This window comes from Gopherus flavomarginatus, chromosome 5 (assembly GCF_025201925.1).
Source record: "Gopherus flavomarginatus isolate rGopFla2 chromosome 5, rGopFla2.mat.asm, whole genome shotgun sequence".
Classification (NCBI taxonomy): Eukaryota; Metazoa; Chordata; order Testudines; family Testudinidae; genus Gopherus; species Gopherus flavomarginatus.
Genome location: NC_066621.1, coordinates 126332769 through 126476947, shown reverse-complemented (window position 1 = coordinate 126476947; position 144179 = coordinate 126332769). Strand labels below are relative to the sequence as shown.

Here is a 144179-nt window from a genome sequence, read left to right as displayed (position 1 = left end):
TGACCTCCTGAGGTCTCTTCCAACCCTAATATTCAATGATTCTATAATAGGGCTTAAAAAAGGGACTGTCTCGGCCAAAATGGGACATATGGTCACCCTACTCCCTGGACAACTATAGGTCTTCATCTGACATTCTTCTGTGAGCAGTATGCCAGTGTGAATGCTGCATTACCGCTGTTGGTGAATAGAGTCATCCAGCAACAGCATGACACTGCCCCGTCCCCTCTGACCACTGCAATAACAATTCTGAACTCTGCTGTCAGGGTCAGTGACATAAGACCATCCCTGTCTTAGAATCCCCAGCATGTTTGGAAATGCCTCTTTTCCTGTTAGCCCAACTTTGATATGGCTCCATGCAAAGACAGAGCTCCAGATCAACTTTATGCTCTTGCCTGGCTCAGGAAAGAAGTCTTGGAGTCTGAAAGCTTCTAGAGAGTACTGACAAATCAGTCTCATTTTGGTATCTCTGTCTTAGAGGGCTGCATCAAGCTTGGCACACAACTCCAGAAATGTGGCTTTCTACATCTGAAAATTCTGCAGCCACTGCTGGTTCTTCTGGATCTGCATCATGATGTGATCCCACCAGTCAATACACATCTCCCGGGCCCAGAAACTCCACTGTGCAAGTAGCTGGTCAATACATATCTGCACTATCAAATGCAGCCAAATGTGCAAACACTCCACTCCTAGCTCCTTTAATGTATTTTGACAGCTTTGATAAGTTCTTTTATTGCACAATAATCACACGTTTGTTTAAAATGGAAATAAATAACTAGAGTAAGGAAGAACATTTTCATGCTCAAGATAGAGCACTTATTATTAAAACTAAGTGGAGGTGGAGAGGCGGTCCCATTATACATCTGGTGTAGTTGCCTTCAAGTGACTGAGACTTGCAGATGCATGTGTATCATTTCCCCCTGGTATTGATTGAACATAAGTTGGTTATTTTATCAATAATTTGGACATCCACAAAAGCCTTTGATTCACAAGGCAGAGAACTAGAGCAGTTGTTCCTCATCACCAGGCTCTAGTCTGGTTCATAGATTCATAGAAGAAGATTAGATTGGAAGAGACCTCAGGCAGTCATCTAGTCCAACCACCTGCTCAAAGCAGGACCAACACCAGCTGAATCATCCCAGCCAAGGCTTTGTCCAGCTGGGTCTTAAAAACCTCTAAGGATGGAGATTCCACCACCTCCCTAGGTAACCCATTCCAGTGCTTCACCACTCTAATACCAACCTAGACCTCCCCCACTGCAACTTGAGACCATTGCTCCTTGTTCTGCCACCACTGAGAACAGCCTAGCTCCATCCTCTTTGGAATCCCCTTCAGGTAGTTGAAGGCTGATATCAAATCCCCCCCCTCACTCTTCTGCAGACTAAATAAGCCCAGTTCCCTCAGCCTCTCCTCGTAAGCCATGTGCACCAACCCCCTAATATTTTTTGTTGCCCTCTGCTGGACTCTCCAATTTGTCCACATCCTTTCTGTAGTCGGGGGGCCAAAACTGGATGCACTACTCCAAATGTGGCCTCACCAGTGCCGAATAGAGGGAAATAATCACTTCCCTCAATCTGCTGGCAGTGCTCCTACTAATGCAGCCCAATATGCCATCAACCTTCTTGGCAACAAGGGCACACTGTTTACTCATAGCCAGCTTCTTGTCCACTCTAATCCCCAGGTCCTTTTCTGCTGAACTGCCGCTTAGCCCGTCAGTCCCCAGCATGTAGCAATGCATGAGATTCTTCTGTCCTAAGTGCACTTGTCCTTGTTGAACCTCATCAGATTTCTTTTAGCCCAATTCTCCAATTTCTCTAGGTCAGTCTGGACCCTATCCCTACCCTCCAGCATATCTACTTCTCCCCACAGCTTTGTGTCATCCATGAACTTGCTGAGGGTGCAATCCATCCCATCATCCAGATCATTAATGAAGATGTTGAACAAAACTGGCTCCGAGACAGACCCCATTTGATACCAGCTGCCAATTAGACATCGAGCCGTTGATCACTGCCCGGTGAGCCCGACGATCTAGCCAACTTTCTATCCACTGTATAATCCATTCATCCAATCCATACTTTAACTTACTGGCAAGAATTCTGTGGGAGATTGTATCAAAGGCTTTGCTAAAGTCAAAATATATCATGACCACCACTTTCCCCATATCCACAGAGCCAGTTTTCTCATCATAGAAGGCAATCAGGCATGACTTGCTCTTGATGAATCCATGTTGACTGTTCTTAATCACCTTCCTCTTCTCCAAGTGCTTCAAAATGCATTCCTTGAGGACCTGCTCCATGATTTTTCCAGGGACTGAGGTGAGGCTGATCGGTCTCTAGTTCCCCAGATTCTTCTTCTTCCCTTTTTTAAAGATGGTCACTATATTTGCCTTTTACCAATCATCTGGGACCTCCCCCGATCGCCGTGAGTTTTCAAAGATAATGGCCAATGTCTCTACAATCACATCAACCAACTTCGACAGCACTCTTGGATGCATTAGATCTAGCCCCATGGACTTGTGCATGTCCAGCTTTTCTAAATAGTCCTTAACCTGTTCTTTCATCACTGAGGGCTGCTCACTTCCTCCCCATAATGTGCTGCTCAGTGCAGCAATCTGGGAGCTGACCTTGTCTGTGAAGGGCAAGGCAAAAAAAGCATTGAGTACTTCAGCTTTTTCCACATCATCTGTCACTAGGTTGCCTCCCCCATTCAGTAACAATCCCACACTTTCCCTGACCTTCTTGTTGCTAACATACCTGTACAAACCCTTCTCGTTACCCTTCACATCCCTTGCTAGCTACAACGCCAACTGTGTTTTGGCCTTCCTGATTACACCTCTGCATGCTTGAGCAATATATTTATACTCCTCCCTGGTGATCTGTCCAAGTTTCCACTTCTTATAAGTTTCCTTTTTGTGTTTAAGCTCACCAGAGATTTCTCTGTTAAGCCAAGTTGGTCACCTTCCATATTTGCTATTCTTTCTGCACATCGGGATGGTTTGTTCCTGCACCCTTAATAAGTCTTCTTTAAAATACAGCCAGCTCTCTTTGACTCCTTTCCTCCTCATATTAGCCTCTCAGGGGATTCTGCCCATCAGTTCCCTGAGGGCGTCAAAATCTGCTTTTCTGAAGTTCAGGGTCCATATTCTGCTGCTCTCCTTTCTTCCTTTTGTGAGGATCCTGGATTCGACCATCTCTTTATCTTAGATTGAAAGAGAAATGATTGCGGTCTTGTTAGCTGAAAACAGAGCTACAGTGCTTTAGTTTGTTGACTGCTACTAATTTCCCCCCGACTTGAAAAGTTCAACAAGCATTTTGTTGGGATCTCTACAGTCTTTTGAGGATAAAGTATTTGTAGGGGGCTAGTTTTCTGTTGTATTGTGGCTGTCTATAGTCTTACTTATCTGATAACTTGATGCTGCAGAATAATGAAATTATAGCAAGATCCATATATTTTCAGCTGGAAAACAGAATCAGTTCCCATGGCAGCCTCTCCAGCTGTAATGTCACAATAAGTTGTCAGAGTGTTATGAATCCACTGTTTGCAACAGCTGGATTTTCTCCGCCTCCTAATTGTGAGCAAGAAAAATGCTAATAACAAGAAGTTGGCTGCCTTCTATTACTAACACTTGATTAATGAATACTATAGCAGAGCATAAAAGAGGCCAAAAATAGACCATAAATTTAGTTACATGTCCCCTAAAGCCTAAACTTAAAGAGTTATTCATTTTGAAAAAAAGTTTCATGACAAAGATCTGTACATATAAATTGAGCTCCATGCACATGAATCTGAATGTCTTTAGGCCAAATTTTTCATATGAATACAGTCCTTACCTTTACAAAAATTCACTTGCCTATAAATAAAGGCCTCTTAAATTCTTAGCCCTCTTTCCCCCAAAAGAAATTCTGATGTGCAGGAGATATCCTAACGTAGAAAGATAGGAGGAATAGTATATTCTGGAGGGCTGGGAAAATTTTGTGCTACCCCACTGGCCTGAATCTACATCCAAATGTAAATGAGTGCAGAATTCAATCTATCAGTAGGAGTTTTGCACAATGACTGAGGGCAAAATAGATTTTTCTTGCCCAGTGTGCAGCTGCAGTTCTGAAAGGAAATAGAATACTTTTCTATGTCAAGAAGGGATGGAAAATTGTGCAAAAAATATTAGTGTCATTGCATAAAATTGTAATACATCTTTAACTGAAGTGTTTTGTTCAGTTTTGGCCACCATTTCTCAAGAAAGGTGTAATAAAGATTGAAAAAGGCCAAGAAAAGCATGGCAGTGAGTGAAGTGATATTTATGTACAAAGTTAGATGGACAAAATATAGCTTATTGTGATTGGAAAAGAGAAGAAGAGATGGACCTTTTATGAACATATTCTAATTTATGGAGAACAGTTAGAACTGATTTGAATTCTTCCTGTGCCAGCAGATGTCACTTAGAGTACAAACGAGAGTCCATCAGCCCCGTCTATCTTGCTATTTGCAGGAATGGCTAACTATAGCTTAACTTTTTATGAAGGTAGGTTGTTGGCTGATTACTAGTTCTTCAGGTTGGGAGTAGAGCAGATTGCTTTTCATCTGGTCACTATCCTTTTATCTGTCTGGCTTTGCTGGCCCTACCAGGAGTTAAAACTCCTGCAGACATAGCTCTCAGGGTCATTAGAGCACATAAGCCTTCCCACCACATTGAGGTACAGTGCCCAAGGAAGGAGAACCAATCAGTCCCTTCTTTTTAACCTGTCATATAATAGAAGAATGAGACAACATTAAATGTAATCAAAGGACAATGTTATTTTTATAGTAAATAAAAGGACGTAATTCTTTATGCACTGTATAGTCAACATATATAATACACTGACACTTGTCGTCATTGAGATGAAGGGTGGTTTTATGCCTAAATGATTGGGCTTGAGAAGCAGGGCTGGTGCAACCCATTAGGCAACCTAGGCGGTTGCCTAGGGTGCTAACATTTGTGGGGTGACAACCATGGTAGCCGGACCTTCCACTGCCTCTGTCAGGGGTGGCATTTCAGAAGCGGGACCCTCCTCCGCCTAGGGTGGCAAAAAGGCTGGCGGCGCTCCTGTTGAAGACTTGTTTTCTATTCTTGTCTCTGTCACAAGGTCCCTATTATGTTGGGCAAGATGCTTAGCCTTTCTATGCCTCAGTTTCTTCATGTGTAAATGGGTATAAATAATATCTACCTGCAAGAGCTGTTGTGAGGCTTAATTCATTAATGTTAGTAAGTGGGTTGAGTGCCTCAGCTGGAAGATGCTAAAGAAAAGGAAAGTATTTCTTTTAATGCTTTTCTCTGAGATTTCAGATGTCTTTAGCTGGTTGTGCAAAATCACTTGTCTCTGTTGAAAGTATACTCACTGTGGCCAACTAGATATTTTAAAATAGAAAGTCCCTCAATTACTCCTTAAGAATCCTTAAGGAATTTATACATAAAGCAGTCCCTTTTCCTAAGGAATAGCCTTGTTAAACTATTTCACAAAGAGAAAGAAAGAGAAAGTGCTATTGACCAAAAAGTGTAGTCAGATGTTTGATTATACTCATGGTTCATTCGAAAGTGTTCGAGACCAAGTAATCAAACTTGGCCAAATTTATTGTCTAACGACAAAGTATTACAATACAAAAAGAAGACATACATACACTCCTTCTGGGAAGCAATTCTTATCTCGAAATGTTCGCCTTACACAGGTGTGCTTCAAAGGTACTGCCATCCACATTAATAGGTATGTTCTACTAGATTTAACATATGCACTGTTTTTTATATATATGCACATCACTCTCATTTATGTGTATACATACATGTATACATATACATACATAAGAGAGAGATGTGCATGCATTTCCTAGTGCTAATAATTTTGATTTAGCTGTTAAACAAGTGTGTCAATCTCTTAGAACTGGAGATTAGCTATGCCTCAGTGTTCTGCTTCATAGTGCAATGAGAAAATAATTAAGCAAATTAAAAATGTCATTATCTTTATCAACAGACATAATGTACATGTGTAACTCATGATAATTTACATAGTGCTTTTCAGCCAGAGAACTTACATATTTTAACTACAGAAATCACTGCAGCCACTTCAGGGCTCCATCCTCCAGTGCTGGAAAAGAGACACAAGCAATATGTAAATTCAAACTGTAAAGTGACTCAGACTTTTATATATAAACAGTGGGCTAAATTCAACAATATGTGGATTGGGGAAAGATATATGCACTGCATTGCTCCATTATTTCTCAATCACAGTTAAGTATAATCTGGATATAATTGTACCCAGTTCATACATGCTCTTCAATACTTCTTTAAAAAATCACAGAATACATATAGATCAGAAATGTACTATACCTAACGATATACATTGCAGCATGTCTTGTAGCAGGTTGCCGAATTCTATGAAATGCATGTCACCTGCTGGTTTGTGGGAAGGGGCATACCACCTAGCTGTGACAAGCCATAGCCTAACAAATGGTGTACAGTGTGCTTTTCACTTCATTGACAGCCATGCCATATGTGACACAGTGCTGCGATCCCTTTGCACATTACAGTTCCCATTCCATTATGTTCTTGCCAACAAAGTGCTTTGAAACAGTTAATAAAATAGAGAACATGATCAACATTGTACTTGTCACAGACGTCAACATTACATTTTGTAGTCAGTGTAATTTATTCATTGCTTTGTTTTCTCCAAGTCCACCAGGGAGTATGTAAAATCCACATGAGTTTTCAGTTAGAGGTCTGATTTATTGTACCTAAAAGTTGTGCAGAAACCATGGTGGTGATGCATCTTCTATTTGTCTACACATCTTTTCAAGTATAAGAATGCAAGTTATTCCTCACTTATAATATAAGACCTTGCAAGGGGGCTGTGAACTTATAAGGGATACCATTCCTCTAGGATCAGAAGCCTACAGCTGGATGCTTAGCCACCCACTTCACCTGAGCAGAGAGCTGGAACTTAATTAGCTGATCCTTATAGAAGAGAGCAGCAGCAGATGGAGGGTTAAGACTGCAACACCTTCCAGAAAGCTGAGGGGCTGTGCTCCAAATGGACTGCTACTGGAGCCACTGCAGAAAGGAAGTGATCCAGAAACCAAATGGATAGAAGGGAAACTGTGTGAAATGCTTGATTACTGAGTCTCTGAGGTAAGAGCCAGGAATTTTGGGTTGCTGAAGGTATCAGTGTGAGGGAAAAACTTGGGGAAGGAACTACCCAGCATGCTTTGAGATAAGAATCTGTGAGGTCTGATTTGTTAAGAAGGGTTAAAATAACAGCTAACCCAGCCGGCAACTGCTTCCCTGGATTCTTTGGAGAGATTTCAGACAGAATTATCCAGGGAGTGAAGCAGCTCCCCAAGAGCGAAACCTGGCCCAGTAGGAGGGGGATGCAATGCAATAGCTCCCAATGCTTCACAGGAGCATGCTCACCCTTGGGGTGTCCCCTTACATCGGTATGTAATGTTGCCAGTATCCTCAGCTCCAGTGCCTACTGCAGGGCATCTGCCTTTTGCTGGGTCTTCCATGGCTTGGCCCTCCAGCCAAATCAAAGTTCAAACACCTTCCAGGCTATCATGAACAAGTCCAAATGAATCTGAATAATTCTTGTGCCCCCTTGGGTTACTGAAGTCTTCTGTTTCTAGTTAGAAATGCAATCTCAGGGCTCCCTCCAACAGAAGTCTACTCTGTTCCCTCTGGGGTTCTCACCCCAGGAGAATCTTGCCTCCTCTGCAATCTGCCCCTAGATCTTGCTCCCTTCCCAGGGCCCGCCAAAAGGATCAGTTCTGTCCCTATAGCCTTCCTCAGTCTGCCTTCCCAGAGGGAGGGAACTCCCAGGGTTTTCTTATAAGGCCTAGGTCTGCCTCTTCTGGCCACAAGGCAACTAGTTAATTAGCTTTCTTTTTCTTTGCCTTGCAGGTGACGGGTTAAACCACAGCACAGACCTTCTGGGAATAGACTATTTTCCTGCTTGCTTTTACAGTCCCTGGCACACAGTGGGCTACATAAATCATGAATATTATTTTATTTTTTCTTAAAAAGTAACTTGTAATTTACACTCATCAGATTGTCTCCAGATTTATCTATTTCAAACAGTAGAATAGGAATAATATAACATTTAATTTTGCTTCAAACATACATCTCCCAAAACTACATCACCATTTAGAGATCTGGCACTGGATGTGTAGAAGATGTGCAGATCTGGAGATCCATGTGGATTTAGAATGCCAACTTTTCAAATACCAGAACCATGTATTGCCCTCAGTCTGCATATGGTCCATAGAGCATACATTTTTCAACAACAGAGAATGTAGTAAAGCTCTTCAGGGCAAGGACCTCATGTTTTATATGTTCTATAAAATACCTACTATTACTTTTGAATGCTGTAAAAAGAATTATGGTGGTTAATGCAGAAGCTGAAGTCATCCCCTTAAATGTTCACTATGATGCTGATGCACCTCCCTGTTATTCAGGAAGAAAGTGCTAATGAAAGATATAGTATAGCTGGGTCAAGAGGAGTGGTGGTTATACAGGCTGCTCCCCACATTCTACATTGTAATTTCATTAAAAAATGAATCATTCAAAAATCTGCATAGTCTATAGGCCCTGTGGGAAAATGGAGAGGGTGATGGGGCTGGAGGGAGGAGTTGCTCTAAGTGGCATGCTCTGTCTCAACATCTGAGTGAAGCTTGCAGTAAAATGTGTGGCAAGGTAATGCTGCATGAACCAACATTAACCTCTGCTGTAAACACTGCAGCTTCCCAAATCAAAGAATGCGACTGGAGCCCAGCATCTAATGGTGGTGTGGTTTTGCTGCTATAGTTAGTGGGAGCATGGAAGGAGAGAAATATGCACTGAGTTCCTGCATGTAGGTAGCTGAGATCTGTGGCTATGTGGATTTGGTTACCTGGGCTTCTCTGACCCTATGTTGCAGCTCTTGGCCCTGTCTCCTGCCAGTGCCACACCTCTGCTAGTCCTGTGGATCAGGAGGAAAACCCACAAACTCCATGATTCTTACAGAACCCTAGAGTCTTCCTAGTAGTTTGTTCCCAGCTGTGAATTTTTTTGTGCAAGAGAAGACCATATAGGCCTATAACTTTCAGATATATGCTGTGCAGACCTTTTGGTGGAATTAGGGTCTAATAGTTCAGTTCAACTATGTGACTGTCACTGGGTCATCTGAAAAGTGTGTAATTTTATGCATGGTAGGGCTTCTTTGCACCTTAACCACCAAACATGTGATGGGCATGTGTTACAAAATGTCTAGATTAGATTTACATGCTGGCTGTATTTGGGAGGAAAGGGGGACTTGTGCCAAAAAGGGCATTTCAACCCAAATTGCATAAACTGAGCATTGAGTGCTACCATCTAAAATCACAAATCTAGAGACATTTTCATAAGATACTACTGACACTGAAAGTTGTAACTTAGTCCCTGATCCCTTCTGTGCCATGACTAGAAAACTATGATGCTTTCACATCACCCAGATTGCAAGAGACTGGACATAGATTATTAATGTAAAGAAATGTCAGAATGGATTATGGCATCCAACTCTTGAGGATGCAGCATTAGCAAGATTTGATGGCTTTTATCTATATCCAGATCATGATGAAGCTCACATTCCCGCATAGTTTGACCATTTGGAGCTTGATTTTACTTTCACTAACACAGGTGTAATTCCAGTGACTTCAGTGAAATTACTCCTGATCCTCAGCAGTGTGAGGTCAGAATCAAACCTATAATATTTATACATTAGAAGTATTTGTTATGAACCTGTCAAATGTGTTTAGATGGGATTGTGATGCTGACAGACCAGCTCAGATCAGAGCAATAGGCCAGTTCACTTTTGTGTTAATAAAAAAAAATGTTGTGTATTAATTCACTCGAGTGTTAATTTAGTTCAAAGGAAATGTGAATGATATTGTCGTCACTTCTCTATAACTTGTTGATTGCTATTGGATTACATTATGTATACCCTTTAATTAGATAACCCTAGACCAGTGTGTGTTAGTGCTAAAATGAGAAGTTTGATGTGTAAACTGCATTAAAACTAATGAAATGTTACTTGTATTGTTTTCACTTATGTATGCCTATTATAATGTAATGGCAGGCAATTGCATTATGTATATCACTGAACTATATTATCTGTGAATGCAAAGGAAGTAGAATGCTAACTTCAAGGCAAGGATCATTGTGTTCAACAATAGAAATTCAAAGATTCAATGTGCATTCAATATGATTCAATCAAAGATTCAATCTGCATCAAGCTTTTGATACGGTCTCCCACAGTATTCTTGCCAGCAAGTTAAAGAAGTATGGATTGGATGAATGGACTATAAGGTGGATAGAAAGCTGGCTAAATCATCAGGCTTCATGGATAGTGATCTATGGCTCCATGTCTAGTTGGCAGCTGGTATCAAGCTGAGTGCCCCAAGGGTCAGTCCTGGGCCCAGTTTTGTTCAATATCTTCATTAATAACACTGCTCTACAGCCAAAATGCTTCTGAAATAAATGTAGTCCAACTTTACTATTTCTGGGTCACTGAGAACGAAAATGATGCTTAAAATTGTTGATTGGCTGTAGTTTTCAAGATATGCTATTGGGTCAGTATATACGACCCTTGACTTGGGAATGGCGGAGGATAAGTAAGTTATAAAGGGAAGGGATCTCAATTTAAACCAGAAATGACTAAAATACATCTTTGACTGGATCTATGAATAAATCTATGACTGGGTTTGGACAGTACTTGCTTTTTAGGCAAAACAATGAATGATGCAAACTGAAGCTGGTATTGCATCATACATGATATGAATTGCATCATGTTATTCCTAGAAGTCATGGATGATGCAATCATAACGAAGCTTACATCACTCTGCTGAACAAATTGCCCTATATCAGCTCTAGAAATCAGACAGTGTCGTGCTCTCTTGTCAATGTTTGATTTTGCAAAGGGACACATTTCTGTTTAGCCAAAGTGAGCGGAGATGCCTCGTACTCGTGTGAACAGTGCAGATAACTTCTGCTATGTTTGTGGTGAAGTGACTTTTGCATCACAAAAGCGCAGTATAACCACTATGGTTAAGAAAGCCTATCACCTTTATTTTGGCTGCAAAATTGGAGATCAGGACAAGAGGTGGGCCCCACACATCTGCTGCAACACTTGTGCAACAAATCTTCGCCAGTGGTTGAACAGGAAAAGGAGATCTATGCCTTTTGCAGTGCCAATGATTTGGAGAGAGCCAAAAGATCATCCCAGCAATTGTTACTTCTGCATGGTGCCTCCAGTTGGGAAAGGTGTGTCAAAGAAGAAAAAGTGGACTGTGCATTATCCAAACATTCCATCAGCTATACGCCCAGTACCCCACGGAGAAGGACTGCCGGTTCCTGATGCACCAGAATCATTCTCACTTGAGTCAGACGAGGAAGAGGAAGAGGATGAAACTTCTGGTCCTGAACCATCAATGTCATAGGACCCACATTTTCTCCCATCCTCCTCCTCTGAACCACACCTCATAACACAAGGTGAACTGAATGACCTTGTCAGGGATTTGGAACTACCCAAGAGTAAGGCAGAGCTGTTGGGCTCCAGACTACAGCAGTGGAATCTCCTGGCAGGCTGTCAGGGCAAATGGAGCCCATCAATGCTTGCAGACTATAGCTGGACAGTGACAAGAGATGCTCCATTTAATGAATACAAGAGACAAGCCAAGAAGCTCTGAGTAGACACGGAATAGGACTAAACTATGTACATAATAGTTTTTTGCCTTTTGTTTCATAATAAATTTTAATTATATAAGCCTTTTGCTGACTTTTAAAGTGTTACGTAAACAGGACAGGTGAAATATTATCATGTAAAGCAACCATAAACACATGAAAAGACCTAGGTTTACAATTTTGATTAAAACTCTACTGTCTACACAATATACATAGACAAAAATGTAAAAACTTAAATATCTTAGAAACAGTTGCCAATCAGTTGTTTTAATTGTCATATTTGAATTCAGCGCATCAAAATACATAATAAACATCACATTTTATCTCTGAAGCAGACGACTTCTCAAAAATTGTAGACCAGTGTAATCTGGAGGATGGTGTGGATTGCACCCTCAGCAAGTTTGTAGATGACACTAAACTGGGAGGAGTGGTAGATATGCTGGAACGTAGGGATAGGATATAGACGGATCTAGACAAATTAGAGCAGTGGGCCAAAAGAAATCTGATGAGGTTCAACAAGGACAAGTGCAGAGTCCTGCACTTAGGATGGAAAAATCCCTTGCACTACTACAAACTAGGGACTGAGTGGCTAGACAGCAGTTCTGCAGAAAAGGACCTAGAGGTTATAGTAGATGAGAAGCTGGCTATGAGTCAACAGTGTGCCCTTGTTGACAAGAAAGCTAATGGCATTTTGGGCTGTATAAGGAGGAGCACTGCCAGATCGAGGGACGTGATCCATCCCCTCTATTTGGCATTGGTGAGGCCTCATCTGGAGAACTGTGTCCAGTTTTGGGCCCCACTGTACAAGAAGGATGTGGAAAAATTAGAAAGAGTCCAGCAGAAGGCAACAAAAATGATTAGTGGGCTGTAGCACATGACTTATGAGGCGAGACTGAGGGAACTGGGATTGTTTAGTCTGCAGAAGAGAAGAATGAGGGGGGATTTGATAGCTGCTTTCAACTACCTGAAAGAGGGTTCCAAAGAGGATGGATCTAGATTGTTCTCAGTGGTAGCAGATGACAGAACAAGGAGTAATGGTCTCAAGTTGCAGTGGGGGAAGTTTAGGTTGGATATTAGGAAAAAAATTTTCACTAGGAGGGTGATGAAGCACTGGAATGGGTTACCTAGGGAGGTGGTGGAAACTCCTTCCTTATAGGTTTTTAAGGTCAGGCTTGACAAAGCCCTGGCTGAGATGATGATGTTGTGGATTGGTCCTGCTTTGAGCAGGGGGTTGGACTAGATGACCTCCTGAGGTCCCTTCCAACCCTGATATTCTATGATTCGTTCCTCACTCACAGCCAACAAAGGAAGGCCCATGTGGGTGTAGAATCTGTCAGCTTGCTCTCTGTGTAAAGGAGCTATAAATATGGATTCAAAAAAAGATCCAGCATTTCTGTACTATTTGGACCCTCACAGCAAAGTGGGTGTCTCTGTCTTGCATCTGGCCTAAACTTATTTTGGGTAACCCTGAGAGACTTACGGAAAACTAGTAGATTACTACATCTCTGCTATCATTTTGGACTTAAAAAGGTAGAGTCACCTGTTAATGTATTTTGCCTGTTTTAACCTCTCAATAACTGTAATCTTCTTTTTATGAGCTAACAAATCTTTAGTTAGTTTACTAGAGAAATTGGCTGCCAGCATTGTCTTTGGTGTGAGATTGATCTTATCCATTGAACTGAGGTAAGTGACTGATCTTTTGGGGTTGGGAGTAATCTAATGTGATGTGATATTTGGTATAGAGACCAGTATCACAAAGTCCAGTTTGTCTGGGAGGTAAGGTAGGCTAGTGAGCCTAAGGGGACTGTTTGTGGTGCCATGGTAAGAATAACATTATGTTCCAGGACTGTACATTTGTTACTGGCTTGGTGAAATCTCATGGTAGAATATACCACCAGTTTAGGGTGTCTGCCCTGTTTTCTGACAGCCTTACCTGAGATTGGCACTCACAGTTGTGAGCTACTTCAGACAGCATGACAGGGATATTAAATGTTGGTAACCTGCACTGATATTGCCCATCTGAACCATGTTGATGAACATGATCTGAAGTCTAGCCCAGGATCAGTGCATAGTTCCAAATAACCGTAAACACTATGCAATATTTTGTATTAGGAAAACAGAAATATAGTTGGGGCCACATTCTCTAGTCTCCTATGCTCCCTTTTCACTGGTCATCTGGGGAAGGTGGAGCTATATGCCACTCCTTACAGAGGCTATGCCTAAAGGTAAAATCTATGTGTTTCTCTAGAACACTAACTTTACAGAGTTCAACCTTGGAAGGACATTCTCACTTTGTTGATCTTGAATATTTTTGACATATGTCTAGCATTTATTTTGTAGACAGGATGATAGGTCTGGCAGATATTTTTCTTTTATGATCCACATGGTATCAAGGCTTATTCTTAATTATATGGGTGGTCCTGAGAATTGAAAAATAAAGACAAAGAAAGCAGTACTGTAAGAGACTGTGCTGTGATTGCTCCTAATCCAGGCTAGAAATTGATTTCTTCTGCTAAATAGATTGATATTCACTCAGAATACAGGATGCATGGTTATTTTGTGGAAGATTCAGTGAAGAATGCAATAGGCAAAAGATTAAAAATTAATCTTACATCTGTTTGTTGCACAGTGAAAATACATGCAAACCTCTGAACATTATGCTGGGAAATGAAGAATTGTTTCTTTAAACAGTAATTTAGAGAGGAAGAAAGTTTACACATTTGCTATTGCTCAGCAATTGTTTTATAGGGAAAAAATAATGGAAGCAGCTCTGACTTTTTAGTTCCTCCCATCAACATCCTCATTTCAGAAGTGCAAGAATACTTGCTGAGAACTATGAACCCCCCACTGAGGTCAATAGTTTTGTGCATAGAGAGATGGCAGGATTAGTCTTTAGAAATACACCAAAAACATCTGTGGCATCCAAAGTTTCTTTGTTTTTAACTCATGATCAATATGTGGAATTTCACAGATGTATTTCTGGAAATCTGAATTATCTTCCATAACTAATTATCTGCATATGCTTGGATCCTTATCACTAACTGGAGTGGCCTATATTGCTGATTTGGTTACTTCAGTGTGCATCATAATGGTGCTTTGGTTCCCCATACCTGAGTGTCTTGTGACAAATAGATTAGCTAAATTAGGGAATATCACCTACAGCAAATTTCTTTTGTTCGCTAATTGACAATTCACTTGCAACAGAAAACACTGTAGCTATACAATAAAATGTTGGTATTCTTAGGTTATAAGAAACTTTATTTTTAATGTCTACCTTTGTTTTACTATAAACTGAGTGTATTTGTTAAAGAGAGACTTTTTCACTTTCCCCAAGAAATAGGGAAAAAAATAAATCAAACAAACAACATGCAGAGATATTCTGTGACCTTTTAAATGCAATCTGTCAATTTTTAATCTTTGCTTCTCTCATTAAGAAGCACCAGATTAGAGGAATTTTTTTCCTCCAAGATCTGGATACGCTAAAGGCTTACACACTTCATAGTTTGTGTAGGCTGGGCTCACAGCACACACCAGGGGCTCCTTGTGCTCTCCATCCCTACACAGACTTCCTGTGTGCCACCTTGCTATCCACATCTCTTTCAGGGATTCCTTGCAACCCCCTTCCTTCTCCTCATGCCAAGGGCTCTGTTTATCCTGTGTTAATAATTGGAGCCTAGAAGGCCTATCTCACTTGTGAGCTGTTGTATTGATATCAAGGGCCAAAAGAGTTAAAGGTGTTTAAACTTTCACAGTCCAATATTAAATCAGATACAAAGGTTCAGTGTTTTTTACAGAGACCCTGGTTCTTTGGCAAACAACCAGAAGCTTTCATTCTTAAGTTGGAAGTGTATTGATCAAATACAAGAAATCAAAACAAGCACTTACACTGAAACTGAAATTGAGTAAGTATGCAAAGCAAACTTAATTAAAACCTATTAAAGTCTCTTGCCTTTAGGAGGCAAAATATCAGTCTTTTATTTTCATGAAAAACCTTTCTTTGATGAGAAGGAAAAGGTTAACTTTACTCTGTTCTGATATGTGAAATGTATTCACTTCTGTTTTTAACAGGCACAAGGTGGAGGAGAGACAGGACAGAAGAGGTGGGGAGAAATATGGCTTTGGTGTCAAGTATCAGGGGGGTAGCCGTGTTAGTCTGGATCTGTAAAAGCAGCAAATAATCCTGTGGCACCTTATAGACTAACAGACGTTTTGGAGCATGAGCTTTCGTGGGTGAATACCCACTTCATCAGATGCATGACATGGCACCCACGAAAGCTCATGCTCCAAAACGTCTGTTGGTCTATAAGGTGCCACAGGATTCTTTGCTGCTTTTATGGCTTTGGTGGTGACCTTGGAACACTGGATGGCAGGTCAGTCACAGCCTGTTGCTTGGACCCAGGCTCATGTTCCAATCAGGGATATTGTTTGGTTGGATCCTTTCTCAGACAGTGTAGAGCTGAATGGTCTGTTTCATCTCGCTGTGGTAATGTGTGCAGTTTATTTTTGGATCCATTGAAAAGCTGAGGGAGAGAGATAGGATAGAAGGAAAAAATAGTGCGGCAGAAAGTTACACAAAAAGGAATGGACACAGATCCAGATCCTATTGCAGTACTGCCAATTAGATATCCCCACAGATGGGCTGAGGCCTGGATGTCATGATGATATGATGACTTTCAGACTCACAGGTGAAAACAAAGTTCCTTGACCAAGAACAAGGCCTGCTGGCCTTCCTCTTGGGAAGAAAATTCTTCAGATACACAAATGAAGACACCTGGTTGGCACCATCACTTCAGTGGAGACTCCAGCTGTGATCATGTGTGATCCTGCTTTGTTTCTGCTTTCCATCTGATCTGCTCCTAAGTACAGCTGTACTACCACATGATACCAAGATAGGTATGTTCTCAACACAGTCCTTGAGTTATGTCAGCAAAACCCTTTTGTTTAGATGAATGCATTCTTCACATGTAACAGTCTGAGTTGGACTTTTCTTATCTTTTTTTACATCAAGATTTGGTACAGATGACTAAATCATTTTACAAACTTCCATACACCTTCCCACAGTTAGGCTCACAGCTGAATTAGGCCTTCTAGGCCCCAATTATCCCAATGTTCCCTCCTTCTTCTCCATGTCAGGGACACTATGTGTCCCTCATTACCTCTTCTGCTATATGCTAGGTGTTTTGTCCCCTATGCCTCCCTCCTCCCATACCACAATTGTCCACCCCCCCCCTTGCCTATGCCAGGGGTTTTCTGTGTTCTCCATTCCTCCTTTCCCCTTACTATGGTCTTCCATTCTTGCCTCCATTTTCCCTTGCTTCCCATGCTAGGGATTTCCCTTGTGACTAATCCCGTTTTACCCTACCCATGTCTAGAGGGTCACACACTTCACTGTGTCTCTAGGTTGAGCTCACTGCACACACAGTGGTTTTTTGCATCCCTCCATTTCCACCTCACATCCCTCCCATTCCCTTCCATCCCCCTTTATTTCAGGTATATGTGTAAATACAAATAGTTAAGTTTGTGGAACTTGTAATTTGTTAAATGATTTCTATCTCTCTGGGAGATAAATCATTCTCGGTGTCAACACTTTAAACTCCATTGGGATGATGGGCAGAGTTGAGATGAGGGTGTTATGGCAGAAGAGTTGTCACCTGCTGGTTCTTTAATCTATAGACAATTAGAATCCTCGTTAAAAGCTGGGTCTGCTAATCAGATGCGAAGAGCTCTGTGTGTATCTGATTTTTTCTGACATTCACATAAATCAGTAGTGTTCTGCCCATTTATGCATAGAACATTCCCCCAAATTTTGGAATTGAACAGATACAGCATTAAAGAGTTATTATGTAACATCCAAACAGATGGACAAAAAAAGAGAAATGACCCCAAGTTTGCGTGTAGGGCTTTGCTTAAAGATTGGCCTGTCATGAGGCATGAATGTGCTTTTAACTGTCCAGGGTCCTGAAATACACCTAACATCTTTTCTTTATTTGACACATACTCTTCCATGACCCTGGCTTTTCCTTTCACATCACAGAAACATTCCTGAGGCATCACTAGAATTTGAACCCCCAAATTCCAGAATTTTAGCCATCTACTAAACTATGGCACTACATATTGAGCTGGTAAGAAATTTTTTGGAAGAAAATGACAAAAGGAAACAGAATAATGCTGTAAAGTCAGCTTGATTTTATTAATCTAGTTTGCTATTTTCTTTAACATACTTGACTTTGATCCAATGAGAACTCTTCAGTGATAGTTTTTACATGCTAAGAGCCAGATTCTTATCCCACAACACTGTGAATCAAGTGTAATTCCATTGAAATCAAGTTACACTAAGGTAAAACAGGTGTAAGTGGGATCAGAATCAGGCCCAATATCTAAGCTGCACAGTTTGTTGCAAGGAGACTCTTGTACAGTACAGAAACTTTCCTGGAAGAGCTTAATTGTTTACAGCAATCTAATTAGTTGAATTAATAATAATAATAATATTGTGTATCCAGTGCCAGATATATGCAGAGTGCATTACAGATTAAAAGACATAAAATGAGATTCTCACTCCTGTCTGAGTCTCCTGTCTGCCATGTAAAGGGGCCTGGGGTGGTGTAATGGGGCTCTTAAAGCCCTGGATCTGGGCAAAGGAGACCCTCTCTAGCACTGAAGCTGAGGGTGAAGAAGACAACCACAGGCTGACTGTCAGGGACACCCTTATAAGTCCTGCCATAGGGTGTGTGTGTCAGGGGTGAGGCATGTTAGGAGTCAGAGGGGGACGGAGTTGTAGTGCATAGTGTTATGGAGATTATGTGTGGTACTGCTGCCCCTAGGCAGCTGGGGAAGGCTGTCATAGGCAGTGCTCTAGAGTTTGTTATGCCATGAGCTTCTCCAGCCCCTAGAGCAGCCTACAGATGCTAAGATGTTATGGTGGCTTAAAGCCACTTTAGCTCCCACTTCCCCTGGCCTGAGTCCTATGCTGCACCTCTTAGAGATACAGAACAGAATCTCAGCCAGGGTCTCTACTCTAAGCAATTTACATCTAGGGGCTCCATCCTGTAAACACATGCTACAGAGGGATAGTATTTTTTGCCATGAGTAGCATCATTAATTTCAGTGGAACTACTCGCAGCAATAAGCATTAACTTCTGAATGTAATGCTTGCTGGATCAACCCCTAAATGAATTAATTACACAACATAACAAATAGCTGCTAAGAAGATGGGTACTGCAGGGAGATGAATAAGAATAAAGATGTGAGTTTACTCTTTATTGCACTGTATATAGTGGGTTTCATTCTCAGTTACTCTGATGTCCCTGTACACCATTGTGGCAGCATGAAAGGGCCTTTGAGTGGGTATAAATGAACCTCTTAGAATACCCTGTACAGAGAGGGCTACTCAACCAATTTAGAACTGGTGTAAGGGCTTTACACCAGACTTGCTCCAAATCCTCAGCATGGGGTGGGGAGTCGATCAGTGACATATCACAAGTGTGACCAGAGTGCACTTCACTGTGCTTATTCTCTGGCCAGAGTGTAAATTAAGGGTCCTGCAGCAGCTCTAAATTACACAAAGGCCCTGCATGGTCCCAAAATATGGGGAGAGCAAAAGTGGTTTAAAGCTGCCCTTCCCCTCAACTGCATCCCTGTAACTGAGAATCTGGTCTCTGATGTTACCTCCCTTACTCATTTTGTTTTGGTTAAGTTGGGTGTGTGTGTGAGAGAGATATCTGAGGAGGAATTTGAAGAATGGGCAATGTGAGGTCATTCCAGTTATGTGGGGAGCACAGAGTAAACTTTTTTTAAAATAATTTTTTTCCTTTGTAGCGATGTCATGTGTCTCCTTTCCTCTTTTTCCATTTCAGGTTTTTATTTTTTAGTCATTTCATTTTCACATTTCACAACATGAAACAGCTCAGTGGGATATCAGCAGAAGGTCTAGATGGATTATAGCTTTTCCATGACCAGAGACAGCAGCTACAGCAAATGTGACACATGGAACACTCTTCTCAATCAGAGATGCCAGATTTCAGAAGGCAATTTTATATTTAGTGTTCATATTTGAAAAATGGGCAGATCATCTAATAGCAGTAGTATGATGTCTCAAAGACTGGTATGTATTTTAAATCTAATCATGTTTGGTTTTCTCAATGCATCAAAGAAATGGCAGCATTTTATATATAAATCACCTGTTATTTCTGGCATCAATAAACCTTTATTTTTCTTCCCAAATTCACCCTTTAGGATCTAACTATGAATAAGCAATATTTATTCACCTGCACCACTGCAAATTTCCATATGTTACATCACAACAGTGTCTAAATCACTCATGCCATATTGTTAATGAATAGTAAAATGACACTTAGCATTTTTTCCTCCTGTTAATACATTTTAAAAACAAACCTTGTTGCCCTTTGTCTTGGGATGGTAATGCCAACCCTGTAAGGCATTAAGTGTCAACTCCCACTGACTCTAATGGAAGTTAAGGGCACTCAGCACCTCTTCCTATTAGGCCTTAAATGAAAATACAGTTTTAAACCCAACCAACTTGTTGAGCTACTACTGTGGGGCCCAATCCTACATACTCTTATGCAAGTAGTAAGATGGATCCTACACTTCTTGGAATTTTTAAAAGACAAGGTAGGCAGTAAGCAGTACTAAGACTGCTGCATTTATAAGAGGTGCAACAGCTTGAGGCACTATGCTTCAAGACACAAGCTTGCTCATTCCTTAGAAATCACTAAAGGGTGAAAAGTTTCATATTTGCATATGGTCACTGTAAAGTTCCTATGCAACAGCTGCATAGGCTGTGATAGGTGATTTCATTGTGCTAAATTCTTCCATGGTATAACCCCCTTAATTTTAGTGAAGTTACATCCAGGTATCAATTTGGTCCACTAAGTAGAAATCACAGTTCTAAGGCATTGAAATAATTGAGCAAGATTTGTCTGCTCATAACATGGTAACTAATTGCAAAGAAGTTATATGACATCATGTGGTTCAGTATCTGATTGTATTTTTAAATGAACCTTATTGATTTGCCACAATTCTCTTAAACCATATGGCTGATAGCAAGACAAATGTTTTTACAGAGTTTGCAGATGCTGTTTGAGAAGTGCATTTACAACAGTGAGAGTCAGGAGACAGGAATGTGGTATTATAAAATTAGAATTTGTAAGATACTGTAAGTCAGAAATATATAGGCACTTCCCTGAGGTCAGTTTTACTAAAACGTGAATATGAACATATGAAAATCCCTCTTCATAAGATAACACTGACAATCAGGGTCCAGATGTCTCAGGAGTTTGGTAATGGAGTACATGAAATGTTCACCTCTAGGCTACAGATTTAAATCCAGAGCCGGCTGGCAGCAATTGAAAGCGGTTGGTTTTCCAATAGCCTCTGCAAAATGAGTTTGGTGATCTCGGTCCAGTTGTCAGAGACAGATGTCCACAGCACAGAATCTACCACAGCAACTGCTGGCAGTCATAACAGAAATGTGAAGTAGTAAAGGGGCTATGGAGACTGAGATAGCTAAAGGTGGTACTTCTAATTCACAGGTGTGGGAGCGAAGCTTTCTGGGTTGCTATCCATGCTGTAACTGTTCTGTGGGGGAAATAAAGGCTTTAATCTCCAGGGGTGTCAAGATGGCATCTTTCATGAGCACGAGGGAGTAAAGGTAACAGCACAAAAGTTCATTAAAAAACTTTTGCATGGCATCATTAGTCCTTTAGTGATGTGTGGACACTGGGTTTGGAATTCTTCTCAACAGCTTGCCTAAGCAAGGACATACCTGAATCATCAAAGGTTTCTTATTCATGGTCAAAGTCATTGTAACACATTTGTACAGCACAGATGTAAACCCTAATCTGAGTTTTGTTTCCATTCAGTTTGCTGAAGTAATGTCAACAGGAATCCCAAAGCCTTTTCAGAATGCAGTGGGGTTCACTTTCCTAGGAAATACTCCCTGCTTCTGGTGTCATCACTGCGCTCATGTTAAATTCAAGTCTGACTGAACAGGCTCATTATCATTCCCTCCATGTCTTCCCTCCCAGCAACCTCCTCTCCTCCTATTCACCACACCACAAACTGCAGTGGACTTGAGATCAGGGAAAAGGAAGGAAGTCAATGGCCTAACTCCTTGTAAACTTGTGGTGCTACTTTAAACTAGTTTCTTAAAACTCATTTTAAGAAAAGTCTCATTTTAGGGGCTTTCCCCCCAGACAAACAAAAGAAACTTAAAGAGGTGCCACACTATTGGTTTTTCTCTCTTCTTGTTCAGTGTTGGGCAAAGATCGGGGCATTTAGAAATGCTTCTGAAATTGATTTTAAAAAACAAAATTCAGTTTCTGTTACTAGCCAGAACCGCAGTTTGCAGGAGGAGAAAGTTTGGCCGCCCTACTCTTCATTAAACTTTGGTTTTCTACAACAGGGATTTCATGTTATCACTTACCCAGGTCTAACCCTGGGCCCAGTAACCAGGGCAGCTTCAGGAGGGCAGCCGCAGCAGGGAATCGTTCAACAACAGAGATGGGACCAAATGAACAATTTCCAGCTTGGCTCAGGTTTGAAGTGGGAACCTCTCTCCTGACAATGGAGGGCATAGGTAAAGGAACTAGGGGTGCTGCCACACCCTCTGGCTTGAAGTGATTTCCACCATCAGGGTTTACAGTTTTTGGTTCAATAGCTCTCATTACCCCCCTATTCAGATTGTTCCTGTACCCCTGATGGAGGGAGGGAGGGTTCTGATCCAGCCCCTGGCAGAGCCAGGCCCCTCATGACTGAAATCTACCATGCAGATCTAGATTGCTGAGACACCCACGCCCTGGAAGTTTGAAGGCTTCAGGAAGCTAGCTGGTCCCCTTCCCTATTCACCCCCATTTCTCTTCAGAGCATGACTGTTCCATGCCAACAAACAGTTGGTCTCCACTGTCAAAGAAAAGGGACAGCGCAGGGTTAACCTCGTGCATGGAGGGACTCCGATCGTTTTCAACCCCTCTGTGGGAGAGTCTAACACAAATATTGTGATTTTAGCTCAAGATCCATTCCTTCCTGGAGTTGAGTGGGGCCCACCAATCTTTGGCTGGATGTCAAAGGATTATCTCCTGGAGAGGAGAGGAGGAAGGATGCAGACTTAGCACGCGAACAGCAGGTGTCTAGTAAGTGCGACAGAAAATACAGTCCAAGAGTCCCCGTCTCCCCACCCCGGGGCCCCTCGGGGCGCTGAAGGGCAAAGGAACACACAGCTCCCATCGAGTTCTGCTCACCTCCTCCTCCTCCCACGGGACTACTCAAGAGCCAGCTAAACCTCACCGCCTGGCTCTGGCTTGGATTTGTCCGGTGCCAACGCTTTGTAGGTATCTTAAAGGGGGCGCATAGGGGAAGGGTCCTGCATGGAATGTGCTATGTCTTGTTGCCCCTGCTGTGAGGCTCCCACCTAGCACACTGGGCTGGAGGATGCACGATAAAGCCCACCCGTTTGCTGCAAGGACTCCCAACGCTGCTCTTGCTCCTGCCATGTGCTGCTGCTGCTGTTAGTAGCTAATCAAGCGTGTCTCCAGCTGCAAACTCCACCAAACAACACACTGCAGCCTCCTCCTCCTCCAGGGAAAGAATCCAGTAAGTATTCACCGAGAGCCCTCCCCGCTCCACCCCGGAGCACCCTGCGATCAGTGCTCCTGGGCTCTCCTCACAAAGGGAGTCGATTTCCCTTTGCCTTGCTGGCTCCCGTTCGTACTCACCTAGCCGCTGCCCCAGCCGGGCAGAGAAGGAGCTCCCCGGAATTCCCACCAAAGCCATAGCGCGCTCCCCTCCTCCTCCTGGCCGCACGACTAGCAGCTGCTGCATTCAGATGGGCTGGGCTCCCCCCCTCCCACGAGCCGTGCTGCTGCAGCTTCCAACATCAGCCGGATGACTTCTCTGTTTGCTACTGGTGCCCGGCGAGGAGCTGGGCTGGTCCTTGGCGGTGCTGAGGCTGGAGGGAGTGGGAGTAGGGGCGGGGGTCTGTGTGTGCGCTTCCTTCTCACCAGGCGCAGTAGCTAGGAGGGAACAAGGCTGGCTGGTTTTCCTTGCCACCCCCAGGTCTGCGTCTCGCTAGCCTGTGATACACTCACGTGTGCACCAGTCAAATGTGTAATGCTGCAGTGGGCAGCCCACCACCACTACCGAACAGCTGCAAACGGACTGGGCGAGCCAGCTGCTGAAGGACCCCGCGCGGGAGCGAACAACACCTCGGCTCTGACGCCCCATCTCAGTGCAGCCCCTGTATTTCCTCTTTCACTCAGAGCCCCTCTCGCTTTATTCCCCCCTTCCCCAGTCTGGGTGTTTCCCTCCCCCACTTTACTCTCCAACCCTAAAACCTCCATTCCCTCTTTCCACCTTCCCTCTTGTATTTGTATGTTTCCTTGCTTGGCAACCACCGGTTTCCCTCAGTCGAACGGCGCAGACTGTCCATCGTTTGAAATTAATTTGTTTGACTGCAGCACCGAGACAGGAAGGTTGGGAAATTTATTTAATTCCTTTCCCTCCCTGTGCAAAAGGAAGCGATGAAATTTCCAATCGAGACTCCAAGGAAACAGGTGAACTGGGATCCTCAAGGTTGGTGTTCCTGACTTTATAATTGTTGCTGGTATTATTATTCCTCCTGCGTGTGGCTGAGAGGAAAGTGTTTGGCTCGGAACTGGAGTAGATGCTTCTTTACAGCCTGCTCCCCATGTGCACTGCTCAGTCTGTCTCATTTAGTCTCACCGGTGTCTTGAAGCTCGGAAATGTTACTAGGGTCTGGGGGAAGGAGAAGCGAGACAAACCTTTTTTTCCCCGATGTGACCTATTCCCGCTCTCTCCCTCCCCCCAGTATTTTAGTATTTCCATTGCAAACTTGTCTGGGATGGCTGGGTTCACCGCATTGGTGCATTGTTTGTTTTGTTTTATGCGTGGCTCCTTTGTTGTTTCTGGTGATCATTGTCTCTAGTACATGGGTGGTGTATAGGGTGGACACAGAGGTGACGTCTGGCTCTGGTGTCTTCGGTGGAGAATGTCTCTTGGCAGGCAGCTGGGGGTAAAAGGCTACTGCAATATGCCCTATAGAGTGGGCTGCAGGAAAAGCATGTTAAATAATGGAGCCCAGAGGGACCTTTCAACGCCTGACTCCATCCTATTAACAATCGATCAGCAGAAGCTGGTAGATTGATTAACTCTACACTTAGTTTTTCAGCGTGTTGGTGTGGTGAGGGGAGGGGAATATGTCTACGCCAGTGCAGTGGTTTGCTGTAAAACGATCCAAGTTATGTGTGTGGGTTTCTTTCTAAATACTTTCAGCGCCCGAGGCGCTTAGTATACGATCTATTGGCTAAGTGACTGAAACGGTCCTGATCATTAGCATATTGACGTGCAATCTCTCTATAAATGATCACTAGAGGATCTGAACAAGTTGAAGCCTTAAGTCCAGGTTTGCAGTCAGTAGCTGTTTAATAGCGCTCAGAGGAACTCTGCAAGGATGGCATAGACTTGGATTATTGGTCTTTCTTCTGCGGGTCTGGTTTTGATTCTCTGCCACCCCACCCTGCTTAGCTACAAAATGGGACATTCAAACATTTCTCCTAGTTCAGACCAACCAAAATGAGATCAATATACTCAGGCTGAAGAGTGATGTAGTGTCTGAATAATAGAACATTAAGCTTTAGTTTAAGCACTGTTACCTGCTTAATATGGTGAAAGCTGAAATAGACACATAAAAACCCACCCTGTGGTTCACAACAGGAATGTGAGCATCAGTATCTCTTAAAATATTTTATCTCAATAAGTCCATGTTTATATGGCATCAGGTGTTGTGAAAGGCAGAATTTGGCAGCATAAGCACTTGTAGAATGAGTGTAACAGCATCTTTGGTTGTTGTTTATTTGCTGCTGTCTCCTTTTTTTGAATGTGATCTAACTGGAAATTGCACCAAAAACCTGAAAAAAAATCAACAAAAAAATCACACATGGAATTGTGGAACGGTGCTATTATGATGGCACCCTGTATACAGCTCCATTATCTGGCAGTCAGCTCTGGGGGCGTGGGTCCCTCCAACAAGTGGTTGGTCACAACTCACAACTTGCATCCAAACCCTCAGTTTGCCAAATCGGGTGAAAACCAGCCAGCACAGATGATGTGTTTCTTCCCTCCTGAGTTGAGTCCGTAGTAAGGACTGCAGGACTGGGCCTATGATTTCCCCCAACTGTACAAACATCAGTCAGGCCTCAAGGATGCTGATGTATAACAAGGAAGTAGGCAAAAAAAAGGCATGTTAATTTACAGCTTTATGACAAACACAGGAAATAGATAAATGTTAGGCCCGTGAAGGATAATATTAGTAGGGGAAAACATCTTGGGTCCAATCCTATAACCTTTACATGAGTACTCCCATAACATGCACTCTGTTGAATAGTCCCTTTGAAGAACTAATCATGTGAATAAGGGATACAGGTCTGAGTCTATAGGGTTCAATTTTGAAAAGAAGATAAAATAAAAACTGCCTATACAAAAGCTCTAGGTACCCTAAACTATGATATGCTAAACTATGAGACTAAACTATCTGTTTGATCTTGTATTTAGCTATGACACTCTGAGTACCTTTCCCAGACCTGAAGAAGAGCTTTGTGTAAACTCATAAGCTTGTCTCTCTCACCAACAGAAGTTGGCCCAATAAAAGATATCACCACACCCACCCAGTCACAGATAGATGCTATCCATTTGGTGATCTGCATGCATGATATATGCAAAAGAAAGGCAAGTCTTTGAATACCATAATGTTTGTGGAGTTAAAGATAGCACTTTTTAGGATATGTCTACACAGCATCTGGGGGCGTGCTTCCCAGCTTCGGTAGACAGACATGCGCCAGCTTTGCTTGAGTGAGGGCACTAAAAATAGCAGTGTGGCCATGGCACAATGGGCAGTAATTCTGGCTAGTTATGGGACCTGCCTGACCTGCCAGGTACATACTCAGGTGGCTAGCTTGAGATGCCCCCGCAGCCACAATGCTATTTTTAGCACATCTGTCTACTTACACTGGGAAGCACATTCCCAGCTGCAGTGTAAACATACTTTAAAGATCCACATGTGAAAATCTGTCAGTTAAGAAGGCTGTGAAAGGATTAAGAGATCTTAACTATTAAAACAGGTGATTGGTGTTCCATCAGTAAATAGCTTCATATATCTAGCTGCATTTAAATGCATGTCAGTACAATATGCCTTGTTCTGGTTGTCAGACACATAACCCATTGGGACCACAGTTTTGTCTAGCATGAATTTAACCAGAATATTGTACTCACTTGGGGTTAGATCCACAAAGTGATTTAGGCATCACAACACCTAACTTTTATGTGCCTGCTGCCCAATTAAATCCTCAGCCTTGAGTTGGGTGCCCAGGCTCCTGTATGATGCATGAAGAGGGCATTATATGCTCAAAATGGGATTTCCTGAAGCCAAGAGCCTAAGTTAGCCAATAGGAGATGGCGAGGAGAGTAATTTAGGCACCAATCTCCACTCTGCATTCACAGCTTTGAACCCTGTCCTGGAGTTAAATGGCAAAGCCAAGTCTGTCTTTTCTCATTAGAGATCAGAGAGAGTGAGCTCCCATTACAGCCAACAGCCCAGTGGCCAGGGAGCTCACCTGGGATATGAGAGCTCTGCTTTCAAATCCCTGCTCAGCTTCATTTGGAGTAGGGGCTTGAACTTGGGTCTCCCACATTCCAGGTGAGTGCCCAATCTCTTGCTAGCTCAATGAATATTTAATTAGTTATATGAAGTGGAACCATTTCAATAGAAGAGACTGAGAAACCCACCCCACAATACTCAGTAGCATAGGGAGGGCTTGGGCAATCACATTAGAGATGGAGACACTGGGTTCAAGACCCTGCTCCAATCAGGCAGAGGGGGGAACTTGAAACAGATCTCCCAGATCCCAGGTGAGTTCTATGATCTCTAGGGTATTATTCCTGATTTGTGTGCCCACTGACATCTTTTGTGTGAGGCCTGATCCAGTAGGCATGCTTAGAGAACACCTACTGGATTGGGTCCCACAGATGAGAGCCGCGGCGAGGGATCAAGAGGGAATGTGTAGACTGAGATTCCCACCAGGGTTTAGTTGTGAGACCAGGCGCCAATCAGCTTGGCAGCATCAGGATTTAAGCAGTTTCACACATGCCTACCTACAGAAACAGGCATTTAGGAAATTTAGGCACCCAGCATTAGGTGGCAGCTAAGCAGGGATTCTGAGGATCTCAGTGGTGCCTAAATGTTTTAGAGGCCAAAAGTGGCAGTTAGGTACATAAGTACCTTTATAGCTCTACAGTATCTGAAGTACACCCATTTATGTTTCTTTGCTAGCAAGCCAGCAATTGGAAGATGTAACGTGCTATAATGCAGGTGATGAGCATTATATTTACAAACATACAGTTATTCTCAAAATAATTTTGTAACAAATGATCCCAGATGATATTCTCCAGAAATGGCATATATCTTCCAAAGGCCAAAGATCTTGTAATGGAGGATTGCATGAATCAGGGGACTGGTGGGGATGCTGGTTTGAATCCAGGTCAAGATATTCATCACTTAAATGAATTAGTATACAGATACCACAGCACTGGTTGCACTGCAAATGTTTAGATAGGTAAATAAATTACCATCTAATGGCTCTTTTTTGGGCTTATATGAAATTGCTGTTCTCAGTCCACACAGCAAACACTCCTGGCCCCAAACCAATGTACCATGAAAAGACTTTCTGAAAGGGTATACAGGGTATACAGGTGGAAATCGACAGAAGAGAAAGCAGGTGTTTAGCAAACAGCAAATGGGAGGCTGTTCAGTTTCTCAGCCATAAGTCCAAGGAAGGAATGGATCATGGAAACTGAATCATACATTTGCTTCTCCAGGTGATACCTTCAGGGGAGGGTTGCTTCATAATGGTAGTACGGTGTGGGAAATTTGTGCTGTCACTGCCCAGGCTGCACCTTCATGCCTCTCTGGTTTTTAACATTTTGGCCCCAGTAATCACTTAAGTTCTGGGAATGGCCCTTTTGTTGCTTTGAGGAACTCCGTCCAGCATTCCAGGATTTAAATAGGCTGGCACTTTTAGGGAGTCTTAAAATTCACAGTAATGAACATATCAGACACCTTCATGAACACTATTTGTTGGGGAAGAATCAACATGGCTTTTGTAAAGGGAAATACTAGAATCCTTTGAGGATGTCAACAAACATGGACAAGGGTGATCAAGTGAATATAGTGTACTTGGACTTTCAGAAAGCCTTTGACAGGTCCTTCGCCACAGGCTCTTAAGCAAAGCAAGCAGTCATGGAATAAGAGGGAAGGTCTTCTCATGGATCAGTAACTGGTTAAAAGATAGGAAGAAAAGGGTAGGAAGAAATGGTTCGATTTTACAATGGGGAGAAGTAAATAGTGGAGTCCTCCAGGGGTCTGTACTGGGACCAGTGCTGTTCAACATATTCATAAATCATCTGGAAAAAGGAGTAAACACTGAGGTGGCAGATGATACAAAACTACTGAAGAGAGTTAAGTCCCAGGCAGACTGCAAAGAGCTACAAAAGGATCTCTCAGAACTGTGACTGGATAACAAAATGGCCAATGAAATTAAATGTTGATAAATGCAAAGTAATGTGCACTGGAAAACATAATTCCAATTATATTTACAAAATGATGGAGTTTAAATTAGCTGTTACCACTCAAGAAAGATCTTGAGGTCGTGGATAGTTCACTGAAAACAGCCGCTCAACATGCAGCAGCAGTCAAAAAAGCTAACACAATGTTAGGAACCATAAGAAAATGGATAGATAATACAACACTAAATATAATAATATCACTATAAAAATCCATGGTACGCCCACACTATGAACACTGCATATAGTTCTTGTCATCCCATCTCAAAAAGGATAGATTAGAATTGGAAAAAGTAGGGCAACAAAAATGAGTAGGGCTATGGAACAGCTTCCATATGAGGTGAGAGGGAAAAGACTGGGACTTTTCAGCTTGGAAAAAAGGATGACTAACAGTGGATATGACAGAGGTCTATAAGATCATGAATGGTGTGGCAAAAGCAAATAAGGAACTATGATTTACTCCTTCATATAACATGAGAACCAGCGGTCACACAATTACATTAATAGGCAGCAGGTTTAAAACAGACAAAAGGAAGTACTTCTTCACACAATGCACAGTATCAACCTGTGAAACTTGTTGACGGGATGTTGTGGAGGCCAAAACTATGATAGGGTTCAAAAAAGAATTAGATAAATTCATGGAGGATAGATCCCTCAATGGTGATTAACAAAAATGGTCAGGGATGCAACCCCATGCCCTGGGTTTCCTTAAATCTTGGACTGCCACATGCCGGGATTGGACAACAGGGGATGGATCACTTGATAATTGCTCTGTTCTGTTAATTTCCTCTGAAGCATCTGGTCACTGTCAGAAGACAGGATACTGGGCTAGATGGACCATTGGTCTGACCCAGTATGGCTGTTCTTGCTATAAAATAAGGAAACATAAATCATGTGAAGAATGAATAAAAAAAGGTAGGTACTTCAGGATCAGGCCCTTAATGTCAGTGAGAATTTGGCCCACTGACTTCAGCAGGAACTTGACTCTTCTATTTGGCTTCACTTTTTTTTTTAAATCATTCATCTTGGCGTTGTAAAACATCTGTTACCTATTACTGATAGTTACTTGTTTGATTACCACATGCTGCTCTCATTCTGGGCAATCAAGGGCCTGATCCAATGCTCACTGAAGTCAGTGGCAAGTCAGGTGATCGGTCTCACACCACACACATGTAAATGTCTTAGTCCATCAAGTTGGATATCTAGCTAGCTTTTGCAGATACTTATCCTTATAATTGCGATTCTCATCCTCCTTCCCCATTCCTCCTGTTTGTTACACGTACTTGTTGTACCTTGTTTAAGTTAGATTGTAAACTCCCATTTAAACAAGGGACTGTATTTTCCATATACATTTTTAAAAAGAGCAACACAACAGGTTTCTGATCCCATTGAGTTCTACGTCAACAAAATTATTATTATTAATAATTAACAGACACTGCAAGGCAATATCTGTTTAAAACAAGTTTCCATTGGAATAACTGAAAAAAAATATTTCCATAGGAACATTTGTATTGATTTAGATCTGGTAAAAGACAGTTTTGTTAGCCAAATCTAAAACAGGAACCAAATTTGACTTGTCAGTGCCCCTTTCAGGTATCGATTTTAATGCTCCAAAGTAATTTTCCTCTAAGCACAGAGGATCCCTCCTTTTCCTCACTTTCTAAGGGGGAAATGTTCTTCAGGCTGAAGAGGGCTGGGTGTGACTCCTTTCAAAACCCGCCAAACACATCCCTGAATTGCTGATGCCCTGCAGAGTGATGCAAGGTGCTCTGTCCCCTCCAGGGGAAGCATGTGTTTCCTTTGTGATGCTCCTTGTAGTCAGAAGGCCAAGCTCAATCTTGATGTTGGAGCTGGTAGCACATTGTGCAGTCATTAGACTGCCCAGCTTCCTTTGCACAGAGAAATATAGTGAAGCTATAATATACATTCAAATGACAGGGATTGTAAAAGCCCTTTGAAACTCAGGTTATATGTGCAGTTCCAATGCAACTTTTTGAACGCTGAATCCACTGAAGCTATAGTGTAACTCCTTGGGTTCTCTCACAAAGGCAATTTTTGTGTAAGAGTAGTTCATGTAGTTGGGAGACTACAACTCAGTAATAAATCAAGAAGCTGAGAGATCTCTATAGAGATTAGAGCAGTGACTGGGAGCAAGGATTCCTTGATTCTCCCAGTGACTTACTGTGGGACTTCCAGGAAGTCACATAGGCCCAGATCCACAGAGATTTTCAGGCATGTAAACCCCAGCTGTGGGCACATAAGTCCCAGTTTTGGTTCCACTGTGTCAAGAAAACTCCTGCTGGACCTTGTAGGCACCTAAACTCACTTGGCACCTAAATTTTCAGAGTAAAGGTTCCCTGGGTGCCTAAATTCTTGCCTCTGGGCGTGCACACTGCTGCCTCACTTTAGGTGGCCAGACACCTGTCTCCTACCTAAGTCTCAGAGCAATTCATAAACCAGGTGAAGATAGGCATTCCTCCACCTAAACAGTGTGCGAGGTCTAGTCGGGTAGGTGTGTTCACGGGCTGCCTGCTGGATCGGGTCTCATTCAAAATCTGGCTGGAGGAGGAAATGGTGCCCATTTTATGACTTTTATCCCAGTGGTGAGAATACTCCCCTGGGATATGGGAGACCCACATACAGTTGCCTCCCTGCCAGATGGGGATGTGGGTTCCCTCTTCAAATCCTTTCAGGTATGTTTTTTAAACCACAGAGCTATGGGATATTCTGATGTGGAGATCTTTGTCTGTCCTGTTGGAGCTGTTCCACTTTTGTATTAAATAATGAAAGTGATTGGAGCAGAGGGACTGGACCATTGGGCAAGAGAGAAAATGACTGAAGTCCAGGGTTGGGGCACTCCCCAAGAAGGGAAGTGGGAGCCCCTGGGTCCAGTCTCCATATTCCAGTTACTCTATCATTATTGAACCTGGGTCTACCACATCCCAGGTGAATAATCTAACCACTGGGCTAAAAGTTATAAGGTGGGCACCTCCTCCTCCAGGGGTTTTGTCTGGAGCAAGACAGACACCTAAGCCACCTGAGCTCAGGCACCAGGTTCCCATTTGTAGATGGCTAAGCAGAGATAGGCACCTTCTTTCAGCCTGGACTCAGGCTCCTATCTCCAGGAGTAGGGTGGGGCTTAGCAGCTGCTATTGACTAGCTTAGGCAGGTCCCCACCTAGTGTGATGTTTTTTGTGGATTGCATTCTCTACCTGTTCATTGCATAGAGAATCTAGGCCCCTCAGTTAGGCTTTGTGGATCGCATTGTTGATCCTGTGATTTTCTAGGTACCAAAAGGTTAGGGACCGTGACACTCAGTGTTGCAACATCTAAGTCCCTTTGTGGATCCAGGCCTTGACCTCTCAGTGCTTCTGTTTTTGATCCCTCCTCATCTGTAAAAGTGGCGCTTCTAATACTTACCTATTGGGCAGGGGTGTTGTGAAATATAATTAACTTTTCTAAAGCAATTTGAGGTCCACAGCTGGAAGAAACTGTATAAGTGAAAAGCAGCAGTATTATATTCAAATGCTACAACAATTTGGAAAGAGCTAAACAGCCTCATTCCTTGCACACTGGAGCCTCCAGATCACAGCATTTCAGAAGTGGAGTTATCTCAGTATTTTACAACCACAGCAAGTCAGTTTTGTTCATGCACACTTGAAGCCACACATTTTTGTTGGTTTTCTTAATGCAGATAGGAGGACTGCGTTATTCCTTGCTGTATGATTTTGGAAGAAATCTCCTGTATTGTTAGTGTTAGTTAAACTAATGTTGACTCTAGTGTAAGGTACAACATGCTGTGATTGCTGCCTTTTCCTGACAGTTAATTTTAAAGACGTTGTCACGCTGTCTGGAGTGGCTCACAACCATGAGTGCCAACCTCAGGACAGACTGTCAAAAAGCAGTGTAGACACCCCAAACTGGTTGTATGTTCTACAATTAGATTTCACCAACGTAGCAACAAATGTGAACTCATGAAGCACTGTATCAGTCTTACTGTGGAGTTACAGACAGTCCCCTGGGGCATTCCAGTCTGTCTGGCCACTGAGGCAAGCTGGAATTAGTGATAAATGGTCACTTACGCCAAAGATCCCAAAATATTCAGGTTGCTTCCAGTCACAAGAGACCATTCACTTATCCCAGATCAATTTGTACCTTAGGTCTCACACCAAAGACAACTCTGGTAGCCAATCCTATAGTATACTAACCAAAGGTTTATTAACTAGGAAAAAAAGAGTTTTTTGCAGGTTAAAGCAGGCAACATATACACACAAATGAGTTACAGTCTATGATTCCAAAAGGTGACAGAGATGTAGTAATCTTTCGGCACCAAATGTCTTTTATATGGCCCAGGGCTGACCCCAGGGATCTCTGTTTTTGTTTCCTAGCTCCAGCTCTGTGAGATCACAAACGACAAAGAGATGAAGAATTTTCATGCTGCTATCTTTATTGCCTTCTTCCAGAATTCAAGTTGATGAGACAAGCTTCTTTTCATGTTGCACCTTTACGGGTGTGAGAGGGCCATGAGCCCAGTCTTTGTGTCATACTGCTTCACAATGGCTCATTTAGTTTTCATAGTCCTCCTTGATGGGTAGCAGAACCACTCCTCCTGCCTGAGTTTGTAAGTTCAGAGCAGGCATTTTTACAGTTCTAAAATAAAACTTACATATTATAACATGGACTACAGGCGTTACAAGTAAGGTGGTGAAGTTTTAAGCAAACTACTTTTACAATGGAGCTGTATAGAATGCAGAGGTTCAGTTCTGCCCTTTGAAGAAAGTGTCTCAAAAGAGGAGGCTGATGATGGGTACAGTCCTATTTGCCTTGCTCATGTGAACAAGTTCATTAAATTCAATGGCACTACTTGTATTAGTAAGGGAAATAGGATTAACTATAGAAGGCATTACAATTTGTGCTGTAAATACAGTTTTTTCTTGTTGCAGATGAATATGTATGCACATCTGGCTTTGAGTGGGTTTTTCTTATCTGTGCTTGTGTCAAACACAGCCAGTGTTCAGTCTACAGCTGTGATCCCATTACCTTGGTTTACATATGTTTGGTTTTCCATGAGCTTCTTTTTGGCTGTCTGGTACTCCATGATAATATTTGCCATTTCTTCTGAAGACATAATAGAAGCCAGCACACTAACTGCGTGTGATAAGCATTAGGAGAGAAAGAAAAAATTGTTGACTTTAACTTCAGAGTTGAACAGCAGAGCCAGCATCTGAATGAGCAGGAAGTTCTAGATAGACAGATATAACAAGCACATGGCCACTTAGGGCTTCCCTATTGTTACTGTGCTATATATCCTGGCCATTCAGAATATCCTGGTGCTAGTAGGGCTAGAACTCTTATAGGTTCAGGGTACAACCAGACCAGGAAGGGCTTGTGTCCCTTCTTGTCCTGCAACCCTGGGTGCCTTACAAGGCTTTGCTGCTGGAGCACCCAGGCTGGGACACTCACAACCAGCCTACAAGCATACAGGTCACACCCTGAAGTGTCTGTGTGCTAGACAGCCCTGGTTCAGCAGCTCTGACCCAAATAACCTGTCTTTGGCCCCACAGCAGCTTCCACCAGCCTTGGTTACAACCAGCAAGGTGACCTCAACACACACACAGTCCCAATTTTCCCCAAAATCAAGTGTTCTCCAATTCGTAGCCTTCTCCTGGACTGGCTTGTTTATTCTGTTAAAGTCACAAAAGCACATCAATTTGTTAACTTAACCTTCCATTTAAACACAGCACTGAGCTGGTTTGTCCAACCTGTGAGGAAGGCAACATGGAGTTTGGTGGTGAAGGAAGGTCTGTGCTCTTTCTTCTCCCACTTGTTGGCTTAATAGCTTTGTTTACCTAATATGTAAAAAAATGGACCTTCATTGACTTTGCCTGAAGACCAAGCTGGTCAGGGAATCAAATACACATTCCTTTGTCTAGAGCAGACCTGTTTACCAACTCCCCCCAACATACCTGGTTTAAACACTCTTTAGTGGTAATTTCAGCATATATCCATAACTCTTACTACATAACAGACATACATCACACAAGAATAATATTGATCATTGAGTTATTAGTTTTTAAATTATACCTCACAAGGCATATTGCAATAGTGTTGAACACAGGAGTGCTTAGAGTCGCAGACTTAGATCCTCCTGCTCTAGAAATTCATGATCCTAGTGCCTAAGCTAAGGGAAAATTGCTGTCAGCATCACAGAATTGAACCCATGACACCTAGTTGAACAGTTTTGGATCTAACCAGAAGAGGGCAGTGGCACATATATAGCTTATTATTTGCATTACAAATATTTGCCTCTTTTTTCCTGTAGTGGTTGTGGTGGTTGTAATCACAGCAGATAACCCAACACTGTATTATACTTGATCAATGTGGATTGCAGAATTCCTGGAAGACATGCATTTTATGGAGGGAGCTGAGGGAGGAGAGAGTTACACAGGGAAGAGGCTATTGCAAATATAGAGGACTATGTAAGCAAAGGTGCAAAAGCAATAGTGAGGAGAGAGGATGAAAGGAGCAGTAAAGTGATGGGATTAGAAGATATTTAGGAAGCAAATGAGGGAGAATGAGGAAGTGACAGCAGTGATACATGTGGAGGCAAGATTACATAGGGCCTTGCAGATGAGGAGCTTGAATGTGATGTGGTAACAGACAGGAAGCCAAAAAAGGAGTTGAAAGAGAGGTTGATGAGATTGAGTGGCAGGAGAGGAAGATAACAGTATCAGCACCTTTTAGGATAGGCTGAAGGAGGAAGTAATGGGCAGACCAGAGAGGAGAAAACAACAGTAACGAAGTAGAGAGGTGACCAAGGCTTGGTCAGGGTCCATTTTCACAATGGGGATAGCGAGGAAAGGGTTAATGTTAGTGAAAATGAAGAGGAAAAATAGGACTTAATCCCAGACTGGATACTAGAGAAAATGGGGAAAATAGGAATCAAAAGTGACTCTGGGGCTGTGAGCCTAGGAGTCACGGAGAACAGTGGAATTGTCCATAGGGATTACCATTTAAATGAAGAATATTATCCTTATTTTTTGCCACATGTAGATGAGAGTAATCCATTAATTGGCATTTGGACTGAAAGTCCCCCAGACAATGTTACAAATCCATACAGTGCCTTCTCTGAGTGCTGAAGTTAGCTTTTGGGTCTCTGCAGCAGATGAAAGATATGTAAAATCACATGTGGAGAGGCAGCTCTTGATTCACTGAGAATCTGAGCAAGTTTGTGTGTTTATTCTAGTCAGTGTGTGGGATGTTGTAGCTGGGCAGTTAGCCCACTCCTGAGATAAAAGGAGTGAGAGCAGCTGAAGGAGGGTGGCTGAGTAGCTGGACACAGCTGGGCCCGATAAGGGCTGGGAGTCAGGAGCTGTGAGAGTCTCACTCTAGCCTTGGAGTGGGAGGGACTTAGCTGTCTGGGAGCACAGGGCATCTGAAACAGAGCAGTGCTGGGGAAGGGTAGGCAGAGTTGGGAGCTCTGGCCTGGCGAGTCCTCAGGCTGAGGCCTTGCTGAAAGCCAAAGGAGATACTGGGACTGCAGGGAGACAGCTGGGCCTAGAAAGGCAGCAGGTTCAACCCCCTTGCCAATGATGAGTGGCCATTACAGACTGCAGTTTGCCCCAGTGAAAGGGGGCTAGATGATGAATGGCAGTAGCCCCTAAGGAAAGGTGGCCATAGGGGGAGGGAGTTCCCCTGGGAGGGGAGACCCAGAGTGTGGGGGTGCTGCTGTGGGGCAGCACCCCAAAATAAGAGGGTACCGGGGTCTGGGAGGGATGCTGGGCCTGTGGCAGTCGAGACACTGGCCTGCAGGGGGTATTCTGAGGTGGAGGAGCTAATTCCTGAGGCAACCAGCAGGAGGTGCCACACCAGTGAGTCTGTAACCTGTTACAGATGTATTGTACTGATGAAGTGTCCAACTATGCTAGCTTAAAGCAGAAGTATGCAAATACTTGACAATATGACTTTAGGGCTCAGTCCAGCTCCTGATCAGATCAATAGTTGTTACCATTTTCTCAACGGGAGCAGCATTGGTCCCTCAATCTGCATGCCATCAAAATTGCAGATTACAAACTGCCCTCAAATGCTTTAAATAATAAAGAGTTGCCTGGTGTAAATGACAGAAAATAAAGGTTCACAACATTATATGTGCATAAAGTACTCAGTTGTAAGACCAATAACAGAGAGAGAAATTAAGAGGCTTAAGTGAGAAAGAGACAGATACATTACAGAGTTCAGTTTAGTAGGACCTTTAAACCTTTATTTTGTAAAAATCTCAATGAAATGGGAAAAACCAAAACAGACTATACACATTGAGTAATATTTGAAATTTTCATGGGGGTTTGATGAACAAATGTATTGATACAGCGAACAATAAGATTTAAAATCACAACTTTTGGCAACTTTTTCACTGGATTGTCTCATTGTTCTTTGTATCCCTTTTGCAAGAAATTTAACATGCTTGTCTTGGTACCTGGCCTTTGTCCACCTTCTTGCTCCTCACTGCTAGTATTTGTTTAGAATGTATGTTATAACATATTAACTGTAATGGAAATTGTGTGTCAAGGCCAAGCCACTGAATTTGATAACAAATCTGCTGTGGTGCGAAAGCCATCAGTCACTCCCAGGAAACAAAACAAACTAAGTGAGCTCAGCCCTTGATAAATACTGCTGTACCTGTGAGACAGTTCCATAAGTTAGGAATGTGGTGGTTAGGAGTTCAAATTAGGGATGTCAAGTGATGAAAAAATTGTGATTAATTGCACTGTTAAACAATAATAGAATACCATTTATTTAAATATTTTTGGATGCTTTCTACATTTTCAAATTGTCAAGGTTCCTTCCCCACTCTGAACTTCAGGATACAGATGTGGGGACCTGCATGGACACTTCTAAGCTTAATTACAAGCTTAGATCTGGTAACACTGCCATCATCCAGAATTTCAGTGTCTGGAACACTCCTTGTCCCCCCCAAACTTTCCCCTCCCTGGGTTGCCTTGAGGGACTTCACCAATTCCCTGATGAACACAGATCCAAACCCCTTGGATCTTAAAACAAGGAGAAATTAACCATCCCCCCTCCTTTCCCCCCACCAATACCTGGTGAGTCCAGATCCAATCCCTTTGGATCAAAAAAAAAAAAAGGAAAAAATCAATCAGGTATTAAGAAAAAAAATCTTTTAATTAAAAAAAAGAAAGGTGAAAGAAAACTCTTTGGGAGAAATTAGCATACTAGCTACTCTCACAGACAACAGATTCAAAACACAGAGGATGTTCCCCTGGGCACAAATTTAGTTACACAAATCAAAAATACCTAAATACCCAATTTTTGATAATTCCCTTAATGGTACCAAGACAAGTTACAAAGAAAATAAACATAAACCTATTTATCCCTTTCTAAAACTTACTACTCTGATAAGAGGTTGGTTCCTTGATCTTTTTCACTCTGGCTGAAACTGAAACTCTCAACAAAGGAAAAACTTCCCTCCTTCCTTTTTAAACATCCATTGGTTCCTCTGGTCAGGTGTTAGCTAGGCTAGGTGAACTTTTTAACCCTTTACAGGTAAAAGAGGCATTAACCCTTAACCATCTGTTTATGACACAAATATATTGATTTCAATTACAATGCAGAATACAAAGTGTCCAGTGCCCACTTTATATTTTTGTTATGAATATTTGCACTGTAAGAAATAGTATTTCTTTTGTTTATATTTTTCAATTCACCTCACACAAGTCTACTCAGTCCTATTCCTTGTTCAGCCAATTGCTCAGGCAAACAAGTTTGTTTACATTTGCAGGAGGTAATGTTGCCCGCTTCTTTTTCACAATATCACCTGAAAGTGAGAACGGGTGTTTGCATGGCACACCATTGTAGCCTGTGTCACATGATATTTACATGCCAGATTCATATGTCCCTTCATGCTTCAACCACCATTCCAGAAGACATGAGTCCATGCTGATGGTGGGTTCTGCTTGATAACAATCCAAAGCAGTGCGAACCAACACATGTTCATTTTCATCATCTAAGTCAGATGCCACCAGCAGAAGGTTGATTTTCTTTTTGGTGGTTCAGGTTCTGTAGTTTCTGCATTGGAGTGTTACTCTTTTAAGATTTCTGAAAGCATGCTCCACACCTTGTCCCTCTCAGAATTTGGAAGGCACTTCAGATTCTTAAACATTGGGTCAAGTGCTCTAAAGATAGTTACAAATCTCACATTGGTCTCTGCGTTTTGTCAAATATGCAGCGAAAGTGTTCTTAAAACTAATGTGCTGAGTCACCACCTGAGGCTACTATAACATGAAATATATGGCAGAATGTGGGTAAAACAGAGCCGGAGACATACAAATCCCCCCAAGGAGTTCAGTAGCAAATTTAATTAACATATTATTTTTGTAACGAGCATCATCAGCATGGAAGCATGTCCTCAGGAATGGTGGCTGAAGCATGAAGGGGCGCACGGATGTTTAGCATATCTGGCGCGTAAATACCTTGCAATGCTGGCTACAAAAATCCTTTGCAAATGCCTATTCTCACTTTCTGGTGACATTGTAAATAAGATGTGGGCAGCATTATCTCTGTAAATGTAAACAAACTTGCTTCTCTTAGCGATTGGCTGAACAAGAAGTAGGACTTAGTGGTCTATAGGCTCTAAAGCTTTATATTGTCTTGTTTTTGAGAGCAGCTATGTAACAAAAAAATCTACATTTGTAAATTACACTTTCATGATAAAGAAATTGCACTACAGTACTTGTATGAGGGGAATTGCTAAATACTATTTCTTTTGTTTATCATTTTTACAGTGCAAATATTTGTAATAAAAATAATATAAAGTGAGCATTGCACACTTTGTGTTCTGTGTTGTAGCTGAAATCAATATATTTGAAAAATGTAGAAAAACAATCCAAAAATATTTAATACATTTCAATTGGTATTCTATTGTTTAACCATGCAATTAAAACTGATTTCTTGCAATTAATTTTTTAAATTGTGATTACTTTGAGTTAATCGCGTGAGTTAACTGTGATTAATCAACAGCCCTGGTTCAAATCTCACTGCTTTTAACTGATGTTCAATTAATTTACTACCTTTGTTATTCATGAACATCATGACCGCAACCTCAGCAGTGTTAAGGCAGAAAAACTTCCCAAATGCCTGGAATGCAAGCTGGTCAGATGTGCTGATCTGTTGCAATAACTAATATCAAAGGATACAAAGTGACTGTCAAGATCTTGCATGAGAGTGCAAGTTTGATGAAGCTGGGGTATCTATTGCTTTTGGGTAGCTATTGGAGATGGATGCGAAAACCTTCTAGAGAGTTGAGAGTGTGTTACTGACATCTTTATAGCCATATGAAGATGGAAAGAAATGCACAAGTCTTTCCCCTTAACTTATTTCCATTTCTTTGAGGGCTTGGGTGGATGGGGAGTGTCCTGCCACAATCTTAACTGCCACTGATAAGTATAATTTTTGTTTGCTAATTTTACAGAGATAGTTCTGAGCCTCAGATTTCAGGTCCATATATGATATTGGCCAGTTTGGGGCTTTTTGTATTTGGGGTTTTGGTTTAGCCCTTTCTAGAGAGCCAGACTTTCTTAGTGTTTAGTAGTGTTTAGATGAGGAGTTTGGGTCTGGGTATATTGTTTATGTTTTAAGAGAAGATTTGAAAAGAGGTGGAGACCTAAAGAGGAGAGCCACAGGGAGGCCGCTCTAAGTGGTAAGAGCTACAAAGGAAAGAAGCTTTTGCTAACATTACCCAAAAGGTCTGCAGGGACAGGGCCTGATGTTACATGAGCAGTGGATGTGGAAGGAAGAGTACAGATAGTGGCTGAAATGAGTCCATGGATACTTTGAAAAACAACGTAGGCACAGAGACAGAACTGTTGCCAATAACTAAAACCTTCCCTTTTCAGTTAAGCTATGCTCCATATTTATGATCTCAGAGCACAAGCCTGTAAGAAATAAGCATCTAAGCTGATGCATATTTGGAAAAAACTGCAGTATCTGTATGGTGGCTACTAGATCCCCAGATTTAATATATTATTGACTTTTTGGTGTCATGTCAGGGCATGACTGAAAGCAGAGACCTAAAGGATAAGGAATGGGATATAAATGTCTTCTTATAATCAATCACATTTTGTCTAGGCAGGCTGTAGTTTAAAAATAATTGTAAATATTTTGATGAGACTATTGCAAAATGTCTGAATTTAATGAAGTAAAATATCATCTTAGACAATGATCATATTCCTCCTGGGAGAGAAATATGTAGATATTGTCTTCTGCTTATTCCTCATACTGCCCTGAAATGTAATGTGGGGTGAATGATCTTTCAATTCCTGCATGGTTATGTCTGCCTGAGAGCCACTAGACTGTTGGTGACCAGCTGCAAATTGTTTTGTGTTTGCTGAAGGCAATGGACAATGTAATCAACAAAAAAAGTAACAAGTATTATTCTCCTGAAAAACATCCTATTGAGAAGCAATTTGGCATATATTAACAACCTCGGGGGGAGGGATAGCTCAGGGGTTTGAGCACTGGCCTACTAAACCCAGGGTTGTGAGTTCAATCCCTGAGGGGGCCATTAAGGGAACTGGGTTAAAAATCTGGGGATTGGTCCTGCTTGGAGCAGGGGGTTGGACTAGATGACCTCCTGAGGTCCCTTCCAACCCTAATAGTCTATGATTCTATGAACACTGTACCACCAGGTCAGCTTTCTGTTTTTAAACCTGATGTTTTGAATACCTACACTTGCTAGTTCCGTGTGTTCATATCCCAGCAGGATTGACTCAGCCCTTCTTTCTGATGAGGATAAATTGGAGTACTCTGCATGGGGTTCTTTGGAATAAGACCTTAAAAGAGATATTCTGTCTGCTCTGTGAAGACTCTAAAGAGCCACAGCATCTATTGTAAAAGTAGGGGGTTTACCTGGTGTCCTTGGGCAGTATTTTCCCCCTCTCTACCATGGTTGCATGGTATGCCCATGCTGGCAGGGCTTGGAAACAGCTAGTGCACCCTTCTCTGACGCCACTCTCTTGTTGTGCAGGATCTCAGTATTAATTTAAGAGAAGAAGTAAGGTTTCTTCACAACTATAAAGAAAACCTAAAAAATGTGAGCTGAATGTAATCAAAGGAAGGATGAATCTGCAGAGAGCCTGGGACAATAGCTGAGAGGTGCAAATTTCCGTATTCATTTCAGTGATGATAATTTAAACATTGACACTGTTAGCTATTTCATTCCTCTTGTAAGAAAGGAGATACAGAGTTACAGATCTGCACAATTTACGGAGAGTAAATTTTGGTGCCACAAGTGAGTGGAATTTGGTAGATACCACCACTTGTCATCTCCCTCCCTCCTTTCCCCCCCTACCCCAGGTCAGGAAGTAGTCAAGCCCAAGAAGCCTAGTAGAGACAATAGACATATTTGAATTCCACTAAGGTGGAATCAAGCTCAAAGAGCCCAGTGGAGCCAAGCAGCACATGATCATGTTTTGAACATCTGAAAAATATGTGAGTGGAGTCTCATTATGGCTATTCACATTGGTGGGGCTTATTTTCTGGGCAGAGCATGGAAGGCATCGTTCTGTCCTCCCCATCCTGAGCACTGGTGATGATGGCTGCATTTTAGTGAAACTGTCTAGTGACCAGATTATGAAATACTTTGGGATGAAAGGTGTCATACAGAGGTAAGATTTTATTATAGTTTATATTAATATGGTATTTCTAATTTGGCCCATAGCATGGGAGGTGAGACAAAGCAAGTTTAAGTAAATCTAGAGGTAATCTTGGTTTGTGTCACTTACACCTTTTTCCAGTGCCCTCCACAGTGTAATGGTGCTGGCAGTCCCTGACCAATCCCTTGCAGCCCAGTGTGGCACTCTCAAGTTGAACAGTAATAAGTTTCAGGTTAACAGCCCAGGACAAGGGGATGCCAGCACATGTTGAGTAAATATCATATCCCTTTAATAAACTTCATGCCAGGAAGCATTACCACCATCAAGGCATAGTACAGGAACAATTACAACAATTGTTCCATTAGGCCCCAGGTTCAGGGCTCCCAAACTCACATTTTGCACTCAAGTCTCTTCATCACGTTAGGCTTGTCTCCAGGTGCTTCAGGGAGCAAATGCCCCTACTAGATCTATAACTTACCAGCCTTCTCTCTCTCTCATTCTGCTTCCTCTTCCCGTTTAAGCTCAGTCCTTAGGATGGAGTGGGGCCTTACTGAGTAGCTGCAGGCTGTAAACTCTAGCCTCCCTATAATGTGGGAACCTGAGGCTGAGAGAGCTAAAAGCTCTCAGTTTCAAAACTGGTCTCTATTTGAGTGCCTCAGTGTCTGAGTGCCCAACATTAGATACCATGGGCCTGATGTTCAGAAATGCTGGGCATCCACAACTTCAGTTGAAGTCAATGGGAGCTATAGATTCTCAGCACTTCTCTAAAACAGATCCCATGCATCTAAAGCTGTGGAACTCCTCTCCCCCACCCCTTTTTTTTTTGATATACCTAAAATTAGAGGCCACTTTTGAAAATGTGGTCTTTAGTGATTTGTCTAAGGTCACAAGGCAAGCATATAGGAGAAAAAGTTGGTAAAACAACCTATTTCTCTTAACTCCCGGTCTCATATTGTCTCCACCCAGTATTAGAACTGACTGAAAGATAACAAGAGAGACAAGGTGGGTGAGGTAATATCTTGTACTGGACCAATTGCTCTGGGTAAGAAAGACATGCTTTAGAACCTGAAAGCTTGTCTCTCTCACCAGCAGAAGTTGGTGCAATAAAAGTTATTACCTCACCTACCTGGTCTCTCTAATCTCCTGGGACTGACATGACTAAAACTACACAATTCCATTTCACAGCAACTTTTGAGGGAGGTCTCAAAATTTGGTTTCATTCTGAATTGGAACAAAACCTTGTCAAATGTAAGTCCCTGCTCTGCCTGATTCAGAACAGAGTTCTTCAGCTCAGATCACTCTGTCAGATAGAGCAGGCACTGGAACTTGCAGCTCTCACAGAGCATTAGGCTGGGATAACTGCCAGGATATAGTGTTTGAGAGAAAAAGAGTCTCACACTCTGGGGATTGTGGGAGCTTCTGAGCATGAGGTTGTTGCAATAGCTGTTTCTCTCTTAGTTGTTTTACTTTGATCCTTTTACTTACAAATTTCCTTGTTTTAGGATGTCAGTCAGTTGGAGTCCAAACCTGGCAACTCCACCCAGTGGCAGGAGTCAGCAGCCATAGTGCCCAGTGGTGAGAGTCAGTGGCTGGGAGTCGGGGAACCCAGTCCCTCCTTGCTCCACCAACCTAGAGTCCTGTAAGTAGTAGTCAACTATGCGGCCAGGGGCCTTAGGTCTGCTCCCTACCACTTCCTACCTTGGCTTCAGTTCCTCCCCTGGAACCCCTGGCTTGCATCTGGATTTACTCTGGAGTTCTCTCTGATCTCACTCCAGGGGGTTTTCCTCTATCAGTTGCAGCCCATCATTCCTGGTCTCTGTGGCTGAAGGGCCTGTCATGGAATGGCAGTAGGGCCTAGCCCCAGCAGCTTCTCTGCAGGATCTTGCAGCACACAACTGATCCATCCCTTGCCCTGTCCATCTAGACTGAGCTGAGATGCTCCCTTTTGAGTTCAGTCCCCACTGTGAGCACGCCCAGCAGAGGAGGCTGGGTGGGGCTTTCTGGGCTCAGAGTTGCTTATTAACCCGTAGTTCGCCAGTGTGTGGCTCATGCACCCTATCATATTGTTATTTCCCCTCCCTCTTTTCCTGGGGAGCGAGGGGGGTTCACTGTGAGATCTACTTCAGATGGGTTCAGCACTCTGACCTGTAAACATGAGAACTGGTGTTTGCCTGCTGTCTCCTGCTCTATGGAAGACCTGTTCCTGAGGATAGGTGAAGTTATTGACTGTATGAATATATAATCTGCTTCTCTAATGAAGTCAAGTATCAGAGGGGTAGCCATGTTAGTCTGGATCTGTAAAAGCAGCAAGAAATCTATCATGATTTTCCTAGCATAGGAGCAGTTTGCAACTTGCTCAGTTCAGGAGGGACTCTGGGTCAAAGAGTCTTGTTGCAGTTTCCCCTTGATTACTACTGCCACTGAAGTCTCTTTTTCCAGTGTCCTCCTTCATTTGCAATGTCACCCTGGTGTTTGCTCTATCCCACTATGGGAAGGTAGTTTCTGCCACTAGATTGATCCTGCTGGGCAATAAAAGCCCAGAGGGGAGTCACATCATGCCATTCTGACTCCAGGTTTATGTGGTTTTAAATAGCCCTGAGCAGCCCTTGAACCTGGCTCTAAAGCACCATATAGCTGTGAAGAATTGCCACCACAGACACTATGAAATCTGTGGTAAGTTGGGCCACCTGAGAGGTTCTTGCCTGCTGACTCTAGGAGCCCTAGCACAATTACAGGGTCTTGGGATAGAAGAGAGGGGGTTGGGACATCAACAGGCCAGCAGAAGACAGACTCTATGCCTGCACCACTGGGATCTGTATTCCCCCTCGCCCTAGGGCAGAGGTGGGGAAACTATGGCCTGCAGGCCACATCCGGCCCACAGGACTGTCCTGCTCAGCCTCTGAGCTCCCGGCTGGGGAGTCTAGCCCTCCAGCCCCTCCCCTGCTGCCTCCCTTCCCCTGCTGTCCCCACTCCCTCGTAGCCTTAGCTCACTGTGCTGCTAGCACTCTGGGCAGCGGGGCTGCGAGCTCCTGCTGGTCTGCCCCGGTGCCCTAGACTGTGCAGCAGTGTGTCTGGCTCCATCCTGGCAGTGCAGCTGCCAGTCCTGGTGCTTCGAGTAGCATGGTAAGAGGGTGGGAAGCCGGGGGGGGGAGGGCGTTGGGATAAAGGGCAGTCAGGGGACAGGGAGCAGGGGGCAGTTGGATAGAAGTGGAAGTGCCGGGGGGCTAGTCAGGGTGGCGGTGTAGATAGGGGTCGGGGTAGTCAGGGGACAGGGAGCTGGGGGCTTGGATAGGAGGTGAAGTCCCGGGGCGGGGATGGTTAGGGGCAGGGGGTCCCAGGAGGGGGCAGTCAGGGGATAAGGAGCGAGGGGGGGTTCGATGGGTCGGGAGTTCTGAGGGGGGCAGATGCATGAGAGGACCAGGCTGTTTGGGGAAGCACAGCCTTCCCTACCTGGCCCTCCATACAGTTTCGGAACCCCGATGTGGCCACTTGGACAGAAGTGGGTCCTGGACCCTGGAGAGCACTTCTTCTTCAAGCAAGTGGAGTCAGATTCTGGAGATGGGAGTGAGGAGTAGGTTAGTGAAGCAGATTCACCTGGGACTGTTATTAAAAGAGACCATGGAAGCCCTGAGCTGCTGGCTGTGACTGATGATGGAGCTATGTAGACCCCTGAAGAACATGACTGTGCCTGTGGCTGCCAGTGGTGATGTCTCTCCCAGACATGGTGAACTCTCTGTCTTCAGAGTCTGCCAGCCGGGGGGCTGACCTGTCCCAATGTGATCAATGTGCCAGCCCGTCTCCCTTGTGAGGAATGGGGATACTATAACGAAAGCGAAATGTTCTTCTCAGACTCCATTAGCTTAGGATGATGAAGGGGATGACAATGACTTTTCTGACTCCTTGCAGGTCTCTAATGTCTCAGGCAGCCAACTGGACAGGATAGGTGGTTAATATGCAGGACATCCGTGATTTTTTTTTTTTTTTGTTTAAAGATAGTACTAAAGAAAAGTAGGGAGCTACAGACAAGGCCTACATCTCTGATTTATAGTGCTTTGTCCATGCGGCTGCCCTTAGTTTGAGGAATGCCTTGTTTGATTTTAGGAAAAGTTGCCAACTCAAGAAGCCTGTATGGACTGTTCAGAGCATTTAGACTTCCCCATGGTTTGCATATCTGGGTGCAACCACTTTCCCTTATTTCTTTCTGCTCTCTGGCTTTCTACTTCTAGCATCCATGGTGCTGCTAAACCTTGGCACATTGCATATTAAGAGGTGCTGGGATGGTTATAAAAGGGCATGTGATGGGGTATGCATGCTACACAAGTAATAAAAGCATTAATTGTTTACACCTGGGTGGGCCAGTCCCGATTAAAGATGAAGCTTAGCTGGCGTGGAGCAGGGTGCTTAATATAAAGAGAGGAAGCCCAGTGGAGGAGAGTTGTAGGAGGAAAGGAACGGAACTTTATTCTACTGTCCCTCTCTTGGCACTAGAGAGTGAAGAGACTGGCAGAGTCAAGGAGGAAGTTCAGGGGAAGAGCTGATCCAGAGAGCCTTTCCTAAGCGGAAGTCTGGCAGGAGACCAGGAGAGACATGGAACAGTCTCCCATGGTGAGCCCTGATAAAAAGGCAGGATTTGGACTTCCAGGGAGAGAGTCCTGAGAGGCATACAGCTGAGGAACTGAGCAGGGGAAATGTAAGAGGGAGGAAAGGTCAAGCCTGAGGAGGACAGAAGTTCACTTAAGTTTTGTACTTTTGTTTTGGGATTCTGTTGGGGGATTCAGGGCATAGCCCTGTGAGTCCTGGTCATGGCCCTGGAAGAACAGTGAACCTGAGGAGGCTGTGGGGGAGAAGACCTGAAAAAAGGCTACAGTAGGAAGAAGTCTAGGGAAATATCAGCAAGGAGTCTGATAGAGAAGACCTTGGGTCCTGAATTGGATCCCAGGGTAGAGGGTGAACTTGTGTTTGGCTAACAACCACTGGGAAGGTAGAGTGAAGCCTCTGACATAAGGGGATAAAGACTATTTAAAGCCTTGAGAGAAGGATGTAAGGACTATGGGGCCAAAAACCACATGTAAAGACATTGGGTTTTCAGTTAGACTTTGTTACCCTGAAAGGGATGGAACTAAAATATGACCTGGCTGGAGGGCTAAGTCTTGTGAACTAAAATCTGCAAACATTAGTAAGCTTTGGGTTTATAATGAAATTTGAACCCATGTGAATTTTATCTGGTTTGAGCTTCAGTCACCTAAATATTATGTAGCTTTAGAATATATAAAATAGTAGTTAGGACAGGAAGCATATGGCATGGTGGCAACTTTGTCAACTAACTTAAGTTTCATCGAAATATGCTTTTTTTTTTCCTTTGGTCAAAACCAAAATGCTTCACAAAGAGAGATGTGATGTGAAAAAATATCTTTATTCACCATAAAAAAATCTTGCGGAAACAAAACCAAGCCTTGTGGAAACAAAAGATGAACAGTTACGAATTTTCTGAAATTGACTTTCGGAAGACCAAATCCAGAGGCTCTGCCTCAGTTTCTATATGCCTTAAAATGCACAATACCAGGAGCCTGAGGACCAGCCCTCTGTTCCCACCTCTGTCACCCAATTGCTATATGAGCTTGGGTATGTTACTTTGTTTTGGTCTCTCCACTTGTAAAATTGAGATATAATGTGCATTGAGAGGTATGGCTGAAAGGCTACTATACATGTTAAATATTTGTATTGCAGTAATGGATTCAGGTTTGGAGACCCCTTGTACTAGGCTCTGTGCAAACAGGGGAAGAGTGGGTCCATGTTCTGAAGTGCTTACAGTCTACAAGGTTATTAATTACCTATCAATTAACATTAAATGCTTAATTAAAAATAATCACCTAGTTATTCATCAAGATGTCAATAAACTGACTTGGGATTTGGTTTGTTGACTTGAATAAGTGTTTTTGCATGATTAATGGCAGTAGGATTTTTGGCCCCATAAACTTTTAAAGCAGTGAGACTTCTTTGTTTTCTTGCTTGGAAAGACCCCAGTCAGCTGGTTGTTTGAATTGCTATTCTTGTGCTCCTGAAAGAATTGTGGTGACTTTCTTTTCAATAGCAGCATCATTGGAAGGCACATTTAACAATCAAAATGTTATTCAGAGCCTCCTTTCTCTCTAATTATGTTTTCATGAGTAAAATTAAATCAGACGACATCCATTTCTTTTAAATCTCTGCAGGGAAGCAAGGCATAGGATTCTTAAATTGAAATAATAGAATTTCACAGAAAAGTCTTTTTAATACCCTGACAAAAAGCTGTCAAAAGAAACAAGGGAACTGGATGGCTCAATGAATTGGTAATAACTTTAAAGAGAGCTTTTAATCTCTGTCACTTGTTAAAATCGTCACTACCAGGTTAACAGTTAATAGAACTGAGCCAATAACTTGTTCAACAAATTTACCTTCTCTTTGTAATTGCATATCTGCAAGCAGATTGATTTCTTTGACACTTTGGAGTTGTCACTTAGTTGTGATTGGTTAGATAAGTCACATGCTATAGTTTTCTTTCCTTGATTGGTGACAGTATAAGTGCTCCCAGTATGAGATGTAATGGAACATTGACATTTGCTTTCTGTGAAAATGTGTGCCATTAAAGTTAAATCCTTGAATGTGTACAGAAAGTAAACACAATAAGTGTGTGTGTCTGGAGGGGATGTGTAATGTGAGAGAAGCAAATTCCTTCAAAAAGCTGAATGATTGCTCTTTGTGCAGTGTTCACCCAACTCTAGTAGTGAGACCCGGAAAGTCATTAGCATTTGAAGGCAGTCTGCTGTCTACATTCATGTTCATCACTATAGTTTGAGTGCTGACCTGTGTATTGACGGGCCATTACCTAGTCAGTGGACATGTGTCTACATCACAAAAAAGCATCATGTTTGGAGAGCCTTGAAAGAGAAGTCAGAGACTGAATTATCCATATTGAACTCCATTCTTATCTGTACTGTCCCCTCTCAGTCAGTAGCTGACATCTATCCTATGCCAGTGCTTAATGAGCTATGATGATGAGAGTGATGTAAGAACCTATATAGTCTAGGAATAAAACCCTGAAGTCTTAAGTTCTTGGTGGTAATCAGATACGTATTCAGTGTGTGACAGCATTAAGGGATGTTTCCACACTGAACTCCACTAGTTGGGAAATCCTCAGGGATGACTCCCAGTGAGCACACTTGTTCCATGGGAAGAACTACCCTAAAATGGGGAGGGCAGGACCATTTTTAGTATAACACAAGATTCATCCTAAGTGCCTGCTGTGTAGCTTCTAAACTGCTTGACTGTTCCAACAAGGCTTTTATGGCACAGGGTAGGAAACTTAAAATCTCCTTAGCTCTTACAGCCTGCTGACTTACCTCCCCACCAACTTTGCAGGACTCCCTTTTGATAGTTGGGAAGCCATCTCAAATGGGATGACAAGCATTGTCTCAGACCGTTGTGCTTAGTTGGTTTCTATTGTAGTCCCATTTTTGGCTTTCTTTGTTTTCTTTTAGTGTCTTAACTATAGCTTTCTAATAAAGAAGAGAGGAAACAGCACTACAAACAGTGGTGTTTTTAATTTTCCCCTTACAACTGCATTCCAAATCAATTAAGCATTGGGTTATTCCAAAAGCTATTAATTATAGCATGTCAATTATAAACAATTAAGTGGAATTATGTAGATTGGCTGGAAATTACTGCGAATCGTATTGTCAGTTGCCGATATATCCCCAAAATTGCAGAATTATTGTACATGACACTTTTTCGCAAGGCTGCTGGCAGGGATGAGAAATTAGGCACTGCTGATATTTCTCTCTCCCAAAGCAAAGCCTGTAAACACTGACAAAAAACCACCGCTGGGCAGGAACCTTTGGGGGTAATCAGCATACTATGTTGTTTTTAACAACATACTCAGCCTCTTTTTTTTTTAAGGTTACATCACCATTTATACCTCTTCTGCCCATCTCTCTCTTTCAGTCCTTAGTTGAATTTGTTGCCGCTGAGGACTGCCTTTGCAGTAAATTGCTGAGATGTTGCTGATGTCAGCAGCACTATTACTGCATTAGAGACTCCTCGTTAGGTAAAATGATGTTAGACTTCACCGGTGGGATGCTGCTGCAGTGTAAAGCCATTTGCTCCGAGGCACTATGTGCATTCTCCCAGCAAGTGATGTCTTCAGCTTTGCTTTTGTTGAAAGCAAATATAATACTAACACTTTACTCTTTTATAGCACCTTCTGGCAAGGTACTTCACAAACACTAGGGTGTGAAATTCTCCCTGCTGTGGCAGGCTAGCGCCAGATCCTCTGCTGTGCTTAAGCCCTGCAGTTGGATGCTACTAGAGGTGCAGCCCCAGAGAGTACAGGGTGTCCTTGCTAGTGTTGCAGAGGCCAATATGGAGAGCGGGCAGTTACATGGATCCAGTGCCCACAGAGGGGCTGTGGTTGCTATTCTGACTCAGGCTGGAGCAACAGTCATGGGAATGCTGAGCTGCATTTTTGTACATTGTCCCAGCCAGAAGGGAGGATTTTGTCTCTCATGTCTTCATCACAACCTGAATTTCACCCATTAATTATTTAGTATTTATGGTAGTGCCCATAGTGTGCTAAGGTGTTGTACAAACACAAAGGAAGGCACAATCCCAGTTTCCCACAATTTACCCTCAAGGAGCCAGATGTTCAGAAAAGCTCAGGATCAGATTTTCAAGTGCTCAGCACCCACAATTAGGGTCAGATTTTCAGTAGAACTCAGCACTCAATGTGTGAAAATCTGGTCACTTATTTTGTTGCTAAATTGATGCTGAGCACTTCACTTCACTACTTCTGGCCCTATAAGACACAGCAGATAGAGATGGAGAGCGGAGGAAAGTGGAACAAGCAGGTAAGTTGGCCAGACAGTGACTAACCATGCAATGATAACGCAAAGGGCACAATTGGTGGGGGGTTTTGTGTGCTATATGTGTATAGACACTCCTAAATAACATTATGCCTGTAACAACCTCCCACTTCCTGCATAACATGTGCTTTCTGCTTCTGTTAAATCCTCACTGCCTTTTCTACTTCATACACCTGGTTGAGAAACACATGTGGCTAATAGCTTAATGCACTGGTTGCTTCATTGTTTCCTCCTGTATAACCTGTCCTAACTCTTCCCCACACGCACAGCTCTGTTATCTTTCCCTAAGCAGCCAGTTCAGTTGAAATCACTTCAGAGTTTGTTGTGTGTGTGCTTTTCTTTCTTTCTTTCTTTCTTTCTTTCTTTCTTTCTTTCTTTCTTTCTTTCTTTCTTTCTTTCTTTCTTTCTTTCTTTTTTGAGATGTGAAAGCAAAGGGTACAAACCCATTTCCCTCAGAAAGCCCAGGCTTTAGAGGTGGAAGATCAGTGCATTCTCCACGGTTGAGCTGCTCACCTTTCAGTCTTTTCACACTGTTTTAAATAGGAAAATCTTTGGGTATTAATTTTTCAATGCGATGAGTGGGCCATTGAGAAGGAAAACCACTTCTGAAGGAACAAACCTGTCTGTCTTCTGCACTTAGAATAGTCTGATCAGTTTAAATTAAATGTGGCCCTACCCTGGGGGCACCCTGAACCTCAATGGTGGGGGAGCTCTTTATCCCTCCTTCCTCAGGGCCTGGATGACCCTTAGGACCAGTGGACCCTGAGTTCTTAGTGTTGGGGCAGGGCAGGCCAATTCGGCTCAGCTGGCTCGCAGTCCATGTGGGTACAGCAGAATCTTGGGGATCAGCCTCTGTTGTGGATCTGGGACTCCAGCTCAGTCTCAGGCCCAGGAGAGACCTCTCCTTTTGCTGCTGGGAGCACTTCTAAAGCTGCTTCTCCCCTGTCTCCCTACAGCCAGCTCAGGCTTTGTTCTCATGTACCAGTTGTTTGCAGGCTCTCAGGTTGCCCGGAAGGCATGCCAGTCAGGACCCCGGTCTGTGGTGTTTTGAAGGATGTGTTGGAATTGCAGGCTATTGAAGAAATTGTGTGTGTATGGGCGGCGGGGGGTTCCTGGTCATGCTTGCAGGTTAGAAAGCTCTGTAGAAAAGTGTCCAATCAGTTAGTATGTGACGAGCCAGCTGAAAGCAGAGTGAGCTGAGTTGTGCCGCTCTGCCTTAGGGAACAGCCTGTTTTCTCTCTGTGTGTGTTGGGTTCTTTTGTGTCATCGTTCTGAATTCTCAGAAGGAAGGTAGTGTCACATTGCAACCTTCCAGCAGGAGTGTTTGTGTTATGCTGTGAACATAAGCGAGTTCACCTCTTCCCAGGCCGTCTGCATCCTTCTAGCACAGGCCAGGAAGGCAGTCTCAGTTTGTGTTCCAGTCTCATCCTCAGGACTGTTTTTGCAGGGGCTGCTCCTCGGAGCTTCCCTAACTGGTAAGGTGCTATGTAAACTTATTATTTTTATCTTTAAAATTTTTAAGATGAACTATTTATTTTTAGTTTGGCTGAAAATTAAGCAGGGGCTAGGCAGGGGACTAGGATTAGGGTGACCAGATGTCCAGTTTTGGACCAGAACACCGGTTCAAAAAGGGATCCTGACGGCTCTGGTCAGCACCACATGTCTGGCTCCTAGCCTTAGGGGCAGCCAGGATGGGTCCATGTGCTGCCCCGCCCGCAGCCCCTGTTGGGTGGGTTATGGCAGGGGGGGGACTAGCGTGACTCATAAGCGCTCAGCAGACGGCTGTTGAGGGGTCGCGTGGCATGCGCCTCTCTTGCTGCTGCCTGCCTCTCCTCTCCTTGTGCTCCTCATGCAGCTGGGCTCGAGCTGCACTGACCCGCAGCAAAATAAGCTCCGGAGGCCACACCCTGCCAGAGTTTTCTGGGGTCCCCGGAGCGAGTGAAGGACCCTGCTCCAGGGGCCCCGAAAAACTCTCGTGGGGGCCCCTGTGGGGCCCGGGGCAAATTGCCCCACTTCTCCCCCCCCGGGCAGCCCTGGGAAGAAGTGGGTTAAGGGTGAGGGCTTGCGGAAAAGGGGGCATGGGTGAGCTGAGGGTTGAGCCCCCCACCCCTGGTGCTTGCAGAGAAGGGGAAGCTGTGATTCTCCTAGCCTACAGCACCTTCAGCCTCCTTGCCTGCCTCATTGTCCCCAGTGCCAGTGGGCTGTGCCTGTGTGGGGTAAGGTGGGGGCACCTCCCAACTATAGTACTATACTGTATGGTAAAAAAAAATTTCCTGGAACCTAACACCCTCATTTACATCCATTCTTATGGGGAAACTGGATTTGCTTAACATTATTTCACTTAAAGTCGCATTTTTCAGGAACATAACTCCAACGTTTAGTGAGGAGTTGCTGTATTCATTTCATAACAAGTTTTCAAGAGAAGAGAATTCTAAAAGAAAAGTATTTCTTAAAAAGTGAATGTTGTTGACTAGTAATTGCAGAAGAGCCAATGTATCGTACATTTCACCCCACCTTTGTCTAGCTACATTATAAACTCTTTGTTGCAGACTCTCTCTTTTATATGTATGTCCAGCACCTAGCACCCTGGAGTCCTAATTTTAGTTGGGGTCTCTAGGCACTAAACAATTGTAATAGTAAATAATGTGCAAGTATATGTGTTAGTGAATGCTAGATGTGTACGCATGAATACATGTATGTATCTGTATGTAGGCGTGGGAGTCAGTTTCTACAGATTTATTTATACAGGTATCTGGACAGATGTGCATTTCTGTGCTTTTGCTCTATGGATTTGTATTTGGGCTTCAGGAGAGGGCCTTTAATGGACCAATTGCAGCTGTGATCATGTGTGGTCCTAATTCCACACATAAAATTACAATAACTTTAGTGAACAAAAACCATGCAGCTGGTTACGAAGAATGGGAAGAGGGGAGGGAAAGAATCATGAAAACCTTTGTGAAATTTATTTATTTTTAAATTACCCTTTTTGACTATTTTGCTGCCAGCTCTAGTGTCCTGTAACAAATAAAACCTGAATGTAACATAATACATCTATCAAAACTATAAATCTGTCTGTTTAGGCCTTGCAGAGAAAATGAGCATGGGGAAGAGCAAGTGAGGGAAGGAGGGGGGATGGAGTGAGCGGGGGTGGAGCCTCAGGAAGGGGTGGGGCGTGGGCAGGGCCTCAGGAAAGGGGTAGGGCAAGAGTGTTCAGTTTTCTGGAATTAGAAAGTTGGCAACACCAACTAGGGGTTGGGTTAGGGCAGCTCTGATGGCAGGGCTACATGGGGCTCCTTGCACAGTGGAAGGGCTCATGACCCCGGGGTGGAAGGTGCAGGGGGAAGCTGTGGTCTGGGTAGCACAGAGCAGAGAGATCCCTCATGACTGCATGGAAGAGGAGCCCCAGCTGTGGGGGAGGCCACCCTGCTGCTGCTGAATGGCTTCATCCTCAGTCAGGAGCCATTCAGCGGTGAGGTGACTGAGCCTGGGGTTCATCCTCCTCCTTGTGGCCCTAGCCAGGGGTTCTGCGCTGCCCCCTCCACTCCCAGGACCACAGTCTTCCTTGCACCAGCAGGGATCTGGTGTCACCAGCCCTGTGGCCATGCAGACATCTTTTTGCAATTCCGCTGTTGAGGGAGTGAGGGCCCACGTGAGGCTGCAGAGGGAGCTCTGCACTGCTGCAGGGACAGTGATGCATGATCCCTGCAGGCACAAGGTGGGAGGCTGCACTCCCTTTGTCTGTTACTGACTGATATTCTCATGCAATCACTTGCATCCAGGAGCTGGGGATTTAAGAAAAATACCAATAGGAGACTCATGCTAAAATTGTGAGAGTTGGCAACAATGAAGATGGGAAAAACCTTGTTAGGTCATCTAGCTCTTCTCTAAGGGGCCAGTGCAGGATTGTTCCCTACTGTACATTCATACAGGATATTTTTCCCTGAACATTTTCTAGGCCCCAATCCTGACAACTCCACGACTGACTGTGGTGGAAGCAGGATCAGACTTCTAACACGCAAAGTTCTCTTACTCATGATCTATCAGGGGAAGGTTCATATTTTTAGTTGGCACATAGAACAAAATCTCCAGATCCAAGCATTCAAGTCATTAACTACTTAATCCTTAGCCACAAATAAATGATTAAAGCAATATAGCCAGAATACCTAGGCAAAAAGCTCGTAAGTCAATGTCCACAATACAGTGTACATCCTTTTAGTAATAATATTTTACATTTCACCCTTTTGCCCTGCCCTAACCTGCTTGCCCATAAGTGGCTGGCGTTTTGCTAGGTTAACTCTCATCGAGTGTTGTTAGAAGTCTCATGTGCAAACCCCTCTGTACTAATGCAAAGCCTGGCTATTCTGTTCATGTAAGTGCAGAAGGATTTCCAAGGCTTGACTCTCATAGCATGGCTCTTTCAGAGGTTAATGGCAGTGCAGAAACAGACATTTAATGCAGTTGGTAACATTAATGTCTTCTGCTTGTTTCACTCTAAGGCTTGTCCAAACAAACAGGATCTTGCTTTCCCCACTGGCATCCTCTCACTGGGAAAAGGCCTGTGTCAAAACACACACTTTCCTTTGAGGGCTGTATTTTTGCCAGCAGAGTGTGTGTGTGTGTGTGTGTGTGTATAAATTCATCATTGCTTTTAATGAGGCAGATTAATTCACCTTCAATATGATTTAACAAACATTGCCCTAGAAAGGTCCATTCTGATAGTGGTTTATTCTGAAACACAATAAGGGATTAACAGAACAGGGATTTTGTTTTGCATTTGCTAATACACATTCCCCTGTTCTTGTGCACTATGTTTGTCTTATAATAAAATAATAGTATTGCAAAGCCACTTGGAGAGCTTGTGAAATGAATTCATTTATTCCTGTGCAGTCAACCAAACGTTATCAGTAGAGCTGGTAGCAACACCTATATTGAGGTTTCTTGACATTACAAGACCATATTTTCAGTTGCTTATAACTTTGCCAGCCTTAAATTGTTGAGGCTGAAATTTTCAATACGAATTAGCTGCCTCATGCTGAACTTTTTTGGGAAGTGTCCCCTAAAATGGGTGAGCTCTAGCCAAGAATGAGGTGAGGGGAAAAATACATGTTTTTCTTTTCTATTTTTAAAAAGAAGAAATAACCCATGCCCCCAGCATTCTTACAGTGGTTTCACTGAGAAGCTCTGGCCTCTCCCTGCTTTGAAGCAGGGACCTGAAATTTGTCAGGATGAGTTTTCCTGGTGTCAGGGATATGCCTTGCACTGTCTCTGTGAAAATCCACTCAAATTTGATCAAGTTATAAGCCTCTGAAATTGCAATTCGTACATGCTCAGCAGAGCCTCGATAGGTTCTGGCAGCTGAATTCTTTGATTCCATCTGCTCGGGTATGATCCATCCCTTCGTAAGTCCTGTTTGCTGACTGGACTAAGGTCAATGGGACCTGTGCTCTGGATATAAAAATGCTGAGTACTCTGAAAGAATCAGGCTCTTGGCTTCTCAGATGGGGAACTTGAAATTTGTCGACATTTTTGGCCTTACTTTCTGTGCCTCAGTTCCCCATATGTAAATGGGGATAAAGCCACAGCACCTCACAGGGGTGTTGTGAAGATAATTTTTTTGATGTTTATATAGGACTCAGATACTACGATCAGAGCACCATAGAAACAACCCTTGGGGAAATTAATAATTCTGTATCCAGAACAGGGTTTGGATGATGTGCTGAAAGTAGTACATGGGACCAGACACTGAATGATGAAGATGAAGAGAACTATTGAATGGCTACCCATTCAATGAGCATCAACTGTCCTACACACTGAATGAGATCCTATGGAAAAAACACTATGTGCTCATGTAATCTAAGACTATATCATAATACATATACACAGGCAACCTTAAGTCAGGCACTTCCTAACTTTTGAGTCCTTGACTTCGCAATCTTAATGTTCTTTTAGCATAATTGTATTGGATGTAATATTTAACTACAATGAACTGATTTTTATATCTGTTAGATAGATTCATGTAGATCTACCCAGAGGTTCCCAAACTGTGGGGTGCGCCCCCCTCAGGTGGCATGGAGGAACATTCAGGGGGGCATGGCTGGGTCTGGGCCAGCCCCCATGGCAGGGTGGGGAGGAAATGCCACCCAGCCCTGTTCTGCCACCAGCTCTGCTCCAGCCCCAGGGCCGGCGGTACCATTTAGGCAGCCTAAGCAATTGCCTAGGGCGCCAGAATAAATGGTGGGCGCCGTTTTGCTGGAGGAGGCGGCAGGTGGCTCCGGTGGAGCTGCCGCAGTGGTGCCTGCAGAGGGTCCGTGCTCTGCGGCTCCGGTGGAGCTGCCGCAGTCGTGCCTGCGGACAGTCGGCTGCTCGCGCAGCTCCGGTGGACCTCCCGCAGGCACGACTGCGGCAGCTCCACCGGAGCCGTGGGACCAGCGCACGGGGCGGCAAAATTGCCGTCCGCCTAGGGCGCTCAAACCCCTAGTGCAGGTCCTGTCCAGCCTCACCTCCAGTCATGCCCACTCTGCTCCTAGCTGCGGCCCTGGCTCCTGGCCCTGTGCTTGTCTCCGCTCCTAGCCTGGTCCCAACCCCCAGCTTTGGGCCCCGGCCGGGGCTCCACTCCCAGCCCTGCCCCCAGACTTGGATTGCACATGCAGCCTTGGCCCCAGCCACAGCCCCAGCTGTGCCCCCAGCCTTGGCTCCCTTACCCCTATCCATGGCCCCGCTCCTGGAGGGCATGGACCAGGGTAAGGGGGGTCATGACCCTAAAAAGTTTGATGTCTCATTGATCTAAACCAGTGGTCCTCAAATAGCTCAGCTGAAATGGTTTTATTAAGTCATTTTGTTCTAACTAAAGACAGCTTAGCACAAATACAGAAAGGGGGAGGTCAAGATTGCTCTAATTTACTCTGCCGGGGATGTAAGTTGCAGTGGTCACTGTTCCTAATTGGTCATAATTTCATGTTTTATTTTTGCTTTTTGTACTCTACATTTACTTATTTCTATAATGTGCGGTTAGCTACACACTAGCATCATCCAATCACCATCTAATGTCATCCTTGCATTCAATAGTCTAGAATCTAGACAGCATTGGTTCCATTATGCCTAATACGCTCCAAGTTTCCAACTTATAAAATATCATAACAGCTGTGGCCTATTCAACAACCACACTATATTGTGTGGCTAGCTGTGTAACACCTTTTTACCAATTGTTTCATTTTGCCCTTTGCAGATGGAACACCGTGTGCATCTGCAAGACTTATTCCTTTCTTGTGGTTTTATAGTCGAGCCAATCACAAGCACAAAACGATAACTTAAACTGCTGTAAATATCAGTTATGCCATAGATCCCCTTTCATTTCTTTTAGGCAGGGATACCTACTGCATGAGTTTAATATGCTCAAAGTCAAATGTATCTTTTGTTTCTCTTGACACTGCTATGAGGGATGCTGGGAGCTCTCCATATGGCAACATTCCTTTCAAATGACATTTAAAAACCTCATGGCCAGTTTCTGTTACTAAAGATCCCATGTCACCTTTTTGGATAAATGAGGGTGTAAATCTTAATTTCCCAGCTAAATTCCAGTTTGGGTAATTGTGTGGTAATTGTAAATGGAATTTGCTGTTTCAAGTGGGTATGGCATTTTTCACTTTCCTAAACTGTTTTGTGGTGCTGCTGTGTATTGTTAAACTATCTCTCCATTTCATTCCTGAAGTGATTGTATTTTAGTAAAACTCAGCATTTTTACAGCCCTAAATATACTGAAAGTACCATGCCGGCACTAATTCTCACAACATCCTTGTGAGGTAGAAGAGTTAGCATTATTATTCCCATTTTACAGATGGGAAACTGAGACTAAAAGGTGAAATAACTTGCCCCAAAATATAGGGAGGTTGCAGCAGAGCTGGGATTAGAATTCAGGACTTTGACTCCCCACATGTTCATGCCAACAAATCCTTGGGATGTGGGGGGAAAGTAGAGAGGGGATTAGTGACAGAAAAGCTGCTTTCCTTCTGATCCCTGGGTGCAAGCTGGTTTCATGTGCTAGCTCAGTATTAAACTTACACGTGAAGAGAACTACATTCAGTAGCAGTAGTAGTATGCTCCAATACATCTGTTAGTTTATAAGGTGCCACAGGACTCTTTGCTGCTTTTACATTCAGTAGGTTTCTGTAGTATGTTGATCATTCTACAGGTTGAGGATCCATCCCCAAAGTAATGCTTAAGCAAGTACCGGTTTTAGGACAAATTGATTTTTAGTAGACAGCAATTTCTGTAAATTATTCCGTACCCACAAATTGTTCTTCTGCTGGGAGAGAATTGTAACCCATTGTCTAGTTAATGGTGTAATCACACTGGTATGTTCAAATTGTATGTAGTCAGACACTTCACAATACTGCTTCCCCCTAGATGCAGTAAAAATCTAAGTGTAGTCCTCAGTTTGAAGAGGCTAAGATACTTGGAGGGTAAAGTCAGCCTTGGTTTAGCACCAGAGGCTACATTTTTGTTATCTAGTTTCATTTCATTTGTGACTTAAACCAGTGGTTCCCCACCAGGGGTATGGGTACCCCGGGAGTACGCAGAGGTCTTCCAGGGTGTACTGTACATCAATTCATCTAGATATTTGCCTAGTTTTCCAGAAGGCTACATAACAGTCACTAGCAAATTTACAGACTAAAATTTCATACAGACAATGACTTATTTATATTGCTCTATATACTATACACTGAAATGTAAGTACAACATTTATATTCCATTTGATTTATTTTATAACTGTATGGTAAAAATAAGAGTCAGCAATTTTTCAGTAGTGGTGTACTTTGACGCTTTTTGTATTTTGTCTGATTTTTAAAAGCAAGTATTTTTTAAGTGAGGTGAAACTTGGGGTATGCAAGACAAATCAGAATCCTGAAAGGGGTACACTAGTCTGGAAAGGTTAAGAGACACTGAAAAACCAATGAGGTCTCAAAGTGATTATGGAGTAATGATAGTGGCACCACAGTTAAGGTTGCAGCAGAGGTTCTGTTTAAAATGAATCTAGCATCTAAAACCCATATGGTATCTTATGTATATAGTCAGTTCAGTTTGACAAGTAGCATGCCAGGTCAAGGGCCTAGGTAGCCCTATTCTGAGGGCTTAAGCAGAACTTAAGTGACACATAGACCTTGTGCTGACTCTCTGCATAGTGGTGAATTTCACACTTCACGAATAGTAAATGTCTGGCACAGAAGATTGGATGAAGCACATTTCCTGCTAAAATCTTTAAAACTCTCAGGATTCATGAACATTTTCACAAAAACCTAGTGGCTTTCTGTGTACTTATGAATCATTTGGTCCCACAAATCATAGTAAATCAAACTCAGCCTTTTGATTTATCAAGATATTTGAAAAGAAATGTTTTACTATTCTGCTAGGTCTAGTTCTAACCACTTCTGGTCACTAATGACTCCATAATAATTCATAATTAATTATGTAAAAATAGGATGCTAATTCCAGTGTTCCAACAAAACTCAATTTTGCGTGATCTACATTCTGCCAATTTAAAATCCCAGTTGGTGTTCTCATTGGATAAACTCTTCTTCACTTTTTTCCTGAATTGTTGCATCAGCTGGTGTGTCCTTAGAAGTATGGGTGAAATGATCTCTGTGAATATTTTGTAAGAATATGTGAAATGCTGTTGGATCCTTTGAGGGAAGGTATCCCTTCAGTTTAAGATTATCATTACAAAGTAACAAGGTTCTTCTGTGTATCTTGGACATAATACTTTACAAAATTATATGTACAGATACATAAAAATCCCTGCTATGCTTTCAATTAGAGATTTTAATTTTTAATGAGGTTTGGAATGATTAAATTTGTATTGGTAAATGTTGATAAACATTGATTTCACCATATATACACAATCTGAGGAAAATTAGAATTTTACAGATAGGCAAAGTTTTTAAAAAATGCAGTTTGAGAACATATTAACATTTGATTTAAGGACATTTACTCTGTATATTTTGACATATGTTGACAACTTGTGTTTTAAAGGACTTTTTGAATGTCTGTGTCTATTGTCATGAAGTAATTATTTCCTGTAACTGTGAAAATGCTTTTGGTTGTTTGAATACATTTTCAAATATATTGATTTCAATTACAGTGCAGAATACAAAGAGTACAGTGCTTACTTTATGTTACAATTTTATTACAAATATTTGCACTGTAAGAACGATAAACAAAAGAAATAGTATTTTTCAATTCACCTCATATAAGTCCACTCAGTCCTACTTATTGTTCAGCCAATCATTAAGACAAACAAATTTGTGCACATTTACAGGAAAGGTAGCTGCCCACTTCTTATTTACAATGTCACCTGAAAGTGAGAACAGGCATCCACAAGGCACTGTTGTAGGTTGGCGTTGCAAGGTATTCATGTGCCAGATATGATAAACATTTGTATGCCTCTTCATGCTTTGATTTGTAGGCTCTAATGTTTTACATTGCGCTCAAAAACAAAGCAGTTATGTAAAGAAATATCTACATTTGTAAATTGCATTTTCACGATAAAGAGATTTCATTACAGTACTTGTGTGAGGTGAATTGTAAAATACTATTTCTTTTGTTTATCTTTTTTACAGTGCAAATATTTGTAATAAAAATATAAAGTGAGCACTGTATACTCTGTATTCTGCATTGTAATTGAAATCAATATATTTGAAAATGTAGAAAAATACCCAAATATTTATAATTAATTAAAATCGGTTTTCTATTCTTTAACAGTGCGATTAAAACTGCGATTAATTGCAAGCATTTTTTAACCTTGCAATTATTTTTTAATCATTTGATAGCCCCCCGTGTATATGTGTGTGTGTGTGTGTGTATATATATATATATATATATATATATTTCTACCAAACCTATTTTTAACATCCTTTGTTTTACATTTCAGTGGCTGTTCCCTCAGCCATGCCAGCTTGTGAGCCCAAGACTAACGGGCACCATCCAGCTCCACGACTCTCTGTTTCTTCCCGTACCACTGTGGTCGCCACCATGGAAACCACCTCTCAGGGCTTGCAGACAGTCATGAAGTGGAAAACAGTGATGGCCATCTTCGTTGTGGTTGTAGCTTACCTGGTAACTGGAGGTCTTGTCTTCCGTGCCCTGGAGCAGCCTTTTGAAAGCAGCCAGAAAAATACAATAGCCTCAGAGAAGGCAGATTTCCTTCGGGAGCATGTTTGTGTGACCCCAAAGGAGCTGGAGACTCTGATTCAGGTGAGATGTGAGGGAGACAGCAACTCATGGTGGAGGAGGAAACATATATAATTTTTTTTTGAGCCTCTTCCTGGAAGTTCTGAGAAATGAGTTTAGTATTTCATTGCTAAGTCCAAACCACAGGGTGACTGGATGGCTCAGGGGGATTGGCAATGTGGTAGGGAGCCTTCCAGCTTGAAGTCTCTGTTCTGAATCTAACCCAAATGGGTAGTGACAGAAGTTATCACCTGAGAGCTGTTTGGTGGCCTGTGTGAAATGAATTGGTCTCGTTCTAGGTTCCGCTCAAGAAGTGTAGGTATTGCCAACGTTCACCATCCCAACTAGCAGCCTCAACAGAGGGGTCAAAGACCAAATGGGTATAAAGACTTGATAATCCTCTTTCTGTTCTTTAGGTGGTGCCTCCCAGTCAAGATTTTGTGAAAAGGTCTGCATTGCTGCTGGCTGTGTGGTACATGTTCCTGTTTGCAGTGCTTCGAATTTGGCAGCTTTCACCATTGCTGAATTCACATTAAAGCATTTAGGAGTTGGCTTCATTTATTTGCTGTTAGGCCTGTGCACACTAATGTAAGAACATTTCCTGCTGGCTTGACTGACAAAGCTGGGCTTCATTAATAAGATAGCCATTCATTGAATAAATGAATCCTACACAAAAAGTCCAGAATTCTTGTAGTGAAAATCTGTTTTGATGAGGAAGATTAGAATTTCACTTCAGAAGAGTGACAACACTTGCTCTATTCTACAGTAGTGCCGAGGGGACTATATTCAGTGCTGGGGTGGATCATCTGAAGTCAGTGAAGATACACTAGGGTTGAATTTGGCCTGATGTGTTTAGCATTTCAGTCTGAGAATGTTCTATCCCCATTTACTGGGAGCAGCTCAAACTGCAGCACTGAACCTCAATATTGAGGTACATGATTGAGCTTTATTGATGAGGTCTGCAGTGCATAAGTATTCACACACTAAAACATAGCTCCCAACATTTCAAGTGGCTGAAGTGGGACACAGCGCCACTCATGTCTGGCCCCTCTCCCGCTCCATAGCTAGAGACAGAGGTGTATATGGACCAGATTTGATTGGCATTGCAATCTAGCACACTTCGTTGCGGTGCCACACATATTTGGCCCATGGGCCCCTCCATCTGCATCTATGGAGGGGCAGATGGGACAGTCCTGAGTGTTGCTGCAATCCCATGTGCCAGGTCATAATGCCACTTGATTTTGGGGCCCTCTCAAACAAAGAGCCTGGAGATTCCAACCTCCCACCCCAGGTGACCCTGAATGAAGAAATGTTCGCTTCAACTGAGGCAGGAGGTTTTGGCCTTCAAAATGGGAGAGTACTGCAAAACCTGGGACTGTTGTGAGGTCTGCTAAAGTCCTTTCCTAACATTCATTAGGCTCAGTGCAAAACCTCTGATGAATTTCATGGAGAACAGCCTATTTTTAGTTGTTCAAAGTTCTGACCTGGAGTCTGGAGAGGATGTCCCCAAAACATTGTAGATGGAAGTCCAGATCTATTCTCGAATGCAGTGTGAAATGTTTGCAAGCAAACTTGAAACTATTTTATACTCACCTGGACTGGAGTTTTGTGACGGGTCCAGAACTGAAGCAAGAGGCTTGCTTAGGTTCACAAAACTTTTGCATGAAGCTGGACCCAATTCCTCTTGCCTGGTCAAACTGTTGAGAATCTCACAACTCTATAGTTCACAAGAGGAAACTATACTTATTTTAATTAGGATTGGCAAGTGAATAAAAAAAAATCAAGATTAATTGTGCTGTTAAACAACAACAGAATACCATTAAATATTTTGGATGTTTACTACATTTTCAAATATATTAATTTCAGTTACAACACAGAATACAATGTGTACAGTGCTCACTTTATTTTTTTATTACAAATATTTGCGCTGTAAAATAGTAGTATTTTTAATTCACCTCATACAAGTACTGTAGTGCAATCCCTTTATCTTGAAAGTTGACTTACAAATGTAGAATTAGGTAAACAAAAAAAAACTGCATTCAAAAAGAAAACAGTGCAAAACTTTAGACCCTACATGTCCACTCAGTCCTACTTCTTGTTCAGCCAAATAAAGGTTTGGTTACAATTTGCAGGAGATAATGCTGTCTGCTGCTTATTTACAATGCCACCTGAAAGTGAGAACAGGTATTTACATAGATTATTATTAGGGTTGGAAGAGACCTCAGAAGATCATCTAGTCCAACCCCCTGCTCAAAACAGGACTAATCCCCAAATGGCCCCCTCAAGGATTGAACTCACAACCCTGGGTTTTAGCAGGCCAATGCTCAAACCACTGAGCCACATAGCACTGTTGTTGCTGGTGTTATAAGATATTTACATGCCAGATGCACTAAAGCAGGCGTCGGCAACCTCTGGCATGCGGTTTGCCACGGTAAGCACCCTAGTGGGCCGGACCAGTTTGTTTACCTGCCACATAGGCAGGTTCGGCTGATTGCGGCTCCCACTGGCCGCGGTTCCCTGTCCCAGGCCAATGGGGGCGGCGGGAAGCCACAACCAGCACATCCCTTGCTCGCACCACTTCATGCCGTCCCCATTGGCCTGGGACAGTGAACCATAGCCACTGGGAGCCGTGATTGGCTGAACCTGCCGATGCAGCATGTAAACAAAGTGGCCCGGCCCCCCAGGGTGCTTACTCTGGCGAGCCGCGTGCCAGAGGTTGCTGACCCCTGCACTAAGGATTCATATGTGCCTTCATGCTTCAGCCACCATTCCAAGCTGCTGATGGGTTCTGTTTGATAATGATCCAAAGCAGTGCAGACTGATGCATGTTCATTTTCATCATCTGAGTCAGATGCCATGAGCAGAAGGTTAATTTTCTTTTTCGGTAGTTTGGGTTTTGTAGTTTCTGCATCAGAGTGTTGCTCTTTTAAAACTTCTGAAAGTATGCTCCACACCTCATCCCTCTCAGATTTTGGAAGGCACTTCAGATTCTTAAACCTTGGGTTGAGTGCTGTAGCTATTTTTAGAAATCTCACATTGGTACCTTCTTTGCATTTTGTCAAATCTGCTGTGAAAGTGTTTTTAAAAGCAACATGTGCTGGGTCACCATCAGAGACTACTATAACATGATATATATGCAGAATGTGGGTAAAACAGAGCAGGAGATATATAATTCTCTCCACAAGGAGTACTGTCACAAATCTAATTGACACATCATTTTTTTAACATGCATAATCATCATAGAAGCATGTCCTCTGGAATGGTGGCCGAAGCATGGAAGGGGCAAACGAATTTTTAGTGCATCTGGCATGTAAATATCTTGCAACGCCGGATACAAAAGTGCCATGCAACGCCTGTTTTCACTTTTAGGTGATATTGTAAATAAGAAGCAGGGCAGAATTATCACCTGCAAATTGTAACCAAACCTTAGTTTGTCTTAGTGATTGGCAGAATAAGAAGTAGGACTGAGTGGACTTGTAGGCTCTAAAGTTTTACACTGTTTTATTTTTTGAGTGCAGTTACATAACCCCCCCCCAAAAAACTGCTTTTGTAAGTTACACTTTCATGATAAAGAGACTGCATTTCTGTACTTGTAGGAGGTAAATTGAAAAATACTATTTCTTTTGTTTGTCAGTTTTACAGTGCATATATTTGTAATAAAACTAATTACATAAAAAGAGCACTGGGAACTTTGTATTCTGTGTTGTAATTTAAATCAATATTGAAAATGTAGAAAAACATCCAAAATATTTAATTTTAATTGGTATTCTATTGTTATAAATGTAAATAATTTTTTAATCACGATTAATTTTTTTGAATTAATTGTATGAGTTAACTGCGATTAATTGACAGCCCTAATTTTATGCGTATAAATTTTGGCATCTGGCAGTTGCTCATCTTATATATTGCTCTAGGAGAATTATGTTATACCTAACTGAGAAAAATGTTGAAATGTATGTATTTTATACCATGAGAGTAATTTAAGGCCTATATACATATTACTGATGGGCCTGAACATCAAATTTCAGATCTGAGTTTGCATCTGGACCTCCCTAAAGCCCAGTTCTGGTATTTTTCTTCATCCCACTGTATGGGAAGGGATTCAGCTATGAAGGTGGAATCTGGACTTGAATCTGAACTTTTCCAAGTTGAAAGCTTCTGGTCTGGGATTTTTGCTCTGATCCATTTCTAATATACATCATGAGAGGGCTGCTGAGGTTAACATTTTCTGCTATTCTTGAGGTGCAATACATAATGGAGCAGTTCTAGGTATGAATATTAAAGCAAGAAATGTGCGTGCCATAGGTGTGAAAGTCATTGATGAAAGATATGCAAAGGTCTTGTTTTTCTAACAAAGACTTTTTCCTGCCTATTAGGAATTCTCTCTCAACAGGATGCTAAAGAGTGCAACACCAGGATATTTCTTAATATCACGTAGTCTGAACCAGGTTGCAGTTTTCAAGTGTACACAACATTTTGTCCTTTCTTTTACCTCAAAGGTGGTGGCCTTTATCTCATATCCAGGCAGGTTGTGTCACTGCAAGTCAGATATTCTGAACAAACCTTATCTCTCATGAATTCAGTTTGTCCTCAGGCATTTCACTGGCTAACTGGGAATCATTTTTAAATAGTAAAGTAAACAGGTTTAGCAGCTTGACATGCTGAATAGGTTAAGGCCAGCTAGTATAAAATATTAAAATGTATTTTGTCAATAAAGGATAATTTCTATTTGATTCTTATGAATGACTAGGAATAGGTAAGCATGGCTCACAGCTGTGGTGAAATACAATGATACATCATAAAGCTGTACTTGTAACTGAGCTGAGCACAAGAACACAACACAGTGTTTCAGATTATTGTTAAGGGGATAACATTTTTGCTTTCTACCTTTTTATGTTGATTTTAAAAAGTGACATCTTCCCTAGCTGGTACAATGGATTACTGCATTGCACCAAGTGCTGGCCAGTCTGAAAGACCATGAGATTAGAATAATGGCACTGATGGGGTAACCTCCTTGGGTCTTGGCAGTGTTACATGTTTTCATCGCAAAGCTACACCTAAGGGCGATATTTATTATTAATTCAATTAGACTAACCTACATTGTGTAGATGAATGCATAGATCATACTCCCCAGAGTTACAATGAGGACTCAGCTCTGAGCTACTGGAGTACATTCTCATGGAACAAATCCAATAGGGGAATGAAAGGGAGACTTTAACCATAGGCCAGGGTCTATGCTCTTTCAAGCTGGAGTAGCCTTCGTTAGTAAGGAGAGATTGTAAAGAGGAGATGAAGCCTGTGATGAGTTTGTGAACTTCTGACCTGAGCCCTAGGTCCTATGTCTCCTGGAAGGGTCTTGCCTTGGGGAGGCAAAGCATAGAAGGAAGACACATGGTAGCTGTGTGAGTCTAGGAGAACCTCGGTGTGTTGAAAGGTGCTCTCCATACTGATCCCCTCTTCTGCCTTCAAAAACATTTGTATGATTGGCACAAACGTTACTGGTTTTATTGCGAGTGACCAGAGATGATCTCAGGTTGTGAAGTTTAGATGTGCTGGTGCTCAGAAATGACTGATAAGTGCAGTATAAATGTCTCGATAGAAGGGAATCCAGATCCAAATAGCCTCAAAGTTTCTGCCTGGTTTCACCTGTTGTAGAGACAGGGCCTGTCCATGAAATTCAGGGAAAGATGTGAACTTCTCAAAGTTTGTGTTTGCCAGTGGAGTTCAGTTCAGGCCCATCTCAACTACTGATGCCTTCTGCGGTACAGGGTACAGAGCAGTTTGTCCTAGCAATAACTACATTCTCTCAGCGCATCTGGTATTATCCCAGTTTGCCTGAAGTGAAAGTTTGTAGTTTTGTCAGCACACATCTGCTTCTTAAGATTAATATACTGCAGTGAAAATAGCTCATTAATTAGTGCTTCATGCAATCTATGACCTGGCTTCAATGATATTATCTATTGTAAATATAGAGGAGTGAGGGACGGACAAAACCAGCTATGCACTACTTTTTAATTGCAGCCCTTTTGGATGAGGGGACTTTCATCAGATTAATCTGAAATTGAATTTTGAGAGGAAAAAAAAGAAAAAGGTTTAATATAATACAAAGAAAACAGACCTGACTCCTCCGCTGTGTTTAGCTCTCTGATTCCTATTTGGCCAAAGTGTTGTAAGATTCAACAAAGGATTAGACAATTATTTTAATAAAAATAAGATCTGCAGTTACACTTGCTAAGGTAAAATTACCAGGATTACTCATCCTCATGGTTCAGGGCATAAGATGATCAGTACTCTCTCTTTATAGTGTTATAGCTGACTACAGTAGCTCTACCCAGGACGGTAACAGGAAATAGTATGAGAACAGAGAGTTGGTAAGGAGGGAGGCTAGTCAGTAGTTACTGTCTGGGACTCAACTATTTACACTGCTAATGCTGTCAACCCCTGGGGTGTGCTTTGAGTTTTTTCCCTAAAGAGCAGAATTGATAAAGAAACCCAGATCCATAAAAGTCCTTAGGTGTTGCAAGGCTGAGTGCTGCAATGCCTACATTTTAGGCACTTAGAAAATCACAGGAACAAAACTATGATCCAGAAAACCTGGCTAGGCTCCCTATATAATGAATGGGGAGAGAGAGGCACCATAGAATGTGATCCACAAAAGCCAGCATGGTAGGCAGGAAGACACCTAAGATAGTCCATAGGAGATGCTTACAACAGCAGGGGTGTTATGCCCCACTCATCTCAGAGAGGGAGGCACCTATCTCTGCTTGGCATTCCATGAATGGGAACCCATCTCCTGAAGTTAGGTGCCTAACCAATTTCTTGCAGGAATGCATTAGGCATCCACCTCACTCAACGCAAAACAGACAGTGAAGGAGGATGTAGTGGTGACTGGAGCAGGGGACTGGGCCCTGGGTCACCCATCTCTCTGGTGGATGCCCAACTGAACACTGAACTATAGATTCATTTTCTCTCTTTCATTATTTAGCCACAGTGAAATAGCTTCAGTGGGAGAGATTAGAGGAGTCCTGTGTCAGAATATCCCACAGCTCAGTGATTTGTACATGTGCCTCAGAGGAGAGAGAGTCCGGTTCAAAATCCTTTCTATCATGCTAACAGAGAGGCAGAAATTGTATCTGGATCTTCCCCATTGCAGGTGTAGTTCCTAACCCCTGGGTTATAAGTGAACTGTTTCCATATTTTGAATGGTCCCTGATTCAGTAGGCAGCCTTTGAACCCACCTAGCGGATCAGGCCCCACACGCAAGTCAGATGGCTGAATGCTGATCTTCCCTGTTTGTGAATTGCTCTGGGGCTTAGGCAGGAGATAGGCACCAAGACACCTAGAGGGAGGCAGCAGTGGGCATTCCTGGAGCCTGAAACCAAGGCACCAAGGGCACTTTTACTCTGAAAATGTAGGCACCGACAGGGTTTGGCAGGAGTTTTGAGGATTGCAGCAGAATCAAAACTGGGACCTAGGTGCCTAAACCCTGGACTAAGTCTGGGATGTGGGCCCTGAAATACCTTTATAGATCTGAACCTACCTGCCTGATCAGAGCACTGTTATAAACCAACCTGTCTGTGCTGGCCCTTTGACAATAGACCAAAGATAAATTGGATGACTTGAATCAGATGGAAGAAAAAAGCCCTAAACAGAGCAGAAAGAGGGACTTTTGAACAAAATACTGAAGGAGGTGTGGAAAGACTGGCTGTACAGTATAGAAGAGCAATTGTAAACTTCTGAGAGTTGACTCTCTTATGCATCCTGTTTATGGAAGCTATTTTCTCTACATGTCCTCATCTCCTCTCTCTTCCTATTCTTCACTTTTTAAATGATAAACTTTAGGAGATACAAAAAGAAAACTATTAGATTTATCCAAATGACATGTGATCCATTTCCTAGAAGAGTAAGGGGACAACATTCAGATAGATTTATAATATTAGATTCTAAGTAGTGCTTGGGTTGTGAATACTTGCGGGGAACGTGAGGTCTAGTGGCTAAAACACAGGATCAGAAAGCAGGAGTTTTAAATTTAAGTCCTGTTTCTATCACTGATATTCTCCATTTCCTTGGAAAAAGTCAAATATTTTGTCCTGCAGTCTCCTCATCTGTAAAATGTACACATGGGGCTGTAAGGTTCAGTTCATAAAAAATTGACAAAAAAGCACTTTGAAATTCTCAGATAGAAGATGCTATAGAAGTGCAGTGTACTAGCAGCCAGTCAGCCTCTGGTTAGAGGGCTCAGAAAAGTAACCAGGAATGTCAGCTTCCATTCTAAAAGAAAGTAACTTTCTAAAACTTTTTTTCCTTGTAAGGAGACTTGAAAATGTAGCCAGTGAAACTTGGTGATTGAGACAGAAAATTTGGAACTGATTGTTCCTAAAGATCAGACTCCTCACGCTTGAAGTTTGGGCTGGCCTTTAAGTGCTCTGCACTTCTGATAATCAAGCCACTTACAGTATTTGGGTGTCTAAAATATGGCCTTGATACTTTTTTGAATAGGTTGGCATTTGGCTCTAACTTCTCTATGGCTCAGTTTCCACATATCCAAAATGGGGATAATAATTGTCTATTTCCCGGCGGGATTATAGTAATTTATTAGTTAATGTTGTAAAAGACTATATAAATCCTAAACTCACCCAGCTGTCCACAAAATGTTTCAATGGTTGGTGACCTTACAGGTTCCAGAACAGCAGTTTATTTGGGCAATTGTCCATTGCAAAGCTTTTCTAAATGTTGGCAACACCTGAGTGCCATTCCTGCAGCAGCAGCGCTATAACATTTATATCTATTTTAAGAATTCTTAATTAGCTTTTAAATAATGTCATTTTTTCATTTTTATAGAATGAATACTTTAACAGTGATACCCCAACATGAGGTGTGGCAGGGTTATAACTTTTCCATTGTGTTGTATTGCAGTCAAGACAAAGCACCAATAGAAAGAATATATTATGTGAGAAACAATCATTAGGATCAGGAGAATGAGATTTCCAAGAACTAATTTTATTTTACATTTTGAATGACCATATCTCAAAGAGGGGCAGCTGCTTGGTCGTCAGTATCAGGAAAGACTGACATCTTAAAAAAAAATCTGTTAGATCTAATTTTCCTTGAGATGCTCATGGAATGACAACCATAAAATATTGATATCACCTTGTGTCATTAGTTCTTGTATCCTGTTAACTTTTTCATTAGTAGCTCTTCCTAAATCCTCTCAAAGCTATTTTTTTAGTCTAAGAACATCTTTGTTTCCATATGGCTGTAATTTCACATAGCTGAAACCCTAACAGATTAGAAATCATCTGACATTCTGTTAATTATACTTCCCAGTAGCTGAAAGGTCCAGCAAATTAAACTATGAATCACACAGAAGTTTATTTCCAGTTACATCCTCTGTTAGTTTAAGGATATCTTCCTGAAATAAGTTGATCTATGGGGGACTCCAGAAGATGTGTGGGAGATTGCAGGTGATACCACATAGGGCCTGAGTGTCCTTTCACTTATCCCGGAGTAAGACCGGAAGAACTCCACTGGCCTATCGAGTTATACCTGTATAAAACCAAGATGAGAGGAGAACCAGGTCCATACTCTCCACCTGCTATCCCAGGCGTTCTAGTGCAGCTACTGGAGAAATGCATGCTGCGACAATGTCCTCTTGTCCTTAATCGTAGACAGATCATATCCACATTGGGGACACAATCATTGACAGGGTGAGCAATGCATCATGGGTATGCATCCCACAGTGCAGTGTTGTGGGAAGGAAGAGCTGATCGCTGCATATTTTGGGATTCTCTCACAGCCCCCCTCAGCTGCCGCATCATGAGTAGCTCTGTGAGCTCTCCATGTTGAGAGACGGCAAAGCAGCACAGCAATCTGTCCCCCTCCCTCTGCAGCAGTCTGTTCCTCTGCTGCTGTGTTCCTAGTGCAAGGCAGAACAGGCGCATTCCAATGATTTGCTCTTTGTTTGTTCCCCAAAGGGAGCTGCACACAGATACTTCCTGTAGCTTTGAAAGAGCTACGCATGCCCGCAGAGCAGCAGAGATCAAAACACTGAGCACAGCAATCAGGACAGGCATTGTGGGATACTGGCGGAAGCCAGTTCTGTTGACAAAACAGTCAGCAGTGTCTTCACTGGCTCTCTGTCAACAATAAAGGGAGGGGAAAAGACAAAAGACTCTTGTAGGGATGGAAGTTTTTTGTCACCAAAACTGGATGTTTTTTGCAACAAAAGTTCCATTGCAGTGTGTATGCTCTTGCTGTTTTGTCACCAAAAGGCAGTTATGGTGACAAAACGTGCCAGTATAGATAAGCCCTTGGGTTGAAGATAAAAGTGAAAGCTCATAAAATGCACTTATTGCCTCAATGCTCGTGCTCATTTCATGTTGTTTTAAAATAAATTCATATAGTGAAATTGTAGCTGGAATGAAAGTCAAGTTTTGGAGGTCAGCAAAGGAGGGTCCGTCATACTTGCCCTACGGTACTTGGGTGAAAACCTGATCAATAACCAACTTTAATTGATGTCCATGTAGCCAGGATATCATCCCTGGGCTTTTCTTCTGCCTAAGCATTGCAGTTTCTTGGTTGGGCATTATAGCCATAGAACGCCATGCAACATGCCATCTCAGTAATCTTCAAGGAAAAGTCTGATTATGAATGGGGCCTTAGCTTGTCATTCTGTTTCAGTTTCATTTGGCTGCTCCCCTGGGGTTGCATGCTAGGAATTCATAAGACAGATTTATGAATCTTGAAATACGCAGTAGAGATGATGGAGAAGCTGATTGAGGTAAAAATACAGAATGTATATGGAAAAACTTGGGCTAATTAATTCCCACTCATGTAAGACCATCAGGAAACGACAATATTAATATTTGCACTTATGGCACCTTTCAACTAAGAATCACAAAGCACTTTACATGCACTGGACAAAATTACTGAGCTCTCTAGCTGTTCTGCCTGAGTGAAGACCCATTGATTTGGCCCATTGATTACTATTTTTAGTACAATGGGCCTGATTCTTACATACACTATGCTCCCTTATACTCTGTCAGTGTAAAGGGCCCTTAAAGTGTGTGTACATTTCATTTATGTTCACTTTAAGTTCCCTTTCCATGGCTAGAGCAGTATAAAAGCCCCTTAGTGTAAATGAGAAGCAGGCCTTATGCATGACAGGTTGTTTTTTTTTACTTTTTGTCCTAAATTGCTGTTTTGTACATTGTTAAACAGCTGCCACTTGCAACAAGGGTGGCAGAACTTCTCTGATGGGTCACATCATTCATAGCAGGATGACTCGGGCATCATCTTCATCTCCAGCACTCCTCCATTTCTCTTGACCTCCCTCATTGCTATGATGCAAGGTTATGCTCCTAACTTATAAAAATGCCAATACTTAGCTCTTGTATTGCACTTTTCAAGAGGAAAATGACTTGCCTAAGGTCACTGGCAGAGCCAGGAATAGAAGTCAGTTCTCTTGAGACTTAGTCCAGTGCTCTAGTCACTAGGTCACCGTACCTAGCATAGTGGCTAGTAGTCTTGGATGAAAAGGATTATTTTTCTTATTTGGTTAGAAAAAACCCAAGCAACCACAAATACAGTAAATTTAAAATGTGTTTTTGTATTTCATAGAGAGAATTATAAGTATGATTGCACATAAGGCAAATAGATATTTTCCCTAATAGATCAGCTCTTGCATAGAGGCATTTTAAAGAAGTAGCTACTGTAGTTAGTATAAATCTAAAACTTCATTCATTTTAAAGTGTCAATCAACAAGTTTAGACTCAAAACTAGATGAAGGTTTGTAACTATCAGAGGAGTGAAGTTCTGGAACAGCCTTCCAAGGGGAGCAGTGGGGAGCAAAACCCCTAACTGGCACAAGACTGAGTGCAATACATTTATGGATGAGATGGTATGAAGGGACCGTCTACAATGGCATGTGGCCCATCAGTGACTGCCAGTAGCAAAAATCCCAATGACTGGAGACAGGACACTAGATGGGGAAGGTCTGTGTTACTACAGAGAATTCTTTCCTGGTTATTTGCCTGGTGGGTCTTGCCAACATGCTCAGGGTCTAACTGATTACCATATTTGGGGTCAAGAAGGAATTTTCTCCAGGGTCAGATTGGCAGACACCCTGGGGTTTTTCGCCTTCCTCTGCAGCATGGGGCCTGGGTCACTTGCAGCTATAAACTAGTGTAAATGGTGAATTCTCTGTAACTTGAAGTCTTTAAACTGTGATTTGAGGACTTCAGTAACTCAGCCACAGGTTAAAGGTCTATTTCAGGACTGGGTGGGTGAGGTTCTGTGGCTTGCATTGTGCAGGAGGTCAGACTAGATGATCATGATGGTCCCTTCTGACCTTAGACTATGAGTAATCTATGCTGGGATTCTTGTTCTATTTAAGTATGTTTTTGTACGGGACTAAAGCTTCACAAGACAATTATATTGTCTTTATTATCTATTATTTAATGAAATAACACTGCAAAATTCCACAGCTTTGTTCAGAGACTCTGAGCATCAAATCACTTGGGATGTATGATGTGGTTTACAATTTAGTAAAACTCTTCTGATGCTAATGTCTGAGGCTTAATCCCACTGCATATTTGGTCCTTGTCAGGTTGATATGATTTTCTTGCTCCCTAATAAAACAGTCAATGTCACATACTATCAGAAGCTACGAGGCATGAGGTTATCTCTGCTGTATAAGACAAAGCATGAAGTCATCATTAGGTCCGTAGACAGCTATTACTATTATTTGGATGCATTCTTGATTTGGCCCATGAAAAGCAATCACTGAATTGAAGTTGATATTAACTGTTTTTCAGGCAAAAATTAGAGAGCATGGTAATTAATGTGGCCATAGCTCTAGAAGCTGAACTGACAATTAAGGATGTGGAATTCAAAGAAAGAATTTATATAGGAAATGTAGGAATGCAAGAGGAAAGCATTGTAGATTAAGTTGAAATGGTGTATTAATCTTCTACATATCATTTGTTTATGTAGTATCCAATGTGTGTTGGATGCTTTATGGGCAGAGACCAGGTCCTCATCCCTAAGGACTTAACGTTTAAATAGAAACATAATAGGACAAGCAAATACAAAAGTAAAGGGAGCTGGTAGGTAAGTGAAGGACAAGGGTTACAATTATAAGGTCATGAGTTAGCTTTGATGATTCTATGCACATCCTGTTTCTTGTTATTTTGTTGGGTTGGTTAAGGTAGAACTGGCAAACAAATAGATTGTATAAAAAATTGTTGGCAACTTAATGAGTCTTCAGAACATTATTGTAGGACTGGGAATAAAGGTGAGTCTACAGCGAGCATCCCTTAACAATCACTGAAGGGGGAAAAAAAAAACAAGGAGAGGAAGTCTAAAGAAGAGTTATTGTCTTCCTAATGAGAAGTCATTATAATAGAGAAACAAATGCAGCAGGAACATCCTTTTGTCTATTTGATGATAGGAATCCATTTGGAGGAGAATGATTTTGAAGGAGGCAGGGATTATAAAGTTAAACACAATCCTTGTAAGGGATTTAATAGAACTGGAAAGGAAGGAAAAAAATGGAAGAGTTTTATTTTTGACTTTCCCTTATTTATTTATTTATTAATTTTTTGGGGGCCAAATTTCTGCCCTTGGATATATTTGGGCTACTTCCACTGAATAACCCTCCAAATGCTCAAGAGGGTTTGTGTGTTGTATTTGTCCTCTGTTGATAAAGAAAACATTTTTTCTTTGCTTTGGACTCTTTTGAAGAAGCCAAAGGAGCTAGAACACTAGTTCAGCCAAATAATAGCACTTCCCTCCAAGAAACCCAAAACCTGTCCTCTTGACATCCCATTCTACTTATCCCTCACCCTCAAATCAGCAGTTCGTAGCACCACCTCCCAGCTGTCCTGCTGCCTATGGGCTTGTGTTCATTAGACTTTTTTTAAATCTCAAATTGATTGCCAATTAAATGAAGGCAGTTAACATATTTATAAAGGCTAGTGTGCACAAACACGTTTACAGATGTTTGTAGCCTGGATCAAATGTTGGTGTGGTACAGGAATACTCTAGCGATAAGTGTCACAGAAATGCAATAAATAAATCTTCCCAGAGTTTTCCCACATAATAATAACAGGAAAAGAAAATCAAATATCAATAATGATTAGACTACATGGTAGATCCAGGTAATTGTGTAAGGCACCCCTGGAACAGTGATCAACAGGGTATAAACAGGATATAAATAGAGGGCAATCTGTGTCAATCCGTATGCCTCATCAGAGCCACTTACAATACAGGATGATAGAAAAGTGAGTATGCAGCCTGCAAGGGGATGTGGTGTGTGCTATTATGAAAATGAAACCAAGGAAAGAACTAGGATATTTAACATACCAGCAGAACTGCTAAAAGTGATTGATGACTGTGGTATTGATCTCTTGTGGAAAAAATTGCAATGATGTATGGATGACTAGAAATTGGCCAGACAACTGGATGAAGGAAATCTTTCTGCTCTCATCAAAGAACATGGATATAACAGAGTACCGTACCTTCAGACCATGTCCTTGATATCATACATGAGTAAAGTATTGCTCTGCATAATTCAGGGTGGCATGAAATGAATTATAGAAGCACCACCACCACCACCAGCTGGTTTCAGAGAGGGACAAAACACACATGATTAAATCATGACTATCTGTGTCACGTGCTATGAGTCTTGAATCCAGGCCCAGAGGGTGGCCAAACAAGAGCCTTCCCCTCTGCTTTACCCCACAGCAAGGCCAGATGAGGGAACTGTAGCTAATACCTCACTTCTAGAGGCTACACCTGGCGACTCAGCAGGGTCAGGTGACTAGCAGCAGGCTGCTGATTGGATACCATCATGCACAAAGCTTCCTGTTTTTGTCCCACTGTTTGCCTGAGAAACTAGTTGCTAGGCCTGCTGCTGACTAGACCCCTGAGACCAAATTCCTATCTTCTTGTCTGGTTCCTGCTCTTTGCTCCTGTTACCACAGCTTTATCCTGTACTTGGTTCCTGCTTCCTAATGCTAATTCTAGCAACTGACTCCGGTTTGACCCCTGGTGTTACTTCTGTCTCTGATTGTGGCTTAATCCTTGGCGTGTCTACTGACTCTGACATTGGCACCTACCCCTGGTTTGGCTTCTCACTGTGGCTTCGACTTTTGATGTGACTTCTGACAGTGACCCTGACTCTGTCCCTGTCTCTGACCAGTGGGGCAGAGCAACCTATTATGGGCAGTGACAATCTGTCATATCACTGAAAAATGTAGAGAGTATAATTGCCCCATTAGTTATGTTTCGTTGACTCTTTCAAATCATCTGATCCCTCAGACATGACCATCTCTAGGGGATACTAGCAGATGTGGCGATTCTAAACATTTAATAGAGCTCATCAAAATTCTCTGCTGTCAACAACAGAGTACATTGTGAACAGCAGCAGGTGACAGTGAATGGTTTTGGGCCAGGTGTGGGACAAGGCTGTGCTTTGTACCTAGGCCTTTTCAACACACATGCAGAATTTATCATGTGACAAGCCTTGGAAGGTTTTTATAAAGTGAATGGAGCTGGGGTTTCCTTTGGTGGACACCTCTTAACTGGCCTCAGATTTGCTGAGGATGTGACACTTTTTGCTACAACCATTGATGCAATGCAGTGAATGTTGAAGTCTGTAAAAACAGTTAGTATATGGACTATCCCTGAACGTGGAAAAAAAATGCATGTACATTGACACAATCAATAACAATGGAATGAAAGTAGACATCACAATCAATGGTTAAGCTGTAGGGGAGGTATATGAAGACTAGGGATGGCTTGCCCAGCCATGGCCTCCCTTATGAAAGTATGGAAAAACTGTGACAGCTGGAAATGTATGAAGGTTTGACTGGTGAAAAGCTTCTTCTTTTTCCATAGTGACTTAGGGATGTGAATTCTGGGAAACTAATGCTGCTGAGAAGAGGAAATGTGAAGCCTTTGAGATATGCTGCTGGGGAACTTTTGCATATCTTCTGGATGGGAAAGATGATGAACACTTAGATTAGAAATATTATTGGAGAGACATAGACTCTGCTCTTGGAAATCAACAGACACAAACTTAAGTACTTTGGTCACATGATCAGGCATAGAGATGGAAATAACTTTCTCAAAGTTGTCATGGAATGAATAGTGGTGGATCATCATAGTAGGGGATGACCAGTGAAGAGATGGATAGAAGGTGTGCAGTATATCAGTGGGAGGTCAACTGCAAAGTTATTGATGGATCAAAAAGACTTCTGAAAATTCTTCTATGAGGTCACCAGGATTTAGACATGAATAAATGGACTTTACTTATTCTTTTGCAGGTAAGGAAACTGAAGTCTAGATAGGTTAAATTAGTATCCCAAGCAAAAAACTGCACCCAGTTCTCCTAATGTCCAGCCCTGTGCTCTAAACACTTGATAGTGAATCCTATCTAATATCCATCACCACTCTTAAAATTCATAGGCTATGTGAGAAAAAGCTATTTCAGTTACCCTTCCAGCCATTGCATTCCCATATAATTGTAACATAAGCCAGGTTGCTGAGTGAGGTCACCCCATCACCACCACATCAGCTGTGCCCTTGAACAGCTTTTGCTGTTGTATGTATCTGAATTTCTGTAAAGACACAGCTGTGCCAAATATCTTAGTCCTGAAATGCCTTAGTCCTTGTCTTGAAATGTCTCTTCTGATTTTGGAGAAGTGCTTTGTACTGGTGCCTTATAAGCCAGGAGTAAAAAGCATAATTCCACAAGGACCTGGAGCCAAGATTAGATCTGTGAATAAATGGTAAATATTTTTCTGTAAAATTATGTGTGAATATTTTCAGCTTTGTTGCAGGCATTTTCCTCCCCCTCTAATTTGGCTTTTGAGCACAAGTTTTGATCACATGGAATATTTGCACTGAAAAAAATGAACATTGAAAATTTGAACATCTAAGCCATCTACCAGTCTGAAAGGGCCTATTTTCAAATGAAAAGTCACTGAAGACTGATACCTTTATTTTGTCAACATGGGACCTTTTTTCAAGTCTATAAGAAATTATTAAGAGAAACTCTTTTACTGTATGAGTACTTTCTTTAGAGGTAGAAAATGATTACAAAAAACATAAATGTTTTAAATGGAGTTAAAAGACTTAAATGGCTTGGATTCTGGGTACTTTGGGGACCCACTCTTACTTTGTGGGACACTACAGCAAATGAGATCCATATGAGCTAGAAACCTTAGTTTAAATGGGAATGGGGTGCTGACAGAGCCTTCTTAGTGAGGGGCCAGGACCGGCTCACAACATTTTGGCACCTGAGGCGGGGAACTCAAAAGGTGCTTCCATGCCCCCTCGCTTGGGTCAAAACTTTGAAAGGTCTCAATTCTGCTTTCTTCCTGTTCTACTCCTCTCATGGTACTGCTCTGCTACCTACCCCAATAAAGGAAAACTAACAACTTAAAATGCCTTGTTCAAAAATTTTAAGTAACACTTAATTTTCAAACTCCTGAACAGCAAATGTAACTTTTCTTGTCTGCATAGTAAACACTGGCATTTTTATCTGTTTGAATAATCAAAGTGGTGCTTTCTGTGCCTTCTTCACTGCAAAGATTGCAGACCTGCTGAAGTTCCACAGTCTGGGCCAGCTCATGCTCTATTGAGATGGTTGCAAGGTTGACCGGCTTCTGTGTCATTGTGGAGTGTAGATGTGTTTTTATTAACCTGAGCTTGGAGAAGCTGCGTTCTCCACTGGCAACTGTTACAGGAAGTGTTAGAAGTATGCGCAGAGCAACAAAAACATTTGAAAAGAGGGTGGTCATCTTATTTGTGCACATATATTTCAGAACAGCCTTTGGAGTTGATCCTGCTGAAATGTATCTTGAAAGGGCTTTCAGTTCATCACCTAAATCACTCGCATCAATAGTGCTCATGTCATCATGTGACAACACTGTCTCTAATGCCCTGCATTGCTGGTGTAGGTCTTCTTCAGGTATAGTGAGGAGTTTTGGAATATCATACAACATCCCAAATATACTGCTGTGTTCCTTGAGCTGCATGAAATGTTCTTCAGCAGACTGTATTGCACAGTCTAGCACCTGGTTAAAGAATTCAACTTTGAATTGTTGTTTGGGGTATCTTACAGGATTATCCTGTGCCTCGTAATCAAAATGTCTTCTTCTTCAGTGATTCTTGTATTCTTGAATGGGTGGGAATATAGCTTCAGTGTGAAGTACCTCTGCCAACTTCTGTGCACTCTTCAGAACATTTTGAAATCCCTCATCTGACTGGTAAGATTGTAGGCACGACTTTGCTTTGTCCAGTTGTTCCATTGCTCTAGATATATTAAGGTGAACACCTTGTAGTCTCTTGCTTAGAACATTTATTTCGAACAGTATGTCATGCCACAACACTAAGCCACACAGAAATTTAAAGTTATGTATGTTTCTGGTGATTCCATTTCCCTCTGCCACTGTTCTCCTATGAACAGTTCCTGTCATAGCATTATCCTCCATAATGGCAACTACGGCATCATCTGTCTTCCCAATTTGGTGTTTGATAGGCTTTATCGCCTGCACGTGACTTTCCCATCATGTGGCACTCAGTGATTTTGTTACCCGGGGTTCTTTCAACCCAAAGTTCTTGATAACTTTTAGTCTGTGCGAGGAGGTGTCAGGAAATAAATCAGGGGAGACACAGCTGTCCAGCCGATAGATGGCTGGCACAAACAGGACAACACAAGAGTGCTTTCACTTAAAGCTAAACTTTACTAGTCTCAAGCACTTACACGTGTCCACAACAAGATTAGTAAAACACCCCCAATCCTCAATAATTACCGAAGCTGAGTGTGGATCTCGAGTGGCACAGTGGCAGCCCGACTGCTGGTGGGGAACACATGATGCATCCAGAGGGAGAGACCAGTCCCAAAGAGTCCCCAAATGAGTCCCACTATCTCAAGCTTTTTCCCCTTATTTATACATTAGTAATAGAATGACATGTCTCTTAAAGAAACCTTGTTAAATAAGAATTTCAATGATCAAGCAAGAAGTTCCTTCTGATTATTGATTAACCAGGTGTGGGTTTTTCCAGAGTCTGGAGCCTTGAGACCTCAATAGACATTCCTGAGGGTACATCCTGCTCTTTTAAAATGCATGTATCAGCAACTTCAATACAATTCTTATCAGGAAGAATGCTGGGTCAAGCTGCCCTTGCTGTGACACCCAAAACCCCCTGCTTTGATCAAGCTGAGAGTGCTGAATGGCCAATTTACAGGTTGCTGACTAGGCTGCCTTTAACAATAAGCCATAGTGGTTTCAAGTACTTTACTGGTTTGCCTAAGTCTCCCCGTCCAGTTTCAGTGTCAGAGAGGACAAAAGTCAAACAGAAGATTGTGGCAGATCTGAAGTCAGCAAGATATTACTCTGTTATTCTGGACTGCACACCTGACGTCAGCCATACGGAACAAAATGACTTTAATGGTGCCTTTGGCTCCCTCAAGGATTGAACTCATAATGCCGGGTTTAGAAGGCCAATGCTCAAACCACTGAGCTTTCCCCCCGACCCCCAAGCAGCTCTGTATTTTTCTCTGCATCAACTAATCCATGGCAAATTTTGAAGCAACATCTGGGAGCTGCCAGTAACTGTATGATCTCATTTTGAATTGTTTTTCCAAGGTAGTGGTGTGTGTACATTTCTTGGATGGTGACTCTTCTTAGATGCTTCTGGAGTACAGCATCAAACTCAGCCATCAGCTCCACAATTTTAAGGAAGTTTCCATTGTTTGGCACATACACTTGATCTGAAGTGCCATGCAGTGCTAGGTTTTGGGTAGCAAGCATTATCGCAATGGCAATGAGCCTTTTCAGAACATTTTGCCAGTAAAGAGACTCTAATGCAATCTTCTGTTGATGCTAATCATCTATGGTGGCCTTTAACCTTAGTCTCATCTCAAGCTCTTTCCACGTATGGAATGCTCTCCAGTGATTTGCTGCCTTCTCATGGCATGCCAGATTTCTAGCCAGATTTTTCCAGTCCTTTGTTCCTGTAGAACTCAGTGTGGCTGGAACATTAGACTGGAAGAGTTTGCAACAGAAACAGTATGCAGCATTCTGAGGTTTTGAGTACATAAGCCATGGCCTCTCCACCTTGTCACCATTGAGGATTTCACTGCAGTAATGTTTTGGATGACATCATCTATTTTCATTGTCTTCAGGGAACATGAAGTTTTTCACTTGCTGTGGCCCATGCAGTACAAGGAAGTCCCTGAGGAATTCCATTAGTAATCTCCCTCCAGCCTGACAGTTCACCTTTCAGTACAACCTGTTGTAGTCTCCCCTTTCACCAGTTCCTTATCCACCTTTCAGTTTTCATATTGATCCCCATCTTTTCCAATTTAGCTAATAATTTCCCATGTGGAACCATATCAAATGCCTTACTGAAATGGAGGTAAATTAGATCCACTGCATTTCCTTTGTCTAAAAAATCTGTTACCTTCTCAAAGAAGGAGATCAGGTTGGTTTGGCACGATCTACCTTTTGTAAACCATGTTGTAATTTGTCCCAATTACCATTGACCTCAATGACCTTAACTACTTTCTCCTTCAAAATTTTTTCCAAGACCTTGCATACTACAGATGTCAAACTAACAGGCCTGTAGTTGCCTAGATCACTTTTTTCCCCTTTCTTAAATATAGGAACTATGTTAGCAGTTCTCCAGTCATATGGTACAACCCCTGAGTTTACAGATTCATTAAAAATTCTTGCTAATGGGCCAGTTGCTTTAATATTCTTGGATGAAGATTATCTGGGCCCCCCGATTTAGCCCCATTAAGCTGTTCCAATTTGGCTTCTACCTTGGATGTGGTAATATCTACCTCCATATCCTCATTCCTATTTGTCATCCTACCATTATCCCTAAGCTTCTCATTAGCCTCATTAAAGATTGAGGCAAAGTATTTGTATAGATATTGGGCCATGCTTATATTATCCTTAACCTCCACTCCATCCTCAGTGTTTAGAGGTCCCACTTCTTTCTTTGCTTTCTTCTTATTTATATGGCTATAGAACCTTTTACTATTGATTTGAATTCCCTTTGCAAGGTCCAACTCTACATCAGCCATCTCCTCACCACTCACATCCTCACTGGGGCCAGAAGGCTCACCGTGAACATTTGTGTCTATGTATCTCAGGAGAGCTCCTTCCTGCTTAGATAGAAAAGCTTCCTTTGCTTTCTTTCTTTTTCTGAATGCTGCCCTAGAGGGGCATTTTCTTCTTTCACTCATGACTGCTGTTCTGTGCCAGCTATAATGGCTTTCAAAACTCAATTGAAGGGGACATATAAGCAGGCTGGTAGCAGGGCTTAAATGAGGAAAGATATCAGCGTCTTAAGGGCCTAACTGGCTCCATCTACTTCAGTTGACTGCTTGTTCTCCTCAACAAACCTCCATGCAACAAACCTCGATGCCTACTCTGCCCACATATTTACACCAGCGACACCATCACAGGACCTAACCAGATCAGCCACACCATCAGTGGTTCATTCACCTGCACATCCACCAATGTAATATACGCCATCATATGCCAGCAATGCCCCTCTGCTATGTACATCGACCAAACTGGACAGTCTCTACGGAAAAGGATGAATGGACACAAATCAGACATTAGGAATGGCAATATACAAAAGCCTGTAGGAGAGCACTTCAACCTCCCTGGCCACACTATAGCAGACCTTAAGGTGGCCATCCTGCAGCAAAAAAACTTCAGGACCAGACTTCAAAGAGAAACTGCTGAGTTTCAGTTCATCTGCAAATTTGACACCATCAGCTCAGGATTGAACAAAGACTGTGAATGGCTTGCCAACTATAGAACCAGTTTCTCCTCTCTTGGTTTGCACACCTCAACTGCTAGAACAGGGCCTCATCCTCCCTGATTGAACTGACCTCGTTATCTCTAGCTTGCTTGCTAGCATATATACACCTGCCCCTGGAAATTTCCACTACATGCATCTGAGGAAGTGGGTATTCACCCACGAAAGCTCATGCTCCAAAACATCTGTTAGTCTATAAGGTGCCACAGGATTCTTTGCTGCTTTTACAGATCCAGACTAACACGGCTACCCCTCTGATACTGTTCTCCTCAAGTGGGTTCAGGGAAGCCGTAGGAAACAGGAAGCTCCCTGAGAAGCTGGTGTTAACCAGTCCATGCTCCTAGGGGTGCTAGAGACGTAAATAAGAGGCTCCTCCTCCTTTCTCTCCCTGCAGCTACTGCTGCCTTCTGTTATTCCCTCTCACCTTTCCTCCTGCCTGGCTGTTATATCTCTTGTGCCCTCTTTCCTCCAGCACAGCACTCCACCATCTCTGTGCATCTAGAGCAGAAAGAATACCTATACACCAGCAGCAGACCCAAATTTCAACACTCTGGGTCCTAGTGAAGCCCTCCCACAGTCTGGCACCTGAGGCAGCCGCCTCAGTTTGCCTCATGGTAAGGCCATCCCTGTGAAGGGCTCTTGACTCTGGAGCTTGCTTCCAGAGAAACCTGAGTCTGCAGATCTTCACAGCATATTGCAAAGCCTGCATATGCTTTCACTGAGGGGATGGGGAGAGATTTCTCAGTCCTGGTGGGTTGGGAGAGCTTTATCATCAAAAGTGCCCCTTTTTAAAACCCTGTGTGTCCCTTATCGTCAAGGTTCCTTCCCCACTCTGAACTTTAGCGTACAAATGTGGGGACCTGCATGGACACGTCTAAGCTTAATTACTAGCTTAGATCTGGTAACTCAGCCACCATCCAGAAATTTTAGTGTCTGGATCACTTCTTGTCCCCGCCAAAACCTTCCCCTCCTTGGGCAGCCTGGAGATACTTCACCAGTTCCCTGGTGAACACAGATCCAAACCCCTTGGATCTTAAAACAAGGAGAAATTAACCACCCCCTTCTTTTCCCCCCACCAGTCCCTGTTGAGTCCAGATCCAATCCTCTCGGATCTTAAAACAAGGAAAAATCAATCAGGTTCTTAAAAAGAAAGCTTTTAATTAAAGAAAGAAAGGTAAAAAAATTATTTCTGTAATCAGGATGGAAAAAATACTTCACAGGGTGCTCAGATTCATATAGCCCAGAGAAACCCCTCTAGCCTTAGGTTCAAAGTTACAGCAAGCAGAGGTAAAATCCTCTCAGCAAAAAAGGGACATTTACAAGTTGAGAAAACAAAAATAGAACTAAATCCGCCTTGCCTGGCTGTTACTTACAATTTTGAAACATGAGAGACTGGTTTAGAAAGATTTGGAGAGCCTGGATTGACATCTGGTCCCTCTTAGTCCCAAGAGCGAACAACACCCAAAACAAAGAGCACAAACAAAGACTTCCCTCCACCAAGATTTGAAAGTATCTTGTCCCCTTATTGGTCCTCTGGTCAGGTGTCAGCCCGGTTTACTGAGCTTCTTAACCCTTTACAGGTAAAAGAGGCATTAACCCTTAACTATCTGAGATTTCTCAGTCCTGGTGGGTTGGGAGAGCTTTATCATCAAAAGTGCCCCTTTTTTAAACCCTATGTGTCCCTTATGTATAGAATGTTGTATGTTTCGTGCACCAAGAACATGGATAGTTTCTTGTTTATAAATCAAAAGAGGTCAATCAGGTTTTAAAGATGAAAACAAGTGCAGTTCTGAGATATGATAGCTGGAGGTATGCACTCATGTGAAGAGTCAAAGACTAAGCCTACGGGGCTGTCCTACATCATGGCTTCCAGAGGGGCATTGCAGACAAAATATCAAGCATATAGGTATGGCTGACAGTGTTAAAAGCAGCAGAGAGGTGAAGGAAGATGAGGCTAGACGAAAGTAGCAGAAAAGTCATGGGCATGGTTGGTCACAAACCACGGAATGGCTAGCTGGTTGATGGCAGTGGGCAGTGTTGAAAGCAGGGTGGTTAGAAAGTGGCAATTCAGACGGGGACAGATGAAAGAAGGGGCAATGTTTAGTGAAGATAAAGGCAAAATTATCAGTTGGTGAGAATGTTGACCTTGAGTTGAAGAAGGCTGAACAAGGAGTTGAAGTGGGAGGCCAAGAAGCCTGACAGGTTGCCAACATGGAAGATGAAGTCACCAAAATAAATATCAAAGATTATATTTAGAGGGAGATGCAAATCAGAGGGGAAAGAGATTGGAGAGAGTCATAGTGAGAGTAGATAACAGCAACATGGGGTGGGAAAGGAGAACAGTGTCTAATGGGGCTCCAAAGAGAACAAATGGGAAGAGATAAGAGGAAGGAGGTGAAAATGGCAGGAGGGGGAGAGGAAAAGCTTGATCCCCTCCCTATGATCCAGCTGGGGATGATTCATGATAGCGAGCATTTGAGAAGCAGAGATCGTGGTGTGAAAGCACAGACTGACAGAGTAGGGGGATATAGGTTACTATGTGTCCCAGGCAATGCAGAGTGTGAGAGATGAAGGAGTTGTGAACAGTGGCGATCTCTTCAGAGATGGAACAACCATTCCAGAAAGAGAATGGGAGAGACTGCCAAGAGGCAGAGGTGGGATCTGCCAACGGAGGTGCCAGTGGGGCAGAGGTGGGGTCAGACACAGGTACAAATGGGGCAGGGAGGGAAGGAAGGTTTCAGTTGGGTGGTGTCACTGGATTTGTTAAAAACAAGAAGTACTGGAGTTATAGTTTAAATGTATCAGTCCAGGTATTTCCCTGCTACATGAGCAGACTTCACACCTCAGTAACCCCCAGATGCTAAATGCCCTCTAGAGTTGTGAGTATCCCCTCAGGCTACATGAAATCACATAATTGTACTGATATATAAATATGCAGAGACAACAGTAATCTGAAGGGGGTTTCTGTGTTAACCTCCACTGCAATTATAATCCAATCCCAGTCCTACAGCCAGGCCACTTGCACACTTTTTATTGGCATGGCATGGAGAACGATCCAATGACCATGCATGAAAAGCTCCATACTGCTCGTGTTTATATGCAACATTGCCATCTACAGAATGGGATCATTATATCAGATGGCAGATACCTGTGCTATTAGGACAGGAGGATCTATCACCACTAGTACTGTGAAATCCCAGGGGTCCATGGTGTGTATTATAGTGGCAACTGGGAAGTCCTAGGTGGTCACAGATTTGTTTCAATATATTTTTATGAAGGAGTCCTTTTTGTTTGTTTCAAATTAGGTATTCTGTATTTTATTTAGTATCTGATATTAACAACTTAATGTAATTTATTTAATTGCCCGATAATTAAAACCCCTGACTGACTAGATTCAGTTGACTCAATGAGCATTATTTCTATTTACCACCTTCACTGTCTCATTTAGCATCCATCTCATCCCCGTCCACCATTAGAGAGCCTTTTCCTCTGCAGCTTCTGCCTCTGGAACAGCATTTCTGCATCTCTGCTGTATCAATTCTGCATTTGATTTCAAGCCTCATTGCATTTTTCCTCACTTGTCTGTGCCTCTTCACTTTTTTTCCCCTTTGATATTTATTATTGAACTCTGTAGAATACTTTGGAGGTTCAATTTATATGGAGGATGCTACTATACTTAGAGCATCAATTACAAAATTCAGATCCATGCTTCCCCACTGGTGTATGGAGCTGGGGTTCCTGTCTCTAACTGTACCATATCTGAGAAGGCACTTTGCAGGCTGACTTGTTATCTCTTTCCTTGCAGCATGCCATTGATGCAGATAACGCAGGAGTCAGTCCCATAGGAAACTCTTCTAACAACAGCAGTCACTGGGACCTTGGAAGTGCCTTTTTCTTTGCTGGAACAGTCATCACAACCATAGGTATATTTGTATTTTAAGGGAGATGGTGACATTGAGAAGTGGAGAACAAAATAAGATTCATTAGATCTCAGAGAGACAGGCAAAGCAGCAGAACTGCACTGTTGGGGGTGCTTTGACTGTATCATTATGTGATGTATCTGACACTAAGCTGTGGGGTGCACATCAGGAATTACTTATATAATGAGAGTCCAAGAAAGCAAGACTGAACCGGAAAGCAAGTAATACAGAAATTTTCACAGTTCTGTAACCCTGATACTATTAGTACAGGTGGTTGCCTACTTGGCCATGGCTATGCAAGCCAATTCTGTCTTTGAAGGTCAAGCACAAGAGCCAGATACTTCACATAAAGCTGCAAGAAACTCTGCAGTCGTCACTAATGGAATAACTTTCCTACAAGGGTAATTTCTTCCTAACCACATCAATCAGTGGTTGTTATATGCCCTGAAGCATGAGGGTTTATATCCCTCATTAATTTTTCAAATCCTAGCTATTTTAACCGGGATTATACTCAGTGTCCATATAAATGTCTAATCTTTCTTAAAATCTAAGCTTTTGGCCTCAATAATACCTGGTGGCAATGAGTTCCTCAAGTTAATTATGCATTGTGGAAAAAATAACTTTTTTTTACCAGATTTTAAATAGTTGTTTTTAAATATCACTGAATGTCTTCTTGTTCCTGAATTATGTGAAAAGCTAAATAGGAGTGCCAAATTTACCTTTTCTATGCCACTAATAATCTATGCCACTGTATTAATCTGTCAGGTTCTCTCTTACTTGTATCCTCTTAACTAGCCCCAATCTTTTCAATCTCTCTATTTATGAATGAAATCTTTATCCCTCTAATGAATTTTGTCAGCTTTCTCTGTACTACTCCCTCTGAGGACACTGAATCGATGATCTTTGCCTTTACCAGTAGCTTATATTTCTGTGGAAAGTCAGTAACTGTGGTGTTACTCATATGGATTCATTTTTATATGAAAACATATTTGGAAACTTCATAAATGGCATATTACATTTCATAGCCCTGATTTAGAAAAGCATTTAAGCATATATTTAGGCTCTGTTGACTTCAGTAGGATTTAAGTACATGCTTAAAGTCAAGCATGTACTCAAGTGATCTTCCTGAACAGGGATACATTCCTGAATCAGGCTCTGTTGATTGCATCAATTAGGGTCTTGGTTATTAAAATCAGCACTAGGATTTATCTGTTAGAATGTTGAATCTAGTCTGATTTTTCCTTTATATTTTTAAATGACTCATTTGTAGGTGTGTGCTAATTTTCAGAGTAGTCAAGCAATAAACCACTATAATGAAAGAGTTTTAATGGAGACCCCAAAATAATCTTAACTGTAATGGTGCGGGTGTTACAGTTATAATTCTTGTTTCCTCTCTTTAATGGTAACCCTGCTTCCCAAATAGAGACATAATGGTCACTGAAGTCATATACATTATATAGAGGCACATGGACAATTGGGAAAAAGGAGGTGTCTGTGCAAACTGCAGTGGCTGTAGGTGTTTCACTTGTTTGCACAGAGGCATTATTGTTCCTCCTCCTCTAGGGGAATGCACTCACCGTCAGCCCTGGCTACACTTTTAGAAACGTCACAGCGTGTTCTCTGCACACCCAATGCTCCTGGCACCTTGCAAGGGCTAAGGGGACAAGTCCTTCCCTATGCTTTCCTGGCACTCCTCTCTAGATAGTCCAATACTTCTGCCAGGATTAGCCTTGCACAGCCCCCTTGCACTCTGGCTGCAGTAAGATTGTGGGAACCTTTGGGCAAGGGGCTTCCTGCACTTTACAGCAGTTGACAAGAGAGTTGCTCTCTGTAGAAAACTGTATCCTCAAGGACTCCTACACTGACAATGAAAACCTTATGTCTATGCAAGAATCTCAGACATTTGGACGGAGTTTTGAGGTTTGAAACCAGAACTGAAACCCAAACCAAACTTACTCAAAGGTGTTCAGACTGAACACAGAAGAGGTAACTATGTGTTAATTTGCGTTTGTGCTCTGTTGAGGCAGCTCTGTGAGTTACCTTAACAATGAGCAACATGAAGACATATAGGAGTCTTTATTACCACTTTAACAATGCTATTTAAATGTAAATAATCTCCAGAGGGAATTCTCAAAGAGCTGCTTGTGAGAGCCCATTAAAAATCATGAAAAATAAAACTTAGGATTTTTTATTATTAAATTGAAAAGAAGAATGAACAAAAGGAGTCCTTGAAGCCTCATGTTAGCACAGCAGCAAGGACTGGAAATGGCGATTCCTATAATCTGCGATAAAGAGCCTATGTAATTCCGAGCTGAAAACTGGGAATGAGAATATTCAGGTGAGTCATCCTCCCATCAGGATGCAACTGACAGAGTTCAAATGCAGCAGCAGCATGGAAGAGATAGGCTAGGGCTCTAATCTAAAGGTTTCCTGTAGCGTGTTGTGCAGCTGCCATGCTGAGTAAAAGTAGCCCAGTTACTCAAACAACAGCTTTAATTAGGAAGATGAATTCAGAGAGAAATAGTAGTAACTGAGGGTTACATGTGAATAACTAATGCTGGTTTCCAGTGGGTACCACTAAGAAGGCTGGACTGACTGACTTCTGTTCAACGGGTGTAATGTGGTAGAGAGCATGTAAGGAACCTTCCTCTTCTTGCTCAGAAACCATTTGCAGACTGGGTGTGGCATATAGGTACCTGCACAAGAGGCCATGTCTGAACTGTGAAGTTATGATGATAATTTTTCTCTCCAGGGTATGGGAACATCGCCCCAAGCACTGAAGGAGGCAAAATTTTCTGCATTTTGTATGCCATCTTTGGGATTCCACTCTTTGGCTTCTTGCTGGCTGGAATTGGAGATCAACTAGGAACCATCTTTGGGAAAAGTATCACAAGAGTGGAGAAAGTTTTCCGAGTAAGATCATGGTTAAAAGTCTTTGCTGGTGTGGCCTGACTTGTTTAATCTCAAGTGCTATTAACATTACAGAGGATCTTAGAAAGTTTTGCATGTTGGGCACAAATATCTTTAATTGCATAGCTTGTTTGTGTGATCTGCATTTCCTGCATTGAAAATGAAGACAAAGTGATACAGATTCTGTGGGACCTGGTTTACAGAATAACCCTCAGTTGCATCAGTACTGAAAACAGAAAGATTTGGAAAGCTTGATTTCTGGGGTGAACTATATAGAACTCAGGGAGAGAGGTAGCTGAAAGGTATCTATGTAGAGAATAGAAAACATATGGGGCCAGTTCCATAGTTGCTATAAATTAGCATAGCTCCCCTGGCTGTGATGGAGCCAGTTGAGGATCTGGTCCATAGTTCTCCCCTTCTCTATGGCTTTTATCACATTTGGCTACTACTTATACATTTAATACCAATTTCTAATTATACAAAATGTTCTGAAGCTGAACAGACCAAGTGCAGTGACCCCCAACTTACTATTCCTGATGTGGTTCATTCTGTTGAATTACATCTCCCATGGAAGTACATCAAACACTTCACCTGGGAGTGATATCACAGCGCTGGCTAATGCTGCTTTGCTAACATGGTGGATTCACTTCAAGGATTCCCCTTTTAGATGCAGGACTTCCAGGAATGATGTGACCATATCGTAGTTCCTTGGTATGTGGCATAACTGGAGGTAAGTCTTGTCTGGGGGAATGGGGTAGATGAAGGGTTATCCAGGCTGACTATTTTGATAAGCCTCCATTTCTAAAACATTCCCACAGATACGAGGCAAAAATACTGATTTTGGAACTAAAGTAATTGAGCATTAGACTGGAGTATGAGTAATTTCTCCGATTAAACTACCTGTAAAGAGTCCCTGTCCACACTTTAGGAATATCTTTTGGCCTCCATTTTGAAAAATGACTTGTGATTTTGCATGACTCAATTTTTACATGCCTGACTAGAGACAGTTTGAAAAGGCCTGATTTTCAGAAACTGCTGAGCTTCTACTTTCTGAAAATTTGATCCCTTGAAGATGTCTTAAGTTGGGAACTCAAAAATTAAGGGACCCAAAATTGCTTGTCACTTTAGAAAATTTAAATCATATTTTCTATTGCATAGAATTTACTTCAAATCATTCCTGGGAGAATTCCAGTGTGGTTCTTCCAGGGAGAAATCTTACCAGTGGGTAAGATATGGATTTGGGAATCTGGAAACCTTGGCTTTATTCCCAGCTCTGCCATAGATCTTGGACAGAATCCTTAAACTTTCAGCATCTCAGTTTCTCTCTCTGTAAATATGATAATTATATGTATCCATCTTTTAGAATTACTTTGCGATTTAAAGCTGAATGGAATTGCTGCTACTGCCTTTGAAGTATTGTTCTCACACCCAACCACAGTACCTTTTCCTATTCTTGATTTGATGCCTTTTCTCCTTGTTTCTCTCTCTCCCCAAACCATCCCCCCCCGTTGGTATTTGCACCCTTCTAAAACCTTGCATTGCAGAGCTACACAGATTTAATCTTCATACATTTTTCCCCAAATTCATCATTTCAACTGATTAATCATTTTTGTTGCTTTTGGTCTGACGTCCTTCAAATTTGTCTACACCTGTGTGGTGCTGAGATGGGACAGCTGAGTACAGTGTTCTAAGTGGAGTTGTATAGTTCCCAAACATCCCAATAACATCTAGATAGACTAGCCTGAGGAGTCACCTGACAGCAAAACTGACATTTCATATTACCAGGCATTCTGAAGCTGTAGCCAAAAGAGTGGGCAGAACAGAGATGAGGGAAAATTTAGCTCAGCCTAGAAACTCTTAAAATATTTTTCCCCTCCTTAATGGCAAAGTAACAGTAGATCTCAAATGCTTAACTAACTTAGGGCTTGTATTCCTCCCAGTACACCCCTTGAGTAAATGGGTGGTGCGCTGCTGAGCTCTGTTGGTGATGTGATCCTCTCAACACTGTAGTTGTTACTGCAGTCTAGGGCTACAGTAGCCCTCGGCTCCTTCTGTTCACCATCCTCTTCAAAGAGAAAGGATGGAGGAGCTGTGTATTCATGGATGCATTGGCTCCACCCCTCAGGGCTCCCTCAGCATCCCCCCCTACAATTGTGTGTGTGTGCTAGGATCCCCCCCTACAATTGTGCTCCAGTGTGTGGGAGTGTGCATGGTTTCCCTGAATCCTGCTTCCATTCCCTGTGCAGTGGAACTGCACTGGTTCACCTGGATGTCGGTTGTTTTGTGGCTGTGTAGATTGCTGGGGAGGGTGACAAGATTTACCTGCAGTGCAGAGTTCTTATCATCCAATTCCTTCTCTTAACAATCCTGTTGCTCATTGCAGCATTACCATGAACAGCCACCCCATACCATGTGGCAGGCAGTTCACCTCTGACATCCTGAATATATGTGGAAAGGTAAAAAGAGGCTTCCTTCCCGAGGAGTCACACTAGCACAGTTCAGTTGTCTGACAAGACCTGGGCATCCTCACAAAATCTCATTTAGATCTCAGCATAGATTAGAACCTGAGAACACCACATTTCCCTCACACACTAAACAGCCCATGTGCACTGCACTCAAAATCATTTCAAGAACAGTTCATACTACAGGCTGGGGATGGAGGGAAGAAGAGAGCTGCTCTTATGGAATGTGCACAACGCCTACATTATTGACAGAGCGTTTCGGCAGAGGAGTTGGATGCGTGCCACTCTTCAGCTGGTATTTCAAGAGCAATTTTGGCACTACATCTGAACGTATAAATAGTCACCAAAACAGCCATTCATTTGCTTGCAATGTATAAACTTGTTGATTCCTCTTCAAGGGCCTTAATTATCTTTAACAGCACATTCAGTTTGGGTTTGACAGGGAAGTCACTGAAGGTTAAAAAAAAAAAAAGGGCTAAATTTCCCTCTGCTGTATGGGTGCACTGCTGAGCAGAGGGATATAGGGAGCCTCTTCTCCCCTATACAGGCAGCAAGGCAGGATCTCTCCTTAGTGCTGGAGAGCACTAAGTGGTGGCACCTGGCTGCTAGGCCATTCTCTGCAGCAGGGCTGGCTCCAGGGTTTTTGCAGCCCCAAGCAGTAAAAAGAAAAAAAAAAGGCCGTAATCTGCAGCTCTACTGCCGCCACTTCAGTCTTCGGTGGCAATTCAGCGGCTGGTCCTTCCCTCCGAGAGGGACTGAGGGACCTGCCACCAAATTGCCGCCGAAGACCCGGACGTGCCACCCCTTCCTCTTGGCCGCCCCAAGCAGCTGCTTGCTGGGCTGGTGCCGGCCCTCTTCTGCAGCCTCAGGAGGTGTGGTCTGCTGGAAAAGGGCTGTTTCCAGGCCTACCACCCAACTGGGGTGTATGCTGTAGTCACTAGCATTCTTAAGCAGGGTCACCTGCTGCTGCTTCAAACCAGTATTAAAATGCACCCTGTGTAATCACCTCCCAAGCCCATCTGAGGGAATCCTGGATAAATATGATTTCTAGTAATGAAGGTAATAACAATAATCCTTTTTATCTGACAGTGCTTTCTAGGCACTTCAGAAACTGACTTTGAGTCAAGGTGGCCATAAGCTTAATAAAAACACTCGTACATTCATAAAGCATTCTGTGCACAGCCCAAGGTTGCTTCTGCAATAAACATCAGTGATTTAAGAATCCTTAGCATTAAAACCAAACCATTTTCTTTCAGTTTTTTCCTATATACACACATAGACTATGAGCTACTAAAAGTAGAAGGAAAATTATTCGACCGTTTGCCTTCTACGGAATGTACCCCTTGCCATTATCATAAGGTTAATTTAGGGCAAACTAAATAGTTATATAATTCAGATCTTTAAAGACAGTTTAGAATCAAAGTTGAAAGAAGATCTGATGAGTATATTGGAGTAAACCTACTCTCAGTCTTAAAATTCAGTAAAAGAACATTAACATCCATGAGCTGTGTTATGCCTCTAAGGCAGTGGTTTCTCAATCCTTTTTCATTTGTGGACCTCTAAAATGTTTTGAATGGAGATGTGGACCCCTTTGGAAATCTACTGTCTGCGTAGTTGAATTTTATTCAGTCAGTTTTCAGTCTAAGTCTTTCATGGACACTTTAGACATAGTCTGTGGACCCCCAGGCATCTGCAGAGTCGCAGATCTCAGGTGAATGGCATAGCACTGCATTTGGAGAGGTGCAGTGGTCCACTGCCCCAGATTGAACTCTGGGACATATTACGTATAGGCAAACTGTTCCTGACTGAAGTGGAGGGACTTAACAGATCTAATACATCTGTTATTTGTCCTTCAAGGTTTCAACTTTGATATGCCCTTTTGATCTTCCCTTTTGAAGTCTAACATTGGCCTTAAAGTTCTTTGAAAGTAGCATTCACTATTATTCTCTAAACAATAGTAGGTTTAACACAGGGTTGCTCAAACATCTTGTCTGCACATCCATGAACTTTGGAATAACCCCATGAAAAATACCTCCTAGTAGACAAATAAGAAAAAAATCATACTAAAAACCAGATGAACTCCTTTCTTCTACTGTTTTCTAAACAGATAGCATTTACTTCACTTTCTGTGAACTTGTTTCTTCTTTGTCTTCCTGGGTACATCAGATCTGTTCTTGCTCCACTCTCCCTACCCCCACTGCCTCAGCTTCCCTGTCAGTAGAGATTTGTGGCCACTTTGAACTCATTTTCTATAGTATAACTCTTTAGTACTCTCGAGAGTAGAAAATGAGGTAAAAGTGATTGCTGGAGCAGACACTACTACAGGAAGGCAGCTATTGCAGGGATGAAGCCATTTAAAACCACTGTTATTTTCCCCCTTTTAGTACTTCCCCTCTTCCTTCCACATTTGCCTTTTTACCCGTCCACTTGCTCTTTTTCATTCTCTCATTTGTTTCCTTCTCTTCCTGTTCTCTCCATAACTTCCACTTTAAACTTGTAATATTATTTGAGAATATACTTCTCTAGTAGTATAATGTCATGATCCAGAGACCCTGCTTGTTTCCCAGCAAGCAGGAATTACTCACTGCTTAGACCTCTGTCAGATCCAAACTTGCATCCATTTTCTTTCTCTTGGAGGAGCTGAACCAGGCACACAGATGGGAACATTCTCAAACACAGAAATTCAGATCCAGGTCAGAACTTAGGCATGACAAGGTGTCACTGTGGATTTACACCGATGAGATCAGAAAGTGACCCAGAGTTAATCAAATACAAAGTGGGGAAATCTCAATTCTAACCTTTACTGATACATTCACTAGGAATCACCTAAATGCATCCTTGAATGTCTGAAGCTGGATGTCCTTTTCTCGAGTTTATTTTTCAAAGTAGTAGAAGCTGTGCCCTATGCTTGACACTCACAGTCCAGGATGGACTGAATTAGTGTTTAAATAAGTGGGAAACTTAGCATGTCTACTTCCCAAGTAGATCCTGAAATATAGAAAAAATCAACATTTATCTGTGTCTACATGAAGTTCGATTACATTTATGTTTTGGGCCAGTATCAATGTATATTAAACCACATACTCAAAAATCATCTTAGGATCAAATACTTTCTGCAATCTTCTTTTGAAAACAGTGTTACTCACTGAACTTTCCTGTGAGTAAAAGTTACATCATCTATGTGAATTCAAGAACTGCAACAGCAGGGTGAATCAGAACAATGATCCATCTCTCTAATCCAGTATGCTGTCCCTGATGTTGGCAGATGTGAAGATGTGTCTGGGCAGGTATAAAGTCTGGCATAATGCCCTGAATGTGCAATATTATTCCAGGAGAGTATAAGATTCATAAATTGAGACTTCAGTCTCCTGAGCCATTAGTCTGACACTTTCCATCAACATTTATTTCAGCAAAAGAAAATCATTGACAAAAGTTGGATCAGCCACTATTGAAAAGAACAGGTTAAACCACAGCATTCAATCTCAACATTTTCATTTCTGAAAACTAGTCGTATTAGCAGGATCAGAAAGAGATACCATCTATTTAATCCAGCAAAGTAGCGAGTGCTGTGATAGTTTTAATTTGAATTCCCTCCCACTGGTGAGAATGACATTTCTTTTCTTGATAAACTTGTTAAGTCAATTGTAGAAACCTTTGAGGTAGAGAGGATGTAAACCATAGTCTCTGGGAAGCAAATACTTCTGGCAGACACAAGGTTACCTTGCTATTAAAAAACAAAAAGACTATGTAACCCTTGGAGAGAATCATTACACAACGCCTTGAGGTAAACTGACATGAAATACTTTTAATTTGGGTTCTATGATTCTGTCTCTCCATAGCAGCAATTGGGGATTTGCTTCTTTGAAGTTTTCTTTTTTTTGCTTCCAATATAGCAGAGTATCGTGCTTAGAGAGAGTAAACTGTGAGGAGAGAGCTTGTATGGACAGAAGGAAGTTTGTTAGTGATCAGATTTATAAGACCACGCACCAAGTGGAAGTGGTTTTGAACACAGTTTCACCAGACTGTATGGTCATGTGTTAACTGTCTACCACTTTAAAAATCTGTCCTAGAACATCTACAGTACAATTCTATGAGCAAGGTCAGCTGCACTAAACAGAAATAGGCCTTAGAAGGTTATGTGAAATTCATTCAAATTAAAGATGGTCCTGAACCTCAGCCTCAGATCTGAACACACCTGAACTCTGAGGTGATTGAAAACCAAACCTAGATACAGATCCAAGTTTTGCAAATGTTCCCTTGTCTTGAAAATTGGCTAAATCAAAACCCTGGATCCAAACATTTCCAAAATATCTAAGAATTCAAAATCCAGATGGGATCCAAAATTCAGAGGTTCAGATCTGAGGTTCAAAGTCTGAGCCACCTCAGATTTTTATATATGATTGCCATGATGCATGACAAACTTCCTCTATTTAAACCTTTCTTATTCCTTCCCCAGTCATGGATGCAGAGGTGCCTCTCTGAATTATTAGCACTAGCTAATCTAGTTCAGTAATAGACAAGTGGTGTGAAATTTCTGAAAGTAGTATTAGTGACTAGACTGGATCGGTTACTGACTCTATCAGTTAATCCATCCATCCCATACTCGTCACCTTAGTGGCTGAGCTTCTGATAGCCAAAGCCAGGCAGTTTTCCAGATAAATCCAGCAGGATTGAAGTAAAGTTCCAGTAGTTTCTTGAAAGGTAAATTTCATTGCAGAAGCAGAATATGACACGTCACCTTTTGTATGCTGAGATTTTCTGCATTTCCATGAAGAAGGCTCTGTGGCTTTTTGATTTTACAGTTCCCACTGGACCACTTCATTTCTTGAAAGTAGTTCCCTTATTCTAACTTGTTGGCTGGCATGTGCACAGGGTAAAAATTTCTTCTTTGACCTACACTATAGATCTTACTTTGCCCTTGATCCCAAGACAAAACTTCCACTGACTCCAACTTAGGTTTCACAGAAAGGTACAAGTGGAGAACAGAGAGATCTGTAGTGCAGGTAGGAGAGCTGCGGTGAGGTGGTAAGAGAGCTGTTCCTTCATATGGTTTGTAGCTGGACAGATACTCAAATACTAATAAAAATGGTCCATTGCTAATATGTTAACCTCCATCATTCTGCAAAAGTGAGACCTAATGTACTTTGACACATAAAATAATAATACCTAGCTCTTATCTAGTGCTTTTAGCAGTAGATCTCAAAGTGTTTAACCAGTGAAATCAGGACCATTGTCCTCGTTGTACAGGTAGAGAAACTGGGGCACAGAAGGGAAGTGACTTACCCAAGGTCACCCAGCAGGCTAGTGGCCAAGTCAGGAACAGAGCTGGGGTGTCCTCAGTCCCAGTTTAGTGCTCAGCCCATTAGGCAACACTGATTCTCAGAAAGAAACAGCTTGAGCTCTGTCAACCTTTAAAACAGTTCCCAGTCTGTTTACTGGGTCATATTCTGATCTCAGTTATGCTGTTGTAAATCTGGAATAACACTTTTAGAAATCAGCCACCAATTTAGATGCTTCAAGATGGATTTAGGGGTAAAATTTTCAAAAACTGCCCCAGTGATTTAGGGGCCTAAGTCCCATTACTTTTTAGTGGGATGGAGGATAGCATTTTCAAAAGTGCCTATGGGCCAGATTTTTGTAAAGGTATTTAGGTGCCTAAAAATGCAGATAGGCACCCATTGGGAGTTAGGTATCTGTGTGTTTTAGCAAATCCCCAGGAATCTATCTGTATCTTTAGACACCAAAATAAGTGTTAATAATCTGGCTGTAGGAGCCTAACTTTAGACATTCATTTTTGAAAATCAAGGCCAAAGTGACTTGCTCAAGGATGCACTATCAATCAATGGAAAACACAAGAATAGATTCCAGAAGTCCTAACTCCAAGTTCCCTGTCTTATACTCTAGGCAACAAGCTAAATGCAACATGCAGACACTGTTTAATCATTCAAAACTCCTCTGCCTTCTCCTCAGTTTTCTATAACAGCCCTGATTGTCAGAAATAATTACCCAACTACTCTCAACCCTTTTCAAAATCTCTCACCTGTTATGCCCCCGCACCTTTCCCCCAAACCCGTTATCAATTCCACGTACATTCTGCTTCAGTTCATCTATAATTTATCCATTATATAGGAAATAATTAATCTCCATGGACTTTATATATCCTTCACTCCTCTTTATCTCATCCCACACCTGGCTCCCTGGTTCGCCCTTATTAACAAAACTTTCACTGCAATCTCATAACAGCTCTTCTAATTGCTTTTCTAGTGGCAAGCTCATTACAAAGCCATGGCCACCTGGACACATTAAAGAAGGTTCGGCTTTTCCCTGTGTCCATCAATTGCAGGAGTGGGACAACTGGCTTTTCTAAGGGAGAATCCAGAGTAGATGGCAGGCAGGAACATTTGGTTGATGCTCTCTAGCTGTAATACCTTCCAGGCAGCATCGGGTGCTATGTTCCATGTTAGTGTTTTAATGATGGTGGTGGAAGGATAGATACAGGTTTTATTCTTGCTTTTGAACATTACTTCCTTTGTTGCTCCTTGTGAAATGGTGGTTAGGGCAGGACACTGGCAACCTGGGTTCCTGTGGGCAATTAATCCCCTTGTGTATGGTTGTGCAACTCCACTACATTGAGTGATATTGCATCCACTTACACTAGGGCCGAATGTGGCTCCTGGATTCTATTTCTGGTTCTGCTGACTCATGACATGCCCTTGGACAAGTCACTTAACCTCTTTGCCTCACTTTCCTCCATTTGTGAAGTGGGGAAAATAAAATGCACCTAATCTACCTAGTTATCAAGAAAATTAATTGATAGCTGTAAAGTCATGTTGATATGTTTGGACCCAAACCCAGGGACTCCTGGGTGCTGATTCTGCAATTTTATCTTCACAAATTTACTATTTAATGAGGTTAGGGATGGGGCTTAAAGCTTATTTGTTTTTGGAGAAATTAACTTTAGCATTGTGTGTCCTTCACAGCTTTGTCTTTAGCGAAGCAAATCAGTTGCTTGCTTGAAGTTAGTTAGTTTATTGTCTACTGCTTGGCTCAGCTGTCTGTGGGCCACTGTATTAAAAAGTTTTCCTCTTCCAGTTAATCTTTGACATCATTATTTAATCCAACAGGTCAGTTGTAAATTGAAATGTATATCAAGGATTAATATTAACACTACTGGTTAAATACAGATCATACCAGTTCCTAAAGATTCTCTGACGCTGCTGACTTTATCAGCAATATCTGGTGGGCCATTGAGGCATGAGAAAGGCAGCAGTAACCTATGGCAACTTCAAAGACAGCCCTTGAAGAGAATCCATCTCTTTCTCTATAGAGAGCCCAGGATGTGATGAGCTTGGTGGTGGTTGAAAGGTCAGTCCAATAGCTGGTAGAAAGAAGAAAACAGTGGGACTCAGAGGAGAGAGAATGTCTGTTCTGCCAAGCTCTTGTCAGCATCAAGCAGAGAGTAGCACTACAATTATTGTTTCACTTTTGGCAGCACATCAGTCCTTTCCTGTACTGGGGAAAAAGTGTAAAAAGAAAAGGAAAATTCTTGTTGCGCATGGGAATTTTGTGCTAGAGGGAATTCTGAATCCAATCTCTCTTTGTCTTATACCTCTCTATTCCATGTGGAACAGAGGGTGATCACCACTGCCTTCCATCTTTGCTGGTCTCCTTTGCAGAATGAACTTCTTCCTATGTCATTTTGGTAGCTTTCAATTCTGCTTCTATTGAATGTTTCCATGTTATTCTGGGTCTACCTTGTCGCCTCTTGCCCTGGGGATTCCAGTTCAACAACTGTCTTGTTATGTCATTTGGGTCTTTCTTCCATGTATGTCCTAGCCATCTCCATTTTAATTTACTGTCCTGTTGGTTTCTGTTTGTCTTCCTCCAGAATTCTTCATTCGTGATTTTTTTTCAGGCTATTTGATATTGAGGATTTGTCTAAGGTAGCTATTTATGGATACTTGGAAATTTATTAAGACTTTATTAGCTAAACTCCAAGTTTCAGCACCATATAGTGTCTTTATAATGGTGTTAAATATTTGAGCCAGATCAATAACCGACTCTCAGAATTCATTGAAATTCTATTTGCCTACCTAACCATCTATGGTATTCCTATACCATCTATCCCCATAAAATGTAAGCATTGAACAAGGTGATTGGGAACTGCAAAGCATTATCTACCATGGATGTCAGAATGAATTATGTTCTTTGCTTCTCCAACCTCTAAGACGCCCTTCTCATCTTTATTTTGTTGAATTTCTTCTTCAGTATATAAAATGACTAAAGGTGCATATCTCCAATAACTCTCCTCACCAGAGTCACATTGCCATCATTTAACTTCTATGCCCTGATATTTTATGACTCTTAAAAATAGAATCCCCACAAATCTGAATGAAGAATCCATTAATACAAAGGGTTTTCATTTATCACAGGTCCTATTCTCCCCTGGATTATAGTAAACTATAATAAATATTTTTCTCATTTGGGAAGCAGTTTGCATTGCAGTGCCTCCTGCTTGTGAATATACTATAGCAGTCCCAGCCTAAAAATCCCTTGTAATAAATATTCCCCATACTCTGTTACCCTTAGGTCTTTCCCTAATTCTAGCCTTTCATAAAATGCCTGACACTGTAATATCTAAGTACCTTTTGGATGTGTACTCAGAAATAAATAAATAAATAGTGATGAGTTTACCAGGCACCTGCTGGTTACAAAGATGCCAGCTAGATCAAGGATCCTAGATCAGAAGCTGGATTCAAGTGTAGAATAAGTTTTTCTGCATTCAACAGGTTATAGGTAGGAATGTTTTACAAGTAGGTGTAGCTGATCTTACTCCTTCCCCTCTCTTGTCCCCCAATTCAGTGCTCTAAAATGGGGTTTGAAGGCCAGAGAAGCAACAGAGGTTAGGGAATTAAATTCTCAAGCAGTGGGTTTCTTCTACTGACACTTGTATCGGGTCAGGTACATCAAGCTTTAGCCCTTGGTATTTGACTCTGTCCGCTTCTCACCTGGTATTCCCCACTACGTGCCTCTTTCCATGAATGTAGGTCCAAGCCTAAATGCTGAGGCTCAGTGCTGTTGCCCAATGCTGTCCACCTCCAGTTTTAACCCAGAGTGATACATGGCATGCTTCAAATCCCAGAGTGTACAAGACTGGAGTGCGCAGCAACCTATGCAACACCATGGATTTGCCCGTGCACAAATGAATAGGAATCAGCAGTGGTGATGAATCACAGGTCCAGATAGAGCCTGAACGTGAAGCTTCCATTAAAAAAGGGAACAAAATGGTTACTGACTCCAGTGGAAGAAGGGCAAGAAGAAGATGTGGACAAATTGGAGAAAGTCCAGAGAAGAGCAACAAAAATGATTAAAGGTCTAGAAAACACGACCTATGGGGGAAGATTGAAAAAATTGAGTTTGTTTGCTCTGGAGAAGAGAAGACTGAGGGGGGATACAATAACCGTTTTCAAGTACATAAAAAGTTGTTACAAGGAGGAGGGAGAAAAATTGTTCTTCTTAACCTCTAAGGATAGGACAAGAAGCAATGGGCTTAAATTGTAGCAAGGATGGTTTGGGTTGGACATTAGGAAAAACTTTCTAACTGCCAGAGTGGTTAAGCACTGGAATAAATTGCCTAGGGAGGTTGTGGAATCTCCATCATTGGAGATTTTTAAGAGTAGGTTAGGCAAGCACCTGTCAGGGATGGCTAGATAATACTTAATCCTGCCTTGAGTACAGGGGACTGGACGAGATAATCTCTCAAGTCCCTTCCAGTTCTATGATTCTATGAATATCAGCTTCAAGGTATCTTTTTGGTACAACTCTCAATCTGGCAAACGAATACAGAGGCCTGAAATCATTGGCACCTCTTGTTCTAGGGGTAAGTAATTGTTCAGGCTAACACATGGGCCTTTACCTACCTGCATACTCCCTGATAAACGTAACTGTTAATCACAAAGCTTTAAGTCTCAGCAGACTGCACTGAAAAGGCGCTCAAAGCAATTATCCCTGCTGTGGAAGTAGGAGACAAACAGGATTTGGAAGCATGATTAACAGTTTACAGAACTGCTGGGGTTTCTTTGCTATTCTTTGTGTAGTTTGAAAAAGGAGGTGCTGGAACGGAAACTCCAGAGTAGTGGGAAAGAATTCACTTTCCAAATGGTCATCGGTGCCTGGAAGTTTAACTGTCTCTAGAGCAATACCAAGGATCATTCTTCCTTTTTTATTGCCCTCCAGTTTGGTAATATTACCATAGCAATGGTTTGAATTTCAAACAGTATGTGCTGAAATGCCATAGCTATGTTCCAGGATGTATATCCAGATCACTGTTACATTTGAAAACATAATTTATATCCTGGGGAAAATCTTGTTCTGTGTCAAGATAATTTAGGCTGTCAGTTTGGAGCACATGATCAGAAACCACCCACGAAGGAGACAAAACAAGAGAGGATGCAAATATAACAGAAAAAAGAAAAGTGATCAGTGAAAATACAATAATCTGCTGCCCCCTAAATTAAGGCACAGAACCATCCTACTAGCTAGGTGTCACAATGCAAAAACACCCATCACAATCCCCTGATTGGCAGACTTCACAGCAGTGCCATGAACTGAACTAAAGTCTCACTAGAGAGATGATTCTCTAAAGTTAGGTAGAAGTATTTTGGCCTGCCTATAGGTGGGAAACATGATGTGATGCTGCCTGTGATGTGTCTGTTCTGTGGATAGGGACCTCAGTCTCCATGGCTGTTGACTCAAAACCTTTAACCAATGCTAAATAACTTGTGTGTACACTCCCAACATACTCTGCCCACCACACCAAATAAAAATCACTTTAAGCATGGAGTCTGTTACATGAATAGGACCTGAGAGAGCAGTCATTTGACATCTTATCAATAATAATTGGTGTTTTGCTCAAACCAAACCATAAATCTGAGAATCAAGGACTTTGAAAAGTTTGGAACTGGATTCAAATTTGCATGTTGTGGTGTGGCTCCATCTCTAGTAAGAATGCAACAATGGAATATTTTTAGTACTGAAAGCTAGGAGAAATCCATAGCAAATACAGATATAAATGCCAAAGATTTCAGCATCAAATTCCCAGAGGGGACTGGAGAATGCTGGACAATGATTCCAATGCAACCAGCTAAAGAATCAAAGACTGCAGGTTAAAGGAAAATGAAGGTGAAAATATGCAGCAGCCCCACCAGTTTCTGCACAAACACAATCTATATCAAGAAGTCTAGTCTGGAGCACAACTTCTTTTTGATGTCCAAAGGTCACTGTTTAACCTTTGGAAATCTAGCCCAACCAAGTCTCAGCTTTCCTCTCAGAGCATAGCTCTGCTGCTGTTTTTACTGCTTTGTTGGCTGTCACTAGGGAATTGTGCGGCAAAAGAAAAGGTCCTGAAAATACAATCTGAAGAAACCTGAATGACTTATTTCAGCTGGTAGTAAAAGCCCCATTACAGCTAACAAAGAAGAGGTATAACTTTTCCAGCCCTTCACAGAAATTTCCAGGGCCATGTGCAATATTCTATTTCTTGCTAAGATTTTGGAAATGGCTATGTTCATGCAAGGGCAAAAAAGGAATCTTTCATTGATGTTGCATGCTGTCTGGATCTCTCTGGGTTGGCTCAGCTTGTGGCAGTGCATTTCTAAATTAGAACCAGCACAACTACCCTTAGCTGTACAAGTTGGTCTATAACCTTGCTATTCATTTTCTTTACAATATCACAATGTACCTATCATAACCTAGTCCCAGATTTGGACCTTAGCGTCCAAAATATGGGGGTTAGCATTAAAACCTCCAAGCTTAATTACCAGCTTGGACCTGGTAAAGCTTCCACCACCCAAAAAATTAGAGTGTTTTAGGGCACTTTGGTCCCCCGAAAAACCTTCCCTGGGGACCCCAAGACCCAAATCCCTGGAGTCTCACAACAAAGGGAAATAAACCTTTTCCCTTCCCCCCTCCAGGTGTTCCTGGAGAGAGACACAGAAGCAAGCTCCGTGAATCTAAACAGAGGGACTCCACCCTCCCCGTTCCCAGTCCTGGAAAACAGAATTACTTCCCTCTTCACCCAGAGGGAATGCAAAGTCAGGCTAGTAAATTTAACGCACACAGATTTCCCCCTGACTTCTTCCTCCCACCAATTCCCTGGTGAGCACAGACTCAATTCCCTGGAGTTCCCCACTAAAGAAAAACTCCAACAGGTCTTAAAAGAAAGCTTTATATAAAAAGAAAGAAAAAATACATAAAAATGGTCTCTCTGTATTAAGGTGACAAATACAGGGTCAATTGCTTAAAAGAAATATGAATAAACAGCCTTATTCAAAAAGAATACAATTCAAAGCACTCCAGCAACTATAGACATGTAAATACAAAAGAAAAAACAATAACCCCTATTGTTTTTATGATCTCTGTACTCACAACTTGGAAACAGAAGATTAGAAATCAGGAAATAGAAATCCCCTCATAGCTGAGAGAGAGTCAGACAGAAGACCCAGAACAAAGGACTCACACACAAAAAACCTCCACCCAGAGTTGAAAAAATCCTGTTTCCTGATTGGTCCTCTGGTCAGGTGTTTCAGATACTTCTTTCCAGGTGAAAGAGACGTTAACCCTTAGCTATCTGTTTATGACACGCCCCCCAAATTGCAGACAGTGGGGAAGCTCACTGGCGGCGATTTCCTCCTAGAACTTTAAAATAAACAGATTAATACAACACATGCACTTTTACATATACCACTAAGTATATAACTAACAGACTACTACATTTTAAGAACACTTTTTAACTACTGGATTCTGGGAAACTCTCATAGGAGAGTGCATCAGCTACTTTGTTAGAAGCTCCTGAGATGTGCTGAATTTCAAAATCAAAATCTTGGAGAGCTAAACTCCAACGAAGAAGTTTCTTGTTTTTCCCCTTGGCAGTATGAAGCCACTTTAGTGCAGCATGGTCAGTTTGTAGCTGGAACCGCCGTCCCCAAACATATGGGCGTAGCTTTTCCAGGGCGTACACAATGGCGTAGCATTCCTTTTCACTGACTGACCAGTGACTTTCCCTCTCAGACAGTTTCTTGCTGAGAAACACGACAGGATGGAAGTTGTGATCTGTTGCTTCCTGCATGAGAACTGCTCCTATACCACGCTCAGATGCATCCGTGGTTACTAGGAATGGCTTGTCAAAATCCGGGGCCCTGAGTACAGGGTCAGACATAAGCGTCTCCTTAAGCTGGGTAAAGGCCTTTTGACACTCATCAGTCCACTTAACTGCATTTGGCTGGGTCTTTTTGGTCAGGTCGGTCAGTGGGCAGCGATTTGGCTGTAGTGTGGTACAAATCGCCTGTAGTACCCGGCCAAGCCTAAGAAGGATTGGACCTGTTTCTTTGACCTTGGGACAGGCCACTTTTGGATAGCATCCACCTTGGCCTGTAGGGGGTTTATGGTTCCTCGACCCACCTGGTGCCCCAGGTAAGTCACTCTGTTTTGGCCTATTTGACACTTTTTGGCCTTAACAGTTAGTCCGGCCTGCCTGATGTGCTCAAAGACCTTTTCCAGGTGTAGTAGGTGTTCGGGCCAGGAGTCCGAAAAAATGGCCACATCATCGAGGTAGGCAACTGCATATTCTCCCAGTCCTGCTAGTAGACCATCTACCAGCCTCTGGAAGGTGGCGGGTGCATTTCGAAGGCCGAAAGGAAGGACATTGAATTCATACACCCCCGCATGGGTGACGAATGCTGACCTTTCCTTGGCAGGTTCATCTAGCGGTACTTGCCAGTACCCCTTGGTTAAGTCTATTGTAGAGATGAACTGGGCACGTCCCAACGTCTCCAATAGCTCATCAGTGTGTGGCATTGGATAGTTGTCCGGATGAGTTACCACATTTAGCTTACAGTAGTCCACGCAAAAGCGTATTTCCCCATCTGGTTTGGGTACCAGAACCACTGGAGATGCCCATGCACTGGTAGATGAGCGGATTATACCCATCTGTAGCATGTTCTGGATCTCCCGTTCTATAGCAGCTTGGGCATGAGGAGACACCCGGTAGGGTGGGGTTCTAATGGGGTGAGCATTACCTGTGTCAATGGAGTGGTATGCCCATTCAGTCCGTCCTGGGGTGGCTGAGAACAATGGGGCGAAGCTAGTGCACAGCTCCTTGATTTGTCGCCGCTGCAGACGTTCCAGGGTGGTTGAGAGGTTCACCTCTTCCACGCCACCGTCTTTTTTCCCGTCGTAGTAGACACCGTCAGGCCACTCAGGATCATCTCCCTGGACTGTAAACTGACAAACCTGTAAGTCTCTGGAATAGAAAGGCTTGAGGGAATTAACATGGTACACTCTGGGCTTTAGTGAGGAATTGGGAAATGCTATGAGGTAGTTCACAGTTCCCAGGCGCTCTTGGACCGTGAATGGCCCTTCCCATGATGCTTCCATCTTATGGGCCTGTTGCGCCTTCAAGACCATAACCTGGTCTCCTACCTTGAAGGAACGTTCTCTGGCATGTCTGTCATACCAGGCCTTTTGCTCTTCCTGAGCATCCTTTAGGTTTTCTCTAGCAAGGGCTAAACAGTGTCGGAGGGTGCTTTGTAGGTTGCTTACAAAGTCCAGAATGTTAGTTCCTGGAGAAGGCGTAAACCCCTCCCATTGCTGCTTCACCAACTGTAATGGCCCCTTAACCTCGTGACCATACACAAGTTCAAACGGTGAAAACCCTAAACTGGGATGTGGTACAGCCCTGTAGGCAAACAGCAACTGCTGCAACACTAGGTCCCAATTATTGGAGTATTCGTTGACGAATTTACGTATCATGGCCCCCAAAGTTCCATTAAACCTTTCCACCAGGCCATTGGTTTGATGGTGGTACGAGGTGGCAACCAAGTGGTTCACCCCATGCATTTCCCACAGTTTTTGCATGGTCCCTGCCAGGAAATTAGATCCTGAATCTGTAAGGATGTCGGAGGGCCAACCTACCCTGGCAAAAATGTCTGTTAGGGCCAGGCACACAGTGTTAGCCCTGGTGTTGCCTAGAGCTACTGCTTCCGGCCATCTGGTAGCAAAGTCCACGAAAGTAAGTACGTACTGCTTTCCTCTGGGTGTCTTTTTTGGGAAAGGACCCAGAATATCCACAGCTACTCGCTGAAATGGGACCTCAATTATGGGGAGTGGCTGGAGAGGGGTCTTGACCTGGTCTTGGGGTTTTCCCACTCTTTGGCATACCTCACAAGACCGGACATACTTGGCAACGTCCTTGCCCATCCCCTCCCAGTGGAAGGACTTCCCCAACCGGTCCTTGGTTCTGTTCACCTCAGCATGGCCACTGGGATGATCATGGGCTAAGCTTAAGAGCTTCCCCCGGTACTTAGTTGGAACCACCAACTGTTTTTGCGGCTGCCATTCTTCCCGGTGTCCACCAGAAAGAATTTCCTTGTATAAAAGTCCTTGGTCTATAACAAACCGGGATCGATTAGAAGAGCTGAGAGGCGGTGGGGTGCTCCATGCCTCCGCCCACGCTTTCTGAAGGCTGTCATCTGCTTCCTGCTCAGTCTGGGACTGTTCCCTTGAGGCTGGGGTCACCAGTTCTTCCTCAGACTGGGGACTTGGGCTTGGTCCCTCTGGAAGCGATGTAGGTGATGGGGTTGTTTCCGTTGCTGGTGAACCGCTCTCCGCTGGTGCACCTGAGGGTATTTCAGGCTCTGGCTGAGCCTTTTGGGTATGGCTGTCTGTTGCTTCTGCCAGTTCTGGCTCGCTGGCGCCCACTGACGTTGAGTTTGAAGATGTGGTTGCAATTGCTGGTGCTGGTTGCTGTTCCAGTTCCGGGCTTGGGACTGGAGGTGCTGTGGCTGTTTCAGTGGTTGGCATGGAATCCGGGTCCACTACCTCTGTCTGGGTCTCTGGTAACACAGACGGGGCCTCTGTGGACGGCTCAGGAACAGGAATGGGTCTGGAAGCTTGCCTGGTTTGGCTACGTGTAACCATTCCCACTCGCTTGGCCCGCTTCACCCGGTTGGCCAAGTCTTCCCCCAGTAGCATGGGGATAGGATAATTGTCATAGACTGCAAAAGTCCACATTCCTGACCAGCCTTTGTACTGGACAGGCAGTTCAGCTGTAGGCAAGTCTACAGCTTGTGACATGAAGGGGGAAATTGTCACTTGGGCCTTTGGGTTGATGAATTTGTGGTCTACGAAGGATTGGTGGATAGCTGACACTTGTGCCCCCGTGTCTCTCCACGCAGTAACCTTCTTTCCGCCCACTCTCAAATTTTCCCTTCGCTCCAAGGGTATTTGAGAGGCATCTGGGCCTGGGGATCTTTGGTGTGATGGTGGTGTAATGAACTGCACTGGGATGGCGTTCTTTGGACAGTTGGTCTTGATATGTCCCAGTTCATTACACTTAAAGCATCTTCCATCTGATGGGTCACTGGGTCGAGGTGAGTTACTGGAGACTGGTGAGGTGGAAGAATAGTGTGTCTGTGGCTTTACTTGGGTTGTATGTGGGGTCTTTGGCTGTCCTCGGTTGTAGGGTTTATGGTCGGTGTGCCCCCTGGGGTATTCGTTCCCCTTGACAGTAGCTTTCTTGCTTTCTGCCACTTCCATCCATCTGGCTCCAATTTCCCCCGCCTCAGCGAGATTTTTGGGTTTTCCATCTTGTATGTACCGTGTTATGTCCTCAGGAACACCATCCAAGAACTGCTCCATTTGTATGAGGAGGTGCAGTTCTTCCAAGGTTTTAACATTGTGTCCTGATATCCAGGCCTCATAATTTTTCCTAACGTAGTAGGTGTGTTTGGGAAATGACATATCTGGTTTCCACTTTTGGGTTCTGAAACGCCGACGGGCATGATCCGGGGTTATCCCCATTCTGTATCTGGCCTTGGTTTGAAAAAGTTTATAGTCGTTCATGTTCTCCTTAGGCATTTCAGCTGCCACCTCTGCTAAAGGTCCACTGAGCTGTGGCCTCAATTCTACCATGTACTGGTCTTCAGAGATGCGGTACCCAAGACAGGCTTTTTCAAAATTTTCCAAGAAGGCCTCGGTGTCATCACCTGCCTTGTAGGTGGGAAGTTTCCTGTGCTGTGGAACAATCATTGGCACAGGGTTGTTAGGGTTGGCTGTGTTTTGCTTAGCCTTTTCTAATTCCATGGCCTGTCGGTGGGCTTCCCTCTGGAGTTCCAGCTGTTTTTGGTGGTCTGCATCTTTGGCTGCTTGCTCTCTTTTGTAGGCTGCCTCTCTTTCTCTTTCTCTCAGCTCCATCTCTTGTAGTCTTTTTTCCAGTTCTTGCCTGTGTTCAGCTTCTTTGATTTGTTCTTCGGCCACCACTTTTGTCTTGGTAGGCATGGTTCCTGTTTTCTTGTGTTGGGGTGCCCTCCGGTGTTTATCTTCTGAACTGCAGGCTCTGTTGCCTCCTGGGGTCTGCCTAGCAACAGTGCCTTTTTCCCTTTCTTTCTCTAGCTAATGTTTCCAATGTAAAGTAAACCAGAAAAACCACTTTATTTGCATGTATATAGTGCTGGTATTTGACTCCTAATGGGAGTGCTATTGTGTGACAAAAGACTCGTAACAGCTCCTTAATGGTTTCTTGCTTAATATGCAAGCCACAACTGCCAGAGAGAGCAGAAAAAAAATTCTCTCTGGTTCCCTTTTAAAACCAAACTGTTTCTCTCTGCTAAAAAGCCGCTAGCAGAGAAAAGAAAAATATAATATTCCTACTGGCTTCTGGATTGTATCTGTCCCACAACGCTGCACACCATATCATAATCTAGTCCCAGATTTGGACCTTAGCGTCCAAAATATGGAGTTTAGCATTAAAACCTCCAAGCTTAATTACCAGCTTGGACCTGGTAAAGCTTCCACCACCCAAAAAATTAGAGTGTTTTGGGGCACTCTGGTCCCCCCAAAAACCTTCCCTGGGGACCCCAAGACCCAAATCCCTGGAGTCTCACAACAAAGGGAAATAAACCTTTTCCCTTCCCCCCTCCAGGTGTTCCTGGAGAGAGACACAGAAGCAAGCTCCGTGAATCTAAACAGAGGGACTCCACCCTCCCCGTTCCCAGTCCTGGAAAACAGAATTACTTCCCTCTTCACCCAGAGGGAATGCAAAGTCAGGCTAGTAAATCTAATGCACACAGATTTCCCCCGACTTCTTCCTCCCACCAATTCCCTGGTGAGCACAGACTCAATTCCCTGGAGTTCCCCACTAAAGAAAAACTCCAACAGGTCTTAAAAGAAAGCTTTATATAAAAAGAAAGAAAAAATACATAAAAATGGTCTCTCTGTATTAAGGTGACAAATACAGGGTCAATTGCTTAAAAGAAATATGAATAAACAGCCTTATTCAAAAAGAATACAATTCAAAGCACTCCAGCAACTATAGACATGTAAATACAAAAGAAAAAACAATAACCCCTATTGTTTTTATGATCTCTGTACTCACAACCTGGAAACAGAAGATTAGAAATCAGGAAATAGAAATCCCCTCATAGCCGAGAGAGAGTCAGACAGAAGACCCAGAACAAAGGACTCACACACAAAAAACCCTCCACCCAGAGTTGAAAAAATCCTGTTTCCTGATTGGTCCTCTGGTCAGGTGTTTCAGATACTTCTTTCCAGGTGAAAGAGACGTTAACCCTTAGCTTTCTGTTTATGACAGTACCTTCTCTAAATTTCATCTGTGATCTAGATGAGGCTTAGAAACCACTCAAATCAAAACTAGTGATACCAAAAGTGAGAGAATAACATTATGGCCTCTGTTCTGACATCTGCGTGCTGTCTCTGCTAGCATTTCGAGGCTGAAAAGCCAGTGGATCTTCCTGCAGGGGACACTCTGGTGTAAATGGTATTCTGCTGTAGGCCAGCCCATGCCACCCCTCACAGACCCTGGTTTAGGGGGCGTGCAGGGGGCTAGCTGGTAGAAGGAGGGGTATTCCAGAAGGAGAAGGCATGAGTAATGAATTCCAGCTGTTGTGTCATCCTTGAGGCTGCTTAAGTTTGTGCCACAAACCAGCCCCTTGCCTGCCCCAGATTCTGGAAAGTGCAAAGGTGAAATAAAGACATTTTTGCCCTGCTCCCTCACTATTCCTGTGCCCCGCTTAGCTCAGCTAGAACAGAAATTTGGCACCATTATTATTCCTCAGATAATGCATTAGGCTTGTATGGCAGTGTACCAGCACTGTGTTAGAAAAGGTCCATGCCCTGAGGTGCTGATTGCACATGCTGTTTTGGACAGATATAATCAAACAACTGAAGGATTAAAGTGCAGGTTTACTGGAAAAAGTAGCTATGAACAAATAGTGCCTTCTTACTCAGATCTACGCACCACAGTGTGTTCAGGAGAATATCTGCTGACTTGCATAACAAATATGAATTTCTATAGTTTTTTACTTTTGTTCTCCCTGCTGCACTAACATAGCTGAGAAAGCATGAACTGGATGCTACCCCTGCTTGCACATTATTAGCAGAATTGTTTATAAAGTTCCTATCATTCCCAATGTGCAAACTCATTGAATGTGGTGGCATTCTGTAGATGTCATTTAAGTCCTGCTGAGTGTTGCAGTGCCTAAGTCCCTGTGTGGCTCTGGGCCCATGAGGTTAAGGGCTAGATCCACAAACATACTTAGACACCCTGCCACCTACTGGAATCTACATCTCCAAGTTAAGTGCCCAGGCCCCCTGTGTAATGGGCGGAGAGGGTTAGGCTCCTAAGAATGGCATTCACAAAAGCCAGCATGCTGAGCAAGGAACTGCCTAAATTAGACAGTAGGAAATGCCAAACAGGAAATTCCTCTCAGGGAGCTAGGCACCGAACTCTCGGGCAAAGGGAAGTGCCTCCCTGAACTTGGGATTCACAGCTGTGAACCCTTTCCTGGCATTCGATACCTAACGCAGATCAGTCTTTTCTCATAAAAAAGAAGGACCCCCCAACTCCTGTACAGCCTAAAGGCCGGTGGTTAGAGTGCTCACCCAGGATGTAGGAGACCCAGCTTCAAATCCCCACTCTGCCTGATTTAGACCAGTGACTTGAACCCAGGGGTCACTCTCACTTCCCAGGTGAGTGCCCTAACTGCAGGGCTAGAGAGTATTCTCAGTCTCTCCTGTTGAAAATGTTCCACTTTATATGAAATACTTAAATTTTCATTGGAGCAGGGAGAGAGAGGCTGTCCCATGAAAATGGGAGGCAGCCTAAAAGGACGTGAAGTCAAGGGTGGGTAAAGTGGACAAAAGGAGCAGTCCAGAAGGATGAGTATATCACAGAGGAATGATCCTAATTCCAAAGTGCCCTGGAGACAGCAGGATGGTGAGCTGCTTGCAGTAATATGCTATTCAGGACAAATCAATGTGAAATCACATACCTAGGGAAAGAAGATAAACAGCATGGTTAAACATTAGCAGAGCATCTACCTGGAAATTGGAAAAGAAACAGCAAATCTAAGAGTGATATGTAGTCATAGTTACATTGTATGAACTCAGAGTGATAATGGAGATAAAAGTGTCAATACTGAATATTGATGGGGATTTTATGTAAAACTAGAGATTGCACTACAAAGTCTTGGAATAGTGGGTATCATTCTGTATACTTTAAAGTGTAATATTATCTGAAAAGTGACTGTAAAAATGGCACCATTTGCTCCTCTATTGGTTGTCTCTTGGTGATTTCTGGATCATATCTGCTCAGTTTGCAAAGGAATATGAGTTCCTTCTAAGTGCCAGCCCTGCTGCCGCAGCCTGGAGACTGAAAACCCGCTTGAGTCCTTTCGTCATCAACAATAATGTTGTTGTAATAGTTGTTCTGTAGGACCTAGGAGTTAAAAATAATAAAAAGATATTTCAGTCCCTAAAGTCAGCAGACAAGACTCCGAATACACAGGGGGCCTCAGATCAGTTGAGTGAGAACATGCCATTTTTTACGTATTTCCTTTCCACTGAACTTTAAAGCCATTGAAAATCAAGAAAGAAATACAGAGAAGGGCAATGCAATAAAGATTGGTGGAGATGGTACATAAGGAGTGAAGCCCCCTTAGTGAGAATGCACTGTTTCTGGTCTTCCTGAGATTATACGAGAGTGGCAGTAGGTTGTTCATTTGAGTGTCTCAACTGCAATAATATCACATGAGGAGAAAGGTGATCTCTAACAAAACCAGTGCTCAGCCCATTTAAAGTAACAATCAATACTTTTATTTGCTCATGGAAATTGACACAAGAAGCCAGTGTAGGTATCAATGTCATGTGATCCCAGCAAGAGAATCCTTTAAGAACTTGCATCCTAGAAATATCTCCTGTTCTCTCTCTTCATTTTCTTCCTTCAATCTCTCTCAGATTAGTTCGTTTTGAATTCAAGTTGCAATCTTTCTCATTAGCAGACATTAATTTATTATTTGAGTGTCTCACAAACACTTAATTACTTCCTCAAATGTTTGGCGGAATTATTGGGAAAACAACAAAGAAAATATTATTCCTCTTTATTTAAAACTGAAAGTAAAGGGATCTCCTTTTGCAGTTGGACTCCTTTGGCAGTTTCACTACCACGCCATGCTGGGAATTGAAATACCATGCTGGGAAATAGGTTAAACAGCTCTACTGAAGCCATCTGCAGTAGGTCAGCTATGTGCCTCCTGCTGTTAGGGTCTAGCTTGCAAAGAGTGTTTATAGGGAAAAGTTCTTCCACTTGTTAGAATCCTCTGTGCACATCATTTCAGTTAAGAAAACCACTGAAGACCTTCAGAGCAGCTTGCATGGGGGTATCAGTTCACATATTACAGGAACCTAAGATTTGTCATCATATCATTGGTCTGTCAAATCTGTTACCCTGCAATACCTGATGTTTCCTGGTGAAAACTTTCTATAATGCCTCTGGGCACTTGTGCAATGCTGTGCAGAAGGAGGGACTGGGGGAAATGCCTTCTTGATCCTGTGGTGACTAGCAGACACTCTCAATGTGTGATGTAATTCCCATCATTGGTCTGTAAATGAATGCTTTTTTTTGGTGCAGGCTTTCATTAAGCACTTACTGTTCTTACTTTCACTGCGTTCAGTGATGTCGTGCATGTGATGCTAATTCTTTAATTCTCGTGATTCTGCCACATTGGTGTCCCCATCTCCCCATCCTATTCTGAGGGTTAAAGAAATGTGTGCCAGTGGTTAGAATGGTCACTACACTCTTTTTTTTGGTGTTTCCACCCATGATGGGAAGCTATTCCGAGAGCCAGAACAGCTGTTTACACAGTATGCAGTTGAGTTGCATTAAGCTACACTCAATGTTTCACAAGTTGCTACACTACAGTATGTCACGCACAAAGTAATAGGCATAAAAACAACGGTTTATGTTTGAATGCTTGGTAAACCATTCTTGAACAGATACCTTTCCTAGTCTTCTGTAACAAGGTCCAAACACTGGGCAGAGTGAAAAAGCCCTCATTCTCTTCTGGCTTTATTAACAACACAATATAATGTTTAACACAAGCTTTCTCCCCAAGGCTGGCTACTTTTAGGGTTCTTCCAATCCCACAAGACTGCTCAGCTCCTACCCTAGATCTGTTCTCTAGAGAGCCACTCCCCTCATTTTATTATACCTAACTCTTACAGCATTTTTCTTCACGACCCACCTTTTTACAGATGGGGAGGCTGAAGCACAGAAAAGTGAAGTGACATGTCCACTATGCCACACTAAGGTAATAAGCCAGCTGCATTAGTGAGTCAGTAGAAGCTGCTTAACCTTTACCCAACAGGTTCAACGCCTGTTACCAAGACCAGCTGTTTCAGGAATACATTGCTAGTCTGTTACATAGTTTTTATAGACTAAGAATATACCTGATCCTTCACTCAAAAGTTGCAACAAACCTAAACTGAAATTAGATGTCACTGTTTTTCACCTTCTCACACCTCCTGATGCTGGTTGGGACTGCATGCAGAAGTGCTGACAAAGCACGAAGACAATTGTTTCCAGGGAACTTCTGTGCTGTGTGGAGCTGAGTGAAATTTTTTTTGGACAAAAAATGTATTTGCCAAAAAAAAAGTTTTGGGTCCACAAACTACTCACGAATTTGCCAAATAGTTTCAGTCAATATTTTTTTGAGAGTGTCTAGATTTAAAAGAGGACTTAGGTTCCACTCACAAAACTGAGGAGGAGGTGGTGCTACTTTTACATAATAGCCCAGTAATCAGAGTACACACCCAAGTTCAGCTACCCATGCCATCTGAGTTAGGGTAGGAACTTGAATGTGTGTCTTCTGTACTGTAGGTGAGGGACCTAACCATTAGGCTATAGGATATTCTTGAGTGAGTTAAGTATCAGAGGGGTAGCCGTGTTAGTCTGGATCTGTAAAAGCAGCAAAGAATCCTGTGGCACCTTATAGACTAACAGACGTTTTGGAGCATGAGCTTTCGTGGGTGAATACCCACTTCAGACATGCATCTGAAGAAGTGGGTATTCACCCACGAAAGCTCATGCTCCAAAACATCTGTTAGTCTATAAGGTGCCACAGGATTCTTTGCGGCTTTGAGTGAGTTAGTCTCTCTCTCTGGCCCAATGAATACTTAAATGTACACAGTGGAATAACTTCAACTGGAAAGATAGAGGCTCTCCCCCTGCCAGGGATGGCTCCAGGCCCCAGCACGCCAAGTGCGTGCTTGGGGCGACATGCCGTGGGGAGCGCTCTGCCAGTTGCTGGGAGGGCAGCAGGTGGCTCTGGTGGACCCTCCACAGGCACGCCTGTGGGAGGTCCACCGGAGCTGCGGGACCGGCGACCGGCAGAGCGCTCCCCGCAGCATGCCGCCGTGCTTGGGGCGGCAAAATGTCTAGAGCCTTCCCTCCCCCCTGCCCTGCAATGTTCTATAGCCCTATGGTTAGGGCACGCACCTACACTCAAGAAATGAAAGTTTAGATCCATATGCCAAATCTGGCAGAGTGGGAGGCTGAAACCCGGATCTCATACATCCCAGGTGAATGCTTTTAGCTAGAGGGTGGGGGCGGCAACACACCTTCACAGTTTTTTGCATAACCTTTCCACGTTTTCTTTACTTTTAATAAAAAAGTGGTTAGACATGTCCAACATTGAAACAAAATGGTTTGTTTGACCTGAAACAAATTTTTGTTTCAATTTGATCTGTAACATTTGTTTTGGTTTAGCCAGCAAACAGAAACAATCAGTTTTTTGCATAGCTGTATCCCTGACCGTAAGCAGGAGTTTCTGGAGAACTTCAGAGGATCTCTCTTCTTGTGAGATTTCCCACCCAATTTGGCAGATTCTGTAAGTTAAAAAAAAATCTGAACTTTTGGGTATTTGGGTATTTGGGTATTTGTATGACTCTAACCTGAAGTCTGAACTTTTTGAGGCTTTTCCATCACTGTGTATGTGTCTTGTTTTTTCAGCCATAATCCAACATGATGTACAGTGTTGTAGTGGTTTAGTCTGTGACTCACCTAACTGTAGCTTGATGTAAAAGCTGTGGTCCATTAGCCCCAAGAATCAGAGCAGCACAGACTGCAGTGGAGTTCCTTGTAGGAAAATGACAGTGCCAAGAAGGTTACTTGTGAGAAGAATGCAAACTATCAATCATTTTTGGTGTAGAGTTACTGCAGTTTTGTAGCATTCCAAATGTTCAATGAATTTGATACTATATATTTGATGCACGTAATTATTGGTAGAGATGGGCTGAAGATGAAAAATTTCAATCCACATTTTGCAAATCCCAACATTTCGGAGTGTTAGATCATTGGCTCTTTATAAAGATAGAGGCCATTTGCAAAATAGAAATCCATATTCTGATTTCTAAATACCTGCAAAGTTCAGAGAAATTTGGTTCAGCCCTATAACTAATTCCTATATAAAATATAATGCTTATACTTCTCTTAATGGCAGTGTAATAACTGGCACTCAACACTGGAGTGCCTCTTGTTGGCTTGATATGGAACTGCAGCTATGTCTCTGCCTCGGTTTTCCTAGCTGGGCTCTCAATAAATTCAATGAGACTTACATACAGTGAATGATGCCCCTTCAGGGGTCTAATCTATTTAAACAAGCTTTCTCCTTCTGCCACAGGTCCCCAGGCATCTCCATTGCTTGGAGCTCAGCCGTCTCTCCTCTGCTGACTCAGGGTATCTCCCAGGTCTCTCTGCCTGGAGAGCTTTGTACTTTGTCTCCTCTGGAGCTTTTTCTCTCTGTGTTCTGGGGGCTGTTGCTCACCCTGAGAGCCTTTGCTCACCAGAGAGACTCCAGCAGGAGTAGCTTCCTACCTAGCTCTCCTGAGGTGCTCACTCCCTAGGAGCTTCCTCTCTCTTTTCTGGCTCCTGCCTGAGCACTCATAACTCTTGATTAGGCCCAGATATTTCTTAACTAATAACTACTATCCAGTTAGCCATCCACAGGTGGATCTGGGTTGTCTTACTCTCCTCAGCAGAACCTGTCACTGGGAGGTGGGGTGACTGGTCATCTCAGAGGGCCAGCCATCATGACCTATCTTTCTCTCCCTGAGCTGACCTGTACTCAAAGGCAGGCTCAATAAAAACTAACTCTTGATCATGTCCTGCAGCCAAGTGGGTACTTCCTGCCTTGCTGTCACAAGGAAGTCTACAAGACCCCTGGCAATCTTTGTATTCTTGTCGCTGAAGTACGAAGAACCCAAGAGTGGTGTTCCCCAGAGTCCTGTGTAGCTCAAGTGGTGAACCAAATCCCCAGTAGTCTGTAGCATGTTGTAGTTCAGAACAGCCTGTACTCCCTTGGAAGTCAAGCCAAGTCACATACAAGTTCAAATGCCTTCTGGGGTAACAAAAGGTCAAACTGAAAGTCCATGACAAATGCTCAGACTAATAATTCTTGTGCCGCTCTCAGGCTCCCCTGAAGTCTTCTTTGTGCCCCCTGCAGAGCTTCTCTTATGTTCATTCTCCCCAGCAGGATTCTCTTACTGACTTCCTTCCCCTAGGATTCTGGCAGGGACCTCCTACAAGGAGCAGGAGGATCCATATCTCAGGCATCACCCACTGGAGCCTGCCCTGCTCCCTCTGGGTCTCTTCTATTCCCTGTTTCCCTTGCAGAATGCCAGCCTCAGGACTGTCTTCCTGGATGCTTGCCCCATATTCTAGGGGCTCACCATAAGAGTTAGCTCTATTCCCAGGGCTCAGCTTTCTGACTACAGCCATCCCCAAACTACTGGACCCTCCTTTGCAGTCTCACCCCTCAGAATGAATTCCCAGCTCTGTTTAAGTCATTCTTCCTGACTCCCTGCAGTGGGAGTAACTAATTATCAGTAAGCTGCTGTATCACCATTAGCTGGGGGTGAGGCTGAGTCTGGCCAGCCAGCCAGTAACAGTCAGACTGAAGGATCCAGTTCTCGTCTACTTTGGTGGTTTTCAAGATCTGGTCTGCAGAGCATTTGCTGGTGGCCAAGAGTGGTCATATGGTGCTGGCTTTCCCTTGTTGCTTTCGTTGCTACACTGCATTAAAAGATAGGAAAAAATGTGCAGTTCTTTCCAATGTAAACTGTTGTTGAAGTTGTCACAGGGATGCTGTGCCATCATGAATGGAAAAGGAGGTTGCCTATGCAGTTGCAAAAGGGACAGGACATGGGTGCACACAAGTGTGAATGAGTAGGGGGTTATCTATGTGTGACCGTTGGTGCCTGGTGGGGGGCCACATTGAGATTGCTCTGTCAGGGCAAACTGCAAAGAATGGGGCAGATGATCCCCTTAAGTGGTGGTTCTTCTAATAATTAGATTCACCAAACCAGCAACAAAACAGCTTCTACAACACCTTACTGGTTACCAGGGCTGGTGCAAAGATGTTTCGTGCCCTAGGCGAAACTTCCACCTTGCGCCCTCCCCCCCACTGCACCCCCACCCTGAGGTGCCCCCCCCCCACGGCAGTTCCCCCCCTCCACCCTGAAGCACCTCCCTTGCGGCAGTTCCCCACCCTCCGCCCTGAGGCACCACCCACCACGCCAGCCACCCCTGCTCCATGCACTAGCACAAGCACCCTGAGCACGCCTTCGCTGCTTCACTTCTCCCACCTCCCAGGCTTGCGGCGCCTAAGCTGATTGGTGCTGCAAGCCTGGAAAGTGGGAGAAGTGTAGCAGCTCATCCCTGCCCAACCTCCTCCCCAAGCACGCAGTAGCTGCTTCACTTCTCCCTTATTTGCTCCAGGCGGCCCTCCCCGCACTCCCCTGCCCCAGGTCCCTTCATCTAAATGCCGGAGGTGACCGGGGTGGCCGAAGATCCAGCCGCCGTGGTCGCTGCTGAAGAAAATGGTGCCCCCCAAATGCCAGCACCCTAGGCGACCACCTAGGTTGTCTAAATGGTTGCACCGGCCCTGTTGGTTACCCACAAGCCAAAAACACAGCTCCCTTAAAGCAATTCAACCTTGAGCTCCCACCCAGACAGCCAAGGCAAATATAAGGATTACTGAAAATCTTGTTCATCATAAAGTTCTACCAGTCCCAAAGGATCAGACACATTACCTGCCAGGACATTGAATATTTCAGATCTCACACAAATACATGCACAACCAATTCTATTAACTGAACTGAAAAATGATTAAAAAGCAAAGAGAGAGAGTATTGTGGTTAAGAGGTCATTATACATACAGATATGAATAAAGTTCTTAGTCAGTTTCATAGTAGAGATGGTGAGCTGCTGAATTGCAACAAGTTCTTTCCAGAATCAGTTCATCAGGTTATAATCCAAATAGGTAGTTCACATACAGTGTTTATTCAAATTATTCCATGAGAGTTAGCAGGGTAATCCAGAGTGGAGCTGAAGACCTTGGTCTTGCAACTCAAGCTTCCCCTGACCAAGCTTAAGCAGATCTGAGATAACAGGATCAGGGCCCTAGAGTTCTTTTATCGATCTCTGGCAGGCTGTCAATAGCCTTTGGACAGGAGGTATTCCTTGGGTGAAGCATTGTGGCTTTGAAATTAAACCTCCTGTTTCCTATGTATACACAGGTAACTAGTTGCATTCATCAGCATAAGGTAATTATCCATTAAACAGTTCATAGATAGTTTGCTATAAACTTCAAAGAGAAATATATACAATGATATTACACCCAAGTTTCATCTAAATGTTAATATCCCCTTTTGATCTCCCAGTTAATAGAGTATAGTAATAGACAAGAATGTCTGGTTACATTGTTAACCTCTAACAAGATATAGGTCACTGGTTCTAAAACTTTTGTACTGGTCAGCCCTTTCACATAGCAAGCCTCTGAGTGTGACCTCCCCCCCCTTATAAATTAAAAACATATTTGTATATATTTAACACCATTATAAATGCTGGATGCAAAGCAGGGTTTGGGGTGGAGGCTGACCGCTCGTGACCCCCCATGTAATAACCACACGACCCTCTGAGGGGTCCCGACCTGCAGTCTGAGAACCCCTGATATAGGTAAACAGAGAGAAATACAATCACTATCTTCAAATTCTAAGGAATGGCCTTAATTACCATTTATATATTTTTCTAATATGTCTTTAAAGGTTGAATTTGCATCATTTAGCTTGCTAGTCGCGTAACCCAGTCTGGCTCTGTGTCACACCATGAGACGGGCTTTTGACTAGGATGTTAGTCCATACTGTGAAAAAAAATTGAGTCTGCCAATCTACTTGTATACTAGATTCCAAATATTATTGTTCAGCAAATAATGTAATGGGGGCAAAGGGGAGGAGGTTGCTTTTGTGCTATTTTCACTAGCTCTAAAAATGGTGGGCCTGAATTATCGTTGTCCTTGTATAATCATTTATGCTAATGTACAGTGAATGTCCAATACTACTATTCTGGTCTGGTGGCATTTCACCCTTGCTTTGCCCTGGTGTAAATGGTGGTGCACGGTAGTAGTGAATCAGGCCTGATGGCTCTCCATCCAGTTGTGTGGTGTGCATTACCTTTATATAAGCGAATGGTTATTTTTCGTTTCTCTTAAAAACCTTTGGCTGTGTTTATTGTCCATGATATCGAGGGATTTATAATGCTGGCTTGAACAAGCAGATGTCCCAAGTGTTTCCTGGTCCTGATCTGTAACAACCAGAATCTTCCAGTTATTGTCCTATTATAAGCAGAGACTGCATTGTCACTCACACTGAAATGCATGCTGACGTGGACATATGGGGACTAGGGAGAGAAGCACCATACTTAAATTTACTTTACTAATATTACACAGCTGGTTTAAAGCACTTTTTAGCCAAGGATCTCCCAGTACTTTACAAACATTGCTCAAGCCTCAGAACCTTCAATGTGAGGTGGTGAAGTGCTGTTATTCCCTTTTTACATCTGGGGAAACTAAGGCACAGAACATTTAAGTGACTTGCCCAACTTGCAGTCACCAAGCTGGGAAATAAATCTTCAAGGTCTTTTGCATGGGGCAAGTTTGAATCCAGGTCTTCCAGGTTGAAAGGCTAGTACCATTTCACCAGTTAATTTTTAGATGTTCCCACTTCTAGTCCTAGCCATATCAGCTACACATAATACAAAATAGTAGAAAGTGGAATCCTGCAGTTCTGGGTTTATCTCAGCGAGAAACAATTCCTAATGAAGTTATATTGGATTTTAATGTTTTCAGAAAGCTCCTAAAGGAAAATAATTCCACAAAGGAAAAAATAGAGAGTAAGTTTAAATACTCTAGCATTGTTTATCTGCTTGGTACTTGAGTAGTGATTTTTTTTCAGGTCTTGCATTGGATTAGTCATGTTTACTGTAATCTTTTTCTGTTAGCTCTCGGAAAATAGACAAAGGGTAAACATAAGTGTTCAGAAAAATAAATGAGGGGAAGAATAGCATACAATATCTGTTTTAAAATGGCATTTATGAGACATAATGTATTTAGGCTACTACCTGGGTGTTGTCTGCTGTGTCTCATATTCAAGCAACCTTTCACAATTTAGCTTTGCAGGCTCCAAGGAAATGCAGTTTCTACTCCTTCTGCGAAGAGCAATAACACTGTGCACTGGCTGGTTAGACTGGTAACTGTCCAGTTTAGTCCATAGCCTCTAGGAATATTATAAAGACAATTTCAGAAACCTTATTTCCTTTCTAGATGATCTAATCTGAAATGAGATCTCAGTTCTAGGTAAAGGCACATAGTTTAGAGAACTAATCTGAAAACATATAATGTACATCTTAACCTCCACATTCCCTCTACAGGATAAACATATGAAATTTAAATTGGAGTTTAAAATAACCTACAATAGACCAGTGGTTCCCAGATTTCTTGGGCTGTTGTACCAAATTCTGAGTTCATTTATAGCATAGTAAATTTGGAACATTTGCAATGAAGTCAACAGAGTTAACTCAGGGTTTAGCTGATCGCCATATTTTGGGTCGGGAGGGAATTTTCCTCCAGGGCAGATTGGCAGAGGGCCTGGAGGTTTTTCGCCTTCCTCTGCAGTGTGGGGCATGGGTCATTTGCTGGTGGATTCTCTGCAGCTTGAGGTCTTCAGACCACAATTTGAAGACTTCAATAACTCAGGCATAGGTTAGAGGTTTGTTATAGAAGTGGATGGGTAGGGTTCTGTGGCCTGCTTTGTGCAGGGGGTCGGACTAGATGATCACATTGGTCCCTTCTGATCCTAGAATCTATGAATCTATGAATCTATGAAAACTGTTGACAGTTGAGATAACTGAAATCAGAATATTGACCTAGTGACCTCAGCTGTATCAACCATGGTTGAAAAAAAATAATATTACATCACTGATGTAGGTATTTAATTTACAGCAGCTAGAACCGTCTTTCTGTCCCTGCTTAAAGGCTCAACAGGATAGTCTTAGCAGGGCCAGTGCAACCATTTAGGCAACCTAGGTGGTGGCCTAGAATTTGGCGGGTGCCTTTTTCTTCAGCAGCGACTGCGGCGGCCAAATCTTCGGCCGCCCTGGTCGCCGCCGGCATTTAGGCGGAGGGAGCTGGGGCAGGGGAGCGTGGGGAGGGCCGCCTGCAGCAAGTAAGGGCAGGGCGGCATGCAAGGGAACTCCCTGCCCCAGCTCACCGCTGTCCCACCTCCTCCCCAAGCACGCCATGGCTGCTTCACTTCTCCCGCCTCCCAGGCTTGTGGCGCCTAAGCTGATTGGTGTTTGTGCTCGTGCGCAGAGCAGGGGTGAGCTCGGGTTAGGGGGGTGCCTCAGGGCAGAGGGTGGAGGGTAGGGAGCTGCAGCGGGGGGGCACCTCAGGGCAGAGAGAGGGGAGGGTGCAAGGTGGAAGTTTCGCCTAGGGCACGAAACATCTTTGCACTGGCCCTGAGTCTTACACAGATCCCCATGCAGTGTTGCCAGCTCTCACAATGTTATCTCCAGTCTCACAATATCTAGTGTTTTACTTGGAGCCACATCTTTTGAAATCAGGGGATTACATGAGAATTCCAGCCTTCATTTAAAAAAATAGTGAGTTTCTAGCCCTCACGGTTGTTGTGGAAAGCTGGAAGAGTGCACTCTAAAGGCTCACAAATCAAATACCCCCCCCCCCACAAGTATTATTATTTAAAATGTTCATGATTTTTAAGCCAATTTTATTATTTTTTTACACCTGACTCATGATTTCTGACTGCTTGGGGTTGACAGTACTGATATTTTGTGTCTGTGTGTGCGCGCATGTATGTATGTATTCCCCATTAATTTTTCTGAACCTGCAATGGATCCGTAGCTACTCCAAGTCACAATCTCATTTGCTCTGGGATGTGGAGCCCTCCAAGCTTCATGTAGGTTAGCACACATGCCACTGACTGGGAAATAGGGAGCAGCATTGCACTGGAGCCCAGCACAGTAGATGTTGTGGAGAGGTTCAGCCTAATATAGATCAAAAAAGGCAAAAGGACCAGCACCAGCACCAGCAGGAGCAGCAGTGCTTTGGGACCAGGCACAACAAAGATTGTTTTTAAGGGCTTGTTTACATGACCAGTTCTGCAATGTATGTTAAATTCAACAACTGGGGGAAAAGCATCAATAATCTATCAAAAATTTGTTCTCTCTTGTTGTTCCCTTTTCTAGAAAAAACAAGTGAGTCAGACAAAGATCAGGGTGATCTCCACTATCCTCTTCATCCTGGCAGGGTGCATTGTCTTTGTGACCATCCCTGCAGTCATTTTCAAACAGATTGAAGGATGGACAGCCTTGGAGTCCATTTACTTTGTGGTCATCACTCTGACCACGGTTGGCTTTGGCGATTTTGTAGCAGGTAAGTAATCTGAGCATTGAAATGTCACCCTCAGTCTAGTGGTACCAGGTAGAAGTGCCTTGGCTCCAACACATTTTTCTAAGGTGCATAGCAGGCTTTTAAAAACACGTTGAATTCCATTGAAAATTATTCTGAATGTCTTCATCTGTGTCACTGTGCAACTGACAAATAACACATAGCAGTACAAGCTAATTTAAAATCCAGGTGTCCAGTCATCTGACGAGCACAAGCTCTGAGCAGTGTAAGCAAAATGAGTATCTTCCTCTTGGAAACTCTTACTGTCTTTTATCACTCTATGAATTGTGCATGAGTGAAATTAATTTCCTATTGAATTCAAGACATCTGAATTGTATTAGTGTCTTTTGCATCACACTGATAAAGGCATTAGTAGGTGAAGCAAGTAGCTCAGGGGATGCACTGATAAGACTTTCCCATTGGATGGCCATGTGTGAGCTGTGCAGCCCAATGAGCTGATAGATGCTGTAACAGGAGCACAGCTTCCATGGCACGAGCTGCAGCTTTCTAGGAGACAGCTAGCAGGATTTTACTCTCTAACCTCGACAAAAATGTTGATACTGCAGCCATCCCATTACGGAAAACTGACATTAGAAGTGAAATGGGACTAAGGGGTGTTCATTTGAGTGTTATGTGGATACGGTGTATTTTCTGGGATGAATGCAGTCCTAAACAGGTACCATAAATATTCATCCCCATCAATTACCAGCAAAGGGGCTGTCCTGGGATTGGTGGTCACAGAAGCTTTGCTGAGGAAAAGGTGGTTAGAAACCGAGAGGCATCTGTTCTCCCACTGGTATGTGAGCTCCGTTCCCATTAATGTTTACTGGCTAGAACAAATGTGTTGAGACGCGTATGGATCCCTGTGTTGCAAAGAGATGTACTATGCAATTGTCCTGTTATCTTCCATTACACCAATGAAATCTGAGTGAGTTAAAACAATTCAAATTCAACCAATTGGTGACCAGCTTGCTTGCTAAAAGTTGTTCTTTTATAAACAGTCCCCTCACCCTCCCTTTCTTATTTTGGTAGGGAAGACATGAGTTATCTGTGCAGATGGGCCTGAATCAAACCCCAGATCTGAATACACCTGAACTATGGGAAAATTCAGATCCAGATCTGAATTTTTTGACTTTGGTCCATCTTTAACTATTTGAATGTGAAGAATATTGGATAGAAGAATCCACTGATGGTTGGGTTTTTGTGGTATCATAAGAAGGTAACCAAAGACATTTGGGTATTTCACAATATTTTTCCTGGATCTGTGGAAGTTTTCCTTCGTTACTGTTATTTTTTTAATTTAATTCTACAATATTGGATCTTTAAATCTAACAAAAAAAAATCTGACAGCTAAAATGGCCAGAAGAATAAAATCCGAAATCATTCAGCAGCCCGCAGCTGATGTTTTACTAGAACCAAATGGAATGTAACCCACAAGCCTCAAGGATAATCTCATGATAGGAGCGTTGGAGCAGGAAGCAGATTTGTGGTTTATTTCTGGTTTTGCCACAGATTTCCTGTGAGACCATGAGGAAGACTCTTTAATCGCTCCCTTCCTCAGTTTCCTTATCTGTAAAGTGGGGCTAAAGATACACTCCTTTGAGGTAAAGTAATAACAATGGAACTGCACTGATTTATGCCATCTGAGAATTTGGCCCAGTGTCTCTGTAAATTGGAAAAAGGGTTTGCTGTTGCTGGACACAGTGGAAAATCTGATAGGTTGGGAAAGATAGTGTGGCACTCCATCCATTGCCTGGCTATTCAACGTGACAGACCACGGCAATCTACTTTATAGAAAGCTTCCACTGAGACATGTGTGACCAGAGTGGCCTCATTATACTATAGCAACCCCACCTCCCTCTGGTTCATGTGGTGGAGGACTGGAAAGGCAAAGTGATTCACAGTGTGTATGAAGAGAGATTAGAATCAAAAACAATATTTGGGTCCTTGCCAACATCTGAATGCCTGGGCTTTCAAGGGAGTGTTCAATCATTGTAAGTACACTCATGCTCAGGCTGGGTAAAACTCATTTTAAGGGCTCATTAGAATGTATCAGATTGCAAACAGCCTGTAAAAGCTCAGGGGAAAAACATTCAATTGTAACATGGGTTGTCAGTAGGGAAAAATCCTGTGTTCTGTCTGTGGCTATAAACATATAGCCGTGTAACACTGGAGTGCATCTTCCCTAAATAAAATGAAATATGCTAATTATTGGCCAAAATGTAAAACAGGAAAATTAGATTCTTTATCTGGATTGAAACTGTTTAAGATAAAACAGAACAAGTGAAGAGCCCAAATCCAAACTCTGGATCTAGATGGCCCTAAATAGTCAGAAGGGTCCCTCTTTCTAGACTGGACCAGGTCAAATCCCCAGATCCAAATAGGCCTCAGCTTTATGGAAGTTGGGATCCTGATTCAAATATCATGTTTCAGGTTGGGCTCATGTGTAGAATTTAGTGAAATGTGCTTCAGATCAAAATATTTTCCATAATGTATATCCTACAGGGGGTGCTTTTACTAGTCTATCAATGTTTTAAATATAGTGTGTGGAATATCAGAAAATGATATTCTCTACCTGTATAAGGCTTAGTCTTTGAAAAGTTGTTTGTGCCCTTAAACAAGTATTAAAACTGGGGATCCAATGGCTTCCTCCACAATATTATTTAATACAAAGAAAAAATGTACGGAATATTCTGATCAACCACACAGCAGCAGAACATTAAACCATTTTAGGAACGGTCTAAGTGTAGGAAGGGACTTGGGGATTCCAGCTATTTCTCAGACCAGACAAACTTGTAGTCATTTCATAGGACAGAAGGAAGTTGCTAATGAGAACCAGGAAATACTTACATGAGTTTCCATGAATTGTAGAAGGCCTGGTGTTAAATATTTTTGCCATCTCATGGTTCCTACGCAGAAATAGAACCATGTATGCTTATTTCAGGGGGAAATACTGATATCCATTATCGGGAGTGGTACAAACCCTTAGTCTGGTTTTGGATCCTCGTCGGCCTTGCCTACTTTGCTGCTGTCCTGAGTATGATTGGAGACTGGCTAAGAGTTCTATCCAAGAAGACAAAAGAGGAGGTATGACTGCTAGTTGATCAATGATTTTTCACTTTATAAGAGAACTTTAAATGCCAGACCACTGCTGGTCAGGGAGGGATGGTCTCTTATTTGAACTAATGCTAAATAATCCCTTGTATTTACCCTTTTGGCTGCTTCTTTTCAAGCCTCTTCCTTTTTTGTATTCTAGTGTGTGACTTAATGGCTCTGATCTCTTGATCCCTTAATGAGAGAGGGAGAAAAAAAAGGAATTAATTGAATCAAATTCTATGTCATTAGCATTATAGCCCTATAGAGTAGGGTGACCAGACAGCGAATGTGAAAAATCGGGATGGGAGTGGGGGGTAATAGGAGCTTATATAAGAAAAAGACTAAAAAATCGGGATGGTCCCTATAAAATCGGGACCTCTGGTCACCCTACTATAGAGACCATATGATACTAGGATTTCTAGCACTATCATTATAGAAAAAGAGAAGAGAGCCTCCACCACAAAATCAGGATCCAGAATTTAACTTCCTCTCATTCACAAAGGACTGGGGTTCATAGATTTTTTTTTTTTATGCCTGGAGTAACTATTATGATTGTCTAGTCTGGCCTCCTGCATAACACAGGCCAACATACTATTTCACCCAGTAATTCCTACATCAAGCCCAAAACTTCTGTTTGAGGTATAGCATATCTTTTATATTTGACCTCAGGGTTTGGATCAGCCTATTATAAAGCAAGAGTCAAACTTTAATCTGTGGTGGATTTTGAACCCCCCTTTCCCTAAATTCAGGGATAGTGGTTCAGAGTCAGGGTTTCAGTTCAGGCCCATCTCTGTGAAAATGAAGTAGAAATGTCAGTAGAAAGATACTGTAAAAAAACAGAGGAAACTTTAGCCACTTTTGTCAAGAGCAGTTGGTGTCCTAGTACCACTTGCCCTTAGTTAATTTCAGCCAAAACACTGTCCTCCACAGTTCATAGGGAAAGGAAGACAATATCCTAGTGACTCACTAATAATCAGGGTAGAAAGTGAGGGTAGCTGCTTTGGCTTCAGCATTATACTATTAAACATAATTTCACCCCTTCTACATCCCAACAAAATCTACTTTGGCAGATTAGTTAGGGAATGCATAACCAGCAAGTAGTTTGCCTAATTAGTACTGCTGTTCATTATCAAGAGTTATTTGTGAAGTCAGCTGAGTCACCTGAGGCCAAATGTGTCTCTGGTGTATCTCCAAGGACACAAAGTGAGATACTTTATGGAAGAATTTGGTTTGTGTTGGTGGGCTGATCAGATGCAATATCGGCTTAAATCTTTTCTCTTTTCAAGTTGGACCTTGGGAAAGGCCTGGATGGGCTTCAACATCAGTTATTCATTTCTCTCTCTCTTTTTTCCTGTGTCAGAATAAATATTTATACAACACAGTAGCTATGTGAGCTCCCTATTCCAAAGTCATTATTCTGTACTCATGTGCCTGGAGCTAGAAACATAACATAACAATAAATCTCTTAGGGACATTTGAATGGAACTGTATGGCTCCTTGAAGCACCCACAGGGAATTTCCCAAGTGTTTTCAATCCTTGTGCTTTAGGAAACAAACTGATCAATAGCTGGCATTTGGAAGAAATTCCAACACTTTGGTATATAGTATTTGGATAGTTCAAGTGAAATATGGAGATTTTTCCACTTCCCGTTAAAGACTGAAGCATTTGGTAACTTTCTGAGACAGAATATCCAGACTAGATGGACCATAGGTTTCTTCCAGTATTTAAAATAATTTAATAAGAATATAGATTTTACCTAAATTAATCACTGCAGGGCACAATACAGAACCTTCAATGGGATTGCACAGGTGTAATTATGATCACAGTTTAGGAAATAGGTCTATATATAATTATGTTTATGACATCTCAGTTATTAAAGACCTCAAAGCCTCATATGGAAAAATCCTTGGTTGCTGATGGTTCTTTGAGTTGCCTGTCTACTTGATAAGTGCACAGAGGTTATCAATCAGTGGTTTTATTGTTTCCCTAATGAAGAAAGGGTTGATCAGAGTGTGAGAGTATCCTTGTGACTTGCAAGCTGGACATAAAATGTCCACTGGTGGCAGCCAAATGCAGGAAGATAAACAACATACCTATGTGGGATTCAAGTTATAAGCCAGTCTAGACATAGTATGATTAAAGCTGAGCCTGATGCTACCTCTGCCAAATTTTGGGGAAGTCTGGTGCAGTCTCCAGCTCCAGATCTAGTCTTTTCAGCTCTGACCAATTTCTAATTCTATGATATACAGTAAAAATGTGTGTTATTATTCTATAGTGAGAATTTCCCTCTTTCCTTAGCATGTTTTTGTTTGTTTTCTGGAAGGTTGGTGAAATAAAAGCCCATGCGGCTGAGTGGAAAGCCAACGTGACTGCTGAGTTCAGGGAAACCCGGAGGCGGCTCAGCGTGGAGATCCATGACAAACTTCAGAGGGCAGCCACCATTCGGAGCATGGAACGTAGGAGACTAGGGCTGGACCAGAGGGCCCACTCACTGGATATGCTCTCTCCGGAGAAGCGCTCTGTCTTCGCTGCCTTGGAGACGAGACGCTTCAAGGCCTCATCTCAGGAAAGCATCAACAACAGACCTAACAACCTGCGCCTTAAAGGGACAGAACAGCTCAACAAGCATGGGCAGGGGTCATCTGAGGACAACATCATCAACAAGTTTGGCTCCTCGTCCAAGCTGACCAAAAGGAAAAACAAAGACCTGAAAAAGTGCATCCCCGAAGATGTGCGGAAAATTTATGAGACCTTCCGACACCTCTCCTTGGATGAAGAGAAGAAGGAAGAGGAAACTGAGAAGATGTGTAACTCAGAGAGCTCTTCTAGCACAGCTATCCTGACTAACTGTATTCAGCAACACTTCGACCTGGAAAATGGAACCATCCCCACTGAAACCAAAGAAAGGGAACATGAAAACAAAACGTTACTTGAAGACAGAAATTAAATGTAAAAGATGCTTGACTTTAATTAACTTATGTTAGTGTTTTTATATATATATATATATATATATTGAGACACGTGCCTTATACAGACTCCTTATTCAGTATGAATTACATAGCATTGAAGAATATTTCACTGTGCCATAATGACTGAAGCTTGCTCTGCCAAAATGAATCAGAAACACAGCACTGGAGAATGGCAACAGAAAGCAACACATGGGGAGCTTCAGCCTGTGTAAGATTACAGTGGCAAAATGCAAAGGGAGAAACTTGCCATGGCAATACAATTGGAGTGCTACCACCATGGCATAACGTTTGCAAAGGACAGCTATGTTAGAAGAACCTGTGGGAGGGTGAAAAAAGAGGCGAGAACTGTGTGTCTTTTAAATTGATCATGGCTTCACTGAGTCTCCCACTGGCGATTGAAAAGAAGAGAAATGATTAGGATGAACTAGCAACTTTCAATAAGGCTGAGTTTACATTTTGGCACGTGGTCCAAGCTAGATTTTTTTTTTCATTTTTAAAAACAGATTCATTATCTTTCTAAACTCCAAAAGCTTGTCCCTGGACTTGGAATCCAGTTGGACATTGGTTGTGAAATCCAGGCAGACATATTGAAGGATGTGATTGCTTTTTTCATTTAAAAAAAAAAAAATACAAAAAAAAATTATTTTCCTTTCCCTCAGAGGAAATATCTGATATAAACTCGCAAATACTGAAGAAAAAGCAAGTTCAAACACTACATGGTTTAAAAGAGGGGGAAAAAAAGATATATATCATGTTTTGCTTGATGCATCAAATAGTGGGCCAATTTTTTAAACAATTTTCTTGTTCACACTTTATATCACTGAAGGAAGTTCAGTTTTAATGCTGTAATACTACAGAGACAGAAAGAAAGCAATAGCCTTTGCTTGATGTCAGCAACTGGCTGTTCTCTGTAGCCAAATTGGAATTTTAAAGAATAGACTTAAGAGCATTTACAATACTAAAATGGGGAGCAGAGCACCCTTAGAATCTCAGGGCTGTATGTCCCTTTTGGCGGGTTAGGGTTTAGACAGAAGCTGGTCATACCCTCCAAAAATAAACAAACAAAAAACCCTAAAACAAAACAAAAGTTAAAAAAAAAAGAAAATAACCAACAAAAACTAAAAATCAGAAGATAATAAACTACGATGGAAATAGTTTAAGTGCTTATAGCTTTAAGTGCCATTAACACCACCTTATTTTGTAACTTTTAAAATAACTATTTTGAATAATTTATTTGATTTCTTTCCCTTTCAGTTTATTTTCTTTGTTTGATATTTGCTTTCTCTAAGTCCCTTTTCTCCATAGACTCCGAACACAAACTCTACGTGTTTTGAGACAGACAACGAAACACAACCAAACTGTTGAGAGTTTTGTATCTGTCGCTGTGACTGGACGTGCGAATATTGGAAGCACAAATGTCTCCAGACTTCAAAGTGAATGTTAAGAGAAAAGACTGTGAAATAGTTCATGGGAACTGGAAACAACACTGTGGCCTGGTGCATTCAGTCTGTATGTGGTGCACTGCTTGCCATTACAAACGAGAGGTTTTTGCATGCTGGAAATGAGACATACATAATTGCACAATTTATCCTCCCCAATCCTCCCTCATCACAAAATCCTCAAATTGCCCATCATGCAAAGTACTCCGATTCTAACAGCATTCCTTGTAGGTTTGCTGCCAAAATAAATGTGGAGATAGGCTCCAGACACATTTTGAGTCTTTCTGGCTATTCATACAACCAAGCACTTCCTAATCATGCGGGCAAAGATTTTCAGAAGTGAGTGCCAGTAAATGTCTGCACAAAAATGCAAACATAATTTTTGTTTGCATTTTCTGAGATATCACGTGCAAATGGACACTAAAACATTTGACTGGTCATTTGCATACACAGTTACCATGGCTATGAATATGTACATGGTAATTGCACATGAAAATTATTAGTGTGCATATTTGCATATGCAGTTATTTGTGCACAATTTGCAGCTGTGAGCTAAAAGTCACTGCTGCTGGAGGCAAAAGGAACTCTGAGTATGTCCTTTCCTTACAGAGGCCTGGTCCACACTACAGCGTTAAATCGATTTAAACAGCGTTAAATCGATTTAACTCTGTACCCGTCCACACTACAAGGCACTTTAAATCGATTTTAAGGGCTCTTAAAATCGATTTCTGTTCTCCTCCTCAACGAGAGGAGTAACCCTAAAATCGATATTACTATATCGATTTAGGGTTAGTGTGGACGGAAATCGAAGTTATTGGTCTCATTCCTTTAATGTAGCTAGCCAGAGTGCACCGCTCCGAAAATCGATGGTAGCCTGGGACCATGGACGCACGCCACTGAAGTAATGTGCCCTAGTGTGGATGCGTAAAATCGATTTTATAAAACCTGTTTTATAAAACCGGTTTTAATAATTTCGATTTTATTCTGTAGTGTAGACGTGGCCAGAGTCACAGCACCTGAAAAATTGTGTTCTAAATCAATTTGGTTATGAAAACCAGCTGTCCTAAAATTAAGGACGAAAAATCACTGGTTGAGACATTGCAGTCATTTCAGACTGGTTTAGCCCCACAAGATCAAGTAAAAATTGGATTTTGCTTAGTCCTCTAATGAATCTGTTAAGATACAGGGCTAGATTCTGGCTTGTGTAGAGGAGCCTTGCTCTGTAGCCTTTCTCTGTAGCCAGAGGCCTCAGGAAGCATTGTGGCTGGTTCAGCTGGAATTCCTCCTGGAGGCTCCAATGGTGCACATATCAGAGCAGCAACTCTGCCACCCTTTGAATGGGTGCAGTGTGCACTCCCTTTTCTGATAGGTCAGTGTTGAGGGAATATGGTCATGGCGATGCTCAAATCCCAGACCTCCTCGCTACAGGGAGCAGGGTCTATCTGAGGAATGGAAGTACTTTTGCCCTCCTCCCACTCCTGTGGACACATGCAGGACCTGAACTGAATGTGGGCTGTAATCAGGATTCTGACACTCACAATGCTGCTTGCAAACAAATCCCTTGTTATCTCATTTTGAAATGAGTCATATCATATTGTGTTAGCTATGTACATCCCAAATAGATGAATTACACAGAACTCTGTATCTGGACCCCCTAATGTTTATGTTCTTCAGATTTGGGGTTTTATGGAGTTAGGAACTAGCTGCAAAAGTCAGATCTGGGTTTGAATTCCAAACAAGATTAAGGGATGTTCAGATCTGGGTCCTTCTCTAATTAAAGTGCTGTCTGGAAATCCTATATTGCACTTTATTTGTTCGCTTTGCTGGAACTGAAGGAGGATTCCAAAAGCACAGAGTACAGATGTAACAATTCATCTTGCTTAGCGAGTGTAAAAAGACAATAACATCCACAGTCTGATCTCTCCCCTAAACCATACAGTACGAGCTGTAGAAAAGTTCCCTGCAAATAAGAAATAAGAGTTAGTCCTACAAAGTGCATTTACTCTGTGCAGGAAAGTCAATGTCATATCAGCCATTCTTTCTAGTACTGCCCTCCTCTTTCCCATGTCGTCAGGCAAGCCGACAGTTTGGGGAAAGTTCTGGAATGTACATCAGCATAAAAGCTTTAAATGAATGGAGGCAGTGTTTATTGGCCAAATTCAGATCTGGCGTAAGCAGGTACATCTCTACTGAGATATCGGACTGGAGGATCTAAAATGTATTTTGCCTCTCTGATTCCACGATGCTTTGTGTTTACTGTTCACGTTCTAACAGTATCCATGTCTCCCCTCAGTTGTTGCTTAGCAAAGCTATACATAATTCCCCTACTGATATTTCATTAGCAACTGTCTTCGGTATCTACCAGTTTTGAATGCCTTTGATCCAGGGACAAAGGGTGATGCAAGCTAAACTCATAGTGAGATACTGAGCAGAACATTGGGTGGCCTTTCATATGAAAGACATCGCCTCAAAAAATAGAGAGCTCCATTCCCCACTCCCGTATTTGTGAAACTTGCTGAGAAAGCTGCCAGTCTTGTCTATTAATAGGGATCCTCTCATCTGATTGCTTTCATGGTCAGGCATTGCACATTAAATAGTTTAATATAGATTATTTGGATGATAAATTAGAGAGGGTGGCAGTGACTGCACAGGAAGCCAGACTGAAATTTCTAATCAACTGATCTGACGTCATAAAGTCTTAATTCACTTCCTCTTTTTTTAAAGCACATCCCCTGTATGCAGCAGTTTGGGAAACTATCTCAGTTGAAGCCTTGACTAGAAACTGGCTAAAATCCCTGTTCTCTTGTTTTCATAACTATATAAAAGCTTTTAATGTCATTTCTGGTGGAGTTGTTGCACTATTCTTGAATGTTTTAATGAGATACAGGCAGAACCAAAACCCAAACCCAAACCCATACCTTCAGGTTGCTGGTTCCTAGCAGCTCTCCCAGGATTGGAAGAGCAAAAGGTTGACTTAAATCCACTTTGCTCCTTGCTGCTGTACTGAGCACACCATGGCTAGGCATGAGAATCTGGCCTTAAACTAGTAAGGAAATTGATTGTCTTTAGCCACAGTCCCCATATCCAGGAAGCAGAACCAGCTGCAGGTTTTCCTGCAGATTCTAGCCCACTCTGCTCCAATTTAAATTCACTCTTATGCAGGAGGGTTCTGATGTTTTCCCGGAGATCCTGCTGAGACACTAATAATTGTTAGGATATTACAAACAACTGGATTGCCAGGTGGCTCCATTCCATTCTATCCCTGGCAGTATTTGCATGAGCATCTGGCTGTTTTGAGAAAGGGTTTTAACTTCATCCATGTGAAATTCTCCATGGAGTTAATTCACCCTTTCACAGATTATATGGGTTATTAGAAATAATACCTATAAATAAATGGTGACAGTGATTTACATTCATTTGATCCCATTTTGGGTGTTGGGGTGACTTTATAAATCACCTGATCTTTTGCTGTCTGGGTTTATGATGTCTTCAGAAACTCTTGGTGGAGTTATGTGCTTGTTCAATCAGTGAAGCCCCTCCCTTGTCTTTGTGTTTTATACGAGTATTGGTAATTCAAGAGTAGTCTTGCTCATGTCCATTTCTAACCCAACACCATCAGTAAAATGTGGGCTGGAGCTGGAGCTTTCTGGGAGCTGCAGGATCCTCCCTAAACAAGTGGATGTAAAGGAAATGAAAAGTAGGGCTGTGTATCTGGGTTGTGACAAACCCCGAGAAACCTGCATTTCTCTGAATGTGTGTTGTTGTAAACATTGTTTATGGACTTTTTTGCTTCCAGGATCCATTTATGGTACCAAAATAACATGAGATCTGCTTCCCAGGCTTTTTCCACCATCCAGGAAGAAAAATACCATGTAAAGACCAGAGTTTGCATTATTTTGCATATTATCCTGGAGAAACAATAGTGCCTCAGTGATGTGCTTTCCAGGAAAGTGTGTGCCAGGATGTCACTTGGAGCCTGGCTGATTCCCAGGATTTTGGGAGAGTCACTAGAGGTCTGTTGTGGCTTTGGACCTGCTATTTTTAAAACCCATCTGTAAGGTGCCATGCACACTTCATGATATGGCATATCAGTAATAAATACAGCTCTGTAAGTGAGTCCTGAGGCAATAAAATACCCAGAGCAAAAAGGAAACACACATAGAAATCAACAGAGCTAGTTGAAACGCAAAAATATTCCCCTAATCCACAGCAAGCAGCTAAAGAAAGAGGGAGAAGAGCTTAGGTCCAGATCCTCATAGGTATTTAGGCACCTAACTCCCATTGATTTCAATAGGAGTTAGGCACCTATATACCTCTAAGGATCTGGGCCTTAGTATCTTTTTCTCATTGTCATCTCATTGTCATCTCATTTTTCTCATTGACATCTCTTTCTTTTTCAGTGATATGATGCAACTATGTAATCATGCTGGCAAATGTTGCATCATATTATTGAACTCAGATACTATCAAGGTACCAGTGCTAATGCCAAGCTGGAATAATCTTAAGGGAGTAGAGACATTCTGTAGCTGAGCTAGATCATGTTGTATTGAATAAGTCACATTAATCACAGGTCCCATTCACGCTGCTTGTGGGCACCTGGGAACAACATGCGTTTTAAATGGTTTTAAATAAAACCCTGTGTGCACACACTTCGTACTGAAACATCTATGCAGTTCTTGTACGAAACTTAAATGGTGATGTCTCTCGCCATATGTAGTTTCACTTTAAATCTCTGTACTATCCCATGGCAGTATGCAGGTCACATATCGGCCTAGTGTTCTCAGTATGAAATATAGATGCCTCTTATTTAGCAGAAAAAGGATATCATTCTAGCAGGTGCCTGTCTAGACAACTGGGCTTTGGCTTTCCACTCGGAGCTCCTGAAGGGTAAATCACTAGCAGGTCACCATCAATTTGTGGGTGTGTGAGAGCGAATATTTTTGTCTCCAGAATCTATTCTGCCCACACACATTCCCTTCTCATAAGAACTGTGGGCTTGAAGAGAAAAGCTTAATGGCGCCTCATGGTATATGCAAACCAAACGTACCAACCTTCAGTCTAACCCTTAGCTATTTCACAGATCCCAGAGTGATGAAGTAGATTAGCAGCTCTAATTAGAAATGGGGAGGATTGGCTTCTGGATTGGAACTGCCTCACAGTTTGAATGTGTTCAGATCCAGTGTCCCAATCTGGAACCATGTGATAGATCTGGGCTCAAATCGCAAAGTTCAGATTCATATGTAGGTTTTGAATGATTTTTGCCAGAATTCCAAAGGCATTTCAGTCCGATGTTCTGGATTGAGCCAAGAAGGACTGATCTGGAGTTCAGAGATCTGGATTTGATAAGACTTTTGGGGGGATCTGCATGTGGGATTTGGATCCAATTTGTCTGTTTCTGGCCCATTTCAGATTATAGTAATAATTAAATGCACTTGCAGAGATATTCTACCTGTTTGCTTTTCTTCTCTCTTTCTGTAAGATTTCATGGTGCTTAGAAAGGCATTTTCAAAAAAGGATGGAATTCATAAATGTCTTTAGCGAGGGTACCAAGCGGAATGTGCTTGTACCGTCTCAATAAGTTTTGCTGCTATTGTCTTTATTTTATGATGTAATGTTTTTCAATGATGGAAAAAATTGCAACAAAGACCTTCTGGAGGCTACAAACACTTTTCCTGTTGTTCTTTCTTTCTCAATTGTTCAAACTAACTCCTGGCAAAGACAGAGGTGCTGCGATTAGGGCACTGATCTTCCTTATGCATACAACCATGGAAATCAATGTGTAACTGAAATTATCAGCATCATCTGCTTTGCATTTTCCTGTATACCCCAGTCATATTTACTCTTTGTGTGGCAGAGTAATGCACATAGCAGTGGTGGTGGGAGGGAATGATATGAAGAAGGAGAGATGACACAAACCTCCTCATATGATGGAAACTAGGTCAGTGCTTTGTAGAGGAACCCCTAAAATTACAAGATTATGGATGGTTCTACATGTGACATGTACAGGAGCAATTAATAGGTAAAGGAGCCAAAGGTCAGAAATTTTTAGGGATTAGTGATATGCTTTCCAGGAAAGTACATACCAGGATATCACTTGGGGACTGGCTAATTCCCAGAATTTTGGGAGAGTCACTAGAGGTTTGTTGTATTAGTTTACATGGAATAACTAGGCCAAAAGTGTTAACATAACCTAATCACTGTTGAACATTAAACAGTATTAAACAAGGTCTGGGGTTTGATATACAGAGACATCAGTCTGCTTAATACCATCACAAACATAGTATAAAATTCCAACCATAGGGTCGAATTTTATTCTTTGAAACATAAAAGAAAAAGAATCAAAACAAGATAGAGAACATTGAAATGGAAATTGATTGTTTATGCAAAACAAACAAAACCTATCAAACTCCTTTTGGAGACAGTGAATACTGGTTAAAGTCTGTTATTCAGTCAAGCAGTTCTTCTTGGTGGGAGAGAAAGGGTTACTTTTATTTGATCAATTCTGAATTGAGAGTGACAGTAACTTTCCTGCCTTAGAATAAACAGATAGACATTGAAAGAAGAGAAGAGAGAGGATAGTAAAGGTGGGGGAAATATAGCTTTTGTTGATGTTCTCAGGGACACAGTGCAGCTGGTCAGTCACGGATGGATGTATTGGGCAGGCAGGTTGGACACATCTGCTGCTTTAGACCCAGGCTCACCTCCCCTGTCAGGAGTATCATCTGGTTGGTCTGGTCAAGTCCCTCTCCATCACTGGGCCTTCTAAGACTGAATAGAGCTGGATGGACTGTCTCATCTCACCATGCTGGTGCCATGCAGTACAGTTGATTTCAGGATCGAGTGAAAAGCTTAAAGAAAGAGAGACATAGGCCAGGAAGAAGATGGGGGAAGAAAGGAGCACACAAAGGAAGGGAAAGGCAGAGCAGGATCTCACCTGTCAGACTGGGATCCTGACTGATGCAGGGATGATGGTCAAAAGTCTGCCTTCAAAGCGTCGTGTCATGGCAATAATTGTTCCACTGCAGCCACGGTGATGGCAAAAGTTCTTGTTGTGTTCTCCCACAAAGTCTTTTTTAAGGACTATAAACAGCCAATGAGTGGAATCCTCCATACTCTCATTATTTTGTCCACCAAATAGGCCTAATTTCAGACACATTAATTTTGGTTCCTTGATTTCCGCTCTTCTGCTCCTCTTGTTTACCAGGCATAATCTTAAGAGAGTCTTTGAGTGGTAGTCTTAGGCCCTTTCTGTTTAAATTAGTTCAGTCTTTCTGTCTCCTCACATCTTTTCTTAAACAGTTTTATATGACAGATCACTGTGACAATTCATAACCTTTACCCACTTTTCACTAATTGAGCTTAAATTTATCCTAATTGTGTAGGTTACCACAACAGATCATTATGGCTGATAGGAGGGAAAGTTGCTCCCTCCTGGGAGGCAGAGTAAAGGTCAGGACTTGCAGTGAATCTTGATTTGCTTCTTTGCCTCCTGCTGGGTGTTGCCTGATTTTCCCCAGTCTGCCTTCTAGCTGTGATCTGTTTTTCCTTGCTGTTGTGTTCTGCCTCCATTGTGCTGAGAAGCAGAAGCAGAGGCTAGTTGTTCCTGGCATGTAGTCCAGCCCCTTTCATGCAGGCAAGGCATGTGAGGCATTTCCTGGCACTCACAGAGGGTTGAGACCTGGGAAGAGTTGGTGGAGACATTTTTCCTGGAAAATGGAGAAACTAAGGACAGGGAAATGTGGTAACATTGAGACATCTCTATCCCCTTTTAGGACCTGAGTGCAGGGTGCTCACAACGCAATGTTCTCTAAAGCAGGATTGGCTCAGCATGGTTTGATGTTTTACACACTGTCTGCTGTCCTTGAAACAAATAGTTACAATGTGGCAAATCGATGAAAGTTCCATTTAAAAAAAAAATGAATAATAGAACTAGGATACCAAAATGGAGAACAGAATGAAGGAGGAGCCCATACAGACTTCATTGCCTGGCCAGGTAGGTGCCCACACGTGGTCCAAAAAGAACTTAAATATTTCCTCAGATTTCATGTCATTTCCACAAAGACTTCTATAGCTTTTCCTCTCCCATAGGGGCTCCCTGTCTTATTTTCCTGTCCTTTTGGCATCCCAGATCTGAGTCCTCATATTCTCCTGCTTTCTTGCTGTTGTCCTTTCCTTTGGTGATATCCCCAAGTCTCCTTTGGAAAAATATAATGTCCTTGTTGAACTGAATATTAACTTGGCTAAGATGGACATGTGGGATTTGGGCTGTTGTGCTTCTCTTAATAGACCTATATTCTCGGCTATCATTTCCTTTCAGCCACTGTGTAGCCTCCAGGAAGAATGAATAAAGGATATTGGGGTTTTGTTGAGCCCCAGATTAGGCTTGGGGCCTAATCCTTGTCTGATGTAAATTTCTGGAGCTCCATTGATTTCACTGGCACTAAGCCAGCTGAAGAGCTGGTCTGCAATATCTATGCTGTTAAATTGAGTGGCAATTTGCAAAACACAATTATTGCTATAGATCTAAATCTTGCACCCATTTTTCTTATGGGAGTTTCACAAGAATCAGAACTACAGAAATTGCCCCAGAAAAAGAACAGTGTCAAATGGGCCAATTGTTTGTTCCTACCTTTACCTATGAATTAGAACATTTCTATATAACTCTCGGTGGGAGGTGGAGTTGTTTAGTTCCTGCTCTATGACTAAAACATGAAAAAATGAGAATCCTAGGGCTGTTACATCAACATGGGAATTTTCAAAGCCGCTGAAACATGACTGTGATGGGGTGGAGTAGGTAGGTCTGGAGGCCTTGTTGCTCTGCCTTACCCTGCCCCAGAAAAAAGCAGAGGAGATGTCCTCCAGGCAGCTTAGAGAGGCTGCAGGGGAACAGCTAATCAGAGGGGCTGCTGGAGAGACCAGTCAGGGGCCAAAAGGACCACATAAAAGGAAGCAGCAGATGCAGAGTAGTCAGTTGCTGCCTGGAGATTGAAGAGGGAGGACTGGGTGCCTGGAAGACCAGCAGGACTGTGGATTGCTCACTGCAGCCCATGGGAAGGCTGCTGAGGATAGGGTGCCTGGTAGGCTGGAAAAGCAGCAGGACTATGGACAGGTCAGTGTGGGCAGGCTGAGTCCAAGGGACTGAGTTCATCGCCTAGCCTGGCTAGGCAATGACACTGTGATGCAATGGTCCCCAACCTTTTCTGTGGGGTGGGCGCTGGACAACTAGCAGCCTAGGAGTGTGGCAGCTGGACAATCAGCTGCCAAAATGCCGCTGTGAAGTGGCAACATCAAGAGGTGTTGCTGCTGAAATTCAGTGGGATTTCAGCAGTAATGCTTCTTGATGTTGGCACTTCTTGGCGGCATTTTGTAGCTGCTTGTCCGGCGGCCAGTAGGCCCCATGTTGGGGACCCCTGCTGTGATGGGTTATTCTGGTCTGGTTGGAGATTGAGCCCAGGGAGGGCTGCTGGAAGGATAGCAACTGAGGATGCCAAGATGGGCCCCTGTTGTGCTGTTGAAGAAGGCAGTGCATCTTGGGAGGAAGCCTTGGTGCTATGGGTGGTGAGGAAGAACTAGAGAATGTAGAGAACTGGGGAAGGGTGCAGTGTTTGTGACCTGACCAGAGAGGGAATGCCTGTGAGAGGTGTGTGCTGAGCCTGTTATGGTGACTTTATAAAACAATTATCTCCCCCCCCCACTCCAGATTACCTGCCACAATTTCAGGGTTAACTGCACCTCTAAATCCTCCATGGTTTGCTCAAGAAACACCCCTTTAGAACTCAGGCCTCTGTTCATCAGTCACAGATTAGGTATCTCCCTTCAGAATGAGGATTTAGGCTGCAATTCCTCCTGCCCTTCATTGCTCTTCAGTTAGCTTAGTGCCTGCAGGGTCATGTGCTCTCTTTCTTTCTCAGGGACTAGGCAGGGTTTGCCAGTGACAGTCCAGCCTTTACAAAGCAAAGTGCATTTATTTTTAAGACCAAAAAGAATTAGAGAACATGTGAAACAATAAAAGGTTTACACACATACTAAGGCTTATGAAGTCACTCATCTTCCACATGGGGAATCTAGTCCATGTCATAGTCCTTCCAAACCTTGCAGCAGCTTGTTTGGTTACAACCTCATGTCAGCTGTTGGGTCAAAATGAGGGATTATCCTCCATTACAGGTTGAGCCATTCTACCACACATTCTTTCTTTGTCTTCTGGGCCTCTTGAACCTTGAATATATGCAATTCACCC

General features: G+C 42.6%; 1 protein-coding gene across 1 annotated transcript; it reads left to right on the top strand.

Moving 5' to 3' along the window:
• Positions 1-23803: 23803 nt before the first annotated feature.
• Positions 23804-132481, top strand: KCNK10 (potassium two pore domain channel subfamily K member 10). The gene is made up of 7 exons (XM_050953285.1): positions 23804-24298; positions 62848-63170; positions 88801-88918; positions 91668-91828; positions 126236-126422; positions 129382-129524; positions 131858-132481. Exons 1-7 carry the CDS (start codon positions 24247-24249, stop codon positions 132479-132481), a joined length of 1608 nt encoding a protein of 535 aa, XP_050809242.1. The 5' UTR covers positions 23804-24246.
• The last annotated feature ends 11698 nt before the right edge of the window (positions 132482-144179 follow it).

Excerpts from the sequence above, each read along its gene's own strand:
- KCNK10 (XM_050953285.1), top strand. The coding sequence starts at position 24,247 with ATGAAATTTCCAATCGAGACTCCAAGGAAACAGGTGAACTGGGATCCT. Across the intron at positions 88,919-91,667 it reads AACAGTCATCACAACCATAG|GGTATGGGAACATCGCCCCA; the intron begins GTATATTTGTAT and ends TTTTCTCTCCAG. Across the intron at positions 126,423-129,381 it reads CTTTGGCGATTTTGTAGCAG|GGGGAAATACTGATATCCAT; the intron begins GTAAGTAATCTG and ends TGCTTATTTCAG.